General features: G+C 38.0%; 1 protein-coding gene across 1 annotated transcript; it reads left to right on the top strand.

Moving 5' to 3' along the window:
- The first annotated feature begins 22870 nt into the window (after positions 1-22870).
- MED31 (SOH1 family protein) lies at positions 22871-128473 on the top strand. Its single transcript, XM_089412182.1, has 6 exons — positions 22871-23527; positions 80233-80317; positions 86377-86474; positions 107744-107840; positions 108047-108125; positions 127905-128473. The coding sequence occupies exons 2-6, from the start codon at positions 80271-80273 to the stop codon at positions 128151-128153; spliced, it is 570 nt and encodes a 189-aa protein (XP_089268308.1). The 5' UTR covers positions 22871-23527; positions 80233-80270; the 3' UTR covers positions 128154-128473.
- The last annotated feature ends 15706 nt before the right edge of the window (positions 128474-144179 follow it).

Raw genomic sequence — 144179 nt, 5'->3', positions numbered from 1 at the left:
AAAGCCTTCCGTCAGTGCTGAATCCTTATAAACCATTATGATGAGAATGTCCGCAAAACAATCCTTTCCACCTTAGTATGATCTTGGCACACATTCTGAGGTTCCACCTTTATCGCTATCGGGAATCGGCACATCTGTGGCTCTCTTTACAACACTCCTCCTCCGCGACCGATATGTGATTGAGCTGTCGGACTTCAAACTTTTTAGGCTCACACACATAACCACTTCGGGTCCGCACCCATCAGCCCTTTGCAAAGGCTCGTGGCTCTACCAAACCCCGACCCCGATCGGCCAACTTGCATATTGAACCTCCGTCGTTGATCTACTTTGGTTAGATTCGACGGTTCTCGTATGTTTCGAACTTCAAACTTTTTAGGCTCGCGCACATAACCACATCAAGTCTGCACCCATCGGCCCATCGCAAAATCTCTTGACTCTACCAAACCCCGATCCCCGATCGGCCAACTTGCATGATGAATCTTTGACGTTGATCTACTTTTATTAGATCCGACGATTCTCATATGTTTCAGGTTGATAACACACCGGTGGGTTAACCACCCGATAAAGCGATTTCCCCACCCTCTGTCGTTGCTAGGTGTCCTCCACTTGGTGGAATCGGAGCCAAGCTCACGATACCACTTACCACTGCTAATGCCACCCAAAAAACCACTCGAGGATAGAAAACCACCTTTTCACTGCATTAACTTCCGCGCTCTTTCACGAGCGATGACCCTTGATCTGCTTCATTGAATGGTTCCAATAGTTCTATAAGGTTCATCTGTTGTTGGATCTGGACCGTTGATCGCTGAGATCCAACGGTTTCTTGGGGCATATTTTGCTTGGTGCATCGCTGTTATGCTATGGGATGGCGGTCCACACATGCTCATCTGAGTTTTTTTTTAGAAACCCCTGATTCAAACAGCATCCCTCGTTGGCTTTGGTATCTGCCTCCTTATTTGATGTGCAAAGGATGTGAAAGAAGGAGGAAGAGGTAAAGAAACCCAGCAAGCCCCGCAACCTCTGGAGAGTGTTGTTGAGAGCAGGGTTACTTAGGTGCTCTTCTGAGTTTATTGTCTTTATCAAGAGCTATGAGTCCCCGAAGACCTTAAGAGTTGTGTGGCCATGCTCCTGAGCAATCTGGTAGCCTTTAAGAAGCCTGAGAATTTCAGCCTGATTATTTGTGCTTTGTCCTAGACCCCAACTGTAGCTATCTATACGGGAGCCGTCCTGATAGTAGACCACTCCACCTGCACCAGAGATCCCTAGATTGCCTTTGGAGGTGCCATCGAAGAAAACTGTTACCTTTCCCTGCTTCCTCCACCAAGTTTGGAACTCTGCATTTGGTGTTCTGATGTGCTAAGTAGGATTGGATGTGGGGCGAGTAGGTACTTCCTTGCTGACCTGAGTGAGAAGGGTACCCAGCCAAATTCATTCTTTAGTTATGAGGGTATCATCTAACATGTTTCGATAGTTCCCTAGAGCTTCTATCAAGGACGCCTTAGCTCTGGCTACCACAGACAAGGGAGAGGACGATACATTGTTGAATATCCAATTATTTCGGGCAAGCCAGAGCTTCCAGCAAATGAACTTGGGAATGGAGTGCTAGATCCGATTCCACAGAGAATGTGCACTAAGAGCCCTAGGGTACCTAGCAGTCCAGGTGGAGAAAAGTTCCACAACTATGCATTGGAGAGGGGCAGGTGCACTAAGACCATGAAGGATGAGAGCCCATACCGATTGCGTAAAGGCGCAACTTACAAAGAGGTGATCTACATTTTTGGATGTCAATCTACACAAAATGCACCAGTGTGGCCCTATAATGCCTCTGTGGGCAAGATTTTCACCTGTCAGCACTTTCCTGTGGATAAGTAACCAAGTGAAAAAATTCACCTTGGGTATACTATATGTGTCCCATGTGCGCTGCTAGATGGAAGGGTTGAGAACTTGATTTTGTGTGGGCTGCAAGGCTGCAAAGCCAAGCGCAGGGGTGTAGACCCTTGTCTTCCCCCATCTCCAAAGATCTGATGTATGTAGGTTAATTGGTGTCGAGCCCTTTAGCTTATCCAAGAGAAGGTGCTTTTGGTGAAGTAAATGTGCTGGCAGGTTGTGGAAGACCCAGTCTTCCCAGTTCCCTCTGTTGTCCCAAGCAGAAATGTCGGCTAGATTGTGCAATCCATGCTGGGAGAGCCAATCCTGGAGATCAGCTAACTCCACTGTGTGTTCAAGGGGGGAATTGCCCATGATTTTATCTTGCTATATCCTAATATTTGCTCCGTTTCTAGGCACCTTGTAGAGTTGGTTTTCGAATGTGGCAAGCCCTTTTCTACAAAGGTTCAAAAGTGGTGTGCTTTTGGGAACTCTATATGCTTGGAGGTTTCTCAATGAGACTCCTTTGAAGTATTTATTCCGGAGGAGTTGGCTGACTGAGTGTTGCATATTGGAGTAGATCTGCCAAAGGATTTTGCCACCTAAGGCGATGTTGGCCAGGCCAGGGTCTCTAATCTAAAGACCTCCTTCCAGCTTTGGCATTTTCACTTTGTCCCAACTTACTAAGTGAAATTTCTTCTCATTTCCTTTGCCTCCCTGCCATAGGAAATTTCTGAGCAGCTATGAAATCTGGTCCGTGATTTTCTTTGGTGTCGGGAGGAAGGAAGCCTAATAGATAGGGAGAGAGGAAAGGACAGAGTCTATGAGGATTAGCTTGCCAGCGTAGTTAAGCCATTGCCCACCCCAAGCAGCTATCTTGGTTTTAATCTTGATGATGGCTTCAGTCCAAAGTGAGGCTTGGTTTGCCCCCAGAGTTAAAGGTAGCCCCAGGTATTGAATTTTGTCCTAGGAAGCATAGCCCGCAAAGTCCAAAATTATAGCAATTCAGAGTGTGGTTTGCTCCTCTGTGTTCCAACTATACACTGCACTTTTTATTTTATTAATAAGTGCTCCTAAAATGATACAAAAGCTATGCAGGCTCCCATTGAATTCCTTTGTTATTCGAGTGGAAGCTCCTCCCAACTGAAGAGAATCATCTGCGAACAAGGCATGGTTGATTGGTTCTAATCCAGTCGCCAGTCGGATGCCCAGGAGAGTACCTTTATTTATTTTCACTATCAGTTTCCTGCTCAAGGTATCTGCCATTATTATGTACAGAAAGGGAGATAGTCGACATCCTTGCCTTATCCCCCTTGAAGCTTGGAAATAACAAGTAGGTTGACCATTAACCAGCAGGGCGATCCATGGTTTGTCAATGTAGGCCTTGATCAGGTTCACAAAAGTTGGGCTGAATCCAAAGGAAAGTAGAACTTTGTAAAGGAATGAAAGTTTTACCCGATCAAAGGCGTTGGTCATATCCAACTTGATCAACATCCCTTGCTCCTTCCTCTGATGACTGGAATGCATGGATTCTTGAACAAGTATCACATTATCTAAAATATGTCTTCCTGCTACGAACCCTCCTTGACTGGGAGAAATGAGCTTAGATAACAGAGGTTTAATTCTGTTTGCGAGCAATTTAGAAAGAATTTTGTAAGAGACATTACATAGTTAAGTGGGTCTAAATCTGTCAAAGGTAGTCGGATTCACTTCTTTGGGTATTAGGGTGAGAAAGGTGGATTTGGTACTGCCTCCCACTTTAGCCTTTTTCTGAAAATCCTTTGCCATTCTTAGTAGGTCAGATTTGATGATTGTCCAACAAGATCTGTAGAAGTGTGCCAAGAAACCATCTGGGCTTGGGGCTTTGTCAAGCTCCATGTCCCAAATTACATTACTGATTTCTTCCTCAGTGAAGGGCTTCATAATATTTGATTTATTCTCCTTGTTGACCAAGGAAGGGATCTGGGAGAGGAAGTCATTGGAAATCACCTTGTCTTCTGTTCCATCCTCTGTGTATAACCGTTGAATGTGAGTTTCAGCAGCTTCTTTAACTTGGGCAAAACCTTTGGCGACTGTCCCATCTACTGAGGTGATATTTGAGATGTGGTTCCGGGAGAGACGTGCTTTGAACTGCTTGTGGAAGAAGGTTGTGTTTCGGTCACCTGCTTTCAACCATAGGCTTCTGGACATAAGCCTCCTGGATTCTTCTTCTTTTCTGAAAGAGATGAAAGAAGCAAGTTGGGCTACTTGTTCTTTCTCCAATTCATGTGTGGTTACGTCTTTGTCCTCCATCTCCAACTGAAAATTTGCTAACTATTCGACAATTTCTTTTCTATGTGTGGTGTAGGTGTTGGGAGGCATTTTGACCCACTCTTTCAGAGCAACTTTGGTTGCTTTTATTTTTTGCTCCCAAACATAACTAGGTGACCCGGTGATCGTGATAGACCAGGACTTGTCAACGACTTCCATAAACCCTTCCTGCTCTATCCACAAAGGGCTGAAGCAAAACGGTATAGGCCCCAGGTTTTCTTCCTCGTCCAGTTGTAAGAGGATGGGTTTATGGTCCGAAGTGAGCTTTGGTAGGATTCTTGTTGACACTATTCTCTTATCCATCAAAAGAGTGCTCTGCACTAGGAATCTGTCAAGCCTAGTTGAGATGTGAGCTGCCCCTGTTTTGTTGTTGGTCCAAGTGTATCTCCCCTTTTTGGGTTTAAGATCAAGAAGATCCCACTGCTAAATTATGTCCTCCACAAGGGGTAGCAATGGATCTTTGTTATTGTTACCCCCTCTTTTTTCTTTTGGGTCAAGAACGATGTTTAGATCTCCTGCTATTACAATGTTCATGGGAGAATAACATTCTACAAAATCTATAAGTGTTTGCCAACACTCTTTTTTCTCAAGGTAAAGAACAAGAACATAAAGATTAAACATGGTGAGAGTGAGCTTACTTTCTTTATGTCGAAGTTCAGTGTAAATCCAATGTTTAGTCTCGAAGGAATTCTCCAGCTGGAATAGTTCCTCCATCCAGACCGTGGCAAGTCCTCCTGAGGTTCCCCTTGCACTTACGACCATCCCAGCTTTGGTCTTCCAGTTCGTTTTTCTTAACTCGAGAAGGGCTTCCCCTTCTATTTTTGTCTCTTGGAGCATGAGGATCTTTGGGTTTCCAATTTTCATGAGATCTTTAACAGTTGCAGCCTTCATGTGATTCCCCAAGCCTCTACAGTTCCAAGAGACTATACGCATTATTTATTTGGGGTAGTGGAGGAGAGGCCTCCCTTTGGTGGTCGTGCTATGGTATTTCGACTTATGGACATTTCTAGAGTGGACTGACTTCCTTGCATTTTTTTCCTCTCTGCTTCTTCCTCTCTTGCTTCCTTGAGGGATTTCCTCCCTGCCCGCTTCGAGGGCCTTTCAATTGTCTCCTCTTCCGATGAGCCTGTCAATTCCAAGGGCTTCTTTCTTATCATGTCTGCATAAGAGGATGGCGGAGAGCCTCTTTCTGGGGAGTCGTTTTGGGCCGGGGAGGCCCCTGCGTTTCCTTCCTCGATTAATGAGGGGTTTGCTTGTTGTTCTGCATCACTTTCTGTTACAGGGGTTTCTTCCTGTGTGCTGAGAGCTGCAAAGGAATTTGAGGGGAGGTTTGTTCTAGGGGGTGTTGCCCCTTCCGGTTGTAGTTATGTGGATGGAACACTAGTTCCCATTTGTGCCCCTTTCCCTCTCGATTTGTTGTGTTTCTTTGATGAGGCCACTTTTTGTACCGTTGTCCATTGGTCTCCTTTCATTTTCTCTGTTTCTTCTTCGGTTTTCTTTTTACAGTTTCTTGCAAAGTGCTCGTATCCATGGCAATGTCTGCACTTGAAGGGCAGTTGCTCGTAATCCAGTTCTTGCACATGAGACCATTCTGCCACTATAAGTTTTATAGCTTATGGAAGCCCAAATTCCAAATCAAGCTCGACACAAATTCTGGCACAGGAGTATTGTCCCTTCCTGTCTGCTCTGTCAATGTACTTTCCAAGGGTGTTTCTAATGGTTTCTAAAGTCTTCAGGCTCCAACAGTGCAAGGGTAAATGAGGGAGGCGCACCCAGAAAGGAACAACCGAGGGCACATCTTGGGTTGGATCAAAGTCTAGAGTCCATTTGTTTAGGTATAGGCCCTGGGGTCCCATGAAGTATGGCTCGTTTCTAAAAACGAGGTTCCTATCTTCAATGCAATAAAAAATGAGAACGAAATAACCCTTACTGACGAAATGGCATTTTATTCCTTCTGATACCAACGGTCTCCAGTTGCGTTGCACCCATGATTCGATGGCTCTTGGTGATGGCCATAACCTAGTGAATTAGTCGATGAGTCATCTTTCTGCAATATTCAGGGTAGCACGACAGGGTTCTTCAGCTGGAAGAGTAACGGTCGAGATTGTTTCCATCTTCATGACGAACTTCTGCTGGGAGGCTGAAATTGGGCGCTTGCTACATTTGCCAACCAGCTGTTTGAAGGCCAAGAGCTCAGGGGGGAGGGAGGAAGGAGGCTCAAAGCCTCCCTCCAGAGCCACGGCTGTGAGGAGGGTTTGCAGGGGGGCACTCGCAGAGGTAGCAGCAGCCAAAGCATTCACTTTTCTCTCAATAAGTTCAAAATGTATATATATTTAACTTCCAATGTAATGTAAACGTTTTAACTTGGTCCAAAAAAAAAACAACATAAAATGGCCCATGGTATTGGGAACCCATGGTACTGACCCATGATATTCATGTGGAATGTAGCCTATTTAAAAGAGGGAATTAAACGAGCCTAGATCCATCTTAACTCCGGATCTACCAAGCGTCGAGAGGGATCAAATCTCTTGATATGCAAACCTCTTTTAGAGTGAAAAGAGATTTGATCCCTCTTGGTGCTTGGTAAATCTAGCGTTAAGATGAATATAGGCTCGTTAAATAGTGAGCTACTCATGGTTTTTTTTTTACATAAATTATTATACAGTCTTTAACACTACGTAAATTATTATATAGTCTTTGTCACTACATTATTATCTGTGTTGCAAGTGGTTATAATTGACTATAATTTTGAATCTATATTATTATCTCAAATGTTTATATTTTTTTCAAAATTTAATTCATGCAAGTTGTCTTAAAATATGTTAAAATTTTAGGATTAATAGTTTTATAATGGAAGTATTTCGTAGAATATTTAAAATTTTAAATACTAAAAAGGTTTCTTTTGAATTAATGGAAACCAATTCAATAGCTACGTACCTTTTCATTAACTCAGTTGCCACAAAAAATATAAAAGCATATTTAAAAGTATTTTTAATGTTATAGAAGAACTAGGGAGAGGAAATTTGAGCCCATTGTAGATTATGTGCACATGAGGACCCTGTTGCTTTTCCTTGGGAATGGAATGGGCTAAAGGTGCCACACATTGGCTTAATTTTCTCAAATACAAGGAATTTTTTTGAGATGTTGAGCTTGATATAAATGAATTAGATTCCAGGGGGAATGTTCATGGCAACGACAACATAAATTTTTTTGGGAAAAGGAAGACTGCTATGGATCTATGTTGCACGAAACCTCTAGAAACCTGGCGTTTTAGACCTTAACTGTACCCAAAACTCTGAAACTTGACCATAATGTAATCATCTATGAGAGTTAATATAGACTTGGTTTTCCTTCTAAATTGTCATCTATGGGTCTTATTCCCTTTTTTCCTGCAAGATAATGTGTTATTCACTTATATATATATATATATATATATATATATATATATATAACGTTTCAGCTAATGTTTCGGTCGACGTTTCCATTTTGCGAGGTGACGTTTCTGAACATATCTGTTTCAAAAACTCCAAAACATTTCAACCCTTCATGCACCTTAGGTATGGATTTAGAGGCAAAAATAAAAACTTAGAGGTGAACGTATTACATGCACAGTTGACAGTGATGCATGTTCACCATTTGGAATGTGCTCTTATGGAGATGGAAGAATCAGACAAGAAGGGGAAAATGGGTTTGGTATATTAGGGCTAGGTATTAGGGAGCTTGATTATGATGAGGGAGAAGGTGAAAAGGTGAAGATGATGGAGAGAAAGATGACGATGATGGTTTTGTTCAGGGGAGAGGGAAAATGAAGAAGAAAGGAGAAGGTGATGTTAAGGGAGGAAGTAGAGAGAGGGAGGGAAGCTCGACATTCTTGCCAAAGAAGAGATATTTGCATCTCGTGCTTAAACAATTAATTATGCATAATTTATATTCAGAAATTTAATATTTTGTTGTTTATTTAGTAGGATGTAGCACTAGTGATTTAGTGTCCTAATTGTAATGTATTTTGAAGCAGCATGGTTAATCCATGACTAGGTTTTGAGGCCAATGGAAATGGGAAGGTAGAGTGTGTTCGATTCATTCATACTCATTTTTATAGTTGGGAAAGCACTAATCACATCAAATTTAGATGAATTGAAATGAAAAAAGGATGTTAATGTAACGGAGAGGATATTATTATTTTAATAATGTGACTTCTACATAATTACAAATATAATAATAGAAAATAAAATAATTTTATTAAAATAAAGTGAGCAATTACAATGTGGGTTCATAAAATTTATAAGTATATTTATTTTGAGTATATTATGAGAATGAGAAAGTAATTTTCATTATTGTTATGTGCGATCATTACTCTACTACAAAGAGTTAACTAATTAATTAATGAGAGAGATCATTACTCTATTACAAAGAGCTAACTAATTAATTAATAAAAGAGAAAGAGAGGTCACTACTTTACTACAAAGAGCTAACTAATTAATTAATAAAAACAAGATAAAGAGAGCATTATGAAAATGTGAAAGCAACTTTCATTATAACTAATGAATTAATAGAAACATAAGAAGTAGTGCATGAGAGAAAGAGAAAGAACTAACTAATTAATTAATAGAAACATAAGAATTAGTGTAGGAGAGAAAGAGAAATAACTAACTAATTAATTAATATAAGCATAAGAAGTAGTGCAAGAGAGAAAGAGCTAACTAAATAATTAATAGAAACATAAGAAGTAATGCAGGGGGAGAGAGAGAGAGAGAGAGAGACCAAATCTTCAAGTGATTGATGTATTGCTCAATGATGTCATCAAGGGAATATCAAGGGCTAAGGGGCCTCGATTGCAAAAACTTGGGAGGAGCTTTGTATCGGCAAGGTTGATCACTCTTAATATCCAACGCTAAGAATCTCTTAATGGAAAACTCACTGAGAGCAATGCTTCATGTAAAGTGAACTTGACCATAGAACCTCATAGATGTATGCTTATTCTTAGTGGGTATATACCAAGAGCTAGAATTACTGATCAATAAAAACCTTTACAAATATTGATTAAGAGATCCAAAAAGGTAAAAAAACAAGGTCAAAATCTCATTAGTTTGTTCTTTGAAGTGATATATGCCTCAAATTTATGTTTCTACCATCTGACATGGAATAAGGGGCACTCATAACACCCTCTTTATCTGGCAAAAATTGCTCCCAAGTCTGGTAGAAATTATGTTGGAAGTTAGAGTTCTACTCATGTGTTGGGAAATTTTCTCATGAGAATTTGCCTTTGGGGTGTTTATATGATTTTGAGACGATTTAGATAATTGGATTTTCAAAGAAAACAACGAAAAAGGTGGATATTTGACTCAATGAAAAAACCACCCTCATTGGAAAATGGGGTGAATTGAGTGTCCCATTAGTAATGCCTTTGCAACCAATGAAATGACAATGAGAGAGAAACAGGTGATCCCATGATAAGCCTTAACTGGGAAAAGTGTGCATGGTCCTCCACCTCTCCTAAAAGCTCCCTCCATAAAAAAAAAAAAAAAAAATCAAATATTGGTATAAAAGAGGGAATAAGGGCAAAAGGTCGAATAGATCAATGGAATAGGCTTTTGAAGATTCAAGACACCAATGGAGATATAAATCCATTTGTAATCTAGTGTGTTGGATCAAAATGATTTATTTAATATTTACTATTATATTTACAATGTCCCTTTACATAATCAAGGGCAATTGTTAATATTGAAGTTGTCATAAAAACATTGCAACATTTATCATCTCTTGCACTTGCCTTTGATAGTTTATTGTATGGTCATCCATTTATATATACAATGTTTTTAAACTTTGATGTCTTTGGAGATATCCATTGATGTACATGTTTATGAGCTTATAGTTCTCTTTCATGACCCAGGTTTAAAACTCAAAGCCTTTAAAAAATTTCAACATCTTTTAATAGTTTAATCCTTACAAAATTTATAAATAAAATTTGCTTTTTTATGTTTTGGAGACATTTAGTTATCACTCTTACTTACATCAACATTCTCCCAAGGCTGAGACCACATGGACCATTAAACCTCCAATATTTCAACTTATTATGCAAAAACATAGATCTATATGCAAATCAACCCAAATATGAAATGAAGTGGTTAAATTCAACTCTTTTCCAGTAGAAATTCTCCCCTAAATTTGGTAATAATTTTGCTAGAAGTCATAGTTCCTCCTAATTGATGGAAGTTATGACCAAGGACTTTGTCCATAAAGACTTTGGTATATTTTAAGATTTAGAATTTGGAAAAAAAGTAAATCAAACTTCCCAAAAAAAGAAAAAAAGAAAAGAAAAGAAAAAAAAGAAAGCCTTATTGAAAATTTGAATTTATTCACTTATTAACTCACTTTAATATCAAATAAAAAAGGAGCACAATATGCTTTTTAAATGTTAAAACTACATCTCTAACCATCCTAACACTTTGAGGTTGTAACCCATATAAACTCACATTCTTTAGAATGTTAAAGTGATAAGATTAATAAAATGTTTATGAGAAATTTAGATTATAATTAATGTTAATATCATATGATATTAAAAATAAAATAAAATTGGCCATTACGCTTAAGAGGATGTTATTATAATGAAGACACATTGAAATGAAAGAAAAAAATACTATAATGAAGAGGATAGTATTATGTTAATATTGTGATGGGTACATTATTACAATTAAAAAAATATATATCATTAAAATGAAAAGAGTGATCATAATGTTGGTTAATAAATTTAGAAGTATAAGTAATGTAAGTAAGCAATTTTTACTATTGTTTTGTGTGAAAGTAATTTCTATTACTATTTAAAAAAAAAATAACTAATTAATCAATAGAAATACAAGAAGTGGTGTAATTATATAATCGGAACTAAAATCATGTTGAGCAAACAATACAACAATCAAACTATATTAGGCGAGAAACATAATGAGAAGTGCTAATTTTTCTCTTAGGGCTATATTGTTCTTTGCTTTAATAATTGCATGTCATCGTTTACATACAGAATTTGCCCCATAGCAGCATAATATTATCCATATTAGCAACATATGCAATTATATAGAAAGAACAACATCATCATCAATTCAACATAACATAAAGGAACAATAGAAGAAAAGTATTCACACATAGAGACGTCGGGATTAGTTGGAGACCAGGCCAAAACCCACTACGGGGAAAACCCTTTCAAAATATTATTCTTATTAGATTGTCATTGAATGATTCAACAAAAGAGAGAGTACAATATTCATGAGATGAACCTAACAATGCTAATAATCAAAACCCTGATTCAGAAGCCTGCAATCAACTGTCATTGTCTGCGGTCAACCGATAAAACCAACCCTAGGTCCCAACTGCACACAAACAGTGATGTGCATGCGGTTGAAACCCTTCAACCGTACACATGAGCCTATGTGCATGTGGTTGTGACAAAAAAATTTCCTATTACAACCCTGTTGTTGTGACCCAAAACCCTAGACACATGTGCGAGCTTCAAACCCTGCAATTTCAGACCTATGTGAGCCAATCTCTGCGAATTGCCTTAGACCTGTGCGAGCCAAAACCAAATAAGAGAATAGAAGAATGTTTCATAATGATGTCTAAATGAGGTTGAGGTCACTTGTATTTATAGACTTCCAAAAGTGTCCAATTTGCTTTAGGGCTGACCTGATTAAATGCGCATATGTGGCTTTAATTCAAAAATACACTTTCCCTTGTCCAAATTGAGCACTTCAATAGTCAAAATTGGTCCTCTAGAAAAGAGGAATCTTGTCCCATGGTTGAAATTTGTCACTAAGCTGCCAAATTATCAGGAAGAGAGAAATAATATATCATATAACCTAATCATCGAAGGATTAATGTACTACTTGATGATATCATCAAGAGAATATTCAAGGCTAAGGGTCCTTGGTTACAAAATCTTGGGAGGACACTTGGTCAGTGATATTGATAACACTTTTTTTTTTGCTCAAGTAAGAGTGGGACTTTCTATTAAACTAGAAAAATACATAATGTACATAGAGCTGCACCCACTCTGCGAAAATTCAACAGGCAACAGGGCTAGCAAAAAACCGAACCAAACTTCAAAAACCATGAAAAACCCAAACAAGACTACAGAGGAGCCTATTAGTCGGACTGCCTTGCATCATATAAAAAACTGAATGCCTTTGAGGACGGGCCCACAGATCCGATGGCCCACAAAACTTCAATAAAAGACCAACCATAAACTTTATTTAACGTGTTATCCCGAAGACTGTGCGATCCAACCTTCCAAGATCCAACGTCACGCATTAATTTCGGGCTGACACCTATCTCGCACTTTAACTCTTCTTACAGACCCAAAGAGGACCTTAGGCCACCTTTCAAAAGTTTTTCAGGTCCGAATGAGGAGTTAACATTCGCGCAGTTTCTCCGCCCGAAATCCATAGGATGGAGGAGAACCAAAGGGATCACGGCAACTAGCCCCCTTTTTAAACCCCCTTACATATCCGAAAAATAAATAAGCCCCCTCACTATAAAATTTTGGGTTTGTTTTGAAAATTAAAGATCAAGCAGATTTTCGCCCGAAATTCATAGGATGGCAGCGATCTCGGTAAATAGCCCACCCTTTAACATCTCTTTCGGACCCGAAGAAAGAATAGGCCACCAATCTATATTTTTTCGGGTCCGTTTGTAGAGTTAACCTACGCGTATTTACCGGCCCAAAATCCATAGGATGATGGAGATCCGGGCAATCTTTGGTCAGGTACCTGCCAACCTGCCCGTTGTTTACCTTCTGCTCCTTCCCTGTGAATGGTCCTCTTTCTTCAGTTTCCATTAGTCTTCACTTCGCTTATTTCTCATGCTCTGGGAGTACTCCCGTCTATGGTAGCCTGTTTATGATAGTTTTCGTGCAATTTTCCCGGGGGAGTCGACATCCAGTTATATCTTCTATTGCTTTTTGAACAAAGTATCCCTTCATTCGCCAACCAATCTGCTAGCTTGTTAGTAGTTCTGCGAACATGAACAAAATGGAGGGTTCTCAATGTTCTCAGGTGGGATTGGATACATCGATATACCTGCAATAACTGCCAGTGTTTCGACACTCTTTCTGGTGTTGTGCCATTGCATATTTTCTTGACCGAATTGATTATCAATTCAAAGTCAGCTTCGATGATGGTGTTATGTAAATTTGATTCAATTAAGATTTCTAGGCATTACTCTAGGGCCATGAGTTCCGCCATATTATTAATGGCTTTCCCAAATAAATATGAAAGATGATTTTTATGTATCCCTACTCATCTCTTATGACTCTGCCACAACCAGCCACCCTAGGGTTTGCTTTAGAGGCTCCATCTATATTGAATTTCAAAAATCCATGAGGAGGAGGTTGCTAGAAGTCCTTATCTGCTGTTATATGACTAACAATCTTGCTTATGCCCTGGGTGAAAGGCACCTGAAGGCCCAGATGTAAAAGTATTTGTACATCCTGGTCTTGAGGTGGGTTTCTTTATAAGGGTGCCTACAATCTCTTTGAGTTGTCTAATGATTTGAGCTATGATGATCTGGGATGAGGCTATTCTATTCTTGAAAATCCTATTGTTGCATTCTTTCCAGACATCCCAGATTAGAAAGCCTGGAACCAGAGTCCAAGCTTTGTTGGTTATTTCATAATCAGAGAAGTTTCTCCTCCAATTCTTCAAAGTGCCAGTGATGCTGAAAATGTCCCTATCCGTTTGTCTGAAGATTGAAGCCACCCAATTCCACAAGGTGGAGGTGAAAGGGCAGAGATTGAGTAGGTGTTCCATTGTTTCTTCCTGTAATTCACATAACTAGCATCTAGATGGACCTGCTACACCTCTTCTCCGAAGGTTATCCCAAGTCAGAATTTTCTTATGTTGCACCAACCACATGAACATTTTGATTTTCATCCAGTGCGGGTTCTGCCATAGGTCCTTCCATACCTTATCAGGGTTTGGAAAGTCAAGCCCTAGGGTCATTCTCTTGGCTTCTTTGAGGTTGAAGTTGCCTTCGTTGTTTCTTCCCCATCTCAATTGGTTTGACGATGTTGATGTCAAAATCTTTCTCTGTTCCAAGATCACTGCAAGAGCTTCTGCCTGGGCCTTCAGAGGGGTCTCTTCATTATAAACCAGGTCCTTCCATGTTCTCCATTTTCCCTTGTTCCTGGCCTGATCCCAGAAGTCACTTACCCTGAGTAGACCTTTATTGTCAATGTCATTCTTGAGATTGGCTAGTTCTTCTCTTAATAGAATAGGTTCATGTTGCTAGTTGTCCTCCCAAAACCAAGCTAGGTTTCCATCTCTGATCTCCCAGAAACTGTGTTTTTGAACAATGGCTCTATTCTCCCATGCTTTGTTCCAAATGTGGGAGCCTTTGATGAGCCCAGCCATTCGAATGAGATCCCTTTCTTGCCAACTATTTGCATACTTTTATTTCCAAATCTTGGCCCATGGGTATACCGATTCCTTTAGTCATCTCCACCACAGTTTTGCCGCCAAAACTCTGCTTAGGGTTTCACGGTCATGAAGTCCCAAACCTCCATGTGTCTTAGGTTTACAGACCTTATCCCATGCAAAGGAAGCCCATTTCTTTTTCTCTTCCCCTTTGCCCCAAAGAAAGTCTCTTTAGATATTTCTGATATGTTGCACAACTCCTTTAGGAGTAGGAAGGGTTGAAAACATGAATATGGGAACAGTTTGTAGGACAACTTTTGTTAGCACTAGCCGACCTCCTAAATTCAAAGACCGGCTTGTCCATTTCCGGACTTTGTCCTGGAGTTTATTAGTGACTAGCTCCCAAACAACCTTGCTCAAAGGTTTGTCCGTTAGGGTAATACTGAGATATTTGGAGGGTAGATGATCTCTTTGAAAGCCCAGAATTCTAGTGAGGTTTCTCTGAATAGAAATGTCAGTATTAAAAAAGAAAATCTTTGACTTGGTAAGACTTACCTCTGTCCCAGCAGCCATAGCAAAGTCGTTTAGTATTTGATTGAAAGCTTTAGCTTCCTTGACCGTGGGTGTACCCTGCAGCATAGTGTCATCCACAAATTGTTGGTGAGTCAAGGCATCCCCATTCGTGGTGAGTTTAAGACCCTAGATTTTTCCTTCTACTTTGGCTGATTTGATCGCATTGCCTAAACCTTCCATCATGAGAATAAAGAGGAAGGGGGAGAGCAGATCACCTTGTTTGAGGCCTCTCGAAGGCCTAAAAGTTCTGGATGGTGAGCCATTAAGCAAGATTGAAAAAGTAGTTGTGGTAACAAGGGCCATTACCCATCTTATCCAGTTGTGGTAAAAGCCTTACGCTTTTAGTACTTCCCTGATATAAGCCTAGCTTAGCTTATCACAAGCTTTTTCTAGGTCAAGTTGGATGATCATACCTGCTTTCTTATTGCTCTTGAGAGAATGTACCACCTTGTGAGCTTGAATGATATTATTTAGAATTTGCCTTCCTTCCACATATCCAGTTTGTTCCTCAGACACAAGAGTTGGTAGAAGGGGCTTGACCCTGTTTGCAATTATTTTAGATATAATTTTGTACACCACATTGCATAAAGCTATGGGTCTAAATCTATAAGGTGTCATAGCTTTTTCCTGCTTTGGAATCAAAGTTATGAAAGAGGCATTGAGCGCCCTCAAAACAGTTTTGTTCCTCCTCGAGTCCTCCACTACATCAAGGATATCATGTTTGAATGTTTCCCAACATATTTTAAAGAAGTCTATATTGAACCCATCCGAGTCTAGATCTTTCCCATTTTGCATCTCTTTGATGACTTCGCTAACTTCCTCTTTAGTCACTGGCGTGTTAAGATTGTAATTGTCTTCTCTAGTTACAAGCATAGGAATGCGCTTTGTGAATTTATTGATAAATTGTTATTTGTTTATGAGAGGCTCCTCTGCTATGCTTTGGAAATGCTATAACAGAGCAGATTCTATTACTTTGTGGGTGTTGAGCTGTTTTCCTTGAGTATCTTTGAGTTCTGAAATCCTGTTATGAGATTTGTGTTCCATGGTTGACTTGTGAAAAACTTTTGTGTTTCTTTCTCCTTCTTTTATCCATTGCACTCTCGATTTCTGTCTCCAGAAGATCTCCTCTTGCTTGCATTTTTCCTCCCATTCCTGTTGGAGAGAGTCAGCTTGTATTTTCCTTTCCTCGGTAAAACCATCTGAGATGAGGACCTGGTTAATTCCCTGTAGTTTCTGTTCAACTTCTTTTTTGGCTTTGAAGATATTGCCAAACTCATTTTTGTTCCAATATTTTAGCCTGAGTTTGATGTGTTTCAATCTCTGATGTAGAAGGAACATATTAGTTCCCTAAATAGGCATGTCTTCTGTCCACCATTTTTCAATATTGCTGATGAAGTCAGGGTGGGTGAGCCAAATATTCTCAAACCTGAAAGGTTTGTTTCTCAGAGTGCCTATAAAAGAAGCTTCCAGTTGGATGGGCCAGTGATTCGAGCCTCCAAAAGGGAGGATTAAAGCAAACAAGTCAAGGCCTGTGAGAATGAGGTCCTCCGAGATTATGAGTCTATCAAGCTTAGAGGCAACTTGAGAAGCCCCTCCCCTTTTATTATTCCAAGTAAAGGTGCCATTTTTTTGTCTCCGTATCTGCTAGCCTCATGTCATTTAGGAAGTTCTTAAAGGCTATGGAGTCTCTACCTAGTGTTCTGGTCCCACCTTCTTCTTCTTCTTTTTCTGTAAGAGATCTGATCATATTAAAATCCCCTCCTAGACTCCAGGGCATATCATGATGCAAATGGAAAATGGCATCAACCCATGGTACTCATCCACCCATATTATTCATTGACGCATGGAATTTATCCATGGTATTGTAAACGACATCTGCCCCTGGTATTGTAAAATCCACCCATGGTATTCATTCACCCATGGAATTGACCCATGGTATTGTAACTGAAAAATACTATAAGTAACAAGCCACATTTTGTAAAAGGACAGATTGTCCGCCACAATGTAGCCTTTACAGTTCAGAGGCATGTAGCCACCACATCTCTTCTCAGAGATAAGCTACCATCACCCTAGCTGGTTTATTTTCATCACTATTTTAAATAAAAGTTTCTTTCTGGTTTTGTTTATTGGGCATTCTCCTATTTTTCTTCTAGCAATGCAATTTTTCAGATCTTGGGGGTCTCTCCCCGTAAGATCCATTTCAATCTTTTAGATCTTGGGGGCCTCTACCCTAAGATCCGGATCAGTGGTATCAGAGCAAGTTATGATTCCATGGGAATGAGGATTTCATGCATATTTTAGTCTCAATTTTTTTGCAGGATTTTTTTTTGGGCGGCGACTTTGTAGATCAGATTTGAAAATTTTGGTACAAATTTACAAAAACAAATACCAGATCTAGATTCCTCTCGAAAAATCACCCAATTTCAAAAAATAAAATGGGTCGAATCGGAGTTCGGATGTGGGAGATATCGCTAATTTAAAATAAGTTATTTTATCAGAATTTTTGTGACGGCGGAACTGTTGCAGCGCGAATCTGAGATCTCAAAGTGTCCAGATAAGGATTTCCAACGCATGGGAAGATACAAAATGGTCCTTCTACTTCCAAAAACAGGTTATAATAAATATTTTGAGTTATATTGACTGAGTTATGCTCATTTTAATTCTAGAGCAACATTCGGCTTGGGTTATTTGGAGACGTGCCCTCCCACCCCAGGCTATGTAGGCACCTGCTACTTCATCAACAACCAACATCATGGTTATGGGTCAACCGCATAAAATCCTTGTCATCGAAGTCCATTTGCTAGGCCGCACACTGTCAGAATCACAGTTGGTCACAAGCATTACAGGGTATCTCTATCCTCGGATCTTTGTTTATCAGGGTTTTGGGTTAACCACATAAAACCCTTATCTTCAGTGGCTCTTCATATTCAACAAAGGCTTCGTAGGAGGGAACTTTACGCAATGGGGACCATTGCTTCTTAAGGAGGGAGGAATGATCCAAATGGAAAATGGCATAACCCATGGTACTCATCCACCGATATTATTCATTGACCCATGGAATTTACCCATGGTATTGTAAACGACATCTGCCCATGGTATTGTAAAATCCACCCATGGTATTCATTCACCCATGGAATTGACCCATGGTATTGTAACTGAAAAATACTATAAGTAACAAGCCACATTTTGTAAAAGGACAGGTTGTCCGCCACAATGTAGCCTTTACAGTTCAGAGGCATGTAGCCACCACATCTCTTCTCAGAGATAAGCTACCATCGCCCTAGCTGGTTTATTTTCATCACTATTTTAAATAAAAGTTTCTTTCTGGTTTTGTTTATTGGGCATTCTCCTATTTTTCTTCTAGCAATGCAAGTTTTCAGATCTTGGGGGTCTCTCCCCCCAAGATCCATTTCAATCTTTTAGATCTTGGGGGCCTCTACCCTAAGATCCGGATCATATCATGGTATCTTTCTCTTAGGCTCCTCTAGAGAGATGAGAAGCTTGAGCTTGTCTTCAAGTTTTTGAGGACCATAGACATTTGTGAACAAATAGACTTCCTTGTCACCCAAAGGTTGGATTACCATCGATAGGTAGTTCCTGGATGCTTCAGCATCTAGGATTCCAAGCTTCTGGGGGTTCCAAAGTGTAAGAATTCCTCCTGTTGTGTTGTCTGCTTTAACTTCTAGATATTCATACTTGATGAGCCATTTGCTGTGTATTTCTCTTATTTTATCTATTGAACATTTTGTTTCTTGGATAAACATCATATCTAGTTTTTCTTCTTTTATTCTATTGCTAAGATTTCTTTGTTTCCTTTTACTTCCTAGTCCCCTAATATTCCATGTGGTGAGCTTTATTAAGAAAGATTTGTAAAAGAGTAACTGGTAAATTCCCTGGGCAGTCCCTGAAGAGGTGCCCGTGTTCATGACATTTGCGGCATCTAATGGGACATGTTCATAGTCCACTGCGTGCACCCATTCTTCATCATAAACTTCTAGAATGATTTTGTCTGGAAGTGCTCCAGATAGGTCCATTTCTATGCATATTCAAGCAAAGGAGGTGTATTTCCCTCACAGAGTCGCATCTGTTATTTTTAAAAAATGACCTAGTTTATTGTCTATGGCTTTTAAGGATTCTGGCAGCCAATAATCTAAAGGCATGGAGTAGAGTCTTATCCATATCGACACTGATGTGAATGTCTCTCGTTTTGAGACAAAATACATCACCCATGGTCACATATAGAGCCCTGCAGCCGCGTAAAAATATGGTCCTCCTTTGAACACTCTGTCTTTGTCCTCTAAGTTTGTGAACACTACTGTGAAGAAACCCTTGGACCCATTTCTCCCTTAGGTTTCCAGTGGTTCTTTATCGAAGCATACAAAGCCTTCTCCATTGGCCATATCCCCATAAATTTGCATATCACTGCATAAGCCGCCATGTGATCTCTGTGCAATTGAAGTGCCGGGTCACTTAAAACAACTTGGGGTGTGAAGGTTGACCTAGGTTTGTAGATTCCTGTCATTTTCTTATGCTCAGCTCTTTAACTACCTCCTCCCATTCTCTTTTCTCTTCTGACTTCCTCATGATTTTCTTTTTGTTCCTGTGATCCGATGTTTCCCTGTTTTTCAGTGTTGATACTCCCCGTTCCTGCCTCCATTGGCTTCTTGAAGCGGTTCGAAACTACATGACTATAGGAGGAAGTGGAACTCCTCCCTCCTCGCCCCTCCATGGTGACCGGCTCTGAAACCTTGTTGTAAACCCTAGTTCAACGCGCTTGATGTAGAGCCTCTTTTCCATGTATAATTATTACCATTGTCGATATTGATAACTCTTAATATCCAAGGCCAACAATCTTTGAATGAAACATTCATTGCTTCATGTAAAATGAATTTTATCATAAAACATCATAATGTTATGCTTAGTGCCTTAGAGGGCTTTATATAAGAATTAAAATTAATGATTCATAAAACCTTTACAAAAATTTATTAACAAATCCAAAATGTTGAAAGAAGGCTAAAATCTCATTAATATAGTCTTTGAAGTGATATTGTTATCAACTTATGTTTCTTGCAACCAATGGGGGCAAAGGGGCACTCATACTACCCCTTTTATCTTGCAAAAATTTCCCCTAAATCCAATAAAATCCACATCGGAAGTTAAGAGTTTTGTTTCCACATTGGGAACTTTTCTTGTGAATCTTTGCCTCTAAGGGTTTTGGCTGATTTTAAGATGACCTATGTTGTTGGATTTTGAAAAAATGAACAAAAAAAGAAGAAGAAAACTTTGACTTACCAAGAAATCACCTCATAGAAAAAGGAATGATTTGAGTGCCTCATATACAACACCCTTACAACCAACGTGCATGACAACAAAAAATAAACAAGCTATCACATTATGAGCTTTGGTTAGGGAAAGTGTGCATGGTCCTCCATCATTGAACTTTGGTTCATGAAAGTGTGTATTGTCCTCCATCATTGCCAAGGTATAAATTTGATAAGTCCTCCGACCTATCAAGTATTTTTTTTTTATAACAACTTTCTTTTTAAAACTACCATGTGCATGATGGTATATACTTACTTTTTCCCATCATTTAAAGATTGTGATGTATATGCGTTTTTGTTGATTTTATTTTGAATATTAGATAATTTTTTGTTAGTACAAGTTTTGTGTTTTGTCTTATTAGGGAGCTCTTTAATTCTAGTTAAACCAAGCAAATTGTTGACATCCATGTTTTGTATTACTTCAAAAAAAACAAACATATTCAATCTTGTTTGTTCCTTCTATAAACTAGCTGATGATTTGATACAATTATGTATAGTCACTAATATATAATTTCAGAGCTTTCACAAGTTATGTTGAACCATTCTAAAAAAGTTCTCAATTAACTTACTCAAATCTACTAGCTATAATTTATTTTGAAGAGGAACATTTGATCTCAACTTTCAATGTGATGGGTTGCACCAAAGTAAGACTTCGTAAATAGCAAAATAGGTTTGAACCGACTTTTAAATAGGAATTTGGGAGGATTATAATATTTTAAACAACAATAATATGCATGGTATGCATTTTAAAGAAATTCATAATCCTTTAACAAGTAAGAAGGGCAAAACTCTCTTACCAGCACCTTAAGCCTTGAAAGACCCATAACCAGTGATGTTTAGATTCAAGTATGAATTTATTAAACACATATGAGTTGTGATAACTAGACATTTAATATATCCATATTCAAACATAAAACATACCTATTTTCATAATCAAACTAATAAATAGATCAATTTTATAAAACCTAGGATCTATGACCAACATTGAAGAAAAAACTCTCAAAATCAAACAAAAAAAATCACTATTTCACCCAAACAAGCAAAAAAAGTCATCTATGTTATTTTAATTAGACAATTACAGGTGCTTCAATTAAATTACTCTATCCCCATACATTATATTTTATATAACATATTAGTGGCCCATAGGTATGGGCATACCATGTAAGTCAACCTTCAATGTTCAAGCTTTAAGCTTTAACTTACATGGTGCAAAATTGAATGATGTGAGTTAAGATGGAAACATGCTTTCCACTATAGACATAGTGTGTGCTTAATTCAAAGCCTCAATTCTATAGGTGCAATATGTGCTTAACCCAAAATCTCAACATTATAGATACAATTATTTTAGACTCAAAGTTTTACCAATATAAATACTATGTTTATCTTAAATTTTCAATAAAATTCGGTACCTTATGAGATAATGTTGAGTGAAACAGGAGCAATTCCCATCGAAGCAATTACTATGATGCGGCTCATAAGATATCTAAAAAGAATTGAGCAAATGAGAGTAGGTAGATGGCCTAATGCTATCTTTAATGAAGACTTGAATGAAATAAATAAAACATGGATAAAACAAAACTACACATGGATGAAAAAATGGAATATCTATCTCAATGCTTGTCCCACAGATAGCAAGGAGCCAAATAATTTGTTATGGAGAAGTTTCGTAAACGGGTATGGGGAAAAGAGTTGGGTAGAAAGAAGAAGTACTACATTGAGGAATTCAACCCTACATGTGATCTACAACAAAAAGAATTCATTGGAGCTAGCATTCCATGGAGGGAAAAGGTTCTTATTGCTCAATTAAGAACCAACTCGTATCAACATCGGTGTGAAACAAGACAGTGGAAAAAGCCTAAAAAAGCTTGGGAAGAACGTGTGTGTACATTTTGCACGTCTGGGTAGTGGAATCGGAAAAACATTTCATTTTAGAATGTGATGCATTCAAAGACATCAAATAAAGCTATAAGAATATGTTAGCATCAATTTCTTGGCATTGTCTTTTCAATTGGGGGTTGTTGGAAAGTTGGACCAACTCATCAATTTAAATAAGAAAATGATTGAATTGCAAAAAACGAAAAATAAAAAATTAATGGTCCCATAGATTATTTTTAGTTCATTTCATTTAAGCAAGATTCTCAAACTTCTTTTATTACACCAACCTTTTAGTACTATACAACCCATATGATAAAAAGTTCGACTTTAAACTCTACAAAATTAAATAAAATAAAAAATAAATCAACTTATACGTGGATAAAAAGTTCGACTTTAAACTCTACGAAATTAAATTAAATAAAAACTAAATCAACTTATTTGTAGATTTTGAGATGTGACAGTTAAAAATGGAAAATACCGGTAGAATAGCCGTGAAATTTAACTACCCTATAACCTCCCTCCATGAAAATAAAGAAGAAATTCAAATAATCGTTGGTAAAAGAGGGAACCAGGGCAAAGTGTTGGAATATATCGAGGGGGCAGGGTTTCGAAGGCCGAAGACACTGGTGGAGATCTCGAGGAAGGCATAAAAACACGGAGACATGCACTACAAGAACTTGAGTTCGGTCGGTGAATTTGATCCCTGCAAATGCTATTGAATAGGTGACGGTGATTGCCGTACAGGCACCCAGACCAACATGATAGACCAGTTGTTTGACGCCTACACTGGACAAGCTCCTCTTCACAGGAAATTTGATATGTCAATGTTATTTTGACGGGATGCTGGCATTTAGAAACTTGTTGATGCCCACAAATTCCGGCGGTAAAAGGTCTTCTGCAACAAAATTAAAGCATAAATAGGGCATGATTCTTAGGACAGAGAAGCCAAATTGTGGTGAACCAGACTCCAACATAAATATGAAGACGCTACTCCAGTAGCTTTACAATGCCCTGATAAGCCACTCACAGACATTGCCTGAGCAGAAACGTTCAACCAGATTCGAAGACGCGATTTAGACCTCGTGGAAGACGATTGGTGCAATAAAAGCGGCAGGAGGACGGTTCAAAGTCGTTGCATTGGGGCACGAAACAGGCCAGAATATTTTGTGCGGTCCTAAAAAGGTTGGATTGATAGAGTTTAAAATTTTGAAAGGGTTAATGTTCTGTTCGAGTATTTATGCGTAAATAGTGTTGAATTCTCAAACCAAAATTTATACATAGGAAATACGACATTTACCGTTCTCAGACCAAAAAATTGACAAAGGAAATATAACATGTACCAGAAATAAGAGTATTTGTGAATTATGGCATTTGTGAGTTGTTTGCTTTGTTCATTGGAAGTGCTTGTAAAAGTTTGGTGGATGAGATAGTATACTGTAGTTTTGAGCCTGTCATTGGCTGAAGAGATTTAGCGACCAAACCGAGAGTTTATCCCCGAAAGGCAAAAAAAATTGAAGGTAGGAATTAAGGAGAAAGAAAGGAATACTATTGACGAGGTCAGACGAAGATGAGGATGATCTTGATGGTGGGAAAAGCTGGTGACACTTCCTTATTTTGAACTGTGAAGCCCCCAAACAGGGGAGCACTCAAACGTTTGCTTAACATGGAAAAACTGTCTACGAGAATTTGGTGGATTAGAAGGTTTGATTAACATGGAAAAATTATTAGGAGAATTTAGTGGATAAAAAAGTTTGCTTAGCATGGACAACTCTCTAGGAAAATTTAGTTGTATTCACAAATTCTATCTCTATGAGGCTGAGGACAACTTGACGAAACACCCATGGGAGTTCTAGATTTGTTGGAGGAATAATCTGAAATCTATACAATTTTTCATCCATTTTGGTACTTTTTCTGGGGTGAAGGATCAGAGCTGTGGACTTGTATCGAACATCTTCGGTGCCAATCCCAAATTCTGTAAGGATGGGTTGAAATTGAAAATTTTCACTTTTGAAGGAAAAAAGTGTTATTTGGGGTCATAAATTTTGCCAAAACAATTTAGCAGTTTTGCCCAGGCGTTGAGTGTTGAAAACATAGTTCCTATGAGAAAATTATGCCCTTATAATTACTTTGACCACCATAGTGCCAAATGGAGCTATTCCTATGAGAAAATTATGCCCCTTATAACTTGAATATTGCTTTGACCACCATAGTGCCAAATGAAGCTAGCTGCAATATCTCATACATATGGAGGTTATTAGGGCATGTTTCATAGCCTATTCCTATGAGAAAATTATGCCCCTTATAGCTTGACTATTGCTTTGACCACTATAGTGCCAAATGGAGCTAGCTGCAATATCTCATACATATGGAGGTTATTAGGGCATGTTTCATAGCCAAACACTGTGAAGTAGTAGGATATCAGGGCAGAGCAAAAGAAGTAGGCAATCTTGTAGTAACCTATTCAAGCCACAATGTATATCTACTCCATAGCAACTGATTATATTTCTTTGTATTTTGTACTATGAATCTGAGATAAGGCAGAATCCATATTTCTTGCTAGAGTTTTGTGTTCAATGTGTTAATTTCGTGCACTTTTGACAATTGTAGTTTTGGTCTTCTCTTCTCTCTTCTTTCTCGTGAAGAGATTAGTATGCGTCTAATATTATAACTTGACCATATGTAATCAATACACAATAAAGTATACCTTATTGTCATTGCAGTAGCTTATTGAAATCTAATGTGATGAGCTGTCTAGTGGAATGTCTATAGCAGTTTCCGTACATATTGCTATCATAGCGGTTTTCTTTGATCTTTTTGTTGATTAGTTGTAGGATCTAGATATTGGCATAAGGTGAGGAATGTAATGGAATGTCCATAGCAGTTTACGTAGCATATTGCTATCATAGCGGTTCTTTGACCTTTTTGTTGATTGGTTGTAGGATCTAGATATTGGCATAAGGTGAGAAATGTAGTGAACCCTGGCATTGGTGGATGAATATCATTGGTGGATGAATATCATAGCGGTTTTCTTTGATCTTTTTGTTGATTAGTTGTAGGATCTAGATATTGGCATAAGGTGAGGAATGTAGTGAACCCTGGCCATGGTGGATGAATAAGGATGACTTGGGGGAGAGATTCATAGCGGTTTTCTTTGATTTTTTTGTTGATTAGTTGTAGGATCTAGATATTGGCATAAGGTGAGAAATGTAGTGAACCCTGGCATTGGTGGATGAATAAAGATGACGGGGAGAGATTTGCAAGGTTGGGAGTGGAGTCTCTGATATTGTAGTCTGCTAGGGTAATTTTGCCCTAGATTTTGACCAATTTTATTCTTCTTGTACAACAATAAATCTAACAGTGCACTCCTACCACTGATACCACAGTACAGTGTTATGATTATTCACCCAAGGTTTTCTTGATAATTAACCTTTCTTTTCCTATTACAGTAGTTAATTTTGATTCACAATTGTCAAGTTATCTTCAGTGATTACAGTGAACAGAGATATCTGAATTATAAAACAACAATACCATAGTCCCTTACTGATGAGACCTATGAACTACATGTTAAATCCAATTTTCACCCAAGGTTTTCTTGATAATTAACCTTTCTTTTCCAATTACAGTAGTTAATTTTGACGCACAATTGTCAATTTGTCTTCAGTGATTACAGTGAACAGAGATATCTGAATAATAAAACAACAATACCATAGTCCCTTACTGATGAGACCTATGAACTACGCGTTAAATCCAATTTCACAATACCAGAAGACCAATCCATAGTCCCTTTACTGATGAGACCTATGAACTACGCGTTAAATCCAATTTCGCAATACCAGAAGACCAATCTTAAATGAATTCTGTTTCCTACACTTCCTGGGTTTTATGCTATCTAAGAAGTCAATTCTGAACCTGTTACAGAGTCAGCTTTACCCCAATCTGCCTCCTACCTGACTACGCCCTTCTACTGGAGGATCTGAATTGCTGACAGTCCCAAATTGCAGGAAATGTATTTGATGGCCTGTACAGGACTTTTCTCCACAGATCAAAGGGAAAACAGTCTCGGTGCTCACCTTAAAACTCCCGCAACTTGGAAAGCCTTCTTGATGCTCAACCGAACAGGTTCTGCTTCAGGCAACTCAAATTTGAACGGTGTTTAGGCTTAGAAATCCTCTGACAAGTGCCGAGTCACTTTTTTGCTATCTTTTAAGACTCCAACCTACCATTCGCTTTAAGACCCCAACCACTTTTCTTGATGCTCAACCAAACAGGTTCTGCTTCAGGCAACTCAGTTTTGAATGGTGTTTAGGCTTAGAAATCCTATGACATGTGCCGAGTCACTTTTTCGCTATCTTTTAAGACTCCAACCTACCATTCGCTTTAAGACTCCAACCTACCATTCGCTTTTGGGCTTAGCTTGCTGAGATAATTGCAAGGCTCAATCTACGATAAACGATACCCAAAAAGACAGACAAGGATCTGTTTGACTGGACAAGAATTAGTCTAGTAAATTTGCTGCCTTCCAGAGATCTTTCCTGTGCCAGAACAGGAGCAAATCCACGAGACCCTTTTAATAGCTCTGCCTATGCCCAGACAGAATCTCACTCTTAGGAGCACAGAAAATTTCTCTGCCCTTTTCCAAACATCGCTCTCCAAAGATACCTCGCAGACCAGGAAGGAGATCTCACTACAGATGGGAACCAGTTCAAAAAGAAAAACTCTGAAATTTTGTGGCCCAACCAGGAACCCTTTGTCCCCAAAATAAACAGAAATTATCTCAGAATTTCGTTCCTCCTTCAAGGGATTCCTGTGCCTAGAACAGAGAGAAAAAGGGAGACTAAAGAAAAATAAGATTATCAACTAGGGTGGAATCTTTCACCACCAAAATTGATAGGAGAGAAGGGGTCTTAAAACCCTCAGAGCCTTAGGCTCAAGAAAAACAAAGATAATGATTCAATCCAATGATGATTCAAATGAATCCAATCCTCTTGAATTTATAGATTTCTTTGAGGGGCTTTCCTTCCTTAATTGATTGAGTAAACTTTACTCCAAGCTCCAACTTTGGGTTTCTTTGCCCAGCTGCACCAAAACTTGCCAAACAATGGGAATTTTGGGGTTTCCCCCCTTTATGGAGGACTATTGCCTACGGGGATTGATAGGCTATTTCGTCCCATGTCTGTTTATCAGATACAAAGCAACGAAGATATCCTTCCAAACATATGTTTACTATCTCAGTTTGCCCATCAGATTGAGGATGATAAGATGAACTATGAGCTAACTGAGTACCAAGACAAGAAAATAATTCTGTCCAAAAATTTCTAGTGAAAATGGGATCTCTGTCACTTACAATAATCTTTGGGTTTCCATGTAGCTTTTGAATTGTTTCCATAAATGCAGTAGAAACTGTACTGGCTTTAAATGGATGTGATAATGCACAAAAGTGTGCATACTTGGTAAGTCTGTCAACTACCACCATGATGACACTCTTTCCCTCAGACTTGGGTAAACCTGTGATAAAATCCATTGAAACCTCTTCCCAACGTTGGCTTGGAATGGATAAAGGTTGTAATAGACCCGGTGTCTTAATTGTTTCAACCTTATTTTGTTGGCAAACCAAACATTCCGCCACAAACTTTTGAATATCTGATTTAAGGCCATCCCAAAAAAATTCCTTCTTAACCCTGTGGTAAGTTTTTAAAAATCTTGAGTGGCCTCCTAAGGGAGAAGTGTGCAATTCCATAAGAATCTTTTGTTTTAGCTGGGAATTCTTACAGAGGTATAAGCGATCTTTGTACCATAATGAATCATTTTGCCAGCTAAATGTATCAGACGTACTGGAATCTTGTTGTAACTTTCGAATAAGTGCCCACACTTCTTCGTCATTCTTCCATTCCTCCCTTGCTTCGTTTATCCAATCTGGTTGGATAATAGAAATGGCACACAACAATGCTTTCACATCCTCATCCTTTCTTGAGAGTGCATCTGCCACCACATTTTGCTTCCCTTTTTTGTAGATGATTTCAAAGTCATAACCCAACATCTTTGTGACCCACTTTTGTTGCTCTTCTGTAAAGTTTTGTAGATGTTCTATGCTAAGAGCAATTTCACTTTTCTCACAGCAATCATACAAGTAGATAAGCAAAATGCAGATAGAACATATAAGCAGATCTTACAGAAGACAAATCAGAAACAAGAAAAATGTATGTGTTTGTTTCAGCGGTCAACAGGATGCTTCAACCAGCAAAGTCTCCTTTGGTCAGCCAGCCCAGCATGTGTCACAACAACCCTCCAACCAGTAGATGAGTCAACCCAAGTCAGTTCTACAAAAGTCAACGCTGTCCTGAAAAGTCAACGCAGGGGCAGCAAGCTAAAAGTCAACGCAGCAGCAAAACGGTCAACCCTTTGACCTCGATTTTTGTGCCAGGTAGTATGGCCTTCAAAAATCGAACCTCCCACAAGTTTTCAGCTTGTTTGGACCAAGCGTTGACCAAAGTCAACGCTGGTCAAACTTCTGCGAAACCCTAGCAGCAGAAAAATCTTCTTCGTCCTTCCCACGTGTGGCTGAAATTCGTCCTCCAGGTAGCTCGTACTTTTTAGGATGAGAGAGGAAGATGTGAGTTGTTTTTGTGATCAAATTCTCTCCAACTTTCCTGTATATATATATCCATCAATGAGGGTGTGTGACACATCTGTTGGGCATGTGAGCCTACATTACAAAACTGGCTGACCTTTGCACATATAATTTATTAAGAATAATAAATTCAAAATATAAGTTCTGCTCATCGGATTAAGACTATTTTTATATGGATTTTACACCTCTCAGAAAGAGGAATCCAACAAAAATATTAGCCTCTTAATCTGAGCATCAGAACATGGAGTTTGGACCTAGTTGTCCAAATTTAACATCTTCAGAGGATAATCTTTGTTCTAAAAAGTATTTAAGGCTATCATGATCCGTTTTTACCTTGAAGTGTCTTCCCATTAGGTAGGGTCGCTATTTCTTAAGTGCATGGAGTATGCCAACATTTCCTTCTCATAAATAGCTTTGCTTAAAAACTTTCCCTTGATTGGACGACTTTCAAAAGCAATAGGTCTTTCATCTTGCATTAGAACAGCACCAATTCCATTTCCTGAAGCATCACATTCTACAATAAAGGTTTTTGTGAAGTCCGGTGTAGCTAAGACCGGTGCTTGGCACATTGCCTCTTTAAGATGTTCAAAGGCCTTTGTTGTTTCCGGAGTCCATGAAAATGCATCTTTCTTCAATAATGTTGTTAGAGGTGCTGCTATTCTCCCATAATTTTTAACAAACTTGCGATAATACCCTGTCAACCCGAGAAATCCTCGCAGATGCTTTATGGATGTGGGGATTTTCCATTCCTTAATGGCTTTAATTTTGCTAGGGTCTACCTTAACTCCTTCATGAGAAACAATATGACCCAGATATTCCACCTTCTGGACTCCAAAGAAACATTTGGATCTTTTTGCATATAATTGTTTCTCCTCCAATAGTTGTAGCACCTTGTCAACATGTTCAACATGATCCTTCCAAGACTTGCTGTAGATTAGTATATCATCAAAAAATACTAACACAAATTTTCTAAGGAATGGTTTGAAAATTGAATTCATCAAACCTTGAAATGTTGAAGGTGCATTGGTAAGGCCAAAATGCATGACCAAAAATTCATAATGACCCTCATGAGTTCTAAATGCTGTTTTCGGAATGTCTTCAATCTTCATTCTAATTTGATGATATCCTGAACGAAGATCCAACTTGGTGAAGTAAATTGATCCATGCAATTCATCCAGTAATTCATCAATGACAGGAATGGGGAACTTATCTTTAATAGTGAGCTTGTTGAGCTCCCTATAATCCGGACACATGCGCCATGATCCATCCTTCTTGTGCACCAATACTATTGGAGCAGAGAAAGAACTTTGACTCGGTTGAATTATACCAGCCTCTTGCGTTTCTGCAACCATACGTTCAATTTCACTCTTTTGGACATAGTGATATCTGTACGGCCTGATGTTTGGAGGAACACTTTCTGGAATCAGATGAATAGCATGATCATGATCACGCATAGGTGGGAGACCTTTGGGAGTCTCAAATACCTTGGAATGATTGTCCAAGACTTTTTGGAGATCTGGAGAAATAGATGATTCCAATGTGGAAACATCTAGTGAACATAATTGTGCAATTACACCTCTTTGTTCCTTTTTTAGAAGCTTTGTCATACCATTAGAGCTGATTATCTTTCCTGGTTTCCCTGTAATACCCCTTAATTCAACTTCCTTTCCTTCCGTAGAAAATTTGATGAAAAGTTCTTGAAAATTAAAAGCTATTGTACCCAAGGATTGTAGCCATTGGACTCCTAGTACAACATCAGCACCTCCCATTGGAATGGAAAGCATTGGGCTAGTCAATACATAGTCTCCCATGGATAGCTTGATATTATGGCACTTTCCAGAGCAGTTTATTGTTCCTCCATTTGCAATCATCACTTGACACTCTGGTGCTGGATATAGGAAGCAATTCAATTCTTTTGCTACCTTACAATGAATAAAATTGTGGGTGCTTCCTGAATCAATCAATACTATTACCTTTTTCTTCTTGATTTGTCCTTGTATTTTGATGGTTTGAGGAGTGGTAATTCCTGCCAATGCATTACAAGATATGGTCAGATTTATTTGTTCTTCATCTAGACTTTGTTCCTGGAGTATATCCTCTTCTTTTGACCTTTCTTGCTCCTTTTCTTCTTCCTCTTCACAATCTATGTAGAATAATTTCTTCTCAGCACACTTATGACCTTTAGTGTACTTGCTATCACAACTGTAACAAAGCTCTTTTGCTCTTTTTTCTTCCAATTGTTGTGGTGTCAACCTTATAGGTTGTGGAAGACTAGGGGCAACAACACTTCCATCTTTATAGTTGTGAGTGGTATGCTTCCTGGTTGCCATAATTTTGCTTTCCATTTTTCTTGTTAACCTGAATGCCTTCTCTAATGAATCCGGTTCCCAAAGGCGAACATCATGTTGGATATTATCCTTTAAAGACCCTATGACACATCAATCCTATGCTCCTCTGGAATATCTTTACCCTTATGTTCAATTTTTGGAACTCCTCAATGTGCTCCATTATTGAACCCTTTTGTTTGAGACTTATCAGTTGGCTAAAAAAAGTGTTGCTTTTTGTATCCTCATAATGTGCTATCAATTCTTCTGTAAAAATTGCCCAAGTGATAAATTGTTTACGAGAGCAAAGCCATTGATACCATACAAACTGATTTGGTTCCAAATATAAAGTTGCCATACGTACCTTTTGTGTGTTTTGCACATTATTGAAATCGAAGAATTCCTCCATCTGTAATATCCATGTGGCGGGATCCTTGCCATCAAACTTCCTCATATCAATTTTTGGAACATGGTGAGTCTTCGATCCAACATTAGAGTCTATGGAATCATGATTAACATTTCTTTTGTTCTCATCATGAGTTTCCTTTAGTACTCTTTCACCCTTAGTGACCATTTCTTATAGCAACTTATTCATATTTATCTTCAATTCTTCCATCTTATCATCCATGCCATCAATTTTAGTGTCCATGCCATTCACCTTAGCTTCCATGCCATCCATCTTAGCTTCTACGCCTTTCTTTAAACAGTCCATCTTAGCTTCTACACCTTTCTTTAAACCATCCATCTTAGCTTCTACATCTTTCTTTAAACCATCCATCTTAGATTCTGTTCCTTTTTGTGCAAGGGACAGTTGTTGCACTTGGTCTTGTAATTTTGATATATCATGTTGCATTTCTTCCTCTTCTTCATGAGTCATGCTAGAGCTTTCAGGTTCCTTACTAGGTGTTTGCATTTTCTTTCCTCGGGGCATCAGTTACCGATAATAATGCTCTACTATGCCCTTTGAAATCCTTCAAAATAAATTTTCAAACCAAGCTTAAGCAAAAATTTAAGAAAATCTACACACCTTTTTTCACTTTGTAGGAGCTTGATATTGCCTCTGAATTTCTGAGTTGTAGTAGCCCTCTGTGTCTTCTTTCCAATGCCACAAGTCTGACCCAAATTGGATTCTCCAAGGAAGAGTTATGTGAAATCTCCCACAGTGACTTGCTTATAGACTAGTTCAGTAGAGTGAACTTGTACGACGTGCCACGAGTCACTGTTTCAACCTTTGGATCTGAAACATGCATACAAGAAACTACAGTCCGTCCTCTTTCTGTACCTTCTTACGAAATTTCAATCCGATCCCCAAAGAGAAAGTTATGATGATTTTCCCTAGGTCACCTGTTTTGAATGTAATTCAGGAGTCTGCAAAAAGACCAACTTCCTCAAAGCATATCTCCGCAAATATCGCGCGAAAAGATCTGAAATTCGGACCCAAGGTTCAGCGTGATTTCTTCACAAATGGGTTTTTTTGCGACCTCTGAAACGTCAAAGAAAAAAAGTTATAGCGAAAATGCCACGATGACCTGTTTGGAGCAGCGAAACCCTAGAATCCAAAGCTCTGATACCAAATGTTATGAAACCAGCTCAAGAAAAGATAGAAAAGATAGATCAACGCCTTAGAATTCAGTCTCTTCGAGGGGGCAACCTCCTTTACATTACATAAATGAACAATTCTTGGATGATTCAAATGACAAAACCTCCTTTCTATATATAGGAGTCTAAGGAGTCACAATATAATCCAGCCGACCTAACAATAATAATATAAAGCCACAAAAATAACAATAGAGGGATTCTATGGGGCACAGTAATAACAATATGGGGGCAATAGGGGCACAACAATATTAATAAGGGGTATAACTACAATAGTAATGGGGTAATCACTAGTATTATAGGGACCCAACACATAGGCTATTTTTTCTCGGGGACATTACAAATATCGAGTATGGCAATATTAATGTTAACTCTAGAGAGCAAAAGTATGAACCCTTATGGATCATGCCATTTCCAACGAGCATGTTGGCTTTAACGGTAGACTTGAAGACAAAGAAGAATGATAGAAAGAAATGGGGAGCTCTAGTAACACATCTTCCTAGCTTTTGTACAAAGTCGAAGCCAACATAGACATCAAGCACTATTAAGGTGGGGTTGATGTAGTGAATTTGAATCACTGGTTGCAACAATTAGAAGTCTATTTCAATGTGAATAACCTATGGGAGGAACACAAGATATCATTTGCCTCATTGAAGCTATAAGGTTGTGCCTAAACTTGGTTAGAAAGCTATACAAAGACATTTGATTGGAGGGTTCCACCAATAACTAAAAGGGCAGTGTTTAAAGGTGTTTAAAGATTTCATCTCTGGTAGTGGGCTAAAATATTCACTAAAGATTTCATCAAGTGGTAACTAAAATATTCACTAAAGATTTCATCAAGTGGTAGTGGACTAAAATATTCACTGGCATTGTTAATGACACAATGGAGGGAAAAAGTATACATTGAGTTCAAAAAACAAATCTTTTAGTTGGGAATATCATTAAGTATTTGGGTGTTATACATGATGATTTAAGGTGAAGTGCTGCCCTTGAAGCTTATAACCATTGAAGGAGCCTGTGTGAAATCACAATATTTGGAGATGGACAACCAAAAAGGATATTCAAATAGTTTTGTTGCAACAAAATCTAGCACTTCCAAATGATGTAAATTCCTAGGCATCATGGGGCTACCCATTGTTAGCTCTTCCTCTCTCTTTAGGTTGCCTCTTTTACAACTCAAGGGGGGGTTTCCCTAATCATAGGATTGCTAAGGATATGGAGTGGAGGCTTTAGGTGATGTATAAAGGGTCTCTCTTTTTTAGGTTGCCTCTTCTACAACTCAAGGAGGGGTTTCCCTAACGATAGGATTGCTAAGGATATGGAGTGGAGGCTCTAGGTGATGTATAAAGAGTAAGCCTTAAATAAAGAATAGGTTGTAACATATAATCAAAAGCAAGGAAAAGTGAATGAAAGGAAAGGAAGAAAAGAGAAAAAGAATTGGGATGATATGTGACTAGTGGCTATTAATCTATGGTGTAATGGTCATGAAATATAACATAAGTGAAGGAATTAGTGTGTCACATTCAACTACCTTGGATGGCTATATGGTGAAAAGGGCTTGTTTGCCACATTAACCTTTGGGATTGATGAACATGTTTATACATGTAATGTCCACTTCTAATTAAATTGCCTAAGGGAGGATGTAATTTCAAATAGCCTATTCACCTTAGATAATACATCGTCTTTATTTTGTTTAAACATAATTCTTGAGGCAACATTCATCTATTTGTGGAAATAAGGGTTTTCTGAGGGAGAAATTTTGTGGTATTAAGGCTCAATGGCTTTATTTAGGCAACGAGGGGCTAATCTGTAATAACGTAGTCCTGTTGAAGGCATTTCCAGGGATAATGAGGGTCAACAAGTGAAGTCCGGGCAACGAACAACCTTGAAACCTTATTTGAGGCATGCGACCCACCTTGAAGAGTCTTTTTGTGGTAGAAAAATTGTTTAAAGGGTAAGTCTTTGGGGTGGCAAAGTAGCCCTGGGGCCAAATTTGAGTCAACCACCCATCTTCAAATGCTAGCACAGGAAGTATGAGGTTAATTTGGACAACATATTACCAAAGGAACCCTTTGTGGAAGTGAGGGCTTGCTTAACTTTTGCTAAGGTTGCAGACTACCCTAGAAGGGTTCTTTATGACAATGGCTAATTTGTAAGGTCAATTTTGAGGACAAAAAATCATTCTCAAAGTTTTGTTGAGGTTAGCTGGTTTGTATGAGGTGGAAACTATGGTAGAAAACCACTATGGTAGAAAACCCTTTTGAGGTCTGGTTTGGAGCAACAAAGGACTATTTTTGGGAGTGTGGGCTAGTTCAAGGTTTGTTGGAGCAGTGGCTCACATTTTCTAAGGAAATCGATGGACTAGTGCTTGATTTGGGCAACAAGGTAGGTTTGTGGTAGCAATTGGACTATGGCAACAAAGAGGTAGTGAAATATGGTTGATCCTTGAGGCTAGTTGTAAGGACAGACTAAGAGTAATTGGATAATAGGGTTTTCTAATGCATTAGCAATTGTTATATATCTAAAATTGTAGTGTGAAATTTGGAAGGACCATGGGTTTATAACTCATTATGTATTGCTGGATCGGTTTCATGTATTATACGAGTTGTTGGTGGAATTAAATGTTGGTTACAATATTTATTGTATTAAATATTGTTTCTATTTGCAAAAATTGAAAGAACACTGTGATACTAGTTAGAATACAAATCTTGTGATGTGCTCTTTTCAAACCTAAGGGCAATTTTTCCTTAAGGGACATTACAATGGTATTAGAGTTGACTTTCTTGCCAACTTGGAGGGTTTATTTGAAAAATGTTGTAACAGGAATTAGTTCCCCCATTACGGAAGGAGTACAAGTTTTTCCAAAAATTTGAAGATCATAGCAAGAACCTAACAAAAGGATAGAACGGGCTAGAGCATGGGCGGAGGCACACCCAAATTATTTTACATTACCAACACTTGTAAAATAACTAGCACCTTCTAACAAGGATTGGATGGGTGCGAGGCCAAAATTGAACAGACACAATGCTTATTGGTGGATATCACTAGTGGCTTTGTAATGTCTGAGCAACAACCCCAACCTATAACATTGCCCAACAAGAAATCAACAATGGAAGATGAACTTAGAATCAAAGCCAGTTTAATCTTGAGGGCAACTGATATTCTAAATGATATTGGAGGTCCTACTTCCTTCAATTGAACACGAAATATCTATGATAGAAAAGGATATGGAAGGGGCTCAAACCTATGTACCTTCTTCTTCTTTACCTTCTTAAGAAAGCAACATAAATGAAGTAGATGTTGGGTTTCAATTAGTGCGTGATGTTTCTTGATCATCAGAAGGGAATACTTTGGAAGAATAAAAAACAAGTTCTGTATTGCCATCAGATGCAAGCAAAGAGTTTGAAAATATGTCTTTGAAGGACGTAATGATCAGTGGATCTCAAAATATGGATATTGATCTTGGCTCTATCCCAAATCCATTTGATGGAGTTGAAACTATCAACCATGATATTATAGATATGGGTGCCACTAGACAACTTAAAATTGAAGAGATTGTTATCGAGGTCCAAAATTCTCAGATGGACAGTGCTAAGCCATTCACATCACTAGATGAAACAGAGTGGCAAAGTAGATAATGAGCTAGTTACAACTCAACCCAGTGTGTCTCAAACACAGAGTAACTGTGCTGCTTATAAAAGAAAAAATTGGTCCTCCTTGGCATGATCATGTAAAAGAGACCATGATCATAAATAAGGTTGAAATAGACACTACATTGCCATTTGAATTAGTTAAAGAGGCAGTTACCATGTTTAGAGGAATAGTTGATTAGAAATCACAAAGAATTTTGAACATGGATAAACATCAGTTTGTTGAGGCTGAGCTTCATAGGATGCAAAAAGAGTGCCTTGAGTTAAAAAAACAACTTACTGCAATAGAAGATGTGAAAGCCTAAGCTCTGAAGAAGTTAGAGAACACAAAAAGGCTCATAGATGATTTAATACTGAATTTGGAGAGAACAAAGACTACATAACAACATGAAACACAAGACTGTGAACTTGCAAGGTTAAGAGTTGAGAAGATGGAGAAAGGTGTGACAAACAAAGTAAGTGTTGCTTGGAAGGCACAACTGGAAGTTGCAAAAGGGAGGCATGCAACAATTGTTGCAGAATTGTAAGCTGTGAAGAATGAATTAGAAAGCATGAAAGGAGAATACTTGCATTTGATGAAGGCTAGAGACATTGCGATAAAAAAGCAAAGGAGACCTTATATGCATCTTAAGAAACAAAGAAAATGGTTGATGAGCTCACCCTAGAGTTGATTGCAATAGAGGACTCTTTGGATATGGCTCATGCTATACCAAGAGGCAAAGGGACATTGATTGGCTGCTTCAATGACCAAAGAGCGAGAGGCTGAGGAGAGAGCTAAGGAATGAAGATTGTAAAGGAGGAACTCGAGAGGCTGCAACAAAGCCTTTCTTTTGCCAAAGCTCTAAAATCAAAGCTTCAAATTTTTGAGTCTTTGTTACAGAGTTGAAAAGTGGAACTTACTTCTCATGAGGAAGGTGAATCAAAATTAGCAGCATAATCGGTTGAAGCTAAAGAAAGCCTTACAAATGTGACAAATCCATGATTGTAATTAACTAGAAATTTATCTCCTACTGGTTTTAGTTCATTTTTTATTTCTTTTGCCAAAGCTCTAAAATCAAAGCTTCAAATTTATGAGTCTTTGTTGCAGAATTGAAAAGTGGAACTTCTCATGGGGAAGGTGAATCAAAATTAGAAGCATAATCGGTTGAAGCTAAAAAAAGCCTTAAAAATGTGAAAAATCCATGATTGTAATTAACTAGAAATTTATCTACTATTGGTTTTAGTTTATTTTCTATTTTGGCAAATATTGATAAACTCACAATTGCAATCTTCACAAAAATAAAATACGTTGCGGAATAAAACATGAATAGAGAAACAAATGTGCACACGTAATAAAACTCTGACAGTGATTTTGGACTAAACGTCCCTGGAAAAACCCCGAAGAGAAAATTGGTGCAATAGATGAGGGTTTATTTTATTATGCAGTAATTTGAGAATTTTATAACTAGATGCCCAATTGGCAATCCTTCGAAAATACATTGGCAAAAATAAACTAAGGAGATAATTATCTCCTTCTACACTCAATTCAACCTTCTTAGCCTATTCGCACTTTTTGCACTGGCTTGCTCGCACTTCCTGCATTGGCCTCTTGGCTGAGAATCTACTCGCATTGCTTGGAAATTGGCTCTAACTGAGTTGTTTTGCCCCCCTTTGTCATTGGAATCCACTCGCACCTCCTAGAAATAGATTTGGTCTCTAACTGTTGATTTGTGGCTCTTCCAACAACTCGCACTAGAATTTTTGGCAATTTGCACTGCTTGTATGACCTCTTTTGTAGATGTATTCAACCTCCCTTTTCTTGCTCCTCCAACGCTGGAAAATCACTGGGAAACTCTCTGGAATTTTGCTCCCAAATTATCTGATACTCTCTCTCTCGAATATTTTCCCTCTAGCTCGAACTCTACCCTTGTTGAATACTATGCACTGGGTTGCTCGATCTACCTCTCTCGTTGATTACACTAATGCGCGATCTATCTTCTCCAAGCCCCTTTGACGGTTGACCTGCTCTTATAATCTTTCGTTGAGTCTTCAACGACCATAATTTAATCTCTATCAACGACTAAGATCAATTAGACTTCATCAATAGAAGTCTCTAGAGCAATTTCGAACATCCTTAATTAATTCACTTTAATTTACCACTTTTCTTGAGTTAGACTTAGGAAATTTTTTAATTATGGCAAATTAATTTGATTAAGGTGTTTCCCAAGCTTATCTCATAAAGCCTTTTCAGGGTTTTGGATATCTCGTGTTCCATAACCTCTTAGCATCATCTGAGACTAGAACACCTGTTCAATGCTACTCGAATCATCAAAAATAATACTCCCTCTTAGCGATGAAGGTGTTCTCTCCATCATACTTTGTTGCATCTTATAGCTGGAGTGACCACGCTGCTGGTCTCTGACATCTGTGGTACAACTAGCTCTCACTGTTCACCATGCCATTGCACAAACTTTGATTCATCTGCCATTGACCTGTAGTTGAACCAATCTTTGATCTCACATTGTTGATGCCTTTGCGCTGCTGTTGTTGTGTTGCCATTCATTGTATTGCATTTGCACTATTGCTATCATTGCAACTCTGTGATGATCACCTCTGCACTAAGCCTCTATAGGGCTTCTCCCTTTGAGGGTGTTCTCTACTATACCTGCAGGCTCTCTGAAATAGATGAACTTGGCTCCCTCTAGAGTCTTCATGAGTATGTTTGCCACTTCTTGTTCTGTGGGAGCATACTGTCGCTGAATTGACCCAGCTGCACACAATCTTTGATGAAGTGGTATCATATGTTGATATGCTTTGACTTATCATGGAACACTGGATTTTCAGAGAGCTTGACGCAACTTTGATTATCATTGTAGATACTGGTTGCCTCCATCCTCTGATTAAACAAGCTCACTAGCAGCTTCCGAAGCTAAATAGCTTCCCATGTGCCCATGCTAGCTGCCATGTATTTTACCTCTGTAAAACTCAGTGCCACTGACTTTTGCTTCCTGTTGCAGCAAGACGCAATTCTTGATCCAACGTTGAAGAAATACCTAGAAGTGCTTTTCTTATCCACTGAACTGCCTGCCCAATCTACATTTGTATAGCCCTAAGTTACCAAAAACGGCTAGGGTGATCGGCAGAAACGTCGTTCCTTGTTTCTGATCCGAAAACGGAAATGATCCTTGTACGATTTGCCTGAAAATGACAAAAAACTATTTTGCACTCTTCCTTAAAATCGGAAATGACGGATCCAGTTTTGGATACATTTTTTTTATTTCAATTTTTTTTGGATCCATTTCCTGAAATTCAGAAATATATCACAAAAATCGTGATTTGTTTCCGAATTTTTGGAAACGAATCCACTCCAAAAAAATGCCTATGCTGGGAATGTTGCATTGTTTTTGTGAGATCGACGGTCGATCGGGAATGGTGCATTATTTTTGCTACTTTATCATTTAAGTTTTTAAACTTGGCATATTTATTATTTAACCTCCTTCGCACGACACACATGTAATGCCAATTGCAATTTGCATATGCCATATTGTTATTTCATTGTGAGTCGTCGCTGAGAGTTGGAGCATTCCTCGAATCGCCGAGTTTTCGAGAGCATAGTCCAAGTTGCAACCCGAGAGCATTGCTCGAGCTCGTTGTTCGATTTGGACCTCCAGGAGGGAGATAAATTATAAGCTTTGAGCCGTCGATAAGCAGCTTGCTGCTCGATTTGGACTGCCCAGAGGGCGATAAGAGCAGGAGGGAGATCTCAAATAAGCTTTGAGCTGCTGATAAGCTTGGAGCCTCTGGGAGAGATAAGCTTGACAACGACAAAGGGAATTTAATTGAGGTAAGTTACACCTATTTTCCCACTATTAGCTAGGAAAATTGACAGTGACAGAGGAAATTTAACTGAGGTAAGTTACACCTATTTTCCCACTATTAGCTAGGAAAATTGACAGCGACAGAGGGAATCTAACTGAGGTAAATTACACCTATTTTCCCACTATTAGTTAGGAAAATTGAGAGTGACAGAGGGAATTTAACCTAGGTAAGATACACCTATTTTCCCACTATTAGCTAGGAAAATTAAAATGCCTCATTGTTTCACAATCCTATCCCCAAATCAAAACATCCAAAAAATGTTTGGGATATTTTCTGTCGAAAATAATTTTCACTATTTAGTGTTTACTAAATACTTCGAAAGAATAAAAATGCTAGCTTATTTAGAAACATAAAACTAAAAAAAGGAGCAAAATCCTAAAAAGTACATGTTAACAATTGCAAAATAAGGCCATAAAAAGAGGGTTTTTAAGCATATATAACACATTACAGACCTTTAAACTTTTCCATGGATTACCACATTGAGGATCTATTTAAGAAAATGATTTTTTTTCCAATTTTTGAAACATGTTTGCAATGTGTTATTTACACATTGTTATAGCTTCGAGATATCCATTTTTATTGTGTGAATTTTTGAAACATGAACTATCATGTTTTAGAGAAACTAAATCTCAATTGTTGGGACAATTCAAATCTAGAATCTAGAGTTACACTTCACCTTCTATTTCAACTTCAAAGTTCAAACCCTACATAGAAGCATGAAGGAGACCTCTAAGGCCTAGGCTCTAATAAATAAGACATTGAAATTTCGGACCTGTGGCTGTCACCTAACACTTGTAAAATTTAGGCTAATAGTCATTACTAATTTCTAAATTAAAAATTGTATTCTTGAGAAAAAACCATTCCTTCAACGTTCAGTGTTCACAAGTAAAAAGACTTATTAAACTAAACATCAATTTGTGAATTTAATGAACAAAAAGTCTATTATTTGGAATGGAGACTATTTAGTATTATTTGGCATCTTCTATTTTTGAAGAATTTTTTTAATTTTATTTTCCAGCTTCATAATTCATTTACATCATCATCATCGCAACTTCAAGTTCAATAATTGTGAGTTTGAGATAGAGGAACTTGAAATTGAATCTACCCCTCAAGTTGATCCAAAGTCACCACTTTGGAAATATGTAATTGTTGTTGGGAAGATCCAAGGAGGGGGATCATTGGCATGGGTTTCTAGTGAGTGTAAAAAGGAGTTTAAGGGATCATACACCCGGGTTAAACAACATTTACTTGGGTTAAAAGGCAATGGCATTTGAATATGCACCTGTCCACCTAAAGTTGATGGGATAGATGGAAAAGGTTTAAGCAAGGAAAAACTTGCAAAATATCATAAAGAACAAGACAACTTGATGCTAAAGCAAATGAGGTAAATCTCGCCTCTCAATTCAAACAACCAACAAGGTTGGGAACATCTTCACTAAAGCCTCCACTTCCCTCTCATGGAATTGTCAACTTTGGTTCAAAGTAGTCTAATTTGGGACTGCTTGAAAAGAGTTTTAATAGTGATGCTTGAGAGATGACAAATGTAGTTATGCAAATGGCCTTTCCTTTAACCTTGTGCAATCTCCTTACTGGGCAAAGATAATAAAAGCAGTGAATGCAACCCCAAAAGAGTTAAAGAGCCCTGAATATGAGAAGGTCCGCACCACAGTGTTGAGTGCTGAGAAGTTAGATTTGGAGGTTAAATTAAGCCCTATTCATAATTCATGGTGCATTTCAAGGGTGTCCATCATTTTTGATGGATGGAAAGATCAAAGTAGGCATTTGATCAATGTGATTTCTCAAAGACCAAAGTGGGCAATGTTTTTGAAGGCAGTGGATTGTGAGGGGTAGGTGAAAGATTCCAAATTCATTGCTGACAACTTGATTGAAGCAATTGAAATGGTGTGGCCAGATAATGTTATGTAGGTAATAACTAACAATGCAATGATATATAGAGCAGTAGGCCTAATTATTGAAGGCAACACATCTTTTGGACGCCTTGTGTTGTACATTCATTGAGCCTCATGTTGAGCAAGATGGGGAAGCAAATTGAGTGGATTCGAGTTATTTTTGAAGAGACAAAAGAAATTCAAGCCTTCATCACAAATCACATGTCCCAAGGCAATCTATAGGGAATTTGTGAAGTTGGAGCTCCTTAAGGAACTTAAACTTTAAAGTTTATTTCATAAATTCTAATTTCTATGACTCTATATTCGAATATGTAAATTGGATTCTCAAATTTCATGATTCGTGAATCATAATAGTTATTTAATCAAATTATGATTTTTAATTTATTGAAAGTTGGAACATTGGCAATTTGGCACTTGCAAGTTTGCCGACACTTGTTTTTCTTCTTACATCATAGTCTTAACAAGGCTTATGCAGGTGAAAGAAGCATTACAATCAATGGTATGCAGTTCTCTTTGGAATCAATGGAGGTATTCCCAATCTGATAGAGCACAAGTAGTGAAAATGTTGGTTGTTGATGATGAATGGTGGGATAGGGTGGAATACCTCTTGGCATTTACTAAGCAATTGTAGATTTGCTTTTTACTTTCAGGTTTGCTGACACTCGTTTTTCTTCTCACATCACAGTCTTAACAAGGCTTATGCAGGTGAAAGAAGCATTACAATCAATGGTATGTAGTTCTCTTTGGAATCGATGGAGGCAATCCCAATCTAATAGAGCACAAGCAGTGAAAAGGTTGGTTGTTGATGATGAGTGATGGGATAGGGTGGAATACCTCTTGGCATTTACTAAGCCAATTGTAGATTTGCTCTACCTGTTTGACACAGATATGCCTAATTTGGGAGAGGTGTATGGGGGCATTGATTCCATGATAGAGAAGATAAGGGTCGTTATAAATGCCAAGGAGAAGGACCCAGATGAATTCTTTTATAGAGAAGTAAAAGATATATTGACCAAAAGGTGGAACAAGATGACCAGCCCATTGCACCTTTTGGCCTATGCACTGAATCCAAAATATTATGCTGCAGAGTTGTTAAGTTATCCAGAAAGAACCGCACCAAACAAAGACCCAAAATTCTCACAAGGATTTAAAAAGGCTTTTAGAAAGTTTTTTGTAGATCTTGAAATTGTTATTCGAATTGCGCAGAGTTTGCTCATTTTGTGGGATCAAAGGATTGAGGTTTTGATATTGATTGTATGTGGGACAAGACCATATTAAGTTCAATTGATTAGTGGAACTACTATGGTGGGGAACTTCTACATATCCAAAAATTGGCCATCAGGATCTTGTCACAGGTTGCTAGTTCCTCTCAAGCAGAAAGGAATTGGAGTACATATGGCTTCATCCATTCAGTGAAGTGAAAGATATTGGGATCTAAGAAGGTTGAGGAACTAGTGTATGTTCATTCAAACCTTCGTCTTCTGTCACACAAGAGAGACATATACAAATTTTCCGGAAGGTCCACCATTCAACCACTCATGGCTGTAGTGTTTTGGGTTTAATGAATGAGCCAAACAATGCAAAGGTGTGCAATTATTGCCCCATCTTCTGACAAGTATATCTTGTATGGTGGTGAAGAAGACCTCTGATGATGTCTCATACTCAGGGGAACTCACTCTATAAAATAATGGTCCTCATAGACTCAATCATGGAATCCCATCTCTCATAAACCTCTCCTAGGATGGGTTGATCTGTATCTGCAAATCGTAGCAAAGCAATGATAGGGTCCATGATCTTAATAGTGATATCTACCCTCTCCCACCAAGCATATCTAACACAGTGTCCTTGACTCTTTTTGAGGCTGCTTGATCTGTCTTTCTCCAAAAAGACCCAAACTCTGAAATAACCATGGTCCCAAGAGCAGTCTTGACCTCCCTCAATCTCTTCAACATGATGAATGAAGAGGCAAACTGTGTATTTGCAATCTTCAACAATGATAGATGGATGTACTCCTTGTAGATTATGAGGGCATTTGTATGATTTTGTACAAAGTTGCGGATATGCCGTGCATCCTCAAATATACTTCCAATCCAAGGCACATTAGAAGCAATATATTTAAGTGCTAAATTCAAGGAACGGACAATGTAAGGTGTCCAAAATACTTGTGGATGTTTGCTTCCACAATCATGCCAACAACCTTGCAAATATGTGCATTGCCTCTAATGATTTGCACACAAGAATCAACACTTGCATCTTCAATAACTTTAATGAACAACTCCCACATTCTTGTATTGTTCAAGTGCATCCACTGATTTCAAGAAAATTGGTCCATTAAAGGAAGATACCATGAAGTTGATGAGTGGGTGGCATGTTGGATTTGTCCATCCATCAAAAAAATAATAACCCTAGATGTTGGCCATGCTGATTTAATAGGCTCAAGCATTTTGTCCACCTCTTTCTTTGCCTTAGTCAACAATGTGGTTCTAAGCTTCTCTGACACAGGAGGCACATACCCTGATGGAGCCCCTTGAGTTAGAGCTCAACGCATCTCAAGAAATAAAAGTGAGCGTGCAACATTAAAGGATATGAAGCTTTGATAGAAAAAATGCAATGGTGAGATCAAGCTCTTCTTGTCTCTCTTCTTGAAAAAGCTTGTCCATTGGACCAAGTGCCACTACTTTTCTTTTTGCTGCTTGACCCACACTGCCACCAAAACTCTCAAATGGAAATTTGCTGCTGCTTTTCCTCAAGAATTGAAGGGGTCATCATTCTTGGTTTTTTAGATGATGCAGCCACTGTTGCCACGCCAAAATTGGCCTCTTTTTCCATTTCTTTCCTCTTAGTTAAAGACACTTGTGTACATGCTCCAATTCCACAACCTATTAAAGCCAAAAATGAACTTTCACATAGTAATAAGAGCTCTTGAAACGATTGTTGCAATAGTTGCATTTCCAAGCAACATTGCCTCCTCCCTTCAACTTGTTGCCCAACCCTTAATCTCTTGTCACATACTTCCACAAGGGATATTTGTTTTCTTGAGCTTGCTATCTTTCTAAATTCATTTTGCCCTCAACATTTGAAGTCATTGTTGCAGCCCCACTTCCATTAGAGGGAACACTTGCAGACCTTGATGAAATTGGAACAGGAGGGCATCACCAATGAGGACATTCTTCCCCTTCCTTTGCCCCTTCCATGTTGCCCTTGATTGAGCCACGGATGCTGTAAAAAAATAAAGAAAAAATGCACAAACTTGTAACAAAAATGGACATGCAAATTGTTGTAGCAAAAATGCAAAAAAAATAGAAGCAAAATGCACTTAACTGTTGCTTGAATCACCTCCAAAATGCTCCCAAACCCTTTGTTAGAAGCTCCCACACGCCCACAACAAGAGAGACACTCAAGAATGAGTGACAAATAAGCCCAAATCGGGCTTTAAAGGCTGTGTGACACATTTTTGTGGGACACGTGTCGTGAAATCGGGACACGATGGACACGGTCTTTAGATTCATGTGCCCTTCGAATCCCACGTTCCAGGACACAATGGACATGAGAATCGGACACGTCCTAGAGAATAGTGTCTGATTCTCAGGAATTGGGACACGAGGGGGGGTTGGATGAATCTAGTTTCTTAGACTCGTACCCTCTGATAGATCTGGTGGACATTGGGCCGCAAATGTTTGAATGTATATGTTGTAACACGCCATCTAACTTACCATCACTCCTTGGGAACATTGCCTTTGCGTATTTCCAAAGTACGAACCTCCTGCACACATCATCTTATTCCGTGCTCAATTCTAGAACACTTGTCATTGTCTCCCTAAGCATCCTCAGTGCTCCATGGTGTAAATGATCCATTCTTCTATGCCATAATTCATTTAGGTTTCTACCATTGTTACAGCTACTATTGTTGTTGTTGCTCACTAGTGCCTTAGGAGAATTGAATTGCAACCTGTAAAGTCTGTTGCTTCGAACTCCAATCTGCTTCACCTTCTTCTAGTTTTGGTGTTTTATGAACACTTTCTTCCTTACAAAGTAGACATCACATCCCTTGTCCTATAGTTCAGACACTGAAATAAGGTTCATGCTTAAGCTCAACACATGCAACACATTTATAACATTGGTGCTAGCTCTTGAAAACCTCTGAATCTCGATGGTACCTCTCCCAACTGGAGTGCATTTAGTTTTGTTTCCCATCGAAATCTGGAAGTCCATCTCCTCCTCTTTGTTGTTGGAGAAGTAGTCTCTAACTCTGGTCACGTGCGCTGACACTCCATTCTTTATATACTAGAGACCTTGTGAAGCTGAGCTAGAGAGACCAACAATCCGAGCGAATTTGTCCTCTAATTTGGAAGACAAATCCGTAGTATCATGAAATTCAAATATACTTGAGACGTTTTGGGTATTAACACTTTTCTCTTCCTTCCCTATGCAAATCTACAATTGCAAACTCTTGTTGCAATTCACTGTGCTCAAATCTACTCTTCGAAATAACTGATTTGCTCTCTGGAACCTCTTCCTGGCAACCACACTGTTTGCTGTTATAGATTTGAGGCAAATTGCACTTTTCCTCCAGACTGGATTTGGAAATTGAATTTCCTGCCTCTCTATAATTCACAACCTTGGTTGGCCTGCGTAGATCTAGAAGCTAGTGCTTCAGATCTCCCTTTGAAACTGCATGATTTGCTTCCTTTCGCCTAGAGCCTCTGATGTAATCGTCATTGCTTTGATACCTTGTGAGAAATCAATGATTGCAATTACCTAGAAATTTATCTCCTACTAATTTTAGTTTATTTGTTATTTTGACAAATATCAATAAACTCATAATTGCGATCTTCACAAAAATAAAATACGTTGCAGAATAAAACAAGAGCATTGAAACAAATGCGCATACACAATAAAACTTTGATAGATTCATTTTGAACTAAACGTTCCTGGAAAAACCTCGAAAGGAAAACTAGTGCAACGGATGGGGTTATTTTATTAGGCAGTAATTTGAGAATTTTACAACTAGATGCCCAACTGGCAATCCTCTTGTAATACACTGGCAAAAATAAACTAGAGATAATTATCTCCTTTTCCACTCAATTCAACCTTCTTGGCCTGCTCGCACTTCCTGCATTGGCCACTTGAAATGCACATTGCTGGCTGAGAATCGACTCGCACTTCCTGGAAACTAGCTCTAACTACACCATCCTACCTCCCTCTGTCACTGGAATCCACCCGCACCTCCTTATGGAAATAGATTTGGTGTCTAGCTGTTGATTTGTGGCTTTTTTGACAACTCGCACTTGGGTTTTTTGCAACTCACATTACTTGTATGACCTCTTTTGTAGAAGTATTTAACCTCCATTTTCCTGCTCCTTCGGCACTAGAAAATCACTGGGAAACTCTTCGAAATTTTGCTCCCAAATTATTTGCTTCTCCCTCTTTGATATTCTCCCTCTGGCTCGAACTCTACCTTCGTTGAATACTGCACATTGGGTTGCTTGATCTGCCTTTCTTGCTTATCACGTTGATGCTCGATCTATCTTCGCCAAACCCCTTCGACCTGCTCTTATAATCTCTCGTCGAATCTTCAACAACCACGATTTAATCTCCATTGACAACTAAGATCAATTAGACTTCATCAATAGAAGTCTCTAAAGCAATCTTGAACATCCTTAATTAATTCACTTTAATTTACCACTTTTTCTAAGTTAGATTGGGAAAATTTTTAATTATGACAAATTAATTTGATTAAGGTGTTTCCCAAGCTTATCTTGCAAGGTTTTGGAGATCTCGTGTTCCTTAGCCTCTTAGCATCATCTAAGACTAGAAAACCTGTCTGATGATACTCCAATCATCAAAAACTAACAACAAAAGCAATGGATGAATTAGAACAAGCCAAACGAACAGAGGGAAAAGTAGTTGCAGCTCTGGATCGAGTTGAAGCAGAACTGGAAGCGATGAAGTCAAGTCGAAAAAAACCATAGAAGATGTATCTCAGTTGACAATTTTTGTTGAATATCTAAGAGAAGTATTGGAAGGAGAGAAGGAAAGATTGGCAACAAAGCGTCAAAGGGAAGGGATGGCATTTGTAACTGTTGCAGTTTTGGAAGTTAAGTTGAAGAAAGCAAACGAAGAACCATAATGAATACAAGCTAGAGAAAGGAAGACCAAGGAAACCATGGCAGAGCCTCCAAAGGCTATACAATGTGTTGTTGCTGAGGTAAAGGAAGCCAAGATTCTAGCTAAAGTAGCTAGAGAGAATATGCGCAATTGTAGGGAGGAAACAAAACAAGCTAAGGCTGTTGTGAGCATTGCTAAGATTAGGTTGTAAGCAGCTATAAAGGAGACAAATGTTGCTTGGGATTAGAAACAACAACTCTTGAAGCAATCAAAGTTTTAAATGAAGTTAATACGAGGAACTTTCGAGTTAAATAATCCATCCAGAGTGACACTTACTTTAGAAGATTACTATGCTTTAAGCAAAATGGTACATGAAGTTGAGGAACTTGCAAACAGTTGAGTGGTAGCTGTAATGGCCCAAGTAGATGTTGCGGAGGAAAATCAAGGGAAGGTTATGATGAACTTGGAGGATGCAAACAAAGAAATAAAGGCAAGTAAGGATGCATTGTAGGATGCCTTAAAAGGGCCAAGTGAGGCCAAGGCAGGAAAATTGGCTGTTGAGGTTGAGCTTAGAAAATAGAGAGCAGAACATGAGCAACTCAAGAAAGTAGGTGAAGCAGTAACTTGTGAATATTTCCTTGTTGCTATGCGTGATGCCAATAATGCAGATCCTTCAAATTTTTTGTTATGGTATTCACAAGTGGGAACTTGTGTTTTAAAAGTGCAATCATCCTACAACCCTGAGGGAAATACTTATACACTTAAGTTCAAGTAAGAAATTCCTCCTACTCTAGGTCAATCAATGGAAAATCAATGTTTATACTTGTGGTTCTTGGGTTGCTCGATTCTAGCAAAAATGATCTGTCTCTTTCATCATTCTATAATGGAGAATCTCTGTAGTCCTTTAGTAGTGAAGGTCATTTTGTTTCAACAATAATCCTACGTATTGAAGAGGAGGAAGAAGAACTTGTCTTTGTTGACATTCCTAAAAGACCAATTCCCTCTCTACTATGCAATTATAGTGCTACTATGCTTCTTGTTTTAGAGAACACCAGTGATGATTTCCTCAATAGTGTGAGGAGGAGGAAGGGTCGTGGCATTAATGACTTCCTTGTGCATGGAGGTAGAAGTGGAAACACAATTGGCAGAAATAAAGAACATAATGAGAAGAAAACTTTTAGTGGCAGGGATCTAGGAGTGGATAAGAGGTTGCAATGCTCCAATGCTAAAGCAAATCACCTTCTAGATTTGGATTTAGAAGACAATGGTGTTTCATACTTAGACTTATTTGACAATGATAATGATGTTGATGCTGTTGTTGATACTAATCGGGAAAAGGCAAGTGGTGGAAGCATATCTGAAAGATATGGTAGAGATTCTAACAATGCTAGAGGAAAAAGGGGGGGGGGGCACAATTATGATGAAGATGGGTGGTTTGGAAGTGATCAAAGGAAGGAATATGGATCATTTGAGAGGTCCTCATTCTTGAAACCAATAGGAGAGAAGAACAATTTCAAAAACTTTGGGGACTTGGATTTGGATGATGATGATGAGGATGATCTTTTTGAATCTGAAGATGAACAACCTCAGACATCTAGATTAAAGCTGAGAGGTGACAAAGCTTTGATCATGGCAAAGGAGAAGAAAAATGACACGCTATTGGATTTGTTGTAGGGTGGGTACCACGTTAGGAAGCAAAGAAATGAAACAACCACTAGGTTGAAGTCTTTAGAGTTTGACAATGAAGCTAGGATGGTAAAACAAATGTATGTTGGAGCATTTTTTAGGCATACTTGGGATCATAGTATTGATGTGCCAACTCTGCAATTGCTTAAGGACAAGCAATGTTGGGAAGGGGGACTGTAATGTCCTCTTCTAATTAAATTTCCCTAGGGAGGACAAAAATAGGCTATCTAACCCCATAGGCTATAGTCATTTGTTAAGGGAGAAACCCATTATTTGGTGTTATTGGGGTAACATCAAATGGTGCAAAACTTGTAATAAAAGCCAAATTTGGGGCAAAATGGAGGGAAACTTGTTAGCCCTTCAAATTAAAATTAGGAGGGAAGACCCCAAAGGATATCTATACAAAGGAAAGAGGAGAATCATTTTAACCATCATGGATTGTGGATCTTTTTGATTTTTGAGATGAGGCATTTGGAGGGATTTAAGACCCCTTTTCTTTGATTGGTTTCGGTGGTGAAGGATTCCACCCTAACCAATTCCTTCTCTTTACTCTATTTAAACATAATTCCCGAGGTAACATTCATCTATTTGTGGCAAGAAGGGCTTTATGAGGGAGAAATTCTATGGCATCAAGGCTTTGTGGCTTTGTTTGGGTAGCGAAGGGCTAATTTGTGATAACGCAGGCATGTTCAAGGCATTCTGAGGGACAATGAGGGTCAACAAGTGAGGTCTCAGCAACAAACGACCCTGAAACCTTATCCGAGGCACACAACCTACCTTGAAGAGTCCTTTTGTGGTAGCAAAAATGTTTAAAGGGTAAATCTTTGGGGCAACGAAGTAGCCTTGAGGCCAAATTTGATGCAACGACCCATATTCAAATGCTAGCGCAGGAAGTCTGAGGTTAATTTGGACAACATATCACCGAAGGAACCCTTTGTGATAGTAAGGGCTTGCTTAAACCTTGCTGAGTTGCAGACTACTTCGAAAGGGCTCTTTATGACAATGGTTGATCCACAAGGTCAATTTTGAGGACACAAAATCATCCTTGAGGTTTTGTTGAGGTCAACGGGTTTGTCTGAGGTGGAAATTGTGGGGAAACAAACCCTATTGAGGTTTGGTTTGGGGCAGCAAATGACTATTTATGGGAGTGTTGGGTGGTTCAAGGTTTGTTGGAGTAGCAACTCACATTTTCTAAGGAAGTTTGTGGACTAGAGCTTGGTCTGGGCAGCAAGGAAGGTTTGTGGCAATAATTTGACTATGGTAGCAAAGAGGTATCGAAATCTGGCTGATCCCTGAGGTTGGTTGTCAGGTCAGATTAAAGAGTATTAGGATAGTAGGGTTTGCTGATGCATGACCAATTGTTGTGTATCTAAAACTGTAGTTTGACATTTGGAAGAACTATGGGTTTTTAACCCATGTGTACTGATGGATTGGTTTCATGTATATGAGTTGTTGGTGGATTAAATGCTGGTTACACTGTTTATTGTGTTCAATATTGTCTCTATTTGCAAAAATTGAAAGAACACTGTTATACTAGTTAGAATACAAATCTTGTCATGTGCTCTTTTCAACTCTAAGGGCAAATTTTCCCAAAGGGACATTACAATACATTCATCTTTTGGGTGTGTTTCAGAAAAAGGAACTGATTTGATGCAATTCAACCTTAACTGTTTGTTGGAAATTAATGTGTGAAAACTTAATCTTGGACAGCTATGGATGTCACCATCAAAGAGATTTGAAGGTGCTGTTATATTAGGCTGAATTATAATTCCATTTCAACAACTAGTTTATTAGATGAAGCCTGAAGGAAATAAAACAATATTATATCAAATTGAAATGATAGAAAGAGGCTTTCTACACATTATTAGCAACAAATTTAAAGAGCTTGTACATAACCATACGCCATAGTAGATCAATACCTCACTCATTAGTTATCAAGATTTTGATATAAAAGGGAGCTCCACATCAATCATCTTCAAGCTCTACAATCTCCTATCACTTCTCTCTTTCACAATCCTTTAATTGCCCAAATTTGTGATTACCACATGAAATGGAGAGAAGCTCCTCTTTATATAAAGGGAAATTCACCTCTCTAACAATAAAATACATTTTTTGCGAACTCCATGACAATTCAAACAATAATAAAATAATAGAGTATTTAAGCAACGTCCTTTAAAACTAACAGAAGGTGGGGTGCCTCCTCTATTTCTCCATGAAATGGTAAAGTAATGTCTCAATAGTGCACCTCCCAAGATCCATGCATGTAAAGACAATAAAATAATCTTGACATGTGGGAGTGCTCCATAACCACCATCCCAAAATAGCAAGTGGTCCACAAGATGCATGAGCAAGTGTGCATGATACCAAGTTACCAACTAGATGGAGCACTCCACAACAAATGCGTATTCAAGTGTCCAACAACTTCCTCAAAATAGAAAGATTTATCATGGGCTATTTCTCCAATGTGCAACCACCCCAATAAATAAATAAACAATCTCCAAGGTAGTTACAACTCCTCATGACTTGCAAGGAAGATGTCAACAACAATACATTAATTAATTTCCAACCAGCTTCACATGAATAAATCCTATGGCAACCAACTCCATGGATGAATGTGCATGATGAAGTAGTCAAACACCAAACTACTCAAACACCAAAATACTAAGTGGGCAACCTCTAAATAAACAAATCCAGGGTGACATGGGATAGTTAGGGTATTGACCATGCAAAAAGTCCATAAAATAAATAAATATACACCTCCAAGTATAGCAAGAAGTGTCCTGACAAGTTTACTATCCTAGGATATACCCAAATATAGTAAGACCATTAATAAATGCATGTAGTGTGTCACCTTCCCCCTTCAACCATGAAAAGCCAATGAAGTAGGGTGCCCAAGCTATTAACTTTAATTTGGATAAATTAGATTAATTTAACCATTGAATAGTTAAATCAACCTCAACACGTGTGCACAAAGATTAATGCTCAAACATAATCATATTCTCTAAATCACCATGAACATGTGTGCCAAAAAGGGGTGCAAAACCCCACCATGATAAGAAGAAAATATAAAGCCCAACCTTAGTTTTACCACCATTAAGGGATTATTACATCAAAAGTAATTACCCAATCTTAGAAAAAATGTTAGATCACCATCAATTCATATGTAGTAACCCCCTTTCTAACTCAAACTCAGGAAATAACATAGCAATGAAGGTATCAACATTGTGAAACACATTTTGTCCTAGATGATGTTTAGTAGATGTTACATCATAAAGTTAAATCACCTAGGAAAATCCCACAAAGGCAACTTGAATCATCCCACCATAACAACATTATAAGACAAGTGGGCATAAAAAATGTAACTTCGTCCAATCTTAAAGTGTATCCCCCATCGCACATCCAACACATGAGGACCGTGTAGAACGTCTCCTCCTTGTGACACTAATATCACATATCAACATACAGTCACTTGGAAACATCAACATCATCATGAATATCTTCCTCGTAACACCATCATCTAACTGCTTCGGGGGCTAGAATCTTCATGGTATACACATATCGAAGATAACTATCTATACCAAACCACCATAATGAGATGGTATGCGCCAAATACTTTAAAAGTGAAACCAAGGGGTATCAACAAGGCAAGTGGATGTGAGAAGACCAAGTAGCAAGCACAATCATCCAACCAAGGAGAAGTCAGAATCCCCTAAGCAAAGACATCCACCAAATGATATGATGCTGTTAGGCCTTGAGGTAACTCCTCAAATTGAATTGCGTTTCTTCATTAAGGCTGCTGATGGTTATATACAAGAAGAGAGAGACTCTTGGGCTTCACCTCCCAGTGTCTCTTCATTTCCATTATTTACTATTTACAATATTTACAAATGTTCACCCAATCTCAATGATTAGGTGTCAACATTCCCCCCCTTAATCTGAAGGGATGTTGATGAGTCCAAGCATCGTTTTGAATCTTTGGAACTTTTCTCTTCCAAGCACTTTGGTGAAGATGTTTGCAATTTGTTCATTAGTGGAACAATGGCAGAGATGGATTGTCTTGGCCTCAACATGATTCAGAACTTCTCTTCCAAGCACTTTGGTGAAGATGTTTGCAATTTGCTCATTAGTGGAACAATGGCAGAGATGGATTGTCTTGGCCTCAACATGATGTCGAATCAGATGGTATTTTGTATTGATGTGCTTCGTTCGATCATGGAACTTTGGCTTCTTGGCCAACTTTATTGCAGAGGTGTTGTCAATCATGGGTGGAGTTGAATGTACTTGTTTTACCTGCAAATCTTCCAGAATTTTCCTGAGCCACACAATTTCTTTTGTTGCCTCAGCAGCTGCCACATATTCTGCCTCTGTTGTGGAATTTGCTGGAATTGGTTGTTTGTGTGATCTCCAGGAGACAACTCTTGATCCAAGACTCATAGCATAACTTGAAGTGATACCCTAGTTTCTTTCTCTCCATCGAAGTCTGAATCAGAGTATCCAATCAAGTTGAAGTTTCCCACTTGTGTATATTTGAGTCCAAAGTCTTGGGTCCCCTTCAAGTACTTTAGAACTCTTTTTACAGCAGACCAATGTCCCTCACAAGGCTTTTGCATAAATTTGGAGAGGATTCCAACAACAAATGAAATATCTGATCTGGTAGTAGTCAGGTAGTTGAGACTTCCTACAAGCTGTCTATACCTTGTTGCATCCTCAAATTCTTTTCCTTCAATGGATGTGAGCTTTAAGTTCCTAGAGTGAGAGTGTGAGTCATAGAGTTCCTTCAACTTCTGTAAGGCTTCAAAAGCATTTGAAAATGGTGAAATATGGCGAATCACCTCTTCATTCACAGATGTTGCATTCAAGGCGTAAGCCTAGCTGTTCTTGTTTTCCCAAACGACGAACTCCTTATCTGAAGTGGGCTTTTTAGGTGCATTGTCTCCTACACCTTCACAACTCCTTTCCACAACTCATTGAAAAGTGTGTTTGATCTTTCGAGACCACTCAGGATAGTTCTCCTTTCCGGAGAGAACGACTCTAACTATAGAGATCAATGAATGCATTTAAATGTGTACTGTGTAAAAAAAACACTCCTCTGCTGCCAAAATAAACTGTGAAAATATGATTTTGATATGTATATAGGTACCACACAAAAAAAATGCACTGCGGATTGGGCAACAACGGATTTGAGGGTGGTATTGCAGGATCAGGGAGTATAGGAGTGTAACTACAGCAGTGGGAGTGATTTAAAAAAATTGCACATATATCACAGTTAAAAAATTGGAGTGGATTCAAACCATGGTAGCATTAAAAAACAATGCAATGTAAAATGCAGTGTGAGTTGTGAACTAGTGTTATGGGAGGAGGGGCACTTACTGGTGGGAGGAGAGGCGGTGGCAAAGTATGAGGATTCAGTGTGATGGGAGGAGAGGTGGTGACAGAGTATGATGATTTAGTGTGAGGGGCGAGCCTTACGTGACAGTCAAATAGGACTGTGATACCAAGCGCATCGATGACAAAATCTCCTCCAGACATAGCCGCTGCAAAAGCCCCGCGTTCCTTAACAACTCCTCTGATACCAAGGATGGAGCAATGTTATGGAGCGAGGAGTCGACTGTGTATGGGAGCGAATTCAAGTTCTGTATGCTATGTGAGGGGAGGCAACAACGTATGTTAGCAGCAACGGTTGCAGCGATACCATGTCAGGCCACAACAGATAGCGAAAATATAATACAACAAATATATTGGCAGGTAGCGTGTATGCAATATGCGAGAGATCATTCAAATAACAGTGAGTGGTGGAATGGTGCAGGGCTTCAAACAACGAAGATACCAATACCACAATGCTCATTAATATGACAGAGGTATATGAAATTGGTAGTTCGATGCAGTGAGCGCAACAAGACAATTATGCAGCGGTGATTAAAAAAAGACCATAGTGTAGAAATTTCTATTTTCCCACCTCGGTTTTCAGTTTCTCCTTATTTCTCCCATATAGTTAAATGCCCTTTCCCATAACCATACATTTAACAAGCTGGAAAAAATAAATTTGCTGAAAACACAAATTCTGGAAATTTTACAGAATGCTGGAAATTGCAGAATTAAAAATCAGCAGTAATAAACAGCCATTAAAACACATTTAAACACTGAGATTTTTGGTCAATGTGACCCTGGAAAAACCCCCTACAACTCTTGGGGAAAATCAGTTCGAGAGCTCTTCTTTATTTCTGAAAATGCCTTTTTCACAGTGAGAAATATTCAGCAAGCAAATTTACAACTTATCTCTTTTCCCATGCTTCACAGCAAACTGGAAATTACAGCAAACAGGACAGCAATAAATGCTGTACGACCTCCTCAATTTTCGTGCCCACTTTCAACATTAAATGCTGCTGTACGGCCAGCATTAAATGCGCTGTACGAACTGCAATAAATGCGCTGTATGACCCTCGTTGTGCGTGCAGAAAAATCAACAAACTGCTCCTCGATTTTTGTGCAAACCACTCCTCGAAAATCGTGCCAAAATCTGCCTTTCACTGTGTGCTGAACCAGCTGTACAAATCTGCTCAACTGCTGCCTTGGAATGTGTGCCAAGCTGCTGTCTCCTTCTCCTCCCTGCTCAGAAATCTCTCTTGCTCTCCTTCTCCCAATCTGCTCATGAAAGAATGAATGACCTTTTCCTCCTTTAATCTAACCCCAAGTGACTTTTGGGTGATCCCTAAATCCAATGGCTGAAATAGATTGAGATCTAAGGCTGAGATTAAATGCTCATTTAAATCTCACTTTTTATTTTTTAATTCACCCCACTTTAATAAAGACCCACTTAGTCATTTATTTCCAAAGTCACTTTTCCTTTCTAATTTTTCATTGACTTTATAAAAGTCACTTTAAAATTAGACTTAGTAACTTTATCACTTAAAGTCACTTTTAAATTAGATTTAACTTTATAAAAATTATAAAGTTACTTTAGGGGAAAAATTAAATTATTTTGGATACTTTTCCCTAGGCCAAAGATCAAAGCCTAAGGGAACCACCTGTCCTCCGGTGCCAAATTTCAACACATAGGGACAATATGGCAGAGAGCGGCAGAGAATAGATGGACAAAATATGGCAGAAAATTGACACTAGGAGTTACAACACAAAAGCTAATTTTGGGAGCTAGCTCTGATACTATGTCAGGCCAAGAGGTAACTCCTCAAATTGAATTACGTTTCTTCATTAAGGCTTCTAATGGTTATATACAAGAAGGGAGAGACTCTTGGGCTTCACCTCCCAGTGTCTTTTCATTTCTGTTATTTATTATTTATAATATTTACAAATGTTCACCTAATCCCAATGATTAGGTGTCAACAGATGCCATGAAGATAAGGGCCTCCATGAAGATAAGGGCCTCCATGAAGATGATTTTTGAGATGAGGAGGGAAAGAAGAAGTGGAAAGGGAAAGGAAATAAGATTTCTGCCGTTGTACATCATCAGTGCAAGGATCCACACAACCATTATAACCACTGTAAACCAATGACAAAATGGTGAAAGTTACATCTCAAGTTGAATCCAAGGAATTATAAAGAAGCCCAAGAAGATGTTGGAAACACTTGGGGGGGAGGTGAATCAATATTTCACTTAATTTTAATTACTTTTAAAGCATTAAATATCGTTTCCACAAATCAAATAAGATAATCAGTAACACATCACATCACATGAACAATAAATAAGAAAATTTCAGGTGGAAACCCTTTCGGGAGAAAAACCATCTAACACTTTTAAAATGTCTTACATCAACAAGAAGCTCCAACTTCCAAGATTCTTCAACAATAACTGGAAGGAGGCTCCAACCCCCTGGTTTTATCAGCTCCAATTGAAAGGATATACCAACACTCTGGTTTTACCAGCTCCAAGTGGAAGGATGCTCCAACACCTTGCTAGCATCAATTTTCTGCTCTAGCACCACCTTGCCACCCTGAAATGTTTTCAACCTCCAACTCGAGGGAGACTTCACTCTCCACCTTGCACCACCTTGCCACCCTTGAATTGAGAGATAGAAAAAATAAATGTGGTCTTCCATACTAGAAAATGACCCACTTACAATGATATACAAACTTTTATCGCTGATATATAATCTGCCCCTTGAATTTTGATAGGATGATTTGGTTAAGTACTGTTGTAGGCCTGAATTCAAATATCCTTATAGTGAAACTTGACAAGCATTCTCTTATTCACTTCACATAACAAAACAATAAGGGAAATTCATACCTCAAAATTTGGTGCATGCGATTAAAAGGACAAGAAAAGATGATGTGAAGACAAGGAGAAGTAGAAGAATGTTGAAGGAAAGGTATAAAGAATTTTTGTATAGTCCTTACCGTTATAAGAATTATTTGATTTGCAATCTAAGTGAAGGAAGAAAGTGTGAAAATCATGAAGGAAGGTCTAAACCCATTGTCAAAGAAGAAAAATGCATGCGAAGAAGAAAGGACTCTTGTCAAGCTAAGAAAGACCAAAATTTCTCTTCTTATCTATCACACATGCAAGGAAACAACAAGGTCGAGGGTACAAAAGTTGCAGAAGGCCGAGATCCTTATTGATTGCATTGACTTGGTTTAACTTTGATAATAACTTGTTGAAGGAAGGATAGTTGGAAGGTTGACTTGGTGGATGAAGGAGGACCTATTGTAGGTCTAAGAGGTCAAGGTTGTCTCATTTGATTTGGTTCTGAAAATGAGAAGAAATTTTGGTTGGGATTTCCCCTAGGGGAGGGGTTTTGCCTGACTGAGAGCATACATATTAGATATCATTTTTGGGATTCAACTGCGTTAAGTAAGTCATTCACGTATGACCATTTCCATGAGAGGTAGTCGTAACTGACTAATTTCTCATGATTTTTGAATAGTTCACTTAGCACTCATTGCATCGGGTGATGCTCATCAGTTACGACTACCTCGGGTGATTGCATCGGGTGATTGCATCAGTTACGACTACCTCTCATGGAAATGGTCATACGTGAATGACTTACTTAACGCAGTTGAATCCCAAAAATGATATCTAATATAATGCACTGCGTAAACCCCCATACTTAAATTCAAAAAGAGTGAAGGGATCTCTACTTGAATGGTTCATGAGGCACAATACTTGCTAAGGTTTTGCAAATGGGGTAGCAAGCTAAGTGGGCTTGATTGTGGGAAAAACTCCACAGTTAAGCGCGCTTGAGCCAGAGGAGATCTAGGATGGGTGACCTCCTGGGAAGTCCTGGTTACCGGGTGCAAGCCCCAGAAGTGATGATTGATGCTATGTGATTCATTTCACTAGTTTCAATCCCACTTCTTCACCCCTGTGAGCATCACCCGATGCAATGAGTGCTAAGTGAACTATTCAAAAATCATGAGAAATTAGTCAGTTACGACTACCTCTCATGGAAATGGTCATACGTGAATGACTTACTTAACGCAGTTGAATCCCAAAAATGATATCTAATATAATGCACTGCGTAAACCCCCATACTTAAATTCAAAAAGAGTGAAGGGATCTCTACTTGAATGGTTCATGAGGCACAATACTTGCTAAGGTTTTGCAAATGGGGTAGCAAGCTAAGTGGGCTTGATTGTGTGAAAAACTCCACAGTTAAGCGCGCTTGAGCCAGAGGAGATCTAGGATGGGTGACCTCCTGGGAAGTCCTGGTTACCGGGTGCAAGCCCCGGAAGTGATGATTGATGCTATGTGATTCATTTCACTAGTTTCAATCCCACTTCTTCACCCCTGTGAGCATCACCCGATGCAATGAGTGCTAAGTGAACTATTCAAAAATCATGAGAAATTAGTCAGTTACGACTACCTCTCATGGAAATGGTCATACGTGAATGACTTACTTAACGCAGTTGAATCCCAAAAATGATATCTAATATAATGCACTGCGTAAACCCCCATACTTAAATTCAAAAAGCATACATATTGTCACTTGTTGTTTTGATCTTCATGTTTTAGTTTTGATAGTTGCTTGATAAAAAGGACATAAAAGAAGCTAATAAGAATCCGAATACATCACAAGTAATTATCTAGATAAGAAAATCTTTCTGCCTTTATGATTTTTTAACATGGTATCAGAGCAAAGGTGAAGGAAAAGGAAAAAAGCAGCTTGTGTTGATTTAGGATAGCATCAGATGTGCTCTAGCCACGAAAATTGGTGGAGAGGCTAAAGCATATGAGATCGCCAATACCCAGAAATCGTTTGGGCAGAATCTAACCAGTTTGGGAGATATTAAAATAGTTAATATTTTTAATGGAGTCCCTAAGTCTAAACTTAGAGAAAATAAAATGTTAATGTGTGTTAATATAAAACTGAGTTAGAATGGTCCAAAAGTCATGGATCAAGCCAGATCTAATCTTAGCTGTTGATTAGGGACTTAATCTCGGCCGTTGAATTGTCAACGAGAAAAGTATAAGAGGAGGCTTAAGGGTCACTTGGAGAATACATCGAGTTGATCAAGATTTCGATTTTCTGGGGCAGGGTTTGCTGAGGAAGTCGAAAGAGTGATCAGAGTTGCAGCTAAGGGGCAGTGAATACAGAAGCAGAGAGGCAGAAATAGCGCCAGGAGGATCAACGCAGAAGCCGGGAGAGAGGGACGCAAAGCCAGTTGGAGGTTCACGCAGAGGCATCCAGGAGTTGCCTAGTGCCTCAGAGAGCCAGCGTGGGTGATGCAAAGGCTCTAAGGGCTGATGCAGTGCCTCCAGAGGCTGACACAGGGCGAGCTAGGGTGACGCTAGGCCAGAAAGGATTGACGCAGTGCGACAGTCCCTAGAGGCTGATGTTGGGGTTTTCGTGGGGCAAATTGGAGTTGGGAGCTGTTGGAGTGTTTATCCGGGGTTTCACCCGGAATATTTGCTTTCGAGTAGAGAGGTATTATTGTCGAGATTATTCTCTGTTGGGTGAGCCGATTTTGGCACCCAGATTGTATTTTGAAACTGCATAATAATAAAACGCTAAGATAGCTGCACCGATTTTCTTGCATTGGGTTTTTCCGAGGACGTTGGAACAAAAACAACGGTGTCACTTGTGTGCTTGTTTTGTTTCCTTCAGTTGATGATCTGTAATGTGTTGAGCATGTACTTGTATTTATTTTCAGTATTTACATGGCAAATAACTTGTTAATTAATCAGAACAAGTAGGCAGAAATAAATCAGAAAAGTACATGAAGAGTTTCTAATAGTTAGACTTAGAAATTCCAACATGGTATCGGAGCGTGGTTGCAGATCACAGGAGAACTGAGGACATCAGCTGAGCAAAGCAACAACAACAAAAAACAGTTGTCTTGAGTGACAGAAGCTGTTCTTAGCAGAGAAGCAGCAAGGAAGGGGTGACACAGTGCTTGCGTCATCAAGTTTGAGCCGGGAGGAGGATCAACACAGTGGCAGAGGGGAGCAAACTCGACCTATGTAGTGCCTGGTCATCTTTCTCAGTCGGGAAGGATTGACGCCTGTGGACAGGAGGTGCGGATCTTGCTGGTGCTAGGATTACGCAGATCCTAGAAGCTCTAACCTTTAGTTTGTTGGGGCTTAGGAGGCTGTGGGTAAGTTGCAGAGTGAAGCTAGTGGGGTACTGTAGTCAGAACAATACCTAACAGGGCAAGATCAAGGAGGAGGGAGTTGCTATTGAGGATTTCTAGCCAAGAAATCTGGATCAGTGGTGCAGTTGCACTAAGGATTGGAGTGTGGGTATCTCGACATTGGCAGAGGGGTTTCCAGGCAGGAAATCGAGGCTCAGGGGGAGCCACACTGAGAACTTCCAGAAGGGAAGTAGAGGAGTAGCGAGATGGCAGTGAACGGGGTAAGATACGAGGACAAACTGGACGAAGCCTCAAACTTCATACTCTGTAAGGCCAGAATCTTATCCGTTCTAGACAGGAATTTATAAAAAAATGTTGTAGGCCTATGGAAGCTTGCTGTAGCATGCCGCAGGGATTGAGGGCATACCGAGGACTTTGTAAGGGCTAGAATCGCCCAGGATGATAGTGAAGGGTCTCATCTCCACAAGGAAGGGCAACCACATCACCTTGGAGCAAATCTGGGCAGAAAAGAAGGCTCACAAAGGGACTGTGATATGCCCTAACTAGGCCTAGTATGCAGCAACAAATCAGACCTCAAAACAGTGAGCTAAGGTATGTTATCTATGACATTATTTGTAGGTGTTGGATCCTAGATGAGGGTCAGATTTGGATTGTGTTAAGGCAGCCTGTGGAAGTCAATGAGATGAGGTTAGATTAGATGCCCTAGACTAGGGACAATTTCCACAGTGGTTGGGTAGCAAACTTGGAATGAGAGTTTGTTGTCAAAGTGTTGACTATTGCAGTCTATCTTGTTGTTGGGCTAGGCCATAGGCCATAGCTAGTAGCTAAAGCAGTGTGGCAGCATGATAAGAGTAATGGTGCAACATGGTGTAGATCAGTGTTGCTGGACATGGTGCATCATTGGTACATCAATGGGACAACAATGGTACATGTAGTACAATGATGGGTACAATCATGACTAGTGAAGCATGATAAAATGCAGCATAGTGATGATGGGTGCATCACAATGAGGTGCAACATGATGAGGTGCAACACAATGATAGGTGCAACATGGTGATGGAGTCACCGTGGAGACTCAGTGGAAGCAACATGTCTTCAATTGAGTTCAACTACTTCATGTATCATCTTCTTAGAGATGATCTATGCTCTTATTTAGATAAGTTAAAGTGTTGACTTCTGTTGTAAATGTACTCACTCTCTCTCTCTCTGCTGAATTATTGAAGAACATATAAGAAGAATTGATCAAGGGTTTCCCCACATTGAGGTTTGTCCTTGGCTAGCGCCACATCTTGTGTCCTCTTGTCTTGGCTTGTCTTCTGCGATTTATGTTTATGTTCTATTTGCAATTTACTATTATGCTAATGTGATTGCTAGTTTGGAAAAGATATTGATCTAACTGTGAAAATTGAAATAAATTGCACTAAGCATAGAATATACCTAAAATTAACATTAATCAATCTCAGATCAACGAAAGTGAAGTTAATCATCTGTTGGTTGGCTTGGTCCTAATTAGGGCATCAAGTCAGGGCTTAAATTTCTTAGTAGAAGTGGATCACTTTGAGGTTTTAGTGTTAGATCTTTAGCATTTCATATCATTGTTTTAAGAAACGACCGTTTCGAAACCGAAACGGTCGGGTTGATTCGAGCCGTTGCCCATTTCCATGACCTGGCCTTTGGAACGGTTCGACTGGCCGAGTCAGCCATGTCTCGGCCAACTCGACCGTTTCCGTTATGACTCGGCTGAGTCACAAAAAACCGCCCAGCATCACGTCAAACTGCGATTTTATAAAGTTTTAATGGATTTTTAAATTGGTTTTTGGTTGGTTTGGACTCCAAGCAATTATATGAATTTGCTAAATGATTTTTGGGGTCCATTTCCCCCCCCCCAAACCCTATTTAACACACCCAAGTGCTCTCATTCACTCACAACAATCTTATGCGTTTGAGTGAGAGTCTTCTTTGAGAGTTAGTGAGCAGTTCTTGAACTTGTTTTGGAGCAGCAGTGAGGAGTCTTGGAGGAGCATTGTAGCTGGAGTGAGGAGCTTCTTGGGCAGCCATTTGGAGCAGCATTGAGGAGCTGATTCTTGGAGCAAGCTTGAGGAGGCAGTTTGTGTCTGGAGGTATTTTTTTTCACCTCTATAAATCTGTTTTTGCTTAGTAAATTTTAGGTGCATATCTAGAAATCTTAGAGTGTTTTTTGTCAAATAAATGAACATTGAATCAAGGTTTTTTTTTTTTTTTTTCATTTTCAGATTGTTTGCTTTTATTTCCTAGTCAAAAAATGGCACCTAGAGCTAGAGATCCTGCTTGGGCATATGTTGAAATGGTTGATAGTCAAATGCAATGCAAATTTTGCCATAGGAAAATTAAGGAAGGTCCTAGGGGCATTAATAGGCTGAAACAAGACTTGGCAGGGATTAGAGGCCAAATTACCCCATGTACCTCACCAGAAATTGGGGAGATTAGGAAGAATTTGTTGGCCAGCTTTGAGAAATTTAAAGAAGATAAGGCTAGGCAAAGAGACATACAGATTGAAATTGGGAGGAAGAGGGAGATACAAAAAATGATGGCTGCCAACCCCCATTATGATTTTGAGGGTTCTTTCTCTATCCCTCAAACTGATACATCCAACCCTTTCCGATATGTTCCTCCCTCTTTTGGTTCTGTTCAAGATAAGGGAAAGGGTAGAATGAAAAAGGGTGATGTGACTATCAAAAGTTATTTCACTCGCTCCTCTCCATTAGATGCACATGGTCCTGAAGTTAGTAAAACTCAAATGCAACCCACTTTAGATGACCATTGGAAGAAAGAATTGAGGGAGACTGCTTGTGAGTACATAGCTAGATGGTGGTATGATGCTGATATCCCCTTTAATGCGGCTTGTTCACCATATTATGAGCCTATGTTTGATGCCATACATGCTGCTGGAAAAGGCTTCAAAGGCCCTACTATTCATGAGCTAAGGGGGTTTCGTTTGCAGAAAGAAATTCAATCCATTAATGAGTATTTGCAAGAGTTCAGGGACTCATGGGCAAGAACAGGGTGTACCATCATGTCAGATGGATGGACTGATCAAAGAAACCGTACCATCATAAAATTTCTTGTCTTCTGCCCATAGGGAACCATGTTTTTAAAATCAGTTGATGCATCTGATAAGGTAAAAGATGGCCACTTGTTGTTTCAGCTATTGGATCAGGTTGTTGAGGAGGTGGGGGTGGCTAATGTTGTTCAAATCATCACAGATAATGCCTCTAACTATGTTCTTGCTGGTAAACTGTTAGAGGAAAAACACAAGACCATCTTTTGGACCCCATGCGTTGCACATTGCATAGACCTCATGCTTGAGGATATTGGAAAATTAGATTGGGTCAAAAACACTATAGATCATGCCAAAAGCATAACAAAATTTATCTACAATCATACATTGGTTTTGAGCCTCATGAGGAAACACACTGGGGGCAAGGAGGTAAGGATATTATTAGGCCTGCCATCACTAGATTTGCTACACATTTTTTGACATTGCAATCTATGCTTTCCCAACATAGAAACTTGCAAAAGATGTTTTCCAGTGATGAATGGAATCAAAGCAATTGGTCTAACAAACCAGAAGGCAAAGAATTGAAAAGGAAAGTCCATGAAGAAACTTTTTGGAGAAAGGCAGCAGAGATTGTGAAGCTTGCTGAGCCACTAGTTAAGGTGTTGCGGTTGGTGGATGGGGAAAGGTTGGCTATGGGCTTCATTTATGAGGCTATGGATCAAGCAAAGGAGCAAATAAATACGATATACAAGGATCAAGTGGCAAAGTATGGGCCCATTTGGGCAATCATTGATGAAAGATGGAACAATCAACTCCATCGCGTTATACATGCAGCTGGGTATTTTTTGAACCCACGGTATCATTATAAAGCTAAGGAGTTAGGAGCTTTGAGGGGGGAGGTCAGAGATGGACTGATTGATTGCATTGATCGCATGATCCCATTGGAGTCTGATCAGCTGGAGATACACCGACAGGCCAATATCTTCAGCAATGCAGCAGGTACCTTTGGGAAGAACCTAGCAAAGATTGCAAGAGAAGCAGATGAGCCAGGTAAACAAAAATTTCAATTTTCAAGTTTTTAATAGTTTTGCTTTTTTTTTTAAAGTTTGTTAAATCGTTTATAATTTGAAAGTTAGATATAATTTGTAATTTTGTTGAGCTAACTCATTACACTCCTATGTTTTTTGCAGCACAATGGTGGGAGGCCTTTGGTGGCCATTGTCCTGAATTGCAAAGGTTTGCAATTCGTATTTTGAGTCAAACTTGCAGTGCATCTGGGTGTGAGCGCAATTGGTCTGTCTTTGAGAGGATTCACACAAAGAAGAGAAACCGTTTGGATCAAAAACGGTTAAATGATCTAGTTTATGTCCAATACAACCTTCGGCTCAGACGAAACCATTTGCTGAACAAAAGACCTGATTCAGATCCCATTGTGTTGGAAGACATTGATCCAACATCAGATTGGGTAGTGGAGAGTCGTCCAGCAGAGTTTGATCCTGATGAGGATCTTGATGTAGACTTAGATATGGAGACATCAGTTGAACTTGAACATGTTGTTCAACTTCAGCCTGTTCAGTTGAATGCAGATCCCAATCCACCAGCCTCAGCCTCACAGCCAACAAGGACTCTAGTTGTAGGTGCTTCCTCTGCTCAGCCACGACAGAAGCGCAACGGCATATCTACTCTATCTCAGCTTGCATCTGCTGCAGTTGCACAGCCTGCTAGTGGTACCACTTCTACAATTGCAGTTGGAGATGATGATGATGATGAGGAGCCATGGGGCCCCCTATGACTCTTCTGATGATGATCCAGAGATTGATCGACATGATCTTGGCTCCTCTAACAGTAGCTACTAGCCAGCAGTACTGTAGTACTAGTACTGGAGTCTGGTCACCGTCACAGTTTACTTTTGTTGTAGAGGCCATTTCTAGCCTCCTTGGTTTTGTGTTTTTTGTTTTGAGTCTTTGATCATGTATGACAGTTGACTATGTATTGCCATTGGGTACCATTTTGATATAATGGATTGGTTCATGAGCCTACTTTGATCATATGTTGTCTTTCATCGATATTATAATTCTGTGTGTTTGGAAAAATGAATGAAAATCTTTAAAATTATGTTTAAAATCTTTAAAATTATGTTTTTTTATAAAAAAATAAATATTTAATGTATTTTTTACAACGACCGAGTCATTGAAATCGAGCCAGCCGAGTCATTACCGTTTCGGAGTCGGAGTCGGAGTCGATCCTCGGCCGAGAAGAAGTCGGAGTCGGAGTTTTAAAACTATGTTTCAGATTAGCTAAAGTTTGCAAACATCTTCGATCCTTTTTGAAGTAGACAACGCAATACACGTTGAAGTTTGTCTGCAACAAAAGCATATTTGAAATTTTTAGTGGACTATAGAAACCTGAGATTGCAATATTGTCTAGTGGATTACAAAGAAGTTTGAGACAAATCATAGCATCTTGAAGAAACCTTTACAGTAGACTTCTTGGAGGACTAAGGTATGTATTTCTTGAGGTATAATTACTTTAATTATATAAGGACTAACTCAAATCAGATTAGGGTTTTGAGATTTTGTTTTTGTTTCTAGGGTTTGTAACCTTCATATTGTTGAAGGTTGTTGGCATCTAAGTTCTTTGTAATCCCTAGCTGATATTTGGAAATCCTTATAATCTCTAGGGTTTGTAGGCAGTCTAGGGAGAAATTGGAAACCCTAGTAAATATAGAATTGTGTTTGAAACCCTAGAGTTTATGTTTTGAAATATATCATCTAGAAACTTAGGGTTTGGATTTGGAAACCCCAGGAATTTCTCCCTCCCTAATAAATCCCTACTTTGTAATCATACTCTTGTACTTGTATACTTTTGTTAGTACTTCTCAAGTAGATGTTACAGGTATATAAAGAAAATGTTGGTCTTATGCAAGAAGGAGCCCTTCGAAAGGAAGCTTCCACCTCCTCACGAAAGATAAGTATTCTTTATTTTTGATTTCCTTTATATATACCGAGCTTTATTATTGTTGCTCGATTATAATCCTTTTCTTTGTATTTTCCTTGGAAGGAATGTTTGCAAATATATTCTAAAGAATGTAAAATGAAATAAAGGATTGTGGCTAGAGGGAGTCTTAAAAGGGGAGACGTGTAAGAAACTTTGTAGCAGAGGGAGCCCTTCAATAGGAAACCCTACAAGGTTTGTAAAAGGAGCAACTCAAGGTATGTTTAAGATTACAATATTTGTAGCATGTCTCTATCATATAAGAAGGTATGATCTTTTTGTCTTTAAGATTTGCCAACTCTCTCATATCTAGGGTTTGTTATAGAATCATAAAGATTCTTATATTGTTGGAATGATTAATCTCTAGATTAAATCAACCCTTTTCATAATATCATTTGCTATTTTGTTCATTTTGGTAAAACTCTAGCCTTTTAATTTTTAAGGTTTGTTGATGGTATCTTGGGAATTCAATGAAGCCCTAGCTTTTTCGGGTTTGATGAGTTAGGATTTATGACAAAACCCTTGTAATAGTTAATGTAAGATCCTAGGAATGAAAGCCTAGGTATCTATGATTCTATATGGTTGAAACCCTAACTTGGTCTAGTTGTTGTGTATCTAATGTTTAATATTAAAGTTTTAATGATGGTATCTAGGGTTTGTGACAAAAACCCTAGCAAAGATTGTTGTGAGAATCTAGTGCATGAAAGTGTAACCCTAGTTAATTGCTTCCCCTTTGATTACTATCCTAACTAGGTCTAGGATTTTATATTCAAAGTTAAGTTCTTGTTCAAAGTTTTTGATAACCTTAAATGCTCTCCTCATGATAACATGTTAACCTCATGCTCTTGTACATATATAGTTATTTTTGTTTTACTTGTTGATGTGATTTGCAAGTACATCATCTTTAAGAAGTTGTAAAGAGGTATGCGTACCTCATACTGAATAATGACCGTATGATGTTGATAAGCTTGATGGAAAGAGGGAGTTGCAAGAACCCTGATGACATTGAATTTTACATTGTTGATAGAAAGGTGACTTTGTTGTCATATGAAGAATGATGTTTTGAAAGATCAAAGTTCTCCGATGATAAGATAATGCAAAAAAAAGAGCCTATATAACTGAAAGGATAACGTTTATGATAAAAGTGAATCTCCTCCATAGTTGATAACATGATGTAAAGGCCATAAGGATGATTGAGATTGGAGTTTCGCTGAAGCACTACTGATGGTTAGTATTGATGTGTCAAAATCTTGGATGATTTGAAGAAGTGCCGAAGCTGAGTTTGGTGCTGCTGAAGAAGTTGGAGAAGGAAGCTTCCATGGAGATTTGTTTAGTATTATGATGACCTAAGCAACATCAGAATGGTTGAGGACCTTGAGTCTATGCAAACATATTGATGAAGTTGGAGAAGTAAAGCTTCCATGGAGATTTGTTTAATATTATGATGACCTAAGCAACATCAGAATGGTTGAGGACCCCGAGTCTATGCAAACATAGTGATGATAAAGTACCAGTACTGGTTGGGGTCATGAAACTATTGGATGTTCTAATGGTTGAACATGTAGCTGATGTGTTGATTTCTCCTCGAGATGTTTGTGAAGCATGATTGGATTGATGGATATCTCTGATTTAGTGGATAGGGAGATATGAGTACCATAAACTGCCTGTATGACTTGGGAGGACACCTTGGCTTGGTTGGTGTTGAGATCTTAGTTATAGTTTGGCCTTGATGATGTCTTGATCATGGTGTGGGAGGATATCTTGGTCATGTGGAGCTCTGTTGTTATGTTTGACCTTGATGATACCTAGATCCCTATGAGGGTTGGTGTCTTGGCATGGAGGCCTAGATGGTATCTATATCCAATTGGATTGACGCCAACGCTGTAGCCTGATGGTTCCTATAGTGGCATGTTGCCTTGATGACACCTTAGTCCCTGTTAGTGTCTTAGATCCTTGTATTAGTGTCTTGCAAATGACACTTGGATCTTTGATGTGTTGGATACCTTGGTTGTTGTGGTACCCCTAGCATTGTGTATGTTGTTGTACTCTTTTTGGAACATTTCAAATTGAGGTCAACCTTATGAATATCTCCCTAATTAAAAGGGAGTATTGGGAAATGTAACTAGTGTCGGTCTTCATAATTGTATTTGAGTCAAGATGTAATGTAATTGTAAAAAGAAAGAAAAGAAAATTTGTTATAAAAGAAAATTTATTTTATAAGCATGGGTTTCATGCTTTATTTATTTTATTTCTAGGTCAAAGCACCCATTGTGTGCTTCTAGGATTTGTGTCATGATTCATAGTCATAGTCATCATTTAAAATACCATTCTTGGGCTCCTTATGTCAAAGAAGAAAATTTGTTCTTGTGTCAAAATCTAAAATAAGTCTCCACCAAGTCGGCTCCATCTCCTACAAGTCACTCCCATTGACAAGTCGGCCTCATTGAAGGAATTTGTTCAACATGAAGACTATATATAGGCCAGAACATTGACGTATTGTGGCATTTAACTCATCTTTGATCTGCAATTAAGAGGACAAGAAAAGAGGATGCAAAGACAAGGGAAGTAGAAGAATGTTAAAGAAAAGATACACAAAATTTCTGTCTTGCAAAGTAGACCGAGAATCTATCTCATGACAGTCCTCACCACTATAAAAATTATTCGATTTGCAAGAAAGTGTGAAAAGCATGAAGGAAGGTCTAAACCCATTGTCAAAGAAGAAGAATGCATTCAAAGAACAAAGGACTCTTGTCAAGCTAAGAAAGACCGAAAATTCTCTCCTTATCTGTCACACGTGCAAGGAAATAGCAGGGCCGAGGGTACAGAAGTTGCAGAAGGCCGAGATCCTTATTGATTGCATTGACTTGGTTTAACTTTGATAACCACTTGCTGAAGGAAGGAAGGATAGTTGGAAGGCTGACTTGGTGGATGGAGGAGGACCTATTATAGGTCTAAGAGGTCATGGTTGTCTCATTTGATTTGGTTCTTGAAGAAGAGAAGAAACTTTGGTTGGGTTTTCCCCTAGGAGAGGGGTTTTGTGGCTGAGAGGCTACATACTCAGAGAGGATTGGAAGTCCATGATCATCCTCGTCCATACCCACTTGGATGGGTGAGAACAAAGATGTGGACTTGAGAGTTATCAAGCAGTACAAGGTCAAATTTTCCATTGATGTAGGTTGTTACATTGATAAAGTGGAATTAGATGTGGTGCCACTTGATGTATGTTGTGTAGTGTTGGGAAGTCCCTACATGTATAAAAGGATGTTATCTTCATGTAGAGAGCCAACCAATACTGCTTGATCGAGGGTGGTAAGTTCATCATCAATGTGCATAAAGGTTAATCCAACATGATGATTATTGATTTGGGCTTTGGGTTCTCACTCTCACCTTTTGATGGGCCTGTGGGTCCTTTGGCATATTAGAGTGGCTGCTGTGTTTAAGTTTGGTGTTAAATATGATTCTTCTGGATATTGTGACAAACTAAAGGGTTAGCTGTCATTCCCTTTTGCTCTTATTTTGACTGTTATGGCCATAGTCTATCTGCTGGGACTTAGCAACAACTTGAGAAGCCAAAGAATTAGAGTCAACTCACCACTCAGTAAAACAAAACCAAATATATATAAAAAATATTCAAAATTTGACAAAATTAATTGGAGACAATTCCATTTCATAAGAAATATGTATTTCAGACACATGTTTGTGTAAATAGGCAAATGAAATTGTAATTTCATAAGAAATATGTATTTCAGACATGTGTAAATAGGCAAATGAAATTGTAATGGTAAACTTGCGGTATATGCGAGAGCCTGAAGACTTAACACAGATAGTTTGCAAATTGCAGTTACGTACATGATGTTGCAATGCATATAAGAAATATGTATTTCAGACATATGTTTGTGTAAATAGGCAAATGAAATTGTAATTGTAAACTTGCGGTATATGCAAGAGCCTGAAGACTTAACGCAGATACTTTGCAAATTGCAGTTACGTAAATGATATTACAATGCATATATTAGATTGTAGAATCTCAGAGTGCACGCTACATTCTACAAGCTCATCTTAGAACAAATACAATTGAAATTGTGATTTGGACTGTTTTAGAATTTCTTCATTAGGTAGAAATATTACAATGCATATAAGAAATATGTATTTCAGACATATGTTTGTGTAAATAAGCAAATGAAATTGTAATTGTAAACTTGTGGTATATGCAAGGGCCTGAAGACTTAACGCAGATAGTTTGCAAATTGCAGTTACGTAAATGATATTACAATGCATATATTAGATTGTAGAATCTCAGAGTGCACACTACATTCTACAAGCTCATCATAGAACAAATACAATTGAAATTGTGATTTGGACTGTTTAGAATTTCTTCATTAGGTAGAAATATCTGGAAGGACACTGCAGAGTAAAAACCAAATAGGAAAAGCAAGAATGAGAAATCACTTTAAAGGCGTTATTTTCACAGTAGGTTGTTCCAGCAAGTGCAATTGTGAGTTTTGATGCACTTCACTGAGTTTGACTGTGTTGACTGAGCTAGTTTGAACCTTGGGCTAGTGAATGTTATGAATAAAATATATAGGAAATAATGTAAATGATAATAATCATAAATAATGATTAGTTAATTAGTAATTAGGTTGAAAAGGCATGTCTAAATGAGACATGAATCTCCATGAAGAGGCAACTGCCTAGTATATAAGCAGGACCTTCACTATCATTTGTATCATCATTCTTATTTTTATACATTTAATATATATTCTTGTATCTCAGTGGAGATCTTTATATTCCAAGTCTTCTAGAGTATTTAAACTGAAGAACAAATCTTGTTAGCTCCATTTGGTATTAGAGCTGTTTGATCCTTTGGCCGCTCTGCCGCTGCACAGAGCTTCGTTTTTCGATCTAGGTTTTTGGCCATAAAAATCATCAACCTTGTTGTTGCTGTGATTGGCTACATCAAGCTTGGAGTTTCTCCATCACTGATTTCGTAGAGGCCCTTGGCCATTTAAAAATATATTATTATTAAAAATAAAGTATTATATAGAAATGAAAAAAAGGTAAAAAAAAAATATAAATGGAAAAAAAATTATATAAAAAAATTATATTTAAAAAAACAAAATAAATAAAATAAAAATTAATAAAAATTAAACAGCAGCCGCTACGACCACTTGTAACCCCACACTAGCGTGCACAGCTTGCAGGGCCCCACTCGGAACTATCACCGCCACGGTTGTAGTCCAACACACAACAAAACCAACGCTGTACGTTGCCACACAAGTTAACCCTACCTTCATTGTGACCATCCCTAGTTCACCTCGAGCCGCCGTAGAACACCATTCATCTTTTCATTGCAGGCCACAATTGCTAGCTACGAAATTCACCACCGTCGAGGCCTTCTCACTTGTCGTCATAGCTTTGACAGGCATTCCGCTCGCCACAATCACAAACCGCTGCCACCGTTGCGTTGCTTGAGCCACCTCCGTAGTCGTTAAACACTTTCCAGTCGCCAGCTCCACAGGCCATTGCAAAATGGCAACACCAGCCAATCACTGTTGTCAGCCGCCATAAATCCTTAGTCTGTACATTGTACAACAACGATTTTGTATGTCATTTACTTTGCCAGCCATCGGAGTTTTTATCGCTTTTCTGCTCATCGTTTCGTCTGCGATGCGTTTGTTGACCCCCCGTTGTGTGACTTCCGCTCCGTTCTCACCGTATTGTCTGTCCCAAAATTGTGTTGTCTTACCCATTGTTTTTTCTGTTGATCGTTGCATCTACCAACGCGTTCGTTCACCCACGGTTGTGTCTTCACACAGAATCATGATATAAATCTTAAATTAAATTTTAATTAAGATTTGTATATATAATATATAATTTATTTATATATTCAGTTATATATATTTATTCAATTATTAAATAAAAATATATATTGTATATTTAAAAAAAATAGAATATATTCTTATACTCTCAAAGTACCTAAGTGGCATAGCAAGAAAGTTTTCATGGAAGGCTATAATAACATTATCAAGGAAGACTGAAGGATATTTAAAGAAAGTGGGATTATCACACTTTGTATACTTAGTCGTTACGAAGGATACATAAGTTTCATAGTCAAAATTTGACGAAATTATTAACAAATACAGCATGGAGTCCAAGACAAAACTAAAGGAAGGAAGATGTCCACAAACCAAACCTTACCCGACTATGTTAAAGTATTATTTAAAATTAAAGGAACTCTCATAGGAAAAGATTTCGCTATTGCTATCTCACCCACTGAAGATAAAAATTATATAATGCCTAAAATCGGAAACCAATTAGTAATTCTGGAGTTAAATATAATTGAAAAATTAGACGCTTTCAACAAAAAAAATATGAAATAAATGATTTACAGTTAAACATTGGAGATTATACATTTATATTGCAATTCTCAGTTCAATCCCTATGGAATGATCAAAGAGACATTATTTTGAGATCACCATGGATGGAAACCCTAGGTTCCTTCATCTTGAATACGAAAAAGAAGTTTTTGACATTTTCATAGGAAAAGAAAAAAATAACACATCAAGATGTTACATTGAAGCCAAATTCAGTAACGCCAGACAACATACAAGATATTTCTAAAGTAATTTCTCAAGAAGGTAAAAAAGTTCTACAAAATATGCAAGGAGAAGTTGACAAGATCACTGCTAACAAAAATGAAGTAGAAAAATCACTGACGCAAATTAAGAAGCGTAAGAAGGATAAGAAGTCATTAGAAAACAAGGTACAACAACTTATTGAGAAGGAAGCATCAAATGTAGTAATTCAAGTTGACGAAAAGACAACAGATACCGATCCAGCGAATGTCACAACTCAGGAAGAAGACAAGCAAGTTGAAGAAAATACAAACTTAGTTGAAGAAAATACAAACTTAGATGTTGTAGTTTAGACCATTGTTTTAAGAAACGACTGTTTCGAAACCGAAACGGCCGGGTTGATCCGAGCCAATACCTTTTTCTATGACCCGGCCTTTGGAACGGTTCGACTGGCCGAGTCAGCCATGACTCGGCCAACTTGGCCGTTTCCGTTATGACTCGGTCGAGTCACAAAAAAACGCCCAGCATCACGTCAAACTACGATTTAATAAAATTTTAATGGATTTTTAAATTGTTTTTTGGTTGGTTTGGACTCCAAGCAGTGATATGAATTTGCTAAATGATTTTTGGGGTCCATTTCCCCCTCCTAAACCCTATTTAACACACCCAAGTGCTCTCGTTCACTCACAACAATCTTATGCATTTGAGTGAGAGTCTTCTTTGAGAGTTAGTGAGCAGTTCTTGAGCTTGTTTTGGAGCAGCAGTGAGGAGTCTTGGAGGAGCATTGTAGCTGGAGTGAGGAGCTTCTTGGGCAGCCATTTGGAGCAGCGCTGAGGAGCTGATTCTTGGAGCAAGCTTGAGGAGGCAGTTTGTGCCTGGAGGTATTTTTTTCACCTCTATAAATCTATTTTTGCTTCGTAAATTTTAGGTGCATATCTAGAAAGCTTAGATAGTGTTTTTTGTCAAATAAATGAACATTGAATCAAGGTTTTTTTTTTTTTCATTTTCAGATTGTTTGCTTTCCTAGTCAAAAAATGGCACCTAGAGCAAGAGATCCTGCTTGGGCATATGTTGAAATGGTTGATAGTCAAATGCAATGCAAATTTTGCCATAGGAAAATTAAGGAAGGTCCTGGGGGCATTAATAGGCTGAAACAACACTTGGCAGGGATTAGAGGCCAAATTACCCCATGTACCTCACCAGAAATTGGGGAGATTAGGAAGAATTTGTTGGTCAGCTTTGAGAAATTTAAAGAAGATAAGGCTAGGCAAAGAGACATACATGCTGAAATTGGGAGGAAGAGGGAGGTACAAAAAATGATGGCTGCCAACCCCCATTATGATTTTGAGGGTTCTTCCTCTATCCCTCAAACTGATACATCCAACCCTTTCCGATATGTTCCTCCCTATTTTGGTTCTGTTCAAGATAAGGGAAAGGGTAGAATGAAAAAGGGTGATGTGACTATCAAAAGTTATTTCACTCCCTCCTCTCCATCAGATGCACATGGTCCTGAAGTTAGTAAAACTCAAATGCAGCCCACTTTAGATGACCATTGGAAGAAAGAATTGAGGGAGACTGCTTGTGAGTACATAGCTAGATGGTGGTATGATGCTGATATCCCCTTTAATGCTGCTCGTTCACCATATTATGAGCCTATGTTTGATGCCATACATGCTGCTGGAAAAGGCTTCAAAGGCCCTACTATGCATGAGCTAAGGGGGTTTCGTTTGCAGAAAGAAATTCAATCCATTAATGAGTATTTGCAAGAGTTCAGGGACTCATGGGAAAGAACAGGGTGTACCATCATGTCAGATGGATGGACTGATCAAAGAAACCGTACCATCATAAACTTTCTTGTCTTATGCCCACAGGGAACCATGTTTTTAAAATCAGTTGATGCATTTGATAAGGTAAAAGATGGCCACTTGTTGTTTCAGCTATTGGATCAGGTTGTTGGGCAGGGAACCATGTTTTTAAAATCAGTTGATGCATCTGATAAGGTAAAAGATGGCCACTTGTTGTTTCAGCTATTGGATCAGGTTGTTGAGGAGGTGGGGGTGGCTAATGTTGTTCAAATCATCACAGATAATGCCTCTAACTATGTTCTTGCTGGTAAACTGTTAGAGGAAAAACACAAGACCATCTTTTGGACCCCATGCGCTGCACATTGCATAGACCTCATGCTTGAGGATATTGGAAAATTAGATTGGGTCAAAAACACTATAGATCATGCCAAAAGCATAACAAAATTTATCTACAATCATACATTGGTTTTGAGCCTCATGAGGAAACACACTGGGGGCAAAGGAGGCAAGGATATTATTAGGCTTGCCATCACTAGATTTGCTACACATTTTTTGACATTGCAATCTATGCTTTCCCAACATAGAAACTTGCAAAAGATGTTTTCCAGTGATGAATGGAATCAAAGCAATTGGTTTAACAAACCGGAAGGCAAAGAATTGAAAAGGAAAGTCCATGAAGAAACTTTTTGGAGAAAGGCAGTAGAGATTGTGAAGCTTGCTGAGCCACTAGTTAAGGTGTTGCGGTTGGTGGATGGGGAAAGGTTGGCTATGGGCTTCATTTATGAGGCTATGGATCAAGCAAAGGAGCAAATAAAGACGGTATACAAGGATCGAGTGGCAAAGTATGGGCTCATTTGGGCAATCATTGATGAAAGATGGAACAATCAACTCCATCGCCCTATACATGCAGCTGGGTATTTTTTGAACCCACGATATCATTATAAAGCTAAGGAGTCAGGAGCTTTGAGGGGGGAGGTCAGAGATGGACTGATTGATTGCATTGATCGCATGATTCCCTTGGAGTCTGATCAGCTGGAGATACACCGACAGGCCAATATCTTCAGCAATGCATCAGGTACCTTTGGGAAGAACCTAGCAAAGATTGCAAGAGAAGCAGATGAGCCAGGTAAACAAAAATTTCAATTTTCAAATTCTTAATAGTTTTACTTTTTTTTTAAAGTTTGTTAAATCGTTTATAATTTGAAAGTTAGATATAATTTGTAATTTTGTTGAGCTAACTCATTACACTCCTATGTTTTTTGCAGCACAATGGTGGGAGGCCTTTGGTGGCCATTGTCCTGAATTGCAAAGGTTTGCAATTCGTATTTTGAGTCAAACTTGCAGTGCATCTGGGTGTGAGCGCAATTGGTCTCTCTTTGAGAGGATTCACACAAAGAAGAGAAACCGTTTGGATCAAAAACGGTTAAATAATCTAGTTTATGTCCAATACAACCTTCGGCTCAAACGAAACCATTTGCTGAACAAAAGACCTGATTCAGATCCCATTGTGTTGGAAGACATTGATCCAACATCAGATTGGGTAGTGGAGAGTCGTCCAGCAGAGTTTGATCCTAATGAGGATCTTGATTTAGATTTAGATATGGAGACATCAGTTGAACTTGAACATGTTGTTCAACTTCAGCCTGTTCAGTTGAATGCAGATCCCAATCCACCAGCCTCAGTCTCACAGCCAACAAGGACTCCAGTTGTAGGTGCTTCCTCTGCTCAGCCACGACAGAAGCGCAACCGTATATCTACTCTATCTCAGCTTGCATCTGCTACAGTTGCACAACCTGCTAGTGGTACCACTTCTACAATTGCAGTTGGAGATGATGATGATGAGGAGGAGCCATGGGGTCCCTTGTCTGACTCTGATGATGATGATCCAGAGATTGATCGACATGATCTTGGCTCCTCTGGCAGTAGCTACTAGCTAGTAGTACTGTAGTACTAGTACTGGAGTCTGGTCACCGTCACAATTTACTTTTGTTGTAGAGGCCATTTCTAGCCTCCTTGGTTATGTGTTTTTTGTTTTGAGTCTTTGATTATATATGACAGTTGACTATGTATTGTCATTGGGTACCATTTTGATATAATGGATTGGTTCATGAGCCTACTTTGATCATGTGTTGCCTTCCATCCATATTATAATGCTGTGTGTTTGGAAACATGAATGAAAATCTTTAAAATTATGTTTAAAATCTTTAAAATTATGTTTTTTTATAAAAAAATTAAATATTTAATGTATTTTTTACAACGATCGAGTCATTGAAATCAAGCCGGCCGAGTTATTACCGTTTCGGATTCGGAGTCGGAGTCGATCCTCGGCCGAGTCGGAGTTTTAAAACTATGGTTCAGACAATGAACATCCCAAGTGAATGTTTTGTAACTAACTCAACAACATCCTCTCCAGAAGAAAAAAAATTGCCACACGCCCAATAAGGGAAAGTCAAACAAAAAAAAGTTCCATATCGACATCCGAATCATGAGAGTAGACAACTCAATCAAGCTACGTATATGTACCATTCAGAACAAAAACAACAAGCTGATGTTCCGAAGAATATTGAAGTAACCTTAATCCAGTCCTATGATGACAGTTCGTTACAAATTTCTAGTGATCAGAATATTCCATAGAAGATTAATTTAGGATGGTCAAACCCTTCTTCTGTGTGACAATTTTATATCACTCCGAGCATCATATGTCTTGTTTCGATGAAGATGACTTTTTCGAGACAAGAAGACATTCAAAACAGAAAAAAGAGATAAATCCTTTCATCAGTAAGCTTTGAGGACAGCTTTCTGAGGAGGAAGGCAATGTTATGAATAAAATATATAGGAAATAATGTAAATGATAATAATCATAAATAATGATTAGTTAATTAGTAATTAGGTTGAAAAGGCATGTCTAAATGAGACATGACTCCCTAAAGAGGCACTTGCCTAGTATATAAGCAGGACCGTCACTCTCATTTGTATCATCATTCTTATTTTCATACATTTAATATCTATTCTTGTATCTCAATGGAGATCTTTATATTCCAAGTCTTCTGGAGTATTTAAATTGAAGAATGAACCTTGTTCGCTCCAGCGAAATTGTTTTCATGAGTACTTGCCTAGTCCTGTGACTATGATCTGTATTGGTTGGCTGTGATGTTTTTTTCCAGGGAGAAACTATATTTCGTTGTCTTGTAATGTTTTGATCCAGGAAGAAACTATACTCATACATGAACCTTGTTCGCTCCAGTGAAATTGTTTTCATGAGTACTTGCCTAGTCCTGTTACTATGATCTGTATTGGTTGGCTTGTGATGTTTTCGTCCAGGGAGAAACTATACTTCGTTGTCTTGTAATGTTTTCATCCAAGAAGAAACTATACTCATACATGAATGATAGTGGGGATTGTCCTACAATCCATACAACTGGTTTCCTTGTGTAGATTCATTGAAGAGAACTAGCTGTGGATTTGCCAAAAGGATAGAATTTTGAGCCATGACATGCTTGTTAAGGGAAGTTTGGAATCAAAGATGTCCTCTTTGATTCAGTTTAAGTTTTCGTCCAGGGAGAAACTATACTTCGTTGTCCTGTAATGCTTTCATCCAGGAAGAAACAATACTCATACATGAATGATAGTGGGGACTGTCCTACAATCCATACAATTGGTTTCCTTGTGTAGATTCATTGAAAAGAACTAACTGTGGATTTGCCAAAAGGATAGCATTTTGAGCCATGACGTGCTTGTTAAGGGAAGTTTGGAATCAAAGATGTCCTCTATGATTCAATTTAACTTTTAGTATATTAATATCTGTATTTTTATCCATATTTTGAGTTGAGATCAAAGGGTTGGTATACACAGTTTATTATCTTGATGTGCCTCTTTCTATCTTTAAGCTATTGTAATCTGTATAGGTCTGAAGATGGGTTATTCGTCATTTTGAACCAGACAATGAGGCATTGGTATTCCTATATTTTTTTTAATGTTTAAGTAATCACTCCTAAAAGCAAATGTTGCAGCTATTCAGTGCACAGATTCTTCTGAAGTAATTTTGATTTGGCACAATATTTGTTATGTTTTCTTTTGTATGTAGTTTGATGATTAGTTTGTGTTTTCCTCATGTGGTTTCAAACCATCATATTCTGAAGGAGATTTGTATGGTGGACTGAATGTTTCAGACATAGAAGCTACACGTCACTTTTAACAAGCAAAGAACATGGAACCTGGGAAAGGAAATTCAGATTCATCTCCACATCCATCTATGTAAAGTTCTTTTTCCTTAAGATTTTCTAGTTTGTTACTTGGGATGCATAGATGATTAATGGCATGGTTGTTTTTTAGCTGTTTAGGGTGATGCTTCTTTGCACCTGTCTTTCCGATGTTTTAAAAGCTTAACTTAAGTGAATCTACACAAATTGATTGTTTGAAAGGCCTAACCTCAGTAACATAAATATGTCTTTTTATTATTCTTTTTGGCAATATTTATAACTTTATATACATCTCAGATCAGAAGGGTCTAATGCTAAGTTACTGGGATCTAGATCTGGATACAGATCTGCTGGATCGTATAAAGTTAGGATCTGTATATGAGGGAACGAACACACATACACAATATATATATATAATTTTTTTCGTAAACAATCAAAACTTTTTATTTCTGTAGACAAAAAAGTTACATTTCATATGGGCATTATGAGCCCTGAAAATCATCACTGCCTAAAGAACAGAGAGAGAATTTACCAGTGTAATAACTTAAAGAAAATAATGTCCCGGACTTGATGTCCAACATTACACCCCCTAAAAGCAAGAGGTAATGCCAACCTCAGAATAAAAAATAGAATGAAGAGTCCCCACATGGGCCTACATTCTTTAGAAAAACAACATGATAAGATGTGCCATGTCCAATACTCAATAACAAAGCTATTTTGCTTGAGTTTTCAAAGCAGGGGAACAGGATGATGAGTGTCTGGAATGGCTAGAGAACACCCTCAATTTTCAGGGGATGGTAGGGGATTCTCAGGGGAAGCACATCAACGTTGAGATTTGGAAATGTAATAAGCAAGAACACTGATTGAACATTCGATTCTAAGTCTATGATAAACCACCACAATTATCTACATCATTCACATTTAAACTCTTGGCTATGGTCCGTTGATCCCACCTAGCTCTATATGCATGCTAGACTCCTCCCCATCAAATCATTCAAAGCAAATGCCTGTTGGTATCTAGATTCTACATCAATAAAAATAACTGAGAAAGCTAAGCAAACTTTACGCTCTTCTTTAGGACTAGGTGAGTCTTGTGAGATATTAATAGGCTTTCTCTCACCTAATGTCAAAGTATTTACTGTTAACATTATTATGGTGCACAAATAGTTAAATGGTAGCAACTAACCTTAAGCAGTGTCACCGAAAGAGGTTACTTCCACATGACCATACAAACTTCTCAACCATTATTTTAACCCAACCAGAAAACTATAGTGCATGGGACATCTAGGGGTTCTCAGAAAACCAAGGGAGGTGGGGACAGTAAAGTACCCTAAAGTTTGTTTGAAACATGGGAAGGGTCCCCCAAAAGTCCTGGAGTCCCTGAGCATTTCAGAATGTTTCTAAGGAGTTCCAAACAGTGTTGCATATATGATTATATCTCCGATTTCATGCTATGTTTCTGATTTTTCAGGTTGCTAGTTTGTCTGATACTTTCCAAGGTACTTAGGTTTAAGTATATTCTTGCCAATACTTTCCCATAATTTTTTATTTTTCTATGGTATTTTCGATAAGTTTATGTATGGATCCTCATTGATATATTCCTCGAAATGATATTTGATACATTGGTTCCAAAGTCCCTGAGACACTGGAACTTGGGTTTTAAATGTAGGGACAATGTTCTTATGCAACATAGTAAAAAAAGAAAAAAGCCTAAAGAACGTGAAGGAATCTCCTTGTGATTGGACTGAGATTGCCAGCTTTTTCTTGCAGTATCTCCCAGGATCCTTCTTCCACACTAAGAGCTTGTTTGGACATGCTATTAGCTTCCTTGAAAAGTTTCGCTATAGATGTAAGAAAAATAAATCGAATCAAAAGTATGTTTCATCAGCTTGACATGTTGAAATAGTGGTCTCAGTACTAGGTTCTGCATGCTAATCAAACCATTCACCCAGTTGATATCTAATTTAGAATCTCCCAGAATTGAGATTTTTGAGAACCTTTCTCCAGTGCCAGCTTCTTTAGAATAGACAAAACCTGCCATTCTGCCACATTGTTTGTGCATGTCCCAATTCCTGCTTTAATGGATAACTCGTCTCCTTCAGAGAGATAGATACCACCATCACATAGCCCAGGATTGCCTTGGAAGGTACTGTTGTCGCGCAGATTGACACGACAACGCTCAGACCGGGGGCTGTCACTCTGATCCCCGATCCCTCCGTTTAAGCCTGTCTCCTGCGGCTAAGGGGGGTAGTCCCTGTGAGATGATGAGACCAACTGTCGACCAGTTGGTTGGGAGACACGAGATACGATATAAAAAGCACTCGATGGATTTGATTAATTGAGCAGACCAGTGCCTTAAGAGATTGTTATTAAAACGATTACTTGTTAGATGATATAGAAACATAAACCGTGAACAGCAATCATTTGTCATCAGCTAAATCACAATGCTCTTAAAATGACCAAAACGATATCCAGCAACTGAAAATTTTGAAAAGATGAATGCTTTAAACCACCACGAATCATAACCATTAACCAGATATCAATTTCGCATCTCGGCTTGAAAATTTAATAATCCTGCAAACCATGAAAGGAAAAGATCACCCAAAGAAAAAATATGCCTAAAACCAAGAAACTGAAAACCCTAATGAAAACTGAATAAAACAAAAATTTGGAACCCTAGGTCAGCCTAATAATTTACAGATTTAGCAGTAAGCACATAAATATTTTAAAGAAAAGAAATTTCAGATTGTCACTGTGAAAAAAAAAAAACTTCAGAAATTCTCTCATGCAAACTAAAAAATAAAACCGAATGATAGACCCAGGATCAAATCCAACTGGGCTCAACAAAAAATGCTTGCGGGAGTTGGCTGGTTCAGCCGAGAACTTCCCCGAACGCCCACAAAATTCCTTCAGAAAATGTTTTCTGCACAGCTCAAAACAACCGTCAACAAAGAGGGCAAAAATGCTGCTAGATCTCAAACAGTAATGGAGATACCTGCCATTACTTCAGAAACCCTAACAGCACTCAAACCCCAGCAAGTGAACAAGATACCTGTGCTCACAATACTCTACAAAAAAGCTATTATTAATGGCTGAAAATAACATATGCAGAAAATGAAATGATCTCACAGCATTCCAAGAGAGTAACACCAGCAAGATATGGACCCCAAAGTCTTCCTTTATTAACCAGAAACAGATTTACAAGAGAGCTTCTTCAGTCTCAGACTCACAGATCGAATGAATCTGAAATGACCAGCTAAGACCCTATATAAAGGAAATGATCCCAACGGCTAGTTCGAATGATCCATGTAGAAATGATCTCGACCGTTGATGAAGATCAAGACATCTCTTGATCTCATCCGTCGATTTATTCAATTAATTTATTATTATTATTTTTAAATTTAAAATTTCTTATTATTTATTATTTTATTATTATTTTTTAATTCTTAAATTTTTAAATTTTTTATTATTTATTTATTTATTTCATTTTTAAAATTTTAAAATTTTTATTATTTTTTATTAAATTATTATTTTTTATTTATTTCGTTTTTAAAATTTTAAAATTTTTTATTATTTTTTATTAAATTTTTAAATTTTTTTATTATTTATTTTATTTTTTTTAAATTTTTAAATTTTTTTTAAATTTTTAATTTTTTAATTTTTTTTTTAAATTTCTTAATTTTTATTTATTTTATTATTTTATTTCATTTTTTAAACGGATCATCGAACTAAGCCTTTGGAAACATCACCTAGGACCTAGGACTTAGGACTCACGAGGGGATTTAAAACATTTTCAACCCTCAAGACACATTTCATGATGACTTTTTACAATTTACATCTCAAGGGGACAAACCCACTTAATACAGACCCTCACAAAACACCCAGTTCTGCGACACAACTATAATCTAGCAGATCAACACACTAGGATTCTCCTAAAGTTCTAATGACAAAATCCATCCCGGCTTTGGGGTCAGGTTTGAAGGAAAACTCTGCCGATCCATGGATCGGTGAGACAAAAAACCTTCCGGGACGTAGATTACCACTAGAAAGTTAGGTCCGCCTAGGCAATACATATACATGACTCATGTCTGCTAAGATTATTTACAATTAATACATGCAGACTGGGTTTACAATCAAAATGATCAAGTCGCTGATGATGGCAGGATGGCACGGACATGCTGATCAGGTGCTGCCCCTTTTCGCAAAGAAAAAGAAGGTGTACTGCATGGGTAGTTGACCAGTAGAGGTCAACAGGTACCATCAAAGAAAGCCCATTAGTAAGATTTGTCCGCTTCCAAATAGCCTGTTTGCCTTGGAAATTTGGGCATACCACCATCACATAGTCTAGGATTGCCTTGGCAGGCACCATCAAAGAAAGCCCATTGGTAAGATTTGTGCACTTCCAAATACCCTGTTTGCCTTGAAAATTTGAGCTTTGGGAGAACTTTATTTCATCATACAGAAATTTTATTCGATGCTATACTAGGGAATGAGAGTTCTCATTCACCTCAAAGATGCTGGAGTTCCTAGCTATCCAGATGGCTGTGGTGGGAATCAAAGGCAGAGATCTGTGTGCTCTAAGGGATCTATTCTAAAACTATTTCTTCATACTGTCTAGTACATTTGCCTTCTGCCATAATGCTTGGCCTCCTGCTAAAGGCAGTATAGTACTCCATACCTCTTTGAAAAAAGAACATTGGATCAGCAAATGATAAATTGTTTCCAACTCATTGGATAGGGTGCACCTCCCTGGACCTTACTTTGCTGTCCTTCAGAGGACATTCTATCTTGGAGCTTTATTAGCTAATGCTAACAACATAAATATCCCAACTTCATAGGAGCTTTAACTTCATATATTTTTCCTCGCCACCAAGCAGCTTCAACTTTTTCAAACATAGCTTTGTAACCACTTGCTGTATACTCACCCGAGGAGGGGCTTTCGACCAAACCAAAGCATCATCCTCCATTCTTATCTTGATAGAATACCAGTATTCATCCTCCTTATTTTCCATGTTTCAGCATCTAAACCTTCCAACCCAAGACTCCCAACACATCCTGATTTCATGCCATAAGTCATGGTATATACATATTTTTTCATGTAACAATGTACAGGAAATCCCTGAACGCCTCACCGTTGTCACTGATTGGTAACTAGGGTAAACTATCAACATAGACTATAGTATGACCAACCTGACAGGGACATTGAGTATTGACATATCACATATTGCCAGGTTAGGAACTTGACCCCAAGACCTCTTATTTGCAATTCACAACACGCAACCACTTGAGCTGACCCACTGGCCTATAAATTGTCTCTCGCACACATACACGAACCAAAGGTGTAGAAAATTCAGATTTCAAGAATCACAACCATTCATAACTTTGGAGATATGCCCAAAAAGAGAGTTCCACTTCCTATTATATATTATATTAGCAATAAAAGTCAAGGCATGATTTAAACATACAAAATGCACGTGTAAACAATGACATGATATGTATATATTGCACACATTGTGCACACTGCAAATCAGACACTAAGAAATGCAAAATGAAGGAAATCTCAAACTTTTGTGTTTTAGATTGGGGGAGGGGTTAATTTATAGGCAAAAGTTAGGGTTCTCCATGCTATTGTTTTTAAATTTTGTTTACATATTTATTTATTTTAAGCCTTCTAATGTGTTTTTTATTTAAAACTTTTGTGTTTTAGATTGGGGGAGGGGTTAATTTATAGGCAAAAGTTAGGGTTCTCCATGCTATTGTTTTTAAATTTTGTTTACATATTTATTTATTTTAAGCCTTCTAATGTGTTTTTTATTTAAAAAGGGAATGCTTTTTTGAGGATCCACAGGTGATCTATTTCTGGCAGGCCTGAAATGTATCTCAGGTGGATCCTCTGGCATTTCCAAATTGGAAATGGATCCTTGCCTTGTCCAAAGATGGCTTTGGATCTGTGGGGGCACAGAACCCAGATTTGGCCTAACTGCATTTGGTAGCTTAGGTTTAATATTAACAAAAAGATGATTTTCTCACAAAATACTTCACTACACAGCTTTCAACAGTTTGAATTTAGGTTTGATACAGTTGAATGCTATTTTGCTGACTTTTGTTTTGCAGCCCTAAGGAGCCATACAAAGATCCCGATGATGGTAGGCAACGCTTTTTACTGGAGTTGGAGTTTATACAGTGCTTGGCCAATCCAACTTACATACACTGTAAGTAAGAGTAGATCTAGGAATTTCCTTATAACATGGTACATGAATGTCCATGTTGCAAGTGTGACATTTTTTCATTAAAGACGTGTTCATATTGCTATCATATGTTTGATAATTTTCATTATTGAATATTAGAAGTTGATCGATCATTCCTATTAGAAATATTGTTGAGTGGTTTAACAAAAAAATGAGTGTTATTGAGACAAACTGCAACAAGTGGTCCAAGTTTCCAGTTATTTCTATTCATGAACTAAATTTGTATATTTCAGATGCAGTACTTGTAGACAGAAATACCTGATTTCTGAACAATGAAAATTTGAAAAACCATGCATAAAAATAAATAAACTCTTAAAAATAAGATGTTCTATTCTGTTACAACCACTTAAATCCAAAAATTCTTTATGTTGCAATATAAGTTAAGTAATTGTGGATAGAACATAAAGGATAGAAATCATATGCACAATAGACGACAACCAAGAACTCAATGAGGCAGAGAAATTAGGTCAATGACTAGGGAAAAACCCACAAGAGGAAAACCCAACCAGATTTTTCTTTTATTAGAAATCAATTGTGGAAGAAAGATACCAAGTACAATGAGAGAATGAAGAAGTACACTCAAATCTGACGATCTCTGATAGCAGTAGCTGATGCAAACACTGAATCGCTTTGGCTCTCCAAGATCTACTCTTGCTCTTCAAAACTTTCTCTCTCTCAAGATCGAATTCTCCTTTCACACGCACAAGTAAGTGTATCAAGTGAGGATGAGAGGCACAAATATATAGGAAGAGCAAGGAGGTCGATTTCATGAGGGAGTAACTCCTATGCCATGAGGAGGAGTTACTCATGCCAAAATTGGAGAGTAACTTATGTCATAAAGGAGGTACGCTCTCTTTAGAAACTCATGCCATCAAGATGGAGTACGCATGCCTTGAGTAACTTACACCATAAAGAGAAGGAGGTATGCATGCCTTGAAGAGAGTGTAACTTATGCATTGAAGAGGTGTAAGAGGAATCTTATGACAAGTCATAAATGCGTGTAAGAGATGTGTAAGAGGTGTGTAAGAGCATTCAAGAGAGGAACAAATTCATTTAGTGAGAGAGAGTGAGAGAGGTGTGGGTGCCATCAAAGAGAGATAGAGAGAGATGGGGTGGATTGATTGCCAAGTAGGAGAGGTGATATGCATTTCTCTTTTAATAATATTATTATAGCATTATCATGATAATAATAATACTATTAATAATATTGATGATTAAATTAAAAATTAAATTACTGAGATTGATTAAGGACAGGTTAAATAATTTTCCATCATCTATATATGATTACAATTTGATTGGAAGTGATTTACTATATTTGAGAAGTCATGGTTGCAAAGATAGACATGACTTTCTATTTTTAGAAAGTCACTCTAGAAATGTCAGAAATGAAATTATATTCTAGGAAATTCATCCCATATTTTCGACATTCCCTCTTGAGTCTCAGCTAGGGAGGAATTTCTTTTTGATATAAGGAACTTTGCTATCTATGCTACAATGATGTTACAATCTAATGAAGAAGAATCATCATAGGGGAGAATCATCCTATACACACTTGGGGGGATCCACTTGTCAACCCATGACAAGGATCTTCGCACAACCAAGAGTCCTTTCTGGTTGGGGTAATCCACTTGTCAACACATGACAAGGATCTTCCACATCTAAGGCTCACCATTGCTTGTGGGGATCTTCTTGTCAACACATGACAAGGATCTCACACATCCAAGACTCACCACTGCTTGGGTGGATCCACTTGTTAAGACATGACAAGGATCTCGCACATCCAAGACTCACCACTACTTGGGGGGGGGTCCACTTGTCAACACATGACACAGATCTCACACGTTCAAGGCTCATCATTAATGACTGCCCTCTCTAGGAAGGGTCACCTCTGTCAGTCCAAGCTGGTCTCTGAAAACCAAGAACTTCCATTTCAGTAAAAGCTTTGTAAGAATGTCCTCAATCTGATCATTAGTTGCTATATGATGGAGTTTCACTGCTCCTCTTTGCACAATATCCTGGATATAGTGATATTTGATCTTAATGTGTTTGGACTTGTCATGGAACACGAGATTTTTAGCAAGTCAAATCCCACTCTTATTGTCACAATAAATTACCGTAGTATCCAATACTTGCTTAAACAACGCTACAAAGAGCTTCCTTAGCCATACTGCCTCACAGTTAGCCATGCTAGCAACACTGCATTTTGCTTTAGCTGTGCTAAGGGCAATACACTTTTGTTGGCAGAGCCTAAGCTGAAGCAACACCTTGATGTGCTCTTTCTGTCAGTAGAGTTACCAGCCCAATCAACGTTAGTGTCCATGTAACCTGACATCTTCGACGGTATATCTCAATCCAAGATTGATGGTCCCATGCAGGTATCTCAACACATGCTTTGTAACAACCCGGTCTGCATGAGTAGGCTTAATCATGTATTGACTCAGAGTATTGATTACAAAACATATATCTGGTCTAGTATTCAATAAGAACATCGGTGCCCCAATCAATTAACGTTACTCAAAAGGATTAGCCAAATCAAGTCCAGTAGCTTTACCACAACTTCTTGAAATTCATTTCCATTGGCGTATTCATGGACTTACACTTAGTCATGGCAAACCTTTCTAGTAGTTTGCCAACTTATTTTCCTTAAGAAAGGAAAATCTCATCAGATTTTTACCATACATTTAGGCCCAAAAAGTAGTGCATCAAACCAAGATTTTTCATTTAAGTTAGAAGCTAACTCCCTCTTACACTGGAGAATAAGAGGTTCATTACCGGTTAGAAATAAATCATCAACATTCAATACCAAAATCAAAGGCATACCTTGGACTGTCTTAAAGTAAAGATTTGGATCTACATTGCTTTTGGTAAAACCAAGGTTCTTCGAAAAGTTATCTATGCGAACATACCAAGCTCTTAGAGCTTGCTTGATACCGTAGAGGGCTTTTTTCAGTCTAAACACGAGTTTTTGGATCATGTATTTCAAATCCTCGTGGTTACTCCACAAATGCTTCTTCTTAAGGAAGCCATGCGGAAAAGCAGTGTTCACATCCATTTGGTGAAGAGACCATCCTTGGCTTGCAGCGAGAGCTACAATAGATCGGATGGTGGTGTAACGAGCAATAGGTGCAAAAATTTCGTCATAGTCTATTCCCTCTTTTTGAGAGAAGCCTCTAGGCACAACACCATTTTTAAAATCTAGCTTTATATTTTTCAAGACTGTCAGGAACACCATGTTTAATTTTATACAACCATTTAGAAGAGACAACAGATTTACCTTGGGGTCTTGGAACCACTTTCCATACATCATTATGAATGATGGATTCATATTCTTTAGCCATTGCATCTTTCCACACTTCTTCAAAAGTGCATGGTTCAACATGAATAATGTTGCTCATGGCTCCAACATATCCGTGTAACTGACAAGGTTTCTTACTTTCTTTGAAAGTTCCTCTGGGGGTAGCGTGTTTATCAACATCTTGAAGAGTGTCACAAAGCCATAAAGGGCTCTTTTTAGAAGGAACATCACATGGAGGGGTATCAAAAGTATCCATGGGTTCATCAACAAGATCAATTTTAGCTTCAGGATCTTCTTGTATTTCAAATACATCATCGTGACTATCAACATTTGCAGGGGCAGAGGAGTATCTATTCTTTTTCCAAGAGTTGCATATTCATCAAATATTACATCCTTGCGAAATTCTATATTTCTTTGACCAGGTACATATATTATGTAAGCTTTAGAATTTTCACAATAACCAACAACCATATCTTTCTAAGCTTCCAACTTTTTCCTTTTCTCTTTTGGGACATGGAAGTAGATAGGACAGCTAAAGATCCTTAGCTGCCCAACTTCGGGCTTTTCGCTAGTGAAGACTTTTTCAGGAGTCTTGTTGTTTAGGGCACAGTGAGGAAATCTATTTTGGACATAGACAACTATGTTCATAGCTTTTCCCATAGAAACTTTGGCAATCTCTGATCATGCAACATAACTTTGATCGCTTGCATGATAGTTCTATTCTTTCTCTCGGCCACACCATTTTGTTTTGGATTATATGGTACAATGGTCTCTTTTTTGATTCCAGCTTCTTTACAGAAGTCAATGAAATCACTGAAGTGAACTCTCCTCTATTGTCAAATCTGAAGTTTTTGATCTGCTTTCTAGTTTGTTTTTCTACTAGAGATTTATTATTATTGAACATATTAAAAACTTGACTTTTATTTTATAAAGATAATATAATACAAGTAACCGCCAAGAGAATTTATAGGCATTGGTCCACATAAATCAGAATGTACAAGATGCACTACCTCACTGGTTCCACTTTTGCTCGAAGGAAATGGTCCCTTCATTGCTTTCTAATTCGCACCCTTGGCAAACACCATCATGATTAGATCTGATTTCCGACATTCCGAAAACCATCTTTCTCACATGAGGTAATGCTTTGTGGTGCAAGTGAGCAAACTTTCAGTGCCAAAGGTCACTTTGATGATTGCTGTCATGGACTAGTGCATGAATAGTTTTTCCATTTATTTTGTTTAGACTTTCACATCTAGATCCCAAAATGAGGCCATCTCTCATGTTGGATCTTGATGGCCAAGTGAGAAATTTACCATTTATGAAAGCAACTTTCATTCCTTTATCTTCTAAAGTTGATATGGACACACAATTCTTCTTTAAACTAGATACATGTAAAACTTTTTGAAGAGTCAAAGTTTTACCTTGATCCAGATGGAAAGAAATGGAACCAGATCCCTTTATGGGATATGTAGAGTTATCTCGAAGAATGATCTTCAAATTTGTCTCCCTCTCAACCAGATTAGAGAGTACCTCTTTGTAACAAGTAAAGTGCCTTGAAGCACCACTATAAACCAACCATCACAAGAATCTTCAGGAGATGAACTAGAAAGAGCAGAGAAACAAGAAAGTACTCTGATTGAGTCTCAACTGCATTGTTATCGTACCTTTGGTTCCTTGGGCAGAAGGAGCTTCTCATCTTCTTCTGTAATCAGATTTGTCAGAAAGATTGTTGAAGTTGGTTTTGATGCTCTTTTGTTTTTTGAACAATCACGAGTGCCGTGGCCATGCTTGCAATAGTTGTAGCATTGGACTTTTGATAAGACTTTGGTCCATTGAGAGGAGCTGTTGGGAGGAGGATTTTTCGAACATTGAATTCCTCTTCTTCCTTTCTTCTTCTTGCCTTGTATAACAAAGGTAGTAGGTTCTCCCTAATCATGCTTGGGAATTCTTCTTTTGGAAATCATTTTGGCTTCTTCTTGACCACACTTTCCCAGAAGCTCATCGAATGTGGGAAACTTATCATTATTGTTGATGGTAGTAATAAAAGTCTCCCATGAAGAAAGAAGACCTCCAAGCGTAATCAACACTAGTTCTTTGTCAAGAACAACTTCGCTAGAAGTTGACAACTGATCTTTGATTTTTGATATCCCCATGAAGTATGCTTGAATGGTCTCTCCTCTGTTCATTTTTAAATTCCTTGTGTCAATTCTTCAAAGCAAGAATTTGACTCAAGTTGTTCACTTGGTACATTCCAATCAACTTGTCATACATTTCTTGGATTTCTCCAGGTTGGCAACAAAAGTGATGAGGTGGTCTCCAAGAGAGTCAAGGATAATCTTTTTAGCCTTGACTTCTCCTTTCTTGAATTTGGCTTTGATAGCAACATTGAAGTTTTCAGTTGGTTTTGCTATCTCTCCTTCAACATACTCAAGAACATCATGTTCCTCAAGAGTAATATCCAATCTGGCCTTCCAAGGGAAGAAGTTTGAAGCATCAACCAACTTCCCTTCATTCTTAAAGTAAGATGAAGACATCTTAATCTCTTCAAAATTTGCACAACAAATAAAGATGGACAACAAGAGATATATTAGCAAAAAATAGATTGCAAAATAGAGCTGCAAGTAGAGTGGACAACAAGTAGAAAATGCACTGTAAATGGAGTGGACAAGCAACAGAAAATGAGTTGTAAATGGAGTGGACAATAACTAGAAAATGAGCTGACTCAAGAACATCATGTTCCTCAAGAGTAATATCCGATCTGGCCTTCCAAGGGAAGTTTGAAGCATCAACCAACTTTTCATTCTTAAAGTAAGATGAAGGCATCTTGATATCCTCAAAATTTGCGCAACAAATAAAGAGGGACAACAAGAGATATATTAGCAAAAAATAGACTGCAAAAAAGAGCTGCAAGTAGAGTGGACAACAAGCAGAAAATGAGCTGTAAATGGAGTGGACAAGCAGCAAAAAATGTGTTGTAAATGGAGTGTACAATAACTATAAAATGAGCTGTAAATGGAGTGGACAAGCAGCAAAAAATGTGTTGTAAATGGGGTGTACATTAACTAGAAAATGAGCTGTAAATAGAGTGGAAAATAACTAGAAAATGAGCTGTAAATGGAGTGGTGGACAAGTAGATAATGAGCTGTAAATGGAGTGGACAACAAGCGATTTTCCAGTAGAAAATGAGCTAGAGCAACACTAGTTATAATCACTTAAATCCAGAACTTCTTTATGGTGCAATATAAGTTTAGTAATTGTAGATAGAACGTAAACCATATAAACCATATGCACAATATAAGACAACCAAGAACTCAACGAGACATAAAAAAGTTAGGTCAATGATCCTGGCAAAACCCACAAGGGGAAAACCCAACTAGTTTCTTCTTCTATTAGAAATCAATTGTTCAGTAGAGATACAAAGTACAATGAGAGAATGAAGAAGTTCACCCAAATTTGAAGAAGATATCTGATAGCAGTTGCTGATGTAGACACTGAATCACTTTGGCTTTCCAAGATCCGTTCTTGCTCTTCAAGGCTCTCTCTCTCTCTCTCAAATTTCCTTTAGCCTATCCAACTCTCTCTTTCTCTCAAGTTTGAATTTTGTGCTTTCACAAGCACAAGTAAGTGTATCAAGTGAGGATGGGAGGCACAAATATATAGGAAGAGCAAGGAGGGAGTAACTCCTATGCCTTGAGGAGTTACTCATGCCAAAATTGGAGAGTAACTTATGCCATAAAGGAGGTATGCTCTTCTTAGTAACTCATGCCATCAAGAACTCATGCCATGAAGAGGGAGTATGCATGTCTTCAGTGACTTACACCATAAAGAAAAAGATGTACGCATTCCTTGAAGAGAGTGTAACTTATGCATTGAAGAGGTGTAAGATGAATCTTATGACAAGTCGTAAATGCATGTAAGAGATGTGTAAAGAGGTGCGTAATAGCATTCAAGAGAGAGTAACGAATTCATATAGGGGGAGAGAGAGAGGTATGAATGCCATCGAAGAGAGAGAGATGGGGTGGATTGATTGCCAAGTACGAGAGGTGATATGTATTTCTCTTTTAATAATATTATTATAGCATCATAAGGATAATCATAATAATATTAATAATATTGATGATTAAATTAAAAATTAAATAATTGAGATTGATTCAGGACAAATTTTTAATTAAGTGATTTTCCATCATCTATATATGATTATGAGTTGATGGAAGGTGATTTACTAAATTTGTACAGTAATGGTTGCAAATATAGACATGACTTTCTATTTTTAGAAAGTCACTCTAGAAAGGTCAAAAACGAATTTTTTTTCAAGGAATTCGTCGCATAGCTACCAATTTTCAACACTCCCTTTCAACTAGAGAGGAATTTCTTTCTGATACAAGGAACTCTGCTATCTCTGCTTTGGAACAATGATGTTACAATCTAATGAAAGAGTCAATTTTCAACACTCCCTTTCAGCTAGAGAGGAATTTCTTTCCGATACAAGGAACTTTGCTATCTCTACTTTGGAACAATGACGTTACAATCTAATGAAAAGGAGTCATCATAGGTGAGATACATTCATCACCCTATACACACTTGGGAGGATCCACTTGTCAACATATGACAAGGATCTTCGCACAGCCAAGAGTCCTTTCTGCTTGGGGTAATCCACTTGTTAACACATGACAAGGATTTTGTACTTCGAAGGCTCACCATTGCTTGGGGGGATCCCCTTGTCAACACATGACAATGAACTCACACATCCATGGCTCAACACTGCTTGGGGGAATCCACTTGTTAACACATGACAAGGATCTCGCACATTAAGGCTCATCACTGCTTGGGGGGATCCACTTGTCAATGTGACAAGGATCTCGCACATCCAAGGTTAATCATCCATGACCGTCCTCTCTAGGAAGGGTTACCTCTGTCTGTCCAAGCTGCTCTCTGAAAACCAAGAACTTCCCTTTTGGTAAAGGCTTGGTAAGAATGTCAACAATCTGATCATCAATTACTATATGATGGAGTCTCTCTACTCCTATTTGCACAATATCCCATATATAGTGATATTTGATCTCAATGTGTTTAGACTTGTCATGGAACACGAGATTTTCAACAAGTCGAATCCCACTCTTATTGTCGCAATAAATTACTGTAGTATCCAATACTTGCTCAAACAACTCTCCAAAGAGCTTCCTTAGCCATATTGCCTCATAGCTAGCCATGCTAGCAACAATGTATTCTGCTTTAGCCGTGCTAAGGGCAACAGACTTTTGCTGGCAAGTCCTAAGTTGAAGCAACACCCTGATGTGCTCTTTTTATCAGTAGAGTTACCATGATGTGAGTATCCATGTAGCCTTACATCTTCGACGGTATATCTCAATCCAAGATTGATGGTCCCATGCAGGTATCTCAACACATGCTTTGCGACAACCTAGTGTGCATTAGGAGGCTTAATCATGTATTGACTCAGAGTATTGATTGCAAAACATATATCTTCTCTAGTGTTCACTAAGAACATTAGTGCCCCAATTAGTGCCCCAATTAGTTGCCCCAAGATTTTTCATTTCAAATTTGGAAGCTAACTCCCTCTTACATTGGAGAATAAGAGGTTCACTACCGGTTAGAAATAAATCATCAACATACAATACCAAAATCAAAGGCATACCTTGGATTGTCTTAAATTTAAGATTTGGATCTACATTGCTTCTGGGAAAACCAAGCTTCATTAAGAAGCTATCTATGCGAGCATTCCAAGCTCTTGAAGCTTGCTTCAAATTGTAGAGGGCTTTCTTTAGCCTAAACACGAATTTTTGGATCATGTACTTCAAAGCCTTCTGGTTTCTCCACAAAGAATTCTTCTTTAAGGAAGCCATGCAAAAAAGCAATGTTCACATCCATTTGGTGAAGAGACCATCCTTGGCTAGCAGCTAGAGCTACAATAGATCAGATCGTGGGGTAATGGACAACAGGTGCAAAAAATTTCATCATAGTCTATTCCCTCTTTCTGAGAGAAACCTCTAGCCACAAATCTAGCTTTATATTTTTCAACATTGCCAGCAAGACCACGTTTAATTTTATACAACCATTTAGAAGATACAACAGATTTACCTTGGGGTCTTGGAACCACTTCCCATACATCATTATGAATGATGGATTCATATTCTTTAGCCATTGCATCTTTCCACACTTGGGCCTTTACAACTTCTTCAAAAGTTCATGGTTCAACTTGAATAATATTGCTTATGGCTACAACATAGCCTTGTAACTGACAAGGTTTTTTGATTTCTCTAAAAGTTCCTTTGGGGGCAGCATGTTTATCAACATCTCTTAGAGAGTGTCATGAAGTCATATAGGTCGCCTTTTAGGAGGATCACATGGAGGAGGATCCAAAGGATCCATGGGCTCCATGGGTTGATCAACAAGATCAATTTTAGCTTCAGGATCTTCTTGTATTTCAAATATATCATCTTGACTATCAACATTATCAGGAGGAAGAGTAGTGTCTTTTGCTTTTTCGAGAGTTGCATTTTCATCAAATGGTACATCCTTGCTAAATTCTATATTTCTTTGACTAGGTATGTATATTATGTAAGCTTTAAAATTCTCACAATAACCAACAAACGTACGTTTCTTACTTGAAGCTTCCAGCTTGTTCCTTTTCTCTTTTGGGACATGGAAGTGGATAGGACAACCAAATATCCTTAGGTTCCCAACTTCAGGTTTTCACTAGTGAGGGCACAACGAGGAGATCTATTTTGGACATAGATAACTATGTTCGTAGCTTCCCCCCATAGTAACTTTGGTAATTTCTGATCACGCAACATAGCTTTGACTGCTTGCATGATAGTTCTATTCTTTCTCTCGGCCACACCATTTTGTTTTGGGTTATATGGTACAATGGTATCTTTTGATAGTTCTATTCTTTCTCTCGGCCACACCATTTTGTTTTGGGTTATATGGTACAGTGGTATCTTTTCTGATTTCAGCTTCTTTATAGTAGTCAATGAAATCGCTGGAAGTGAACTCTCCTCCATTGTCATTTTGAAGATTTCGATTTTTCTTCTAGTTTGGTTTTCTACTAGACCTTTGTAATGTTTGAACATGCTAAAAGCTTGACATTTATTTTTCAGAAAATAAATCCATCTTTTGCGAGAAAAATCATCCACAATGATAATATAATACAAGTTACCACCAAGAAAAGTTATAGGCATTGGTCCACATAAATCATAATGTACAAGATGCACTGCCTCACTGGTTCCACTTTTGCTTGAAGGAAATGGTCCCTTATTGCTTTCCAATTGCGCACCCTTGGCAAACGCCATCATGATCAGATCTGATTTCCGACATTCATGAAACCATCTTTCTCACATGAGGTATTGCTTTGTAGTGCAAGTGAGCAAACCTTTACTGCCAAAGTTCACGTTGATGATTGCTATCATGGATTAGTGCATGAATAGGTCTTCCATTGATTTTGTTTAGACCTTCACATCTAGATCCCAGATTGAGGGCATCTCTCATGTTGGATCTCGATGGCCAAGTGAGAACTTTACCATTTATGAAAACAACTTCCATTCCATTACCTTCTAAAGCTGATACAAACACAATATTCTTCCTTATACCAGGTGCATATAAAACTTCTTGAAGAGTCAAAGTTTTACCTTGATCCCGATGGAGAGAAACGAAACCAGATCCTTTTATGGGATATGTAGAGTTATCTCCAACAATGATCAAATTTGTATCCCTTTATGGGATATGTAGAGTTATCTCCAAGAATGATCTTCAAATTTGTTTCCCTCTCAACCAAATTAGAGAGTACCTCTTTGTAACAGGTAAAGTGCCATGAAGCACCACTTCTTTCTATTCTTGGAGGTGTATATTTATTTATTTCAAGGAGTTGTTGAATTGTCAAAACCCTAGTTTTCTCTTATCTCCTTGAATTTTTTTCGTTGGAGGTTGCCCACTCATTATCTTGGGTTTTGACTACTTCATCTTGCACATTCATCCATGGAGTTGGTTTCCTTGGGATTTATTCATGTGGAATTGGTTGGAGATTAATTATTAATTTATTGCTGTTGACTACTTTTTTGCACAAGTCTTGAGGAGTTATGACTACTTTGGAGACTATTTATTTATTAAGGTGGTTGCACATTGGAGAAAGAACCCATGCGTGGTGTTTCTATTTTGAGAAAGTTGTTGGAGTCTTGACCAAACCTTTCTTGTGGGGCACTCCATCTAGTTGGTATCTTGCACACATTTGCTCATGCATCTTGTGGACCAATGCTATTTTGGGATGGTGGTTATAGTCGATGGATCACTTTTGCATGTCAAGAATATTTTATTGTAATTGCATTCATGCATCTTGGGGGGTGCACTAGAGGCATTATTTTACCATTTGATAGAGCTTTGACATAGTCAACCACTCATGTAGACCATATTCTTGTGCTGCTTTTAGAGGATGTTGTTTAACTATTCCATTATTTTATTATTGTTTGACTTGCCATGGAGCTAGTTAGCGAATATTGTATTTTATCGTAAGAGAGATGAATTTCTCTTTATATAAATAGGAGCTTCTCTCCATTTCACATGGGAATTGGCATTTGGAGATTTAGGAGTTTGAGAAGTGATAGGTATTGGAGCTTAGGAGTTGAAGCATGATGGAGCTCCACTGTACTATTAAGATTGATGACTAATGAAGACATAATTTATAGCTTTCAATTTTGGTGTAAGGTTTATTGCTTTCATTGTTATGAGTTTATATAGAAAATTTTCTTGTTTTCATTTTAATATAAAAGCTTAAGTATTATTTAGGACTGAATCAATGTGAGGCGGTTTATCCTTCTTGATTTACTTGCTGTTTTATTTCTATTTATTGCTATTTATTTCCATTCTTCTAATAATCTAAATGCAGATTTGGAATAATAGTTCAGAAATAATACATCACTTTTAATTTTTGTTGATGAGTGGTACCATCTAGGGATCTCCAAGGTTCATTTTATATACTCTAAGGGTAAATGTAACAAACATTAGTTCCTTTGCCTTGAGTTCATATAATTTAAAAGCTGAATGTATCAAATAGATTTTCACCATTAGGTGGTTGATGAAGGTGGAAAAGGACCCTTTCATCACTAGTGGCCTTCATTTAAGTAATTGTAAGTATGACAAATCAAGTCCTTCCATTTGTGTAGTAGTTTATGACTCCGTTAGCTTATGTTTGATAGACAATGGTTTCCTAGCATGTCTTTTCTTTCCTTGTTCTTTTCCTTCATTTTCCTTGCATTTTTTTCCTCCAAGGCCCTCCCTTCGGCTCTCACCCCTTGGGCTGAAAATGAGGTTGGTTCTTGGATGTTTTTTGACTTGTCTATACATTGACCATCTCCCTAGAGAGTCTTCCCTCCTTCAGATTCTCCATTGCTGCATTGATCCATCTCGTGTTGCCTAGACAGGTACTGAATTAGTCCATCAGAGAGGATATCTACAGATTGGAATTCCCCCCTGACTGGCCTAGCCTCGAAGATGCCTTTCTACTTTGAGCATTTCCTAGAGTTATAGGATTGGATGCACTCACTCAAGATCCCTTTAGGCCAGCTTCAAGTTGGTTCTAATCGAATCCGAGTGGACACTGACCACCATATACCAAGATTTGATAGGATCTGCCAGGTTTGTCACCTTCAAGAGCTAAAGATAGAGCAACACCTCATTTAAAAGTGCCCCCTATACTATGAGATCGAAGGGTGCTACGAGATTCAGAAGGATCCCTCTACCTTCTTCATATCATGACCAAAGATGCCTAGCCCTCTTTATCCACGAGATATTCGAACACAAAGCTCAGACCCTACATACCCCGCCTCATTCAGGGACGATTCAGACGATCACATCATACGTTTAGGTTGATTGAAGCAACAAGTGATGAGCTGAGTTCTAGAGTATTTCAGATAGTAGAAAGTGAGACCTCAAGTCTCCCCTTAGTGCTCCCTGCCCCCTTTGGGAGGCCAATCAGTATTCTTAACACTGTTGTCGATGTGTCGAACAACACATCAGTTCACTCACACCTAGAGCGTAAGAGGATTAGTCTAGACGGTTCTCGAGTAGGGTGTCGCCTCACTGACAGACTCATCTCCAACCCTAATAGAGTAGCCAAAGACTTATCCAGAGCTTATTTCCTTCGGCCTCAGATGCTAGGAGTATCCCTCGCTCCTACCTCCCCCTAGGATTGTGCAGGTAGACATCTTCTTGGATCTAGAGGACTCCGATAGTGAGCCAACGACATTGTTGCGCCCTTGTTGTTAGCTATCAGACTCGGGCATTCTTGACATCATTGATCTCCAGCCTTGGACTTATTTGCTTAGTCTTCTACATCATAGGGGGCCTTTGATCTAGTTATATACATGTTTATGAGGTTGTCCTATTGTTGTATCCTTCTTTACTTCGTTTTATCTTAGATTTACCTTTGGCATTTTCTAGGAGTTGCATTTGCGCTCCCACATTGCACTTGTACTGGATGTTTTCTTTAGTCCCATTGACCTACTTTTGTGGTCATCCATTGGTCTTATCTTATCTATCTAGTCCTTACCCTATTTCCATTTTCATTTCATTTCATATACTACAACAACCATGCATTTCATTAAGGCTTACTTTTCCTATATCACTTAAAAGCCCCACTCAATAGCCTTATCAATCTTATTTAGTGGAAATCCCCTTGAGATGGAGGAGAGCCGTCCTAAAGAAAGAGGAAGAGATATTCAAGTGATAGTGGGTAGCCTTCTTGAGTTGCACAAACTAGCACCTTGATGCTTGGGACTTTACATTATATGTGGGTGCTAGATTATGTTATAACACTATCCATCCAAACTTTGAGCACTAGAAGAGTATCGTATTAAGAAGGTGAGACAATGTGGAGTGCTCACCTTGGGACCTGTGGTCGATGGATGTGCTTACCTTGGACCTTGACATATATCACTGTAGAGCAGGTCCCATCTAGACCTATCTAGTGATTAGTTAGGTCGCTTGAGATAGTTGTTTGTGGACCTTGCACACTTTCCTATTGTTGGCCTCCCTCACTTGTTTTATATAAAGGGAGAAGAGAGTCTTTATTTTTCAATCATCACATTTGATCATAATCACCTAGATCTTGTCTTAGAGATGTGAGATCTTGAGCAAACATGTATCTTTCACATGTAGCTCTTCTTCATTGTACTTTTCTCTCTTGTCTAATGTAGAAGGGTTTTGGTGTTGATGCAAGAAAGGCGTTATGGTTAGGGATTGCCCCACGAAGATACAAAGAGCTAGGGCTTGGATGAAACAATATAGAAACAAAGGGGGCACTTGTTCTTGTGGGAGAAGTCTAGGGTTTGTGGCATTAGGAACCCTAGGACTACTTGGAGTGCTAGATGTGGAGAAGATAGTGGAAGACTATCTTGTTTTCTCTTGTACATTTGTGTGTTGCAAATTTAGGTGCCAAAGGGAACATTGTTGATTTGGGGTAGTAGCATTGGATGTGCTCTAAGCCTCAAATTTTGTAGGGAGGCTTGGGCACATGCATTCCAAAGAACCTAGAAATGGTTTTGGTAAATTCCACCCAGAAATGATTATATTAAAATAATTAATATTTTTAATGGGGTTCCTAAGTCTAAACTTAGGAAAATTAAAATATTAATGGGTATTAATCTAATTGTGGGTGATTCTTCTAGATATAGACGAAGATAAAGTCAAAAAGATGCCTTTGATTAAGAGTTAATCTAGGATGTTTGTTATCCAACAGGAAGATATAAGAAGCGGTTTGAGGGTCATTTGGAACACACACCAGACAAATACTCAGTTGCCCAAGAGAAATCGATTTTCTCACTAGTTGAAGTTCGGCAAGAGAATTGATTCAGAGGGAGAGTTGCAGGTGGAGGAGAGACAGAGTGGGTTCAACATCAGTGAGGGAGATGGGGACGAAGACACAGAGCAACAGACGGGACAACGCTGGGTAGATTGACGCTAAGAGAGGCAGCGCTGGCTTGAGTGACGTAGGCATTGCGTAGGCCAATGAAGAGGCTAGAAAAAGTGACGTTGGGAAAGCTAGAGAGACGTAGAGGGTGGAGGAACCTCTCTCGGGTCAAATACTTGTTCAGGAACATTTGTAAATTTTTCTCAGAAAGCCTTGTTCTATATTGCTGGTTGTAATTTGTACATAATGATTTTTGCTAAAGAGCTAGAGAAAGTGACGCTGGGCAAGCTGGAGATACGTACTCTCTCTCGGGTCAGATACTTGTTTAGGAATGTCTGTAAATTTTTCTCAGAAAGCCTTTTTTTATACTGCTGGGGGTAATTTGTACATGATGATTTTTGCTGGAGAATAATAAAACCCTCATTTGCTGCACTTGTTTTCCCGCATTGGGTTTTTCCAGGCACAATTGTCTTTGTTATTGTGTTTGTATATGTGTCATCATTTTACTTATATTTACTTTCTGCAATGTTTTAAGAAATCATATTAATAACTACAGTAGGGCTTTTATTATAGAAATTTTCACAAACATGTCAATGTGTACGCTTGCTAGCTGTGAATCTTTGGTGGAGGGACCAACTTTGGTTGGGTATGATTCTTAGTTAGGAGTTGGTGGCTACGGTTCGACATTTGGTGTGATGCTAGTGTGTTTTGGTTACTCGAGCTAGGTTTTGGAGAGCATTGAAGATCCCTAGCTTGTGATAAGCTTGAAGGGCCATCTTGTAACCAGCTTGAGATATGCTGTTGGTAGGTACCATGTACTTGTAACTTCATTCATATGTGTATATGAAATATGCTTTCCTGTCCAAAATTTGTGCACTTGCAGATTTTCTTTACAACTTATGATCTCATGGTGAATGAGTCATTCATATGGCTGTTTGGTATGCGGATTTATCATGAAGAACTAGCTGATTTTGTTATGCTGTTGGTATGTGCCATGTACTTGTAACTTCATTCATATGTATATATGAAGTATGCTTTCCGGTCCAAAATTTGTGCACTTGCAGATTTTCTTTACAACTTATGATCTCATGGTGAATGAGTCATTCATATGGCTGTTTGGTATGTAGATTTATCATGAAGAACTAGCTGATTTTGTTAAGTGATTGAGAAGCATCTTGAAGCTAAGTGGGCAGATCTATGGCTGTTTTAAATATGTTGTAATTAAGTAATTTTCACATGTCATATATTGGGATTTGTGCAAGGGGTTGGGAAAATATTTCCTTTGAAGTAAAATTGTGATGTTTATTTTCTTGGGCTGTTTTATGAAATATATACTGCTTTAATTATATTTCAGATTCAAGCCTAAGTTTGAAAGATCACAAGAAATAGACTTGGGGAACCTCAAGTTTGAGGTGAAATTTCTGAATTTGCATTAAGAGGTTTTTAACAAAATTTGGGCATGGTATCAGAGCTGAATTGATTCAAGTATTTCTCTTGGTGAAAAGGGAGTTGGGTATATCAGTTATTCCATACTTGGAAGAGGTGCTTGGCCTATTACAATTTATTGGGTGTGAAACCTTAGTGGGCTTTGGAAGAAGTTTTTGAACCCTAGAATGATTTTTTTGTTTGGTTTGTTGCTGGTTTTTGCTTTGAAGTTGATTTAAATTTGTAGGAATGTACTCGATCTTAGACAAAGTGAAAGGTTGGAAGGTGTTTTCAATTATACACCAGGGATGTATAGATTGCAAATGCTATTAAAAGAGTTGGATCTTTGGGAGCATGTTGAGAATGATATCACCATATCTACCTATCCACAATAGAATCATTTTTGATTTGTTGAAGGATCATTTGATCAATCACATTACAAAGAAGAAGATGGGCAAGAAGATGTATGATGCTTTGGTTGCATTATACTAGGATGTACATGTCTGTAGGAAGATGCTCTTGAGACAGAAGCTTTTAACCGTCCACATGAGTAAAAATAGATATAGTGGGTAGCCACATGGCTAGAATTGTAGAGTTGAAAGATCAATTGGGTGTGCCCTAGGGACATAAGTGGAGGTTTGTGCGTAATACTTGGCACAGGTTTACTTCATCTTGGAAACTCTTTGTTCAAGGTGTTTTTGCTTGTGAGAACTTACCTACTTTTCGACAAGCTTTGGGACGACTTTGTGCAAGACGAGTAATGTTAGACTCTTGTTTAGTGAGGCAAAGAGATGTAGAAGACCTAGCCCTCATTGAGAGGATGATGAAGGAAAACTGGAAAGAATAGAAGAAGGGTAAGAAGGAATAATCAAACCAAGGTAAGAATGATTCAATTAATGTGAAATGTTTTAAGTGTCATTAGAATGGACATTATGTCAACCAATATTTGCAGAAGAAGAGAGGGAAGGCCAAGCAGCTTATTAAACATATAGCAAGAAATGAAGATACTGTAGTAGCGGTGAATGAGTTAGCATCCCATCTTGAGACCACCTTCTCCATGGTTTCTTGTTTATATGCTAATATTGTGCAAGTGCTGGCCAGTATGTGGATAGGTAAGTCACTGTGTTAAGTGAATTTCAAGAAAGAAATTTGAAATTCATTGTATTTCAAGTCAATACAAACAAATTCATTCCATTTTGCTGACTCTCAAGTCAAAGTTGAACCTTATCTTGAACCTGAACTCAAATGCGAACAAATTTGGCTGAAAATTGCCCGAGTTCGTTGAAATTTGGCTGAAAATTGCCCGAGTTCGTTGAAATTTGGCCAGAAGTAAGTTAAAAAAATAAAAATCCTAGATTCGAGCCACTCTACCTGCCCAATGTTGGCACTGTAGTTTTCATTCCTTCTGTGTAGGCTTGAGAGGATTCACTCTCATTTCCTCTGAATTTCAAGTGGCTTTAGCCTCTGCTTGCTTGATGCTAATACCCTTGTTTTTGTTCTCCAGTCTTCATAGTCCTGACTCCTCATTGCATATTCCATGTGTGGATCAATGGGTCATGATGCACCAGGGTCTGTCACACCACATCCACGCACCAGGCATGTTGTTGCCTCACCGGGTCTAGATTCTAGAACCAAGCATCAAGGTCCAGATTGACGTGTTTTTGGGGTCTAGAATCAGGCACCAGGGTCCATTGTCCAGATTGATTGTCCATGCCTTGGTATGAGTCACCTGCAGGCTGCTGTGTCTTGAATGTTGAATTTTAACGGGTCTTTCAAAAGTTAAGCCACTATATCATATAAGTTGGGGTTCTTTATGCTGTGCATGACCATGGCATTTTTAAGGCTGGATATGGTACATATCCTTTCAGCTGTCACCTTGTCCCAACACAATCACAAAAACAGTTTCTGTCTGCACTGCCACAGATTCAACCTATAGGCTACATGACACATCAAATTTTGGAATTTGGGGTTTATCATTTATATTAGTAAATAGTAGTTCTCTAAATCTCTGTTTATCGTGGACATGTGAACAAAAACTATTTCATGATTTAATTTAACAGAAATCTTAAAATGTTCCAGACCCAAACATCTTATGGTTATTTATGTAATGCCAAGTATTTGGTTTGATTTTGACCCCTTTACAGGCAACAGAACTTGCTATTTATATTGGCTATTTCTATTATTTGAAATCAATAGAAGTTAGTGACCAAACCACATAGTGACAGAGTAGTGAGTAGAGCACAATGACCATTAATTTAATTAAATGGCACCTCAAAATTCAACTGCTGAGGCATGAAAATATGTCAAGGACAGGGAAAATTGTATCTGTCAATTACGCGGAAAACATTTTATTGGTTCTTTAACCATGTTGAGAAATCTATAGGGTAATGATTAGAGTGATTTCTCTTTCCTTGATAACTGCTTGTGATGTATTTTTACTTTTTCTTACTTATTGGCTTCTTTACTTATTATTATGTTTGTATATCATCAAACAATTACCAAAACAAGAAGAACAAGAACACAGAATATAGGCTCCAAGCTAGGGCCAAAACCTCCTAGCCAGGGCCAAAACCTCCAATTGAGATGAAAACCCAAATATCTCTTCTCTTCCTTATAGATTCTTCCATTGATGAATTCCAAGACCTCTAGAGCAAGACCAATACCCTCCAAGACCAAGTCCAACCTTTTTGGATGATGTGCTTTCCTTGAACAAGTTAAACCCAGTCAAATCTCTTCAATCCCCAGTTGCAGAATTTCGGCCTCCACTGCAGACCTGAAATTTTCGGCCCTCTAGCAGTTGTTGTTGCCACACATGTGAGCTTTGTTTAGCCTTCCAAGGCTTCCTTAGACCTTCGCTTGGATTTCTCTTCCTTTTGGAGCTTGAGGATGGCTTCTTGTGACCTTCGCTTGACCTTCTTTCCTTCCCTTCTTCAAGATCGAACTTGTAGAAGAAAACCCTAGATCTATTGTAGAAACCCTATCCTTCCTTCGCACGTGTGGGAGAGAAATAACCCAAAAACAAGTCTCCTTTGACCTCTTCCTTTTTCTTGCTCCTCCTTTGGATGAGTGAAAGATGAATATGTTTCAAGGAGGTTGAGTTCCCTCCTTTATATAGGCTTCTCAAGGTGGACGTGGCTCCTCAAATTAGGCCGGCTTGCTAGCTTTTAGGCCGATTTGGTCTTGAAGGCTATTTTTGACACTTTTAAGGACAAAAATAATTTTCTTTACAAGTTACAATGTGCCCGATGGGGTCTTCAACTTATGACAATTACTCTTTTGACTTCTTGACCTAGGACCAACCCTATAAGCACTCAGTGGGTGCTTGACCTATAAAATAAAAGACCTTGAGCATGAAACCCATGCTCCAAAAATAATAATAATAATTTTCTTTCATTTTACAATTCATAAGAATCAAAATTACAATTCTGCGTGTGCAGTTCTATTTAATGTGACCAGAAGTCCATATTTTAAAAATGCATTCAAAAAGGATGTTGATTTTGGCATGGTGGATGTTCCTCTTGGGTTTGAGGCTTCAAGGGCCACTTTTGTAATGAAAACAAAGGAAAGAGTGACAGAGTGGGGGAGTTCTCCCCTTTTGAAAGAGCAAAAGGAAATAATTTTGAAGAAATAATGCTAGGCAATAGCTTTTGGCAAAATGTTTAAAAGTTTAAAGAATGTGTGGTCTAATTGTTAATGTGCTCCACATAGTTGATGGTGACAAACCTTGTATGGGTTTTGTTTATGAGGGGTTTGATTGTTGCAAGGAAGCCATTGTAAGTGCTTTTGATAATATGGAGGCTGATTACACTATGAGATTTGGGAGGTAGTTGATTGAAGTGTAAGATGATGCATAGTCCTTTACATGTAGCGGCATGCTACTTAGACCCTAGATTATTTGGGTTATCAAGACGTCAAGATCAAAAAGTCACGAGTGGACTTTATGAGGCTATTGAGAGACTAAATCTAAATTCACCAGTTGTAGCTTTGGTTAGATCCCAACATAGGGTGCTCTCTAAGCAAGTGAACCTCTCCATGAAGCCATCATGTACGCTGAATCTCATAAAGCAACCCCAAACATGGGGTAAACACTTTTTGGAATACCTTGAAAGCTAAAATTTCTTATCCTCTTCCACTTTTTAAATATACCATTTAAGTTGGGAGGGCCACAATGACAATGGAGCCATGGTGGATGGCTCAATGCACCGTCAACCTCACTAGTGAGCCAAGGTTCCACTGGTATCTTTTTTACACTTCTATTATTAGAGTACAATAGTGTCGTAACTGTAACATTCCAGCTACCTGATTGCTTCAAATGTCAAAAATCTCAGTGTAGTGATTTAAGGGACCTCTATTTGCCTGCTCAATTCTCATCTGAAATTTATGCAGTTGATGTATTTTTATTTGATTTAATTGTTCAGTACATTGTTCACATATTGTGTTATTCGCCACGAGCTTTCTACTGCTTTTTCCTTGTATTTATACATGTGTAGTTACCAGTTTTCTGGTGTGTGCTTTTTTGAAGTCATGTATTTCATGTTAAAATTTGTAAATATTTTCTGACCATACGATATTGCATTTCTGTTGTTTTCCTGTCAGATTTGGCTCAAAATCGTTACTTCGATGATGAGGCATTTATTGGTTATTTAAAGTATCTGCAGTACTGGCAACGTCCAGAATACATAAAATTTATTATGTAATCTCTCTTCCCTAAGTGGCTGCTGATGGTAATAAGTATGGATGTATGTGGGGAAGGAACTTTATTTTCTTTACAGTAACATAGTCTTAGGAGTCTATTGTCTTTTCCAATTACTCAATGCAATTCATTTTTGTATCATCTCTAGACTGTTACTTAGACAATATTTATACACTACTTAATGATTTTGTCTTCTATCTATATAGGTACCCGCATTGTCTATTTTTCCTTGAACTTCTGCAAAATGCTAATTTTCGCAGTGCTATGGCACATCCAGCGAACAAGGTATGAGCTTTGATATGTCTGAAGCAATGGAACAAATGAATCATACAAGTTTTCAAATATCATTTCAAGAAATGAGCTATAGTCTAGTTTGAAGGAAATGAAGCTATTTTTATGATCAGCATCAATTGTTCTGACTTTAATGTCGACTGTGCTTTACTTTGGGCTGCAAAATAGTGAAAATACTTGCTTCAAAATGCAAAATGCATCTATTTTTTTTTTCAAGCTGTTCAGGATAAGACCCATTTAGATAAGGGCAGAACATTTGATGATTCAATTGTGATGAGGATGGGGTTAGTGTAGTTGAAACGATATATGGCAAGAAACTGATAATATCTCGAAAGCTTGTTTTCTAGTTGTTGTCAAATAGGGAATGCTTTTAGTCATAGGAAACATGTGCAGCTGTCTTTGTAAGTAGAAGCCTTTTGAATATGAAGGCTAGGAATGAATGATGGAAACATTCAAGAACTAATATCATGAGTGGAATTTGTTTTTATTTAATTGACAGTTAGACTATTGCAAGGAGAATAGTTTAGGAACTAGGAATTGAGTCAAATCAGGCCCTTTCAGATTTGAGCATCACTAAAAGGGAAGTATTCCCAGGAGTGTTTTGGGTGGAAATAGCTAGGATTTTATTTTTTTCTTTGTTGGGATCATTTCTTTTAAGGGAATGGCTCATTTTAGGGAAAGGTCCCAAGAACATTTGTGATGTCTGGTAAAGGTGTAATAAAAAATATGGAGAGAGTCAATAAGATTTGGATACCCAAGGTCCATTATTATTTGAATGATAGATCTCTGGGACATTCAAGATTTGGTTGGAGTAACCACTCCTTACAAATCTTTTGACAATTTGAAACAGAAACACACTTACAATTTTGCAACTGATCATAACAACCTCAAACAGGATCCTAGATGTCAGCAATCAACTAACTGAATTACAATCTCAAATGGGCATTAATTCTAACGCTCTATCTTAATGACCATTTCATTTGCTTTACACCAATCATGTCTAAATTTTCTCAACTTTTCTTTGGCCACTGATTTGGTGAACAATTCTGCTTGCTGAGCTTCAGTACTGTAGTATAGCAGTTCAACTTTTGCTGTGTATCTTTTCTCAAATGAAATGATAATGTACCTCAATGTGTTTAGTTCTTTCATGATAGACTAGTTCTTTTGCTATTTTAACAGCATTTTGTTACACATTATAGGTGTAGGATTTTTCTGATGAAGGCCAATGCCACCCAGTTTTTTTCAACCAAACATCCTTGCTAGTGGCACATATGGCTGCTTTATATTCTTCTTCAATTGGAGACAAGGCAACTGTGGGTTGTTTTATGCTAAACCATGTGATGATAGTTGAACGGTGAACCTATGTTAAATGTGTGCCCTTTAGTACACTTCCTTTCATCAATGTAACCTGCCCAATCTGAATCTGAGTAGCCTTGAAGTTTGAAATCTGCAACTTTCTCTGCTGATAATCACTGTTGAAGGATCCTCTTGGCTAGCTTCTGGTGACTTTGTCTTGGCTGATATATAGATCTAGAAACTAATCCAAGTGAGAAACTCAAATCAGGCCTTGTGGTGGTCAAGTGTATTGTTGATGTTTGTAGCTCAGACAGGAATATGCTAAATGTGTACCCTTTAGTACACTTCCTTTCATCAATGTAACCTGCCCAATCTGACTCTGAGTAGCCTTGAAGTTTGAAATCTGCAACTTTCTCCGCTGATAGTCACTGTTGAAGGATCCTCTTGGCTGGCTTCTGGTGACTTTGTCTTGGCTGATACATAAATCTAGAAACTAATCCAAGTGAGAAACTCAAATCAGGCCTTGTGGTGGTCAAGTGTATTGTTGAAGTTTGTAGCTCAGACAGGAATTTCCGCACAGGTTTTATGTCAAGGTTGTGGGAAGTCATTTGAGTCCTTTCTATTTTGTAATTCACTTTATTAAATTGAAGAGTCTTTTAATGTTGAGTTATGAAAAGTAAAGTGTAATTTAATTACACTAGTGATTTAGATAAATCTGCACTGTTGATCTCTAGTTAGATTAGGATTTAATCTCAATTGTTGATCTTAATGAGAGATTAAGGGTGTGGAGACTTAGTCATCAACTCAATATTATAACGGTAAGGGCAAGATAGAAGGTAAAGAGACATTGAGTGCATTCTTCACAAAGACAATTTTGTCCGAAGGTGAAGAAAGCAGCCAAAGAGAAGGGAAAAGCAGAGCAGGAGGAAGAAGAGCAGCCCAGCTGGCTTGCAGGTTGCAGATCTAGGGGGTAGAAGGCCATATGAACAGAGATCTGTGTGGATCCGTACAGCCATATAGCTGGGCCATACAACCATACGGACATGACTGTACAACAGTCTTGAAGATTTGTTTCTGTAGTTCTCTTCCAACACACAGAAAATCCTTAGTTTGAGGAGTCCTTGTAAGTTTTGATTATTCAATGAAAAACTGATTCAAAGGACATAAACTTGCTGTGTACTTGGTACATAATTTTGGCTTCCACTGTATTTTTCCAGCCAAATGTGTGAATAATGCATGCTCAATTTTTATGCCTGTCACTGAAGATATTCTAAATCAGATTTATTTAGTAAAGAAGCATAGGTCATCTGTCACCCAGGGTTTGGAAATATTAACATGGTATCAGAGTGAGGTCTCTGATTGAGATTTCCTAGTATCAATAGATAGATCTAGTGCAGATCTGGGTTTACAGGAGGGATATCTTGCAGATTTGAGTGACCGGCGGATAAATCTAGTGCAGATTTGGGGACACAATATTAGATTTTTCACGAACCCAACACTTAATTCCAAACAATTAATTACTGAACAAATACACGATTAAGTTCCTAACACATAATATTAAGTGGAAGAAAATTACGATCTGAATGCGTTAATTTTAGATAACAATGGTATGTTCTAGGCTTTAGCACAATTTACTTCAATGTTCCTTATCAGCCCAATGACAATTTCCAATTGTAGCAATCACATTAACTTAAACACATTGATAGTAAATGCAGATAGAACATAAAAACATGTGCAGAAGACAAGCCAAATCAAGAGGACACAAGATTTGGTGGATGCCAGGGAAAAACCCCAATGTGGGGAAAATCCTTTGATCAAATCTTCTTATTATTATTCAATAGTTCAGCAGAGAGAGAGAGAGAGTACAAATATCAAATTTACTTGCCCAAAACAGTCTTGTCAAAAGCAACAGTCAACTGCAGCCCTAACCAGAAAGTTAACGTTGGTCAAAGCAGCACCAAAATGTCCTCCAAACAGCTTGGTCAACAGCAGATTAAGTTGGCCTTTCAATAGAGTCAAAGTCAGCCCAAAACAGTTCGGTCAACCCTATCAAAGGAGAGAGAAAACACTCTTTAATTTCTGCGGACAAATCTGATGTCAATGCTGAAGTCAATCACCTCGATTCTTGTGCCAATAAATGCGGCCTTCAAAACATTGAGTATATTATCTTGCTATGGTGTGCGGCTCAAGGAGTAGATCCCCTTATCCGTGAGTCTCGACTCTTTGCCAAAATCATAAGAAATTATTATATCTGCTTGCAGGTTGTTGGATGTACTCTTGGCGTTATAGTGGCAGCTATGAGAATTGATCCTTGGTCTTCCTTAGATTAGGTCTGGCAGTTTCCGGTTCACCACATTGTTAAAAAAATGCGGCCTTCAAAGATCGAATATCTTCCCTAAAAACAAAGTCAACACTGGTCAAAAGAGCCCTGGCCAATGGTGGTCACTGCTGGTCTATTTTCTAGAAATTTGGCCAGAAAACAATCCCAGAAATTCAGCCTCTGCCACACGTGCGAAGTAGAGAGAAGTTGCCTCCAAGCTATATGAACCAATCGAGAGATGAGAGAGAGAGATATGTGATGAGATGAGTGATGTCCAAATGAGGAGAGGGATCACTCCTATTTGTAAACTTCGTTGAGGGTGAGGAGACAGATTTATTGGGTTTTTGAGCCTACATTTGACTAAGGCCGACCTTGACAATTTGTGCATGAGAGAGAATAAATTCAGAATTCCATTTATGCTTGTTAGAATGAGATGACCTTTATATCAAAATTGGACCTCGTAAAGAGGAATCCAATGCAATAATCATCTCCATCATATGAGCTGTCCTAAGGTGGAATTTGGCCTTAGTTGCCAATTTTAACACTCCCTCTCAACTAGGGAGAATTCCATCGCCAATCCACTTGTCATCATGTACCATTTTTGTCATCATTGCTCTGCTTTGCTGAACCATGACGTAATAATCTAGAAGTAATGATCGAGAGTGAGTCATAAGATCATACCACTCTTCACAATCTTAGATTAAGTTGTTGAACACCATGCATCCTAGTCATAGGGAGTACGACAATACACGATGCATCCATCGGTAGTGCTATGATCCCTAACCATCTTTTCCCAACTCATTGGCCTGATGAGAGGTACTTCCCATGAGTCCTAGATTCTATGGGTAGGATGTGTGTTGGGGCATCCACATGAGAAGGTGAACCACTCATCCTGCTCATATGCCATAGGAGAAGGTGAACCACTCATCCTATGCATATGTCAATCGTAGGGGAAGGTGAACCATTCACCTTACACACATGTCAACCATCATGGGGTATGACGAGGGAAGGTGAACCACTCACCCTACACACATGTTAACCATCATGGGGTATCACAGGGGAAGGTGAACTATTTATCCTGTATCTAGCGCACCACTAGGGGAAGGTGAAGCACTCACCCTATGGTCGCTTATAGCTCCAAGAAGTACCCCAAGCCCCCAGGAGCTCCTAGAGCCCAGTGTCCAACTCACATGGGACCCTCATAGGAGGGTTGTTCCACGACTCCATGTCTCTCGAAAGGTTAAGAATTTGACCTTCCCCAAAGGCTCCATGAGAATGTTTACGACCTGCTCATCTGTTCTAATGTGATGGAGCCTTATTTCTCCCCGTTATACCATGTCCCGGATAAAGTGGTACCTGATATCAATGTGCTAGGAGTGGTCGTGGAACATGAGATTCTCCGATAGGTGAATTCCACTCTGGTTGTTGCAGAAGATCATGGTGGTATTGAGCACGTGCTCAAGTAGCTCACTAAAGAACTTCCTCAATCAAACAACTGCACAACAGGCCATACTTGCAGCAATGTATTCAGCCTTGGCGATACTTAGAGCAACCAATCTCTGCTTCTTGCTCATCCATGATATTGGAGTAGACCCCAAAGAGAAGCACCACCTAGACGTGCTCTTACGATCCAACACACCGTCGGCCCAATCAACATCTGAATATCCATGTAGTCTCAAGTTCCCAACAGTGTATCTCAGTCAATAGTGGATTGTGTCCCAGAGATATCTCAAGAGATTCTTAGAAACAATCCAATGAATGTGATGAGGCTCAACCATAAATTGACTCACCATGTTCACAACGAAGCATATGTCAGGACGGGAGTTGACCAAGAACATTAGCCCCCCCCCCAAGTTGGCGATACTCAGAAGGATTCGCTAATCTGAGCCCCAACAACACTTCCACATAGCTTCTCAAATTTGAGTTCCATCGGAGTAGCCACGAACTTGCAATCCACCATCCCACATCTCTCAAGTAGCTTCACAATGTATTTTCCTTGAGAAAGGAAAATCTCACCTAGCTTTTGCCAGACCTCCAGCCCTAGGAAGTAATGCATTAGTCCTAGGTCCTTCATCTCGAATTTAGAAGCCAACTCCCTCTTGCATTGATGAATGAGAGGGTCATCACCTGTCAGAAAGACATCATCCACATAAAGGATCAAAATGAGGGGCTTGTCCTTTTCAACCTTGAAGTATAGGTTTGGGTCAACATTGCTCCTTGTAAATCCCAACTTGATAAGATAGCTATCAATCCTCTCATACCAAGCCCTGGGGGCTTGCTTCAATCCATAGAGGGATTTCTTCAACCTGCATAAATGTGTGTTTCGATCTTGAACTTAGAACCCCTTGGGTTGTTCTACATACACTTCCTCCTTAAGCGAGCCATGTAAGAAGGCAATTTTGACATCCATTTGGTGAAGGCTCCGTCCTAGTGAGGCAGCAAGGGCTATGATTGAACGGATGGTGGTATATTGGGCAACTAGTGCAAATATCTCATCATAGTCTACTCCTTCCTTTCGAGAGAAGCCTCGAGCAACAAATTTGGCCTTGAACTTTTCAACATTCCCATCAGCTCCATGTTTGATCTTGTAGAGCCATTTTGAAGTGACCACTAACTTGTCCTTCGATCTAGGAACCACATCCCAAACATTATTCTTCATGATTGACTCATACTCGTTCATTGCATCCTTCCAAACTTGGTGTTTCACGACTTCTTCGAATTTGCAAGGCTCAGATTGTATAATGGTACTCATGGCAACTAAGAGTACCCTTGGTATCTATTTTGCTTCTTGCTTTCACGAAATGTCCCCCTCAGTGCAATATGTTTCTCAACATTATCAAGAGCATCTTTGAGCCACAAAGGTCTTTTAGTAGTGGGCTCACTAGGAGGTGGATCAATGGGATCCATCAGACCTTCAACATTGGGCATCAGATCATCAGACGGAGGCTTATCCTGCTTTCCTGCATCATCTTCATTATCATTCTCCTTCCTAGGGATAGGAAAATCTTGGACTTTCCTAAGGCAGAATCTTCATTGAAAGTGACATCATGGCTTATCTCCACTTCCCTTTGACCAGACACAGATTCTGTATGCCTTCGAAGTTTCACTGTAGCCCACAAATGTTCCTTTCTTCCCAGAGGCATCTAGTTTGTTTCTTTTCTCTTTCGGCACATGAAAATATACGGGACAACCACTAAAATGAGAAACATCAAGTTTCTTGCCGGTGAAAACTTCTTCGGGTGTCTTGAAGTCCAATGCTACGTGGGCATCCATTTTGAACATACACAACGGTGTTGGCAACTTCTCCCCATAAGAACTTCGGTAGACCTTGGTCATGAAGCATGGCATGGGTGGCTTCTATGATAGTTCGATTCTTCCTTTTAGCAACACCATTTTATTTAGGAGTATATGCAGTAGTGGTCTCCCTCTTAATGCCGACTTCTCTACAATAGTCATTGAACTCATTTGACTTATATTCGGTCCCATTATCGATCCTCAATATTTTGATTTTCTTTCTTGTTAGACTCTCAACCAAGGCTTTGAAAGAGTAGAACCATTTGAACATTTCATCCTTCTTTAAGAAATAGTTCCGTGTTTTGCAAGAGAAGTCATCCACAAAAATAACATAGTACAAATATCTAGCCAAAGATGTTACGGGCAACATACCTGATAGATGAAATGAACCAATTGAACAATATCGGTGGTTTGAATTTCACTTGAGGGGAATGGTTCCCTTGTATGTTTTCCAGCTCCACAACCTTGACAAACACCTTCATGATCTAAGTTGAATTCGGGCATACTTGTGACCATCTTCCTTACATTAGGTAAGACTTTGAAATGAAGGTGAACAAACCTCCAGTGCCATAATTCAGATTGAAGAGAAGTATCACAAGTCATTGCTCCCAATGGACTTCCTCCAACCTGATAGAGACCTTCAACCCTGAATCCAAGGGTGAATGTATCTCTTGGGTTCTTTTGCCAAACACAAACTTTCCCATCAATGAATGTCACCTTAAAACCTTTATCTTCCATCACAAAAATAGAGACCAAATTCTTTTTTAGATAAGCGACATACAACACTTCTTGTAAATGAAGGGTTTGACCTCGATTTAAGTGAAGAGTAACAATCCCTATTCCTTTCATAGGATAAGTGACATTATCCCCAATTATAATCTCCATATTCGTCTTCTTTTCAATCAAGTTTGAGAGAGCCTCTTTGTACCTAGTGAAGTGCCTTGAGGCACCAATATCAATCAACCAATGATCTAATGTATTCGGATGTGAGGCGATGGTGAGGGCAAAAATAAGATAAAATACTTTTTTCTTTTCACCAACATTAACTTCTTCATACCTGGAGTTTTTCAACTTCTTGGGAGGACGACCATTTCCATTTCGAGCAGCAAGAACATTCCTCTTTCCTTTGTTGTTGAACTTGTTGTTCCTTTGATTTCCATTTCTCTTGTAGTTGTTGTTATGGTTGTCATCATCTCTTGGAGTATCCTTCTTGTGAGAACACTCTCTAGCAAAATGTCCAAACCTATTGCAATTGAAGCATCTTTCTTTTCTTCCTTCTTTGAATCCCGACTTGAACCCTTGACCTTGTCTTCTTGGACCATCATTGTTCTTCCTCTTAGCATGAGCGAAGAAGGAAGTAGGATTGCTTCCATTTGAGGGCTTGTCTCTTTCCATCGTCCTTAATTCTTCTTGAGCGCATCTAGCCAATATCTTCCTTTTCTTCCTTCTTTGAATCCGGACTTGAACCCTTGACCTTGTCTTCTTGGACCATCATTGTTCTTCCTCTTAACATGAGTGGAGAAGGCAGTAGGATTGTTTCCATTTGAGGGCTTGTTTCTTTCCATCGTATTTAATTCTTCTTGAGTGCATCTAGCCAATAATTCATCAAATCCCAGAATCTTGCCATTTTTGAGGATGGTAGTGTTGAACACATCCCATTCTCTTGTAAGGCTAGCAAGTGCAATAAGAGTGAGCTCCCTGTCACCAATGACTTCTCCAATAGATAGGAGATCATTCTTGATTTCGGTAATCCTCATGAATTAGGAGGAATTTTCTCAGTGATTCCCTGTTTCCAGCGAGAGGCAGGAGATCGATTTTATTAGCAAAAGAGGAGGCCAAATTTAACAGTGCGAGTGACAGAGAAGTTTGTTGCAATTTCCAGTTTTCGGATCTCACTTGGAGGCAATGTGAGTTAGTGAGATGAGGCACTAGAGACAGTTTTTCTCACAGAGTAATTTTTTTGGAGTAGCCAGTGCGAGTTGCAGAGCCAATATGTATTGCTGGGAGGAGTGCGAATTGCACAAGTAGGCCGAATACATCTGCAGAGGGAGACATTTTGTTTTCTAGATATTTGCTAGAGCTTTTGCTAGTGAGAGGTAAGCAGATTGTAATTCTCAATTTCTGCTGAAGAATGATAATAAAATTTTCATTTGCAAAACTAGTTAGTTTTCCTGGCACTGGGGATTTTCTAGAGATAGTTTGTCCAAAATTACTGGTGTCAATTATTTTGTGTGTGTGCATTATTTCTTAGTTCCTATTATTAATTGTGAAAATTGTAGTAGTGATTTAATCATTATTTGTCACTATTAATTTTTGAAGACAAATAATCTTCAGTAGGTAGAAGATTAAATTCCAGTTGTTGTAATTAAGGAAATTTCACATTGTATCAAAGCAGATCAATGGACAGGGTTTGCAAGAGTAAATCAACACAGGGCACAAGAAGAGAAAAGTCGAGGGTTTATAACCCAATTTATTTTCTCCAGATTTATTTTGGGTTTCGCTATATTTCCAATTTTTTTAGATATGGTTGCAACGGGTTTGAGAGATCAGGATAAATTGGATGTAGCCTCGAACTTTGACGTTTGGAAAGCTAGAATGTCTTTTCTATTGGATGAGTATGGACTGAAGGAGTATGGAGAATGTTATTGTCATACTGATAGATCCACAACAACTGGAAACCTATAAAACGCAGAATGCCAAAGCCAAGAGTTTTATCCTTATGGAGTTAGGGACCGTATAGTCCCTCATATCACAGAGAAAGGAACAACGAAGGAGATGTGGGATGCAATTGTCAATTTGTACCAAAATCCTACAGAAAATAGGAAATTGATTCTCTGAGAAAAGCTGAGGACTCTCAAGACGCAGAAGCATGAAGACGTGACTTCCTACCTCACCAAAGTTTGACTTTGCCAGGGACGAATTGGTTGCAGTGGGAGATAAGCCAAGTGATGACGAGTTGGTGAAAATAGCCCTGAATGGGTTTTCTAAGCAGTGGGATGTGTTCGTCCAAGTGATCTATGGACAAGATACACTACTAGGTTGGGATAGCCTATGGAGTGATTTCACACAGGAGGAACTTAGGCTTAGCTTGGTTAAAGGCAGTAGTAGTAACATTGGCAAAACTTCGAAGGTTGAGAAAGAGCAGGAAAAGGTAGCCCTAGCAGGAAAAGGGAAGGTGAAGAAGGGTTCCAGCGGGGGATCAGGCTCCAATGGAGAAAAGAAGAAGAAAGACTTGAGTGAGGTCAAGTGTTTTGGTTGCAATTAGCTAGGACACTATGTCAGCCAATGTCTTAACCGAAAGAAGGGAGATACGAAGGGGAAGCAGACAACAACTTTCACGGGCATTGAGGATTTGTCTTCTAGGCTAGAAGGTTAATTTGCTCTCATAACTTGCCTCTTTAGCTCTACATCCACAAGTGTTTGGTATATTGCCAATGGAGCATCGAAGAATATGACGAGGGTTAGAGAATATTTCTCAAGTTATAAGGAAGAGGAGATGGACTTCTGTATACAGATGGGAAACAAGATTAAATGTACTCTAGTTGGGAGAGGTACCATCAACATTTAGAGGGAGTCTAGCAAGAGTACCAATGTTATAGATGTGCTAGGTTTAGGCATGAACCTAATTTCAGTTTTTGCACTACAAGATAAGGGATATGATGCCTACTTTGTGGGGCAAAATGCTTACATCAAACACTGGAGTTGGAAGAAGGTCAAACAGATTGGGGTCAGGAGCAACATGCTATACATTTTATAGATTGATTCTCCAAAGGCACTGATTAGCAACAACAATAGCAAAGACTTGGGAAAGTTATGGCATAGGATGATGGGACACCTTCATTATGGAGCTCTTAGGTTGCTCAGGGAGATTGTGACAGGAGTTCCAAAATTGAGCATGAAACATGACGATGTGTGTAGAGGGTGCGTACTTGGGAAATTTGCAAGAAGGCAACATTCCCAAGGAGTGATGGTAGAGCTAGTGGTGTTCTTCAATTGATACACTCAGATATATGTGGCTTGTTGTCTACTAGATCTCTCAAGGGTTATGAATATTTTGTAACCTTTATTGATGACTTCTCCAGGGAAACCTGGATCTATTTCTTGAAGACAAAGGACGAAGTCTTCAGTCACTTCCAAGAGTTTAAGACTCTTCAGACGAACAATGGAGGCAAGTACATAGATGAGGCCTTCACAAGGTTTTGTGTGAAGGATGACATTAGGAGAGAGTGGACAGCTCCATACATCCCACAATAGAATATAATACTAGTGTATTCCCTTATTATTATTGTCATTGTAGCCCCTTATTGTTATTGGTGTGCCCATGTTGCCCCCATATTGTTATTATTGTGCCCCACAGAAGCCCACTATTGTTATTGTTGTGCCCTTACATTATTATTGTTATGTCGACTCTGATTATATTATGGCCCCTTAGACACCTATATATAGAAAGGAGGTCTTGTCATTTGTATCATCCAAGAATTGTTCATTTGTGTAATGTAAACGAGGTTGCCTCCTCGAAGAGGCTACTTTTGAAGTAGTTGATCTATCTCTTTTTTCTATTTTGTGAGCTGGTTGCATAACAATTGGTATCAAAGCTTTGGATTTATTGGTGTGCCCATGTTGTCCCCATATTGTTATTATTGTGCCCCACAGAGGCTCACTATTGTTATTGTTGTGCCCTTACATTAATATTGTTATGTCGACTCTGATTATATTATGGCCCCTTAGACACCTATATATAGAAAGGAGGTCTTGTCATTTGTATCATCCAAGAATTGTTCATTTGTGTAATGTAAAGGAGGTTGCCTCCTCGAAGAGGCTGCTTTTGAAGTAGTTGATCTATCTCTTTCTTCTATTTTGTGAGCTGGTTGCATAACAATTGGTATCAAAGCTTTGGATTCTATGGTTTCGCTGCTTCAAATAGGTCATCGTGGCATTTTCGCTAAAACTTTTTTTCTACGAAGCTTTTGAAGCTGAAATTAAAACCCATTTGAGCTGAAATCGTGATGAACCTCGGGATCGAATTTTAGATCTTGCCTCGCTATATTTTCGTAGATATGAATTGAGGAAATTGGGGTTTTTGTAGGCTCCTGAATTCGATCTCAAACAAGTCACATTGGGAAAATCATCATAACTTTCTCTCTGAGCATCGGATTCAAATTTCGTAAAAGTGACAGAAAGAGGATAAGCTGTAGTTTGTTGGGTATCGTTTTCAGAGTTGAAGGTAGAAACAATGACACATGGCATGTCGTACAATTTTGCTCTATTGAACCAATCTATAATTAGGTCATCGTGGGAGATTGGGCATAACTCTTTCTTGGAGAATTCAATTGCGATCAGAATTGTGGGGTTGGAAAGAGGAATCAGAGGGCTATCACAGGCCAAAATTTCAGAACCTGGAGATCTGAAATCACAGAGTTACAGTCATTACAAGATCGAGCTCATACAAAGCGGAAAAAAAGGTGTAGTTTTATTTTTTAAATTTGCACAAGTTTTGTTTGAGAAAGTAGTTTGAAGTGATTCAAAGGGCATTGTGAAGCATAATTATCATTCATTGATGACTCGAAGAAATAAAATGGAAACACTTAGTAAGCAACCTGAAATCTCTACTATGACACATGGAGAAGAGGAAGAAATGCAACATGATATATCAAAATTATGAGACCAAGTGCAACAAATTTCGCTCTCACAAAAAGTAACTGAAGCTAAGATGGATGGTTTAAAGAGCATAATTATCATTCATTGATGACGCAAAGAAATAAAATGGAAACACCTAGTAAGCAACCTCAAACATCTACTATGACACATGAAGATGAGAAAGAAATGCAACATGATATATCAAAATTACGAGACCAAGTGCAACAAATTTTGCTCTCACAAAAATTAATTGAAGCTAAGATGGATGGTTTAAAGAATGGAATGGAAGTTAAGATGGATGGCATCGAAGCTTAAGATGGATGGTATAGAAGCAAAACTTAAAGGAGACGTGGAAGATTTGAAGATAGATTTGACAAAGTTGCTACAATAAATGCTTACTAATGGCGAAAGGTTAGTAAAGGAAACTCTTGATGAGAACAAAAGAAATGTTAGTCATGATTTTATAGACTAACGTTGGATTGAAGACCCACCATGTTCCAAAGATCGATATGAGGAAGTTTGGTGGCAAGGATCCCGTAACATGGATACTACAGATGGAGCAATATTTCGATCTCCATAATGTGCAAAACACACAAAAGGTACACATTGCAACTTTATATTTGGAACCCAATCGGTTTGTATGGTATCGATGGTTTTGCTTTCGTAAACAAATTGTCACTTGGGCAATTTTTACGGAAGAAATGATAACACATTATGAGGATACAAAAAGAAACACCTTTTTTAGCCAATTGATGAATCTCAAACAAAAGGGTTCAATGGTGGAGGACATTGGGGACTTCCAAAAACTAAATATAAGGGTAAAAGGTATTCCAGAGGAGCATAGGATTGATGTGTTCATAGGGTCTTGGAACCCAATTAGTTTGTATGGTATCGATGGATTTGCTCTTGTAAACAAATTGTCACCTGGGAATTTTTACGGAAGAAATGCTAGCACATTACGAGGATACAAAAAGCAACACTTTTTTTAGCCACTTGATAAATCTCAAACAAAAGGGTTTAATGGTGGAGGACATTGAGGACTTCCAAAAATTGAATATAAGGGTAAAGATATTCCAGAGGAGCATAGGATTGATGTGTTCATAGGGTCTTTAAAGGATAACATCCAACATGAGGTTCACCTTTGGGAACTTGATTCATTGGAGAAGGCATTCGGGTTGGCAAGAAAAATTAAAAGAAAAATTATGGCAACAAGGAAGCCTACCAATCACAACTATAAAGATGGAATTGTTGTTGCCCTTAGCCTTCCACAACCTACAAGGTTGACACCACAACAATTGGAAGAAAAAAAGAGAAAAAAGGCTTTGTTACAGTGGTGATAGCAAATACACTAAAGGTCATAAGTGTGCTGAGAAGAAATTATTTTACAAAGATTGTGAAGATGAAGAAGAAAAGGAACAAGAAACATCAAAAGAAGAGGATACACACCAGGAACAAACCCTAGAGAAAGAAGAAATGAATCCGACCATAACTTGTAATGCATTGGCCGCAATAGCCACTCCTCAAACTATCAAGATAGAAAGGACATATCAAGAAGAGGTTCCCAAATCGAAATCATCTATTTCTCTAGATCTCCAAAAAGTCTTGGACAATCATTCCAAGGTATTTGAGACTCTCAAAGGCCTCCCACCTATTCGTGATCATGATTATGCTATTCATTTGATTATAGGAAGTGTTCCTCCAACATTAGGCCTTATAGATATCCCTATGCCCAAAAGAGTGAAATTGAACGTATGGTTGCAGAAATGCTAGAGGCTAGTATCATTCGTAGGGTCTTTAAAGGATAACATCCAACATGAGGTTCGCCTTTGGGAACCTGATTCATTGGAGAAGGCATTCAGGTTGGCAAGAAAAATTGAAAGCAAAATTATGGCAACAAGGAAGCCTACCAATCACAACTATAAAGATGGAAGTGTTGTTGCCCCTAGCCTTCCACAACCTACAAGGTTGACACCACAACAATTGGAAGAAAAAATAGAAAAAGGGCTTTGTTACAGTTGTGATAGCAAATACACTAAAGGTCATAAGTGTGTTGAGAAGAAATTATTTTACATAGATTGTGAAGAGGAAAAAGAAAAGGAACAAGAAACATCAAAAGAAGATGATACACACTAGGAACAAACCCTAGAGAAAGAAGAAATGAATCCAACCATATCTTGTAATGCATTGGCCGGAATAACAACTCCTCAAACTATGAAGATAGAAGGACATATCAAGAAGAAGTTCCCACATCGAAATCATCTATTTTTCCAGTCTCAAAGGCCTCCCACCTATTCGTAATCATGATCATGCTATTCATTTGATTCTAGGAAGTGTTCCTCCAACATCAGGCCTTATAGATATCCCTATGCCCAAAAGAGTGAAATTGAACATATGGTAGCAGAAATGCTAGAGGTTGGTATAATTCAACCTAGTCAAAGTTCTTTCTCTGCTCCAGTAGTATTGGTGCACAAGAAGAATGGATCATGGCGCATGTGTCCGGATTATAGGGAGCTCAATAAGCTTACTATTAAAGATAAATTTCCCATTCCTATCATTGATGAATTATTGGATGAATTGCATGGAACAATTTACTTCACCAAGTTGGACCTTCGTTCAAGATATCATCAAATCAGAATGAAGACTGAAGACATTTTGAAAACAACTTTTAGAACTCATTAGGGTCATTATGAATTTTTGGCCATGCCTTTTAGCCTTACCAATGCACCTTCTACATTTCAAGGTTTGATGAATTCCATAGATGAGGCCTTCACGAGGTTTTGTGTGAAGGATGACATTAGGAGAGAGTGGACAACTCCATACATCCCACAACAGAATGGGGTCATAGAGCGTAAGAATAGGACGATAGTTAGGGTCATGAGGGCATTGTTATATGACTAGGATATGCCTAAATTTCTATGAGCAGAGGCATGTAGCACGATAGTGTACATTCAGAACAGGGTCCCTCACAGTGCATTGGGGAAGATGACACGAGAAAAGGCTTTTACAGGAAAGAAGCCAGAGGTCAAGCACTTTAGGATCTTTGGCAATATAGTTTATTGTATGTGCTGGATGACAAATGCACCAAGTTGGATTAGATTGCAGAGAAGTGTTGTTCCGTTGGGCATTGTAAACGTCCAAGGTATACAAGATCTATATTCCTGGTAGCAAGAGGATCATCTTGAGACAAGATTTTAAGTTCTAGGAGGAGAAAGCGTGCCTTTAGAAGATCTCGAGAGTTGCCAGCTAATGATCAGAGTGGGCCAGGGTTGAGCAGTTGCTACAAGGACAACAAAGCACAAGTACTAGCTCAGGTGCAGGTGGTCCATTGAGTTCACAACAGATGGAGCAGCAGGGGCAAGATGAGGAACATGAAACTCAACCCACCATCACCAAAAGAAGAAACAAAGAGGTGCTTCATACATTGAAGGATGCACAGGAATTTGTAGCAGCTTTTAAGGCAAGCACCAGAGAGCGCATACAACTAGACAGGTATAAGGTGTTGGTGACAAAGATCATTGACAAAGAGCCTTCTAGCTATCAAGAGGTTGCACAACATCAAGTGTGGCTTTTGCGATGGTAGGAGGTGAGCCACTCATACTAGTACTATATGTGGACGATCTATTTTTGACAGGGTCATCAGGGCTCATAGAGGACTACAAGAGGGATTTGGCAGCTAAGTTCAAGATGAAGGACCTGGGTCTAATGTATTATTTCCAAGGATTGGAGGTATGGTAGACAAATGGGGAGATCTTGCTTGGGCAAGGGAGATATACTATGAAGATCTTGAAGAGGTTCAGGGTGCAGGACTATGGACCCATGTCTACGCTTATGATTACCAACTGGGGGAAGATAGATGCATCAGAGGACGCAACAATGGACCTAACCTTGTATAGGAAGCTCATCAAAACTCATGTATCTGGTCAACACAAGGCCAAACATTTGTTTCACGGTCAACACTCTTAGTCAATTCATGGTGGAGCCGAAGAGTAAATTGGAGAGCAACAAGGCATGTATTGAGGTATCTACGAGGTACAGTGGAGTATGGTTTGTGATATACTCGAGGTGATGGTGTCATTTTGATGGGATATACAAATGCAGACTGGGCAGGCAATTCAGTGGATCAGAAAAGCACCTCAGGTTGTTGCTTCAATATTGGATCAGGGGTTGTCTCTTGGTGCAGCAGGAAGCAGAAGTTCATGGCAGAAGATAAAAGAAATTAACCTACTTGTTTTATCATGCATTCATTCGAGCTTCACCATAATCATCCATAAAAAGAGAACAAATCCACGTCAACAAGCTTCTGAAATAAGTTGCTCAACGAGTGCTTCATAGCGAACTAGAGGAGATATAATCCAAGAGATGTTTGTCTCTCAAGTCGTGCAATGTACACTATCAGTTGGGTACTTTAGTAGGTTGTTTCCTGGGCAACATTACAGTGGGGTATTCCCAGACTTTCATACTCCCTGATAGCAATCTCTTCCATCTCTGGTGGATATTTGCAGTCAACCAACATTGCCTCAAATTCCTTCTGTAACAGTAAATCACCAAAAGGACACAAATAATTAATATGAACTCATGCATGTTGCCCTTGAAGTATCCAATCCTTTTCCAGTTTTATTATGAAGCCTCATCAATGCATTTATGGAGTCCAAGAAGTAACATATTTATGGTATGCGTTTTCTTTGTAGCACTTCAGCAGGAGCAATAGTAAGTTTCCCCTGTGCCATATTTCCTTGCCTACAATCTGCTTATTTTTATTTTGTACACCAATCTCATCCATGGTCGTTGGATCCTTTTCTAACCATTGCAGAATTCCATAGCCATGCAAGATGCATCATGTTAGTATTGAACCCATTGAAATGGATCCCATGATTTTCTATGATATGTTTGTCAACACTATTGGTGACTTTTGTTCTGCTGAATCACCCCTTCAGGATAATGATGACTCTACTTCTTCCCTTTGTGACATATGCTTTTGGACAGTCCCATGACAACGATATTTTGTTGTAACAGGTCCTAACTCCCAATATATTGTAGGACCAGAAAATTGTACGCAAAGATACATGTAAAGTGTAGTGATCTAAACTGGCTCTCCCTTGAAGGAAGAAAATGAAGTTTGATAAGCATCCTTAGTTGTGTTGACGACCATACCTTTAATCCATCTAAGGTTTAACCACAAGATGAAAATGATCACAAAAGTGGGTTTGTCTCTACAAGTTAGTGAAGAGAACCAATGAGATCAAACCATGGCGCTAGATACACCCATCACCAGCATGTGTTCTCCCTATGGAACTCTCTCAGCGATATAGAGATCCCAAATGATGCTGGAGAGAGAGGACAGCCCTATTTGACTTCAGTAAGTCTTCTAATATAACCAGAAAGACCAGATGCCATTTGGAAACAATCCACTACTGAGTATCTCTTGTCGATGTTTGAGCCAAATTCCTTAATGAACACCTTAATACAGTGTATCACTTCATTGACCAATCTTTTGTCAAGGTCAGGAAATGACTATTAATGAAGTGTCGTTTATGCTGATCGTTTCTTTTTGGCAGTAGATTACCATTAATTCTGCCTCGTGCCATTTTTGGTAATTAGCTAGCCCAAATCATCAGTGGATAGGACTTACAGAGGTGGACCTAGAGGAAAGCCCTGCTGAACTACTCTGCACAAGCCAAAGTCTTTAGAGTGACATCCGTTGATTGTAAAGCATGCTGATGGACACCATTAAACTCTTGAAGCCATGTAGAGTTTATTTTTTATTCCATTTCCACTTTTCCTCAAATGTAATGATTTTTTCTCTAATTTAACTATTTTTCGACTGGGCAAGTTACCCCATAGCATAAATATCCTTGTTAATGTGATGCTCTGTTGAAACCTATGTCACAATGTTTGCTGGACTGCAACCTTGAGGTTTGAAATTTGGTGAACCTCATGGCATTAATCAAGTCCATAGCTCAAGGTTATAACCTCATGTCCCAGTTCAAGCTTATGATCTATCCTTGCAGTTTCCAAGTCCAAGATAGTATTTTTTATGTCCAAGATAGTATTTTTTATGTTTATTGATGTTGATTTCTTACTATTTTGTGCCATCTATTTTGAAGTTTATATATATATATATATATATAAACCTAATGGGGAACCTCATCCAAACCTCCTCAAAAAATTCAAACTTGAACCGAACCTAAGCATTGCCCAACCTGAACTGTGTGACTTAGGTTGAAACACTCTACTGACTAGTTGAAAGGACACATTCGCTGTAAATGATAAAAGTGGATACACCAAGGAAATGCTTCCAAGGAGTTTCTTGGGTATTTGAGCTTGTTCATGCTATGAATATCTTTTCAGACTTTGTATTGAGCAATTTTTTAATATAGCTTTGTTTGAGACACACTTAGATGAGAGTTACCACTACCAGCTAGTGTAATCAAATGGTTGTGACATCAGTAATTGGCCCATCACCTGCCACGGAAGCGCTTACATAATCTAATATTAATCTGTACTTGCACAAGTGAACGTGGAGCCTACGTGCAGTTTATCAGATTTAATGCTGTTCTTGCTTTCCAATTCTGGAGCAGAGGTTACTCATAAACTCTCACTTTATCAGTTACTTGGATGCAATGATCCAGTCAGGTTTACCGTTTAGTTCTTCGATGTTGATTTACTTCATGCATTGTATTTTTTATAGGAGACCATTTTGTTCTCCCGTTTTGTATATAAATCAGTGTACTCAACAGTCCCTTTGACCTACTTTGTGGTCATTAGTTGGACATAAATATAATTATCTTATCTTATCTTATCTCATCTCTCATGTAAGTTTGACTCACAATACGCTTGAAAACAATGCTACATCAGAGGGAATCCATTTCCTACTTATATTTTTTTTCCATATAGTTTTGTTTCTTGCCAATGAATATTCTTTCGTGCAGAAAAGCCTTACATTGTGTGATATAGTGTAGGGGTCCTTATAGATTTGTCTGATGACTGACTTTAAGAGCTGGAGTTGTGACACTTGTTAGCTTTCTGAAGGATTTAAGTGTCGTCGGTTAAACATTAATTTTATCCTTTTTTACATTTAATTATCCTACATGTGTCTTTGTTGTTCCATCAGAGGCCACATAATTAGGGGAAAGGCAAAGGATGGTTCTTATATATGCTATTGAATAATAGAGAGGCTTACTTGTACGGATTTGGACAAGAGTTTTAATAGTTTTTGTTATGTGCAGGAATTGGCCCATCGCCAACAATTCTTTTTCTGGAAAAATTATAGAAATAACAGGTTGAAGCACATCTTGCCCCGTCCACTTCCAGAAGCAGCACCTGCTCCTCCCCCTGCTGTAGCAGCAACGGCACCAGCTCCTGCAGCTGCTGCACTGCCTGCACCACAAACAACAGTAGCTGTATCTTCTGCCCAAAAGACAGAAAATACTCGAGGCAGCACTGTAGAGCGAAGGAAGAGAAAGTACAATAATTGATTGTTGAAGACGTATTTTCTGTATGTTCTAATTTTGTTCATGATGTCTGCGAACTATTTGTAGTAATGTTTTAGATTCTGTCGTTTATCTTTAAGTTAGAGTTCAGGGGTGTTTGCAACATAGATATGAACTCGTATGCTTTGTGTCTCTCTCGAGGAGTTTTTGCTCTTCTTTTCATGATTTAAAAATTTAAATTAATTCGATAAACTAAATCTCACCAGTGCAAAAGTGGACTCATTGCAGCATGATTGAGATTTATATGCATATCAATTATCATTAGAATTCAAATGTAAATGCTGGATGAAAATAAACACTTCACCGGAATTGGAATGGCTGACTACTTTGGGGGAAAATTTGTAGGTACTGATATTTTGATGGGTGAAAGCTAACCCATGGTTTAAAATTTTGAACTAACTCAATATTATGTAAGAAAATTGCTTTCTCGAAAACTGATGAAGTTTCTAAGGTCTCAAGATTTGGTAAAGCTTAACTTGGACAATTTTTAGTTCTTTGAAGTACAAATAATCATCAATCTTGACCATGTTCATTTATTTGAGCAGGAAAAACATATTCCTTAATATCAAATAAATACAAATTATATTTCATAATTTGTAGGTATGTTATAATATGTTATGTAAGGGTTTTCTTTTATCAAATAAAAAAAATCTAGAACTTTTGAAGTGCTCTTACCACCTTATTACAGGTGAAATCCACACCTCTAACCAATCAAAGGATATGCATATGGGCTACCGATATGACCTCATTGCACGATTACAGTTTTTATTATGGAATCTACATACTCATTGTTGAGCTCTTCCTAGTTTAGTTTGAAAGCTACCGATGACCTCACTTCACGATGCCATTTTTTATTATGGAATCTACGTACTCATTGTTGAGCTTTTCCTAGTTCAGTTTGAAAGCTTTACCTTGATTCGTAATCTTTTCTTAATTCACTTTGTAAGTTGTATCGTATTTTTTGACTGATTAATTGTTCATGAATTCATTTTGTAAGCTTATTTTTACTCGTTAAGCCTAAGCATTTATTAATTTGTTTTGTAAGCGTGGCCTCTTTAAAGACTAAGATTCATTTTTAAGCTTTATAATTTTCAATCTTAATTGGGAGGACTGCAGAAAGAAAAGAATTTTAGGAGGGTGGAAAGCATTATATGCTCTTCAAAACAGATGTAGAAAGGCAGAGTTGTGGGATTGAAAAACCATTAAAGTGCTTTTTGGACACCTAGTTTGTCCAGTGATGCTATATGGGTGTGAATTGTGGGTTAGCAACACCCTCGACTCAAAATGGAAACAAATTGAGAAAATAAAAAAAAAACCGATTAATCATGAGAAGTTCAAAATAAAAAGTTCGGTACCTTGTGAGATAATGTTAAGTGAAACAAGAGCAACTCCCATCGAAGCAATTGCTATGGTGCGGCTCATAAGATATCTAAAAAGAATTGAGTAAATGGGAGTAGGTAGATGGCCTAATGGGGTGTGAATTGTGGGCTAGCAATACCCTCGTCTCAAAATGGAAACAAATTGAGAAAAAAAAAAAAAAAAAAACGATTGATCATGAGCAAGTTCAAAATAAAAAGTTCGGTATCTTGTGAGATAATGTTAAGTGAAACAAGAGCAACTCCCATCGAAGCAATTGCTATGGTGTGGCTCATAAGATATCTAAAAAGAATTGAGCAAATGGGGATAAGTAGATGGCCTAATGTTATCTTCAATGAAGGCATGAGTGAAAGAAAGAAAACACGGAGGAGACAAAACTGGATGTAGAAATGGAAAATCTACCTCAATGTGTGTCCCACAAATAGCAAGGAACTAAAGAATTTTGTTATGGAGAGGTTTCGTAAATGGGTATGGGGAAAAGAGTTGGGTAGAAAGAAGTACTACATTGAGGAATTCAACCCTATGTCTGATCTACAATAAAAATAGTTCATTGGAGCTTGGAGGGCAAAGGTTCTTATTTTTATGGAATATGTACCTTAATGCTTGTCCCACAAATAGCAAGGAACTAAAGAGTTTTGTTATGGAGAGGTTTCGTAAATGGGTATGGGGAAAAGAGTTGGGTAGAAAAAAGTACTACATTGAGGAATTCAACCCTATGTGTGATCTACAATAAAAATAGTTCATTGGAGTTTGAAGGGCAAAGGTTCTTATTTCTCAATTAAGAACCACATCAACTTTCATGTGAAACAAGTGGTGGAAAAGACCTAAAGAAGCTTGGGAAAAACGAGTGTGTACATTTTGCACGGGGCAGCGAAATTGGAAAAGCATTTAATTTTGGAATGTGATGCGTTCAAAGACGTCAAAGAAAGTTATGAGAATATGTTAGCATCAATTTCTTGGCATTGTCTTTTTAGCGAGGGGATTGTTGGAAGGTTAGACCAATTAACATCAATTTCTTGGCATCTGAAAAACATTTCATTTTGGAATGTGATGTGTTCAAAGATGTCAAAGAAAATTATGGGAATATGTTAACATCAATTTTTTCGCATTGTCTTTTTAGCGAGGGGATTGTTGGAAGCTTTGGCCAATTAACATCAATTTCTTTGCATTATCTTTTTAGCGAGGGGATTGTTGGAAGGTTGGGCCAACTCATCATCAATTTGAATAAGAAATTGGTTGAATTGCAAAAGGTGAACAACAGGGAACTGAGGGTTAGTCGGTTAGTCTTGCAGACTATTTTTAGTCTTATGGATGTTAAAATATCATTTGATTTCCTTGTTACAAGTCCTATGTATATGAATGCATATATTGCTCTCATGAAACACTTAATGGTGTTAATACTTCGAATTTGTTTAATCAATCTTCATTCAAATATTCTACAATGATAAGGCATCAATTACTTCCTTTCTCCTTTCTCATAATTGTCTTTAACTTTCTATACCTTTTCATCACTGTTATGGAATGCTAAACATTATTTTGCATTAACATTTTTTAACTAAGAGTCCTACACACTATTTTTAGTCTTGTGGATGTTAAAATATCATTTCATTTCCTTGTTACAAGTCCCAAGTATATGAATGCACTATTGCTCTCACTTAATGGTGTTAATACTTCAAATTTGTTTAACCATTCTTCATTCAAATTTTCATACAATGATTTTCTCCTTTTTCATAATTGTCTTTAACAATCTATACCCTTTTATCACTGTTATGGAATGCCAAATATTATTTTGCATTAACATTTTTTAAATTGGCTAACTCAGAATGCTAAATATTATTTTGCATTAACATTTTTTAAATTGGCTAACTCAGAATGCTAAATATTATTTTGCATTAACATTTTTTAAATTCACTAACTCAGTATTGTTATATTCTCTATATTACATTGCTTGTTAGGTTGCGAAAATATGTTTATCCTTTGGTAATAATCAAATTATGTTTTTTTGTTATAATAACAAAATATTAATGATAAATAAATATTTATCGAAGAAATTTAATAATGGTAAATAAATAAATGCCAACATTATTTTGCATTAACATTAATGCCAAACATTATTTTGCATCAACATTTTTTAAATGCCAAATATTATTTTGCATTAACATTTTTTAAATTGGCTAACTTAGGAATGCCAAATATTATTTTGCTTTATCATTTTCTAAATTGGCTAGCTCAAGAATGCCAAATATTATTTTGCATTAACATTTTTTAAATTGGCTAATCATTTTTTAAATTCGCTAGCTCAGGAATGCCAACTATTATTTTGCATTATCATTTTTTAAATTGGCTAGCTTAGGAATGCCAAATATTATTTTGCCTTAACATTTTTTAAATTGGCTAGCTTAGGAATGCCAAATATTATTTTGCATCAACATTTTTTATTTTGCATTATCATTTTTTAAATTGGCTAGCTTAGGAATGCCAAATATTATTTTGCATCAACATTTTTTATTTTGCATTATCATTTTTGAAATTGGCTAGCTTAGGAATGCCAAATATTGTTTTGCATTAACATTTTTTAAATTGGCTAGCTCAGGAATGCCAAATATTATTTTGCATCAACATTTTTTAAATTGGCTAAGTCAGTATTGTTTGGTAATAATCAAACTATGTTTTTTGCTATAATATACAAAATATTAATGGTAAATAAATATTTATCAAAGAAATTTAATAATGGAAAATAAATAAATGCCAAACATTATTTTGTATTAACATTTTTAAAATTGGCTAACTTATATTCTCTATATTACATTGCTTGTTAGGTTGGAAAAATATGTTTATCCTTTAGTAATAATCAAACTATGTTTTTTGTTATAATATACAAAATATTAATGGTAAATAAATATTTATCAAAGAAACTTAATAATGGTAAATAAATAAATGCCAAAAATTATTTTGCATTAACATTTTTAAAATTGACTAATTCAGTATTGTTATATTCTCTATATTACATTACTTGTTAGGTTGGAAAAATATGTTTATCCTTTGGTAATAATCAAACTCTGTTTTTTGTTATAATATACAAAATATTAATGGTAAATAAATATTTATCAAAGAAACTTAATAATGGTAAATAAATAAATGCCAAACATTATTTTGCATTAACATTTTGTAAATGCCAAATATTATTTTGCATTAACATTTTTTAAATATTTTCTATATTACATTGCTTGTTAGGTTGGAAAAATATGTTTATCCCTTTTTTTTTTCCCAATATCGGTTGCTGTTTTGTATTCAAAAAAGGAAAAAGGAGGGAGACAGATCTCCATTTTGGTTGGAAGGTGATGATCCAACAGCAGATACAAATGTTTATAGAGTCAGCGTTACAGCTTGTTTCCGATGCTGTGTAGAATTGAAACACTGTGTAGATTCGGACAAATTGGAGTAAAATATAACAGGTTTTACACTTCATTTTTTAATTTTTGCAGTGATGTTGAGTTTGCCGCCCACTGAAGATGCTATCTGCTCACAGGCCACCATGTTCTGGATCGTCCATATCTGTAGCAGCAAAGCGGCAGCACCTTGTGAATCGAACGCGGCCCTTGCAGGCCACCATGTTCTGGATCGTCCATATCTGTAGCAGCAAAGCGGCAGCGCCTTGTGAATCGAACGCGGCCCTTGCTGAGGCTTAATGGACACTGTCTTCTTGTCGCACCAGCCTTCAACTGTTGAATCCGAAGCTCGCAAGCAAACATTGCAGATATCTTTGATTTCCCGAGGTTTGTGATGGTAATCGGTTGAAAAGGTTGTGCCAATTGTGCAGACAGATTGGAGTAGTCGGGGGCACATCTGAAATTTCTGTGGATCGGATTCGCAGAAATACAAGATTGCCTGAGGTAGCTGTAAAACTGTTTTCAAAAAGCCCTGCCCATTCTGCGCCTGGGGCCGATAGACAGAGGAGAGGAAAATGTCGGCAGGAGAAGTTAAGTAGTTGGCTAATCGAGGGAAGGTGGAGCCGCTGAGATCGCAGAGAATTGAGTAATTTGGAAGGGCGGAGCTGAGAAAGTTCAAGTTTGGATTTGAGAGGGTCGCATCTGTAGAGGCCATTGCCATAGGGTAGAAGGCTGATTGATGGAAATTCACAGAGAGGCATGGCAGAGAGCTTAGTAATCTGCGAACAGAGACCTGATGAGGATTGAGTCTACTGAAGGGAAGGAGCCTGATCATGGTATGAAAGTGTATTGATCAGTGCCATTGCACCGAAGGATGCCAAGAGGGTGTAAACATGCTTTGTTTGCCAATTTATCTGCTTTTTTATTAAGAGATCTAAGGACGTGATAGTAGAGATTGCCTTTCATTTGCTGGTCCAAAATGCGGCATCGCTCCATGATCTGATGCAGACTCAGGTTTTGAGCTTTCCTGTTGCTTATCATCAATCCAATGATGATGGCGGAGTCTCCGATAATAGTAGCCTTGGGTATATTGAGCTTCTGAAGCTGGAGCAGACCTTGGAGGAGGGCGAAGGCTTCAGCCCTGTTGTTTGAAGCATGGCCCAGTCCCCATTCAAATTCAGTTAAAACATCTCCATTACCATTGCATATAAGACCTCCAGCCCCAGCCATTCCTGGGTTGGATTTGGAGGCTCCATCGAAAAACAGATAATGAGTATTGCTGTTCTTGAGCCACCGGGCAAATTCTTCATCTTTCATCCTGATTTTCCAGTTGCTTATTGGCCTGTCTCTGCTATTGGGATCATGTCTTTTTTGTTCTATGCTGCTTCTGTCCATAATCTGCCCTATGTAATTCCTTTCTTCAACTGTCAGATCCATCACCTTCAGATTCCCATGACATTTTGTGGATAGTGTTTCCAGGTTGAGATTCCAAGCTTTTTTATAGTTTTTTCTGACATTGGTTGCTATGCCTTTGAATATCCTTCTGTTTCTTGCTAACCAGATGTTCCAGAGAAGAGTACAGGGCAAGGCGTTCCAGACCCTGCGGGCTGCATTGTTTGTTTTTCTTCCCCACGGGTAGCTCTTTTTCCATGTATGCAACACTTCATATATGCTTGTGCCAGGCACCCAGGGGGGATTGTGGCTTCGAAAGGCTTCTTTCCAGCAGGCTGAGGCAAAGGAGCAGTCTATAAACAGATGCTGGATTGTCTCTTCTTCGTTTTGGCAATTTGGACAACGTGATGGCCCATGTATTCCTCGCTTTCTGAGGTTCTCAGCAGTGAGGACTTTCCCTCTTAAAAGGATCCATAAGAAGAATTTGATTTTTGGAAGGGTTTCAGCCTTCCAAACAAGTCTCCAATGCGCCCAGATTGCCATGGGATACTCGCTGGTGCAAATCTGATGGTATGCTGCCTTAATAGTGTAGACAGTGCCTGAGGGGTCCCATCGGAATTCATCAGCAAGGCAGCGTTTGGTGGGCGCTATACCATGAAGATGAGTTTTCAGGTTGTTAAGGCTAATTTCTATATCTGCTGATACATGAGGGAAACTCCATCCTTTCCAGAATTGGGAGAGGGTTTCCCATTGAGAGATCTGAGCCAGAGTTTGAATACCTACGCTGCTGAAGTGAGCTAGAATTTGTTGTGTTCCAGGCCGTTGGCTTATGGGCTGATGCCCCATAATTTTGTCTTCCCCTATTCTTATGTGGCTGCCTCCTTTTGGCACTTTGGAAGTGTTTTGATCAAGAAAAGGGATAGCTTTTTTACACATCCTCCAAATTTTTGAACAAGCTCTGTTGGGAAGCTCATGATCCAAGAGCTGGTACCTTGGGCGGCTGAGATACTTTTTTTCGAGAACAGATTTCCACCAAGCATTCCTTCCAGTTATAAGTCTCCAAACCAGCTTGCCAGCAAAGGCGAGGTTTAGAAATTTGGATGACCTGATTCCCAGCCCTCCATTCTCACAAGGCTGAGTGACCTGCTTCCAGCTAACCAAGTTATATATATTTTTTTCATTTCTTCCTCCTTGCCAAAGAAAGTGACGAAGGAGAGCATCCATTTTAAGATGGAAGTTAGCAGGGGCTTGAATAAGAGTAAAGCAATATAAGGGCAGGGATGAGAGGCCTGCTTTCAAGAGAGTGATGCGCCCCGCAGGGTTAAGCCAAGAGGTGCCCCAATGCTGAATCTTCCATTTCATTTTGTCAATAATAATTTCCCAGGTTGTAGCTTTCAAGTTGCCAGCACATACAGGCATGCCCAAATAGGTAAATTGCTCCCAGTTCAGCTTATAAGGAACCCCAAGAGTACGAGCAATCCTATGGAGGACATGTGCCGATGTGTTCCACCCATATATACAGCTCTTAAGATAATTTATCAGACCTCCAGAATAACTCATGTATTTGTCTAGAAGGGTTTTAAAGCGACGGGCTATAATGTTTGAAGCTCCCCCCATTAAAAGAGTATCATCGGCAAACTGAGAGTGATTAATGTTTTTGACACCATTGTCAAATTTGATTCCGGTGATGAGGCCCATGCGACGGTTGTAATCCAGAACTCTGCTAAAAGATTCAGCCATTAATATAAAGAGATAGGGTGAGAGAGGGCAGCCTTGTCTAAGGCCCCGAGAGGATTGGAAGGGAGGTCCAGGTCTGCCATTTAGAAGAGGAGATATCCAAGGTCCTGTAATGCATGCTTTGATAAGGCTAATAAAGGATGTGGCAAAACCCATTTTTTCGAGCACAACAAACAGGAATGAGTGTCTGACACGGTCAAAGGCATTGGCTAAGTCTAACTTTAGTATGAAGCCTTTCTCATTTCGGATTTGACTGGAGTGTATGGCCTCTTGGACGAGAAGGATGGAGTCCGAAATTTGCCTATTAGCCAAAAAACCTCCTTGATTTTCAGATATTAGAGAGGGGAGGATTGGCTTTAGTCGGGTAGCCAAGATTTTTGTCAAAATTTTATATGATGAGTTGCACAAGGATATTGGGCGGAAGCGAGAGAAAGTCAGAGGTCGATTTTCTTTAGGGATAAGGGCCAGGTGGGTGGCATTAGTGAATCCTCCAACTTTGCATTTACGTTGGACCCATCTTAGCATTTTGACCAGGTCTTTTTTAATTACTCCCCAGTATGATCTATAGAAACAGATAGGAAAGCCATCTGGGCCTGGGGCTTTATCTGGCTGGAGAGCCCAGATGGCATCATGTATTTCTTCTTCATTGATCTCCTTAATCAGGTCTGCATTAACATCCTCGCTGACTCCTTTGGGCGTATGCTGTAAGAAGTCTGAATAATCTTTTGTTTCCTTTATCTCAGTTAGAAGAGTGCTGTAATAGGCTGAGGCAGTTTGCTTGATGGCTTCTTGGGTTCTTTGAGGGCGGCCTTCCTCATCATTAATCATGGTGACATTATTTCTAAGTTTCTGGACAGTTGCTTGTTTATGGAAGAAAGCTGTATTTTTGTCTCCTTCATGAAGCCAAAGCTGTCTTTATTTAATTCTCCACTTTTTCTCTTCGTCCCTCTTAACCCGATACAGCTGATAGTATATATCACTTTCTAATTCTTTATTCTCTTGGGTCAGCCCATTTTCCTCAATTTTTCTGTGGGTGTCTTTTAATTTATTTTCCAGCTCTTCTTTGACATTTTCTGGTTCTTTGTAGTGCTGTTTCACCCATTCCTTCAGGGCGCGCTTTGTATTTTTCAGCTTGCATTCCCAAATGAAAACCGAAGATCCTTCTATATGGTGGTGCCAGGCTGTTTGGACAATCTGATCCACAATAGGATTGTTACGCCAAAGAGGATTATATTTGAAAGGCAACGGCCCCAATGGGCAGTGTGCTTCCAGGACAATGCTGATGGGATAGTGATCAGATGCTGAATAAGGCAGAATGTCAGCATGAGCAGTGGAAAAATCAGAGAGGAAAGAAGTATTTACCAAGATTCTGTCAAGGCGCTCCAGAATGTTATCTCTACCCAGCCTGCGGTTGTTCCAAGTGAACCTCCGATTTTTTGGGATGATGTCTACTAAATCGCACTCTTGCATGATGTTTTCTAGCTTTGCTCTGTAAGGATCATGAGTAAAAATGCCTCCTCTTTTTTCATTTGAATGTAATATAAGGTTTAGATCTCCCCCTAAGATGATATTCCTATTTTCTTAAGCTTGGATGTCTTCCTCAAGCGTGGCCCAGCACTGATCTTTATCTCTGAAATGGTTCGGAGCATAAATGTTGTAGAGGACTATTTGCTTATCCTCTGCTTGTTTTTCAAGTGTGACTTTGATCCAGTTTGGAGTGATAATTTTGGATGTGCATTTCCAAGTGTTTTTATTCCACATTGTGGTGATGCTGCCTGAAGCTCCTCTTGCTTCACATATTTGTCCCTGATAATGCCTGAGCTGTTCTATAATTCTTGTCATCTCTTGCAATCTTTGTTTTGTTTCCTGAATCATTACAATTCCTGGCTTCTCCTGAGCTGTGAGATCTTTTAGGGCAGCAATTTTTGAGGGGTGCCCTAGTCCCCTACAGTTCCATGATATGACTTTGATCATTGAGTATTTGGGTTTCGGAGGGATGCTCGTCCCCCTTGCTCCTTATGTGTTGCTTCATTGCTGTTTTGCCCCAATATGTAAGTTTCTATGGGGTTTTGAGTTCCCATAGTGATGTCTTTTTGAGCACTTTCATTCCTTTGCTGTTTACTTGATTTCCTACCAGGCCCTTTTTTTTGAGTTTCTAGATTGATTCCATGCTCTTTCGAGGAGCTTCTAGTAGATCGGGGTGGGGGTGGGGCGAGGGAGTGGGAGGGGGAGGATTGAGTAAGAGAAAGGAGGATTGGGGGGTCATTTTCGAGGGGGATCATGGGTTCATTATCAGGGAGAGAGAGGGCACCAAAGGGATTTGATGAGATCAGTGGGGAATCAGAGGATGGCCCCGAGGAGGGGAAAATGGGTGGACCAAGAGGAGAGGAGGGGGAAGGGACAGCTGAGGGGGAGGCTTTGGGCGGAGCTGAGGGGGGATTAGGCTTGAGAGGGGCAGTTTTGGGAGGTTCTTCAGAGTTTGCTTTCATTCCAGAGGCAGTCTTCTTTTTCTTTACAGTTTCCCATTGTTCTTCTAATTGATCAGATTCAACATTAACAATTTTTGGACAGCGATTGGCGAAGTGGCCGTATTCGTGGCATACCTTGCATTTGAAGGGGATTTGCTCGTAGTCCAGCTGCTGGATATGTGTCCAGTCGTCCACTTTTAGTTTGATTGCTTCTGGAAGACCTTTGCCGAGATCGACTTCAACGCATATCCGCGCACATGCCTGCATATTGTCCTTGGGCTCACATCGATCTATGTATTTTCCAACAGCATTGCCGATGGCTCGGACCGAGTCATCTCCCCAACAGTGGAGCGGGAGGTGCGGAAGACGAACCCAGACCGGAACAACGTTAGGGACATCCAGCTCAGGATCGAAGTCTGGAGTCCATTTGTTCAAGTACAGACCGCGGGAATCCATGAAATACGGCCCATTTCTGAAGATTAGGTCCTTATCAGCTCTAGATTCAAAGTGGAAAGTATAGTATCCTTTTCCACAGAAGCGGATAGCGATTTTGCCATTGACTTTGTCGGCCCAGTTTCTTTCGATCCATCGCTGAACAGTTTTCGGGGAGGGCCATAGGCCAGTGAACTGTCCGATGAGCCCCCGCTCTGCTAATGAGAGAGCAGCCATTCGTGGAATCGAAGGAGGAAGGACAACCTCTTGCAACCCATCCAGTTTCTTGACAAACTTGGACAACGCAGGGCGAGTTCTCTGTGGCTGTAGAGATTTAACTAAGGCAGAGAACGCATCAGCATCTGAAGGGAGGTTCGCATCTGCCTCGGGTTGAATGGGGCCCTCCGTGACAGGGGTTGAGGAGGCCATGGAAGGCCAGAGGCCAGTGGCCTCGCGCTGCAGAAAGAGGACCAGCAGTCAGCTGCTAGGTCAGGGAACGCGCAGTGGGCGCGCGCAGTCCGCAGTGGTTTGAGTTGGTCCACATGAAGTTAAAAATATCAAGATAAGGCATTGTTGATATTAGTAAATGAAAGGTAGCGGGCTTGGCCCGGTTCGGTTACTACTCGCACGACGAGCTACGACCTTGCTCGGGATCGAACACAAGACCAGTCCGTCATGACGAGGCCGACTTTACCACTACGCCGCCTCCACGACCTTGAAAAATATGTTTATCCCTTGGTAATAATCAAGCTATGTTTTTTGTTATAATATACAAAATATTAATGGTAAATAAATATTTATCAAAGAAACTTAATAATGGTAAATAAATAAATGCCAAACATTATTTTGCATTAACATTTTTTAAATGCCAAATATTATTTTTCATTAATATTTTATAAATTGGCTAACTCAGGAATGCCAAATATTATTTTGCATTATCATTTTTTAAATTGGCTAGCTCACGAATGCCAAATATTATTTTGCATTAACATTTTTAAATTGGCTAGCTCACGAATGCCAAATATTATTTTGCATTAACATTTTTTAAATTGGCTAACTCAGTATTGTGTGGTAATAATCAAACTATGTTTTTTGTTATAATATACAAAATATTAATGGTAAATAAATATTTATCAAAGAAACTTAATAATGGTAAATAAATAAATGCCAAACATTATTTTGCATTAACATTTTTAAAATTCGCTAACCTATATTACATTGCTTGTTAGGTTGGAAAAATATGTTTATCCTTTGGTAATAATCAAACTATGTTTTTTGTTATAATATACAAAATATTATTTTTTAAATTGGCTAACTCATTATTGTTGGGTAATAATCAAACTATGTTTTTTGTTATAATATACAAAATATTAATGGTAAATAAATATTTATGAAAGAAACTTAATAAGGGTAAATAAATAAATGCCAAACATTATTTTGCATTAACATTTTTAAAATTGGCTAACTTATATTTTTTATATTACATTGCTTGTTAGGTTGGAAAAATATGTTTATCCTTTGGTAATAATCAAACTATGTTTTTTTGTTATAATATACAAAATATTAATGGTGAATAAATATTTATCAAATAAACTTAATAATGGTAAATAAATAAATGCCAAACATTATTTTGCATTAACAATTTTAAAATTAGCTAATTCAGTGTTGTTATATTCTCTATATTACATTGCTTGTTAGATTGGCAAAATATGTTTATCCTTTGGTAATAATCAAGCTATGTTTTTTGTTATAATATACAAAATATTAATAGTAAATAAATATTTATCAAAGAAACTTAATAATGGCAAATAAATAAATACCAAACATTATTTTGCATTAACATTAATGCCAAACATTATTTTGCATTAACATTTTTTAAATTGGCTAACTCAGTATTGTTTGGTAATAATCAAACTATGTTTTTTTTTGTTATAATATACAAAATATTAATGTTAAATAAATATTTATCAAAGAAACTTAATAATGGTAAATAAATAAATGCCAAACATTATTTTGCATTAACATTTTTTAAATTGGCTAACTTATTTTCTATATTACATTGCTTGTTAGGTTGGAAAAATATGTTTATCCTTTGGTAATAATCAAACCATGCTTTTTGTTATAATATACAAAATATTATTTTTTAAATTGGCTAACTCAGTATTGTTTGGTAATAATCAAACTATGTTTTTTTGTTATAATATACAAAATATTAATGGTAAATAAATATTTATCAAAGAAACTTAATAATGGTAAATAAATAAATGCCAACATTATTTTGCATTAACATTTTAAAAATTGGCTAACTTATATTTTCTATATTACATTGCTTGCTAGGTTGGAAAAATATGTTTATCTTTTAGTAATACTCAAACTATGTTTTTGTTATAATATACAAAATATTAATGGTAAATAAATATTTACCAAAGAAACTTAATAATGACAAATAAATAAATACCAAACATTATTTTGCATTAACATTAATGCCAAACATTATTTTGCATTAACATTTTTTAAATGCCAAATATTATTTTGCATTAACATTTTTTAAATTTGCTAACTCAGGAATGCCAAATATTATTTTGCATTAACATTTTTTAAATTGGCTAACTCATGAATGCCAAATATTATTTTGCATTATCATTTTTTAAATTGGCTAGCTCACGAATGCCAAATATTATTTTGCATTAACATTTTTTAAATTGGCTTAACTCAGTATTGTTTGTTAATAATCAAACTATGTTTTTTGTTATGATATACAAAATGTTAAAGGTAAATAAATATTTATCAAAGAAACTTAATAATGGTAAATAAATAAATGCCAAACATTATTTTGCATTAACATTTTTAAAATTGGCTAACTTATATATTCTATATTACATTGCTTGTTAGGTTGGAAAAATATGTTTATCCTTCGGTAATAATCAAACTATGTTTTTTGTTATAATATACAAAATATTATTTTTTAAATTGGCTAACTCAGTATTGTTGGGTAATAATCAAACTATGTTTTTTGTTATAATATACAAAATATTAATGGTACATAAATATTGATCAAAGAAACTTAATAATGGTAAATAAATAAATGCCAAACATTATTTTGCATTAACATTTTTAAAATTGGCTAACTTATATTTTCTATATTACATTGTTTGTTAGGTTGGAAAAATATGTTTATCCTTTGGTAATAATCAAACTATGTTTTTTGTTATAATATACAAAATATTAATGGTAAATAAATATATATACAAATTTAATGGTAAATAAATATTTATCAAAAAAACTTAATAATGGTAAATAAATAAATGCCAAACATTATTTTGCATTAACATTTAAAATTGGCTAACTCAGTATTGTTATGTTCTCTATATTACATTGCTTGTTAGGTTGAAAAAATATGTTTATCCTTTGGTAATAATCAAGCTATGTTTTTAATTATAATATACAAAATATTAATGGTAAATAAATATTTATCAAAGAAACTTAATAATGGTAAATAAATAAATGCCAAACATTATTTTGCGTTAACATTAATGCCAAACTTTGTTTTGCATTAACATTTTTTAAATGCCAAATATTATTTTGCATTAGCATTTTTTAAATTGGCTAACTCACGAATGCCAAATATTATTTTGCATTATCTTTTTTAAAATTAGTTAGCTCACGAATGCCAAATATTATTTTGCACTAACATTTTTTAAATTGGCTAACTCAGCATTGTTTGATAATAATCAAATTATGTTTTTTGTTATAATATACAAAATATTAATGGTAAATAAATATTTATCAAAGAAACTTAATAATAGTAAATAAATAAATGCCAGACATTATTTTGCATTAACATTTTTAAAATTGGTTAGCTCACGAATGCCAAATATTATTTTGCATTAACATTTTTTAAATTGGCTAACTCAGTATTGTTTGGTAATAATCAAATTATGTTTTTTGTTATAATATACAAAATATTAATGGTAAATAAATATTTATCAAAGAAACTTAATAATGGTAAATAAATAAATGCCAAACATTATTTTGCATTAACATTTTAAAAATTGGCTAACTTATATTTTCTATATTACATTGCTTGTTAGGTTGGAAAAATATGTTTATCCTTTGGTAATAATCAAACTATGTTTTTTGTTATAATATACAAAATATTAATGGTAAATAAATATTTATCAAAGAAACTTAATAATGGTAAATAAATAAATGCCAAACATTATTTTGCATTAACATTTTAAAAATTGGCTAACTTATATTTTCTATATTACATTGCTTGTTAGGTTGGAAAAATATGTTTATCCTTTGGTAATAATCAAACTATGTTTTTTGTTATAATATACAAAGTATTAGGTAAATATATATTTATCAAAAAAACTTAATAATGGTAAATAAATAAATGCCAAACATTATTTTGCATTAACATTTTTAAAATTGGCTAACTCAGTGTTGTTATATTCTCTATATTACATTGCTTGTTAGGTTGGAAAAATATGTTTATCCTTTGGTAATAATCAAGCTATGTTTTTTGTTATAATATACAAAATATTAATGGTAAATAAATATTTATCAAAGAAACTTAAAAATGGTAAATTAATAAAGGCCAAACATTATTTTGCATTAACATTAATGCCAAACATTTTTTTGCATTAACATTTTTTAAATTGGCCTACTCAGGAATGCCAAATATTATTTTGCATTATCATTTTTTAAATTGGCTAGCTCATGAATGCCAATATTATTTTGCATTAACATTTTTTAATTTGGCTAACTCACTATTGTTTGGTAATAATCAAACTATGTTTTTTGTCATAATATACATAATATTAATGGTAAATAAATATTTATCAAAGAAACTTAATAACCGTAAATAAATAAATGCCAAACATTATTTTGCATTAACATTTTAAAAATTGGCTAACTTATATTTTCTATATTACATTGCTTGCTAGGCTGGAAAAATATGTTTATCCTTTCGTAATAATCCAACTATGTTTTTTGTTATAATATACAAATATTAATGGTAAAAAAATATTTATCAAAAAAACTTAATAATGGTAAATAAATAAATGCCAAACATTATTTTGCATTAACATTTTTAAAATTGCCTAACTCAGTGTTGTTATATTCTCTATATTACATTGCTTGTTAGGTTGGAAAAATATGTTTATCCTTTGGTAATAATCAAGCTATGTTTTTTTGTTATAATATGCAAA

The sequence above is a fragment of the Pinus tabuliformis genome, chromosome 3_1, assembly GCF_031772625.1.
Source record: "Pinus tabuliformis cultivar Carrire ecotype Pingquan chromosome 3_1, CPIR1, whole genome shotgun sequence".
Lineage (NCBI taxonomy): Eukaryota > Viridiplantae > Streptophyta > Pinopsida > Pinales > Pinaceae > Pinus > Pinus tabuliformis.
The sequence above is the reverse complement of the archived record's forward strand: the minus strand, read 5'-3'. Positions and strand labels throughout refer to the sequence as shown.

Bases quoted from the DNA above. Each gene is read 5' to 3' on its own strand.
- MED31 (XM_089412182.1), top strand. From the start codon at position 80,271: ATGGAACCTGGGAAAGGAAATTCAGATTCATCTCCACATCCATCTAT. The intron at 80,318-86,376 runs GTAAAGTTCTTT...TTTGTTTTGCAG, and splicing joins TCATCTCCACATCCATCTAT to CCCTAAGGAGCCATACAAAG. The intron at 86,475-107,743 runs GTAAGTAAGAGT...TTTTCCTGTCAG, and splicing joins CAATCCAACTTACATACACT to ATTTGGCTCAAAATCGTTAC.